Source organism: Pongo pygmaeus, chromosome 13 (assembly GCF_028885625.2).
Source record: "Pongo pygmaeus isolate AG05252 chromosome 13, NHGRI_mPonPyg2-v2.0_pri, whole genome shotgun sequence".
Lineage (NCBI taxonomy): Eukaryota > Metazoa > Chordata > Mammalia > Primates > Hominidae > Pongo > Pongo pygmaeus.
In genome coordinates, this window is record NC_072386.2 from 77647152 (window position 1) to 77769047 (window position 121896).

General features: G+C 42.4%; 3 protein-coding genes, 1 long non-coding RNA gene, 1 other non-coding gene and 1 pseudogene across 6 annotated transcripts; 2 read left to right on the plus strand and 4 right to left on the minus strand.

Moving 5' to 3' along the window:
* Positions 1–9388: 9388 nt before the first annotated feature.
* On the plus strand, positions 9389–15568 carry LOC129044608 (spermatogenesis-associated protein 31E1-like). The gene is given in 5 exon segments (XM_054502615.1): positions 9389–9887; positions 10686–10740; positions 11285–11345; positions 11607–13285; positions 13288–15568. Coding segments are annotated over 5 exon segments (2973 nt in total). The 5' UTR covers positions 9389–9578; the 3' UTR covers positions 14157–15568.
* Positions 15569–40982: 25414 nt separating this feature from the next.
* Positions 40983–52360, plus strand: LOC129044606 (putative spermatogenesis-associated protein 31C2). 2 transcript variants are annotated; one of them, XM_054502614.1, is made up of 4 exons: positions 40983–41220; positions 47966–48077; positions 48643–48703; positions 48960–52360. In XM_054502614.1, the coding sequence occupies exons 1-4, from the start codon at positions 40990–40992 to the stop codon at positions 52066–52068; spliced, it is 3513 nt and encodes a 1170-aa protein (XP_054358589.1). In that variant the 5' UTR covers positions 40983–40989; the 3' UTR covers positions 52069–52360. The 2 variants fall into 2 exon arrangements, with proteins under 2 accessions (XP_054358589.1, XP_054358588.1); XM_054502613.1 differs by lacking the exon at positions 40983–41220 and adding an exon at positions 46626–46861 and having other exon boundaries at positions 48960–52358.
* On the minus strand, positions 52310–58414 carry LOC129044617 (uncharacterized). The gene is made up of 3 exons (XR_008504718.1): positions 57789–58414; positions 55547–56876; positions 52310–52793 (listed from the first exon to the last, which is right to left on the minus strand). It is a non-coding gene; the product is annotated as an uncharacterized LOC129044617 (long non-coding RNA).
* Positions 58415–62695: 4281 nt separating this feature from the next.
* LOC129044609 (ankyrin repeat domain-containing protein 18A-like) lies at positions 62696–110498 on the minus strand (annotated as a pseudogene).
* LOC129044764 (U6 spliceosomal RNA) lies at positions 98305–98407 on the minus strand. Its single transcript, XR_008504763.1, has one exon. It is a non-coding gene; the product is annotated as a U6 spliceosomal RNA (small nuclear RNA).
* LOC129043503 (collagen alpha-1(I) chain) lies at positions 110470–111461 on the minus strand. The gene is given in 3 exon segments (XM_054500182.1): positions 110470–111038; positions 111041–111244; positions 111323–111461. Coding segments are annotated over 3 exon segments (912 nt in total).
* Between the last annotated feature and the right edge of the window lie 10435 nt (positions 111462–121896).

Consider the following 121896-nt stretch of genomic DNA (forward strand, 5'->3'; position numbering starts at 1 on the left):
CATCCTGGCATCTGATACTTAGGCCTGGGGGCGGGGGTGGCCATGGGAACAGAAACAGAGCCCGCCTGGCTCAGCGGCTCAGATCCCACAGGGCCTTCGTTCCCAGATGGAGGCTCCTGCCTCTCTGTCCCCATGGGGCTAGGCAGGATCGATCCCTCCAGGCGCTGCCTTGACCAGCCTGGCACACAGGCAGCCCCTATGAGGCCCTGGCTGGGCACCGGCCTGAGGCTTGGCTTACCACAGGAGGTGAAGAGAAGAGTCCTGTGCCCTCTGCATGTGGGCCCTGTCCTCACCAGAACAACCTCAGGCCTGCAATGATGTCTGTCGGAGCAAAGTGGAGCCTCCTTCCTCCCAGGCTCCAGCGGTCAGTGGCTGAGCTGGGCCATCATGGGAGGGATGGTGAGGCTCACCTGCCAGGATGCAGCTGGCCACGTCATCCCATCCACCCACAAACATCTCTAGAGCCCCTGGTGATGGCTGTGCTGGGCACAGCCCCAACTCACATAGACCACTCTCCTGACATAGCTTCCTCCTGATGCTGCCTCCTGAGCAGCAAAGGAGGCCAAGCCCTGGCCCTGAGCCTGGCCTTTTCAAGCCTCTGCAGGAGCCACTTCCTTTTAGAGCAGCTACAAGCCTGTCCCCAATAAATTCTAAAGCACTCTTATGTTTACTGGTTTATTACTGAGGTGGGATATTAAAGAAAGAAAAGAGAAATAAAAATTAAAAGAGCAAAAACAAGCTGCCTGTGTTAGGCTGGCTCATCTCAAAGGCAATAACAGGCAAAGTTTTGATTACATTATCTAAGGGCCAGAGCTCAAAGGAATGTGCTCTGAAGACTCTCCCAGCACTCCCTCAACATAAGGATATGAGGAGATTACATTCTCCTATCTCTCCTTTGAGTATAAGTAAACCTCCCCTTAAATCCCATCCCCTCTGCTATGTAACTATACCTTGCTCCTTGCTCTGTAAGTTTTATGAGTTCCTGTTTTTCCTATATTTAATGATTGTAGGTTCCTGCTTTTTCATCTAAGCAGTATAGCAAAGGTCGCCAGACATGCCTGAGCAGGTCTAGCTTGCAGCCAGCTGGATGCCATGGTGGGGGTCGCAAGATGAGTCTTTGAGAAACTCCTTTGAACCAGTCTAGATAACGACCATCTGGACTGCATAGCAAGGAGTATACATAGACCTCAGTTATGAACCTGTATTAGTTTGATTAACTGCCTTTGTCTTGCTTCTGTACATTTATGTTCGTGCCACTTATGAGTAGGTATATAAGCAAAACCCTGTCATTGTTCAGGGCCCAGTCTTTGGACGTTGAGTCCGCTGGGTCTGAGTGCACTCAATAAAGATTCTCCTGCTTTACCTGGAGGTCTCTCTTGCCCTCCTGATTTTCTGCAACATTATAAATAATATTACAAAGGATACAGAGAAGAGACATGTAGAGTGAAGTATGGGAAGGGGCGTGGAACTTCCATGCCCTCACTGGGTGCACCACCCTTTAGGAACCTCCAAGGGTTTAGCTGTTTGGAAGCTCTCCCAACCCTGACCTTTTGGGCTTTTACAGAGGCTTCATGATGTGGGCATGAATGACTAAACCACTGGACATTGGTGATCACCTCATCTTCAGCTCCTCTCCCCTCACAGGAGGCTGAGGCTGAAAGTCTTAACCCTCTAATCCAGCCCTGGTCTTTCCAGGACCTGTCCCATCCTGAAGTTACCTAGGGGCCTTCAGCCACCAGTCAACTCATTAACATACAAAAAGACATCACTGTGGAGATGCTAAGGATTTTAAGAGTTGTATGCCAGAAAACGGGGTCAAAGACCAAATACATATTTTACAATATCACATTCTGTGTGTCCAGCAGCACCTGACACCATCCTCACTATTTTAATGCTTTCCATGAAAGAGTGAATAGCTCTATCCATATGAAAATTGAACACTAAGGCACATGCAGATGGGCAAAGACTACAGTGAATCAAATGAGAGTCATGTGCATAATTTAAGAGGAGTAAAAAAATTGCTAGTCAAGATAAATAATTTTTAATGCAATATTTCCAAAAATACAAATGTAGGCAAAAACTCCATGATGAACTTCAAAATATCAAAATTTTAAACAAAGACAGATTAGCATGGATGTTGTTCAAAACTTCTAACCACCAGAATGGCACAGTCTATAGCCTCTAAGAATGGACGCTGTCTGCAGTGCTGGAGTTGGCCCAGAGGGCTTTAGCTGTCTGGCGAATAGGGAGGTATAGATGGTCCTAGAGAGGAGGCAGGGGCAGCCCAGGCAGAGAGGGGCATGCAGGGACTCTTTACCACAGCACATTGAACTATGTTCACAGCTAATTCTAAACATATCTTCTAATTTTTGTGAAGAGGAAAGGGAGAGAAATTGGCAAATATCTATATAAGTAAGTACCAATATTACATAAAAAGCAACAATAGCTAGCCTAAGTCTTTACATTTCCAAATTTATATAAAATTTGAAAAACTTATAGCTGAATTCTGTTTTCCTGAGACCACAAATGCTCTTTTAAATAAATTGGTATAAGTAGGCAACAAAGTTAATTGAAAATGGAAAGAAAACTTTTATGAATTTAGATTGCTTTATAGCAGCTGGAAGGCTTAACACAACAGGAGGCCTTGGACCACCCAGGCAGGACCTGGACTGGAGGCGAGTGCATGGAGCATTCACAGCAACTTGGGGAATGATGAGGGAGGGGAGCCTGGGTTTTTAGTGTTCTTGGTGTTCTGTATATCTCTGTGCCTGTCTCCACAAGGGGCATCCAGGGGCCAACTTTGAGAACCTGCCCTTGTTCCCCTGGCTTTTGGGGAAACATCCTCCAGCCATCCCAGAAGATAGGGCAGGATGAAATGCCAGCAGCAGCAGAGAAGAGACTGCATTAGGAGTAACTGCTCCCCCACCACCAGGTTAGAGCAAAAGCGGGCCCAGCTTTAAAGCCAGGATCTCAGGCGAGGAGGATGGCTACAGATAGGGTACTGCCTGATGATGAGGGGGTTGATAGGGTAACTATGGGGACCAGCCAGAGGAAGTGCTTTCCCTGACAAGAAAGGTCAGGTGCAAGTCCCCTGGCAGTGGCACAGAATGCTCTTATGAAGTCCTGGCTGAGCCCGTACCATCAGGGGCTCCTGGCAGCCCAGTACCCAACACAGGTGTTTTTCTTGCCCTTCTACTCCATCCCCCCCACCCTCCTACTGCTGGACTTGTAGGGATCAGAAGCCAAGGTTGGTGGGTGTGGCTGGTTAGAAGAGATCCAGGCCCCAGGTGTTAATCGGGGAGGCTTCAGTGACAGGTCTCTGGGAGAGATCCCATGTGAGGCCTCTGTGTGTTCTGAGGTGAGTTCTGTGGGGAACTCTCTGGAAGTCTGTAGAACTCTGGGCCAGGCTTCTGTGAGGAGGTCTATGGGTCTGTGCTCAGGAGGTGGTGTGGGAGGTCACTGTGTGAGCACCTGGTGACCATGTGTGGTCCCTGTGGGAGGTCCAGGCTGCCTGGTGTCTCTGTGCAAGGTGTCTGGGGAGGTCTCTGTGCAAGTTCTGTGAGGGAGGTCTCTGTGTGTCTCTCGTGTGAGGACTCCCTGTGAGGTCTCTGAGGGAGTCTGTGAGGTTTCTGGAAGGTCCAGGAGGCTGCGTGATGTCTTCCTAAGAGAGCTCTGGGAGATGCCTGGGTGGTGCAGAGAGACGCACTCTCCGTGGGAGGTCTCTGCATGAAAGACCTTGTGCTCATCTCCAGGTCTCCTGGAAGGAAGTCCTTGGGGAGCTCTCAGTGCTAAGTCTCTGAGTTCCTCTTGGTTTGAGTCTCAGTCAGAGGTCTCTCAATGTGAGTTTCTGTGGAGGCCTCTCTCACAGGTCTCTGTGTAGGTCTCTCAGGGTCTCTGTGGGGTTCTCTGTGGAGGTGGCTGCATGGGTCTCTGGGAGATCTCTGTGGGGGTCTCTGCGTAAGCCCCTAGGGGTCTCTCTCAAGTCTCTGTGTGAGTGTCTGTAGCACCTCTCTCAAAAGTCTCTACAGGTCTCTGGGAGTCTGTGTGGATTTCTGTGGGGAAATCTCTGTATGGGTCTCTGGGGGGTCTCTATGTGGATCTCTGTGGAGATCTGTGTGTGGGTCACTAGTGGATCCGTGTGTGAGTTTCTGGGCCTCTCTGTGTGGGTCTCTCCTGAAGGTCTCTGTGTGAATTTCTGTGGGGTCTCTGTGGAGGTTTTTGTGTGCGTATCCATGGGGATCTCTGTGGAGGTCTCTGTGGGTCTCTGGGGCTCTCTGTGTGGGTCTCTGGGGATCTCTTTGGGGTCTCTGTGTAGGTCTTTGGAGGGATTGCTGCGGGGGTCTCTGTTGGGGGTCTCTCTCAAAGGTCTCCAACCCTAATAGGGCCTTGCCTGGAAAAAAAAATGCCTAGGTTCACAGAAACTCAAGGTTCCTCTATGCTGCTTGAACCTGAACAGACGTTTTATCCAAAATAGCTCCTGCTCTCCAGAGATCTGCCATATCATAAAAGAGTTAGACATAACAGTAGATGACCCTGCCACCAAGCCCATGCCACTAAGTGATTTAACAGAAGTTACAAGGGGGAATGGAATGATGCACTTGTGGAAATTTACTCTAGGGTTCTCTGAAATTCTCCACAAGGACGCTTTTAGGGAACTAAACTTTGAATCAAGGTGCTGAATGTATGTGTTCCTCCTAAATTGTTGTATTGAAATCCTAACCCCCAAGGTGATTGTATTAGAAGATGCAGCCTTTGGGAAGTGATTAGGGCATGAGGGTGGAGTCCACACGAACGGGATTAGTGCCCTTCTGAAAGAAGCCCAAGGGAGCTCAGTTGTTTCTTCTTCAACACGAGGACACAGTGAAAAGTCAGTCATGTATGAACCAGAAAGCAGGCCCCCACCAGACACCAAATTTGCTGGTGTCTCTATCCTGGACCTCTCGGTCTCCACATGTGAGAAATACATTTCTGTTGTTTATAAGTCACCTTGTTGAATCCATCCCCATAAACTTTATAAAATTAATTAGAGAGGAGGGGAGAGGGAGAAATGAAAATAAGCTAAGCTTGCAGCACGTTCAGCATAAACCATGAGGGCAGCTGCTCTGACCCCTTTCCTCATAGTTGTTAAATGCCAATTGCCTCCGAGTCACAGAGACCTCGTCAAAAGATTACAGTCCCCATCACTACTCTATAGGCAGCAACTTGAATATTATAAAATGTTATGTTTTCCAGGTGAGGGACTCTGTTGGGTCCTGCATACGAATGGAACTACTGATGCCAGCTGGTCTGAAGGACCCCACAGGAGCTGACTCACCAAAGAACACAGCTTGTACACCCTGATGGTTTCATCCTCCTTATCCTGACCAATCAACAACCTCAATCTTCTATCCCTCACTCTCCACAATCTCCTTAAAAACACCAGCTCAGAACTCCTCCAGAAGATGGGTTTGAGGGTCTCTACTCATCCCTTGCTCTATCCCTGTGATCATTAAACTCTTTCTCTGCTACAAATCTTGCTGTCTCGGTGTAATTGGTCTGTTACTGTACAGCGGGCATATGCACCCATTGGTCCTATAACACCATTTATGGTGCTTTGTTATAGCAGTCTGTATGGACTAAGACACATAGCTGAGAGGCTCTGTAGAACTATGGGGAAGAGGCAGAAGGAAAAATTTGATCGAAACTGCGAAGAGTTGACATGCATGGCCTCTTCAGAAATGGTAAGTGCACAATGTGTTTTGGTGAAAAGTAATGCAGTAGGAACTTGCCAGTAAGAATGATTCATCAAAATGCAGAGCTACAGTTTGACTCATGCCTAACAGCAATTCTATTTTCCATACATGCTAGTGATGCCCGTTTGTGCTTCAGACCCTACAGTTATACATTTATGCCACACTTCAGTTTTTATAAGTATTTGAAGATTTGCATTTTAAAGGTACTTAGCACTGTACTTGATCCTTCATAAGTGCTGCATAAGTAAATATAAAGTGAATAAATAACTTCCCACTGTAACCACCAGTTTCCTTGCTATGCTCCTGTTTCTTAGTTCCACCTAAGCCACTTGCTATTTGGCAATACAGTAGCCTTGAGTTTGAGTTATAGCTCCAATAAAAGATCTTTGTTCAACTAATTAAGGATGTATTTGTTTGATTTTGGTGATTACTGAGTTAACCATGCAGGAAATTCTTCTGTGATAGAAAATATGTACAAATTGGAAATAAATTTACTCTGTCCCCCAGACTGGAGTGAGGTGGCACAATCTCGGCTCACTGCAACCTCTGCCTCCCAGGCTTAAGCAATTCTCCTGCCTCAGCCTCCAGAGTAGCTGGGATTATAGGCGCCTACCACCACGCCTGGCTAATTTTTGTATTTTTAGTAGAGACAGGGTTTCACCATGTTGGCCAGGCTGGTCTCGAACTCCTGACCTCAGGTGATCCACCCGCCTCAGCCTCCGAGAGTGCTAGAATTACAGGCATGAGCCACTGCGCCCAGTCAATAAGAACAATTTATCCAATAACTCTGTTGGTATAACCAAGATTATCTTTTTTATATTATAAAAAATTGTCTTTGTATAATCCGTGTGTATGTATAATTGCATAATAACCATAAAATTTGGATGCCTAAGCATTTATGTGTACCAAAGCGTTTATAGAATCAATAATCTGTACTGTTTCCACTGTTCTTCAAGTAGATTTCTAGATTAACTATGAAGTCCAAAGGAAGATTGTCAGCAGGATGATCATTCTTTCTTGTCCACCAGATGCACACTCGCAGCAGTCCCCTGCCAGCCCGTATTCCCCCATCCGTTTTCCTCATGCAGAAATTAGGGAAGCATGAGTGCACAAGGGTCCACAAAGGCTGACAATCAAAACACACTATGAAATGTACCTCGAGGTCTCTACTGAGATAGACAGACATTGACTATGATAAGGCTGTGCAGCTGAGGTGCATGAATTTCATGTGTATGCAACATGACAGATATTTGCAGGAAGTTAAGCTTCACGATGGGAAATGCCTGTGTGGGTGTATTTGTTTGTTTTAAATACTTACGGATGATCAGAGACTATGGGGGGAAAAGCTGTTCTTCCAAAGAGAAATTCACTCTCATTTTCTTAGGAATTCTTCCCCTTTCCTCTGCTTCCCTGCAGTGGAAACGTGGAGTGAGACCAAAACTGCGACTCCAGTCCACACCAGAGCCCAGGAAGACTCCCAGGACCCTGGAGATGCCTGAGGACCAGGGGCTTGTGGTATGCAGGAAGGAGGGTCCTACAGGCACCATGAGGAACAGCAATTGGCTGTAGTAAAATACGGACTGACAAAGGCAGGAAGGCAAAAGAAGGCACCCAGGTTCGCCCAGGTGAGATGAGAGGCCCAGTTCTTCCGAAGTAGGTGTGGTGTCCCTCAAAAGCCCCCAGGGGTCTGTTGTGGGCACCACAGTGTCTGGAAGTGTGTGTGTGGTTGGCGGGGCAGGGTGGGGGGGTTTGTCAAGGAAGGGCCTTAAGGCTCTTTTCCCCTGCAGCAGCAGGAGCAAGGGGCTGGCACTGGGAAGCCTCACCCTCGTTGCAGCAGGCAGGTGGGTGGATGGTTGGATGAACAGCAGTTGAGAGTTGAGCCTGCAGTGAAGTCTGTGGAGGGAACAGAGGTACATGGATGGAGACATGCACACAGCCCACCAGAGACTGGGAACCCCCACACCCACATGGTCCTCTCATTTATCCAGAAAGGCGAACATCAGGTTTGAGGAGGAATGGAACCTAAAACAAATCTTTTCCCTAAATGTGGAGCCAATGTGACCAGTTGTCTCTGCTCTCCAGTTCCTGTTCCTCACACAGAGCGCACCTACTGACCTGGCAGTGGCTTGTTGGGAGGCAATTCCTTGCATGCCTAAGCCCAGTTGTGTAGGTCAAGATGAGACCCACTTCTCAGGCTTAAGTTCCCTGCAAATGAAGTAGAACTTAGGACCCCCATAGTTCCCAGTGATCCTAGCAGTCGTCACTGGGGTCTCCACTCTTGCCAATTAACCCAGTTGACCACATTAGGGACTGTCATGGCTCCCCAGTGACAATCTCATAAAGGAGGAAGAGACTGTAGACAGATAAAAGCAGCAGTAGATGAAGCAGATATGCTCTTGAAGGTGCATGTTCATGAGAACAGACCCAAATAGACTCAGATGGTCTCACTCCCATTGAGGCTATATAGAACGCATGACAAAGATATACATGATTTTCAAGGCCACTTTTCAAGCATTAAATAAATGTATCACATAGTGATTAAAAAGTGCAATCTCTAATCCTGAGTTTCTGCTGCCCAAAAGATGTCTGATAGTATAATGAGAACATTTTCTCCAGGGCTCAAAGTACACTCCCTATCAGCTACAGGCCAGACATGAGGCCCCAGTGGTCTAGAGCAGGCAGGAGGTGAAAAACAGGACACATTGTGGAGCAGAGAATACAAATGGGAGGCTAAGGCGGGCAGATCACAAGGTCAGGAGTTCAGGACCAGCCTGGCCAATATGGTGAAACCTGGTCTCTACTAAAGATACAAAAATCAGCTGGGCATGGTGGCACACTTCTGTAGTCCCAGCTACTTGGGAGGCTGAGGCAGGAGAATCGCTTGAACCCAGGAGGCAGAGGTTGCAGTGAGCCGAGATCATGCCACTGCACTCCAGCCTCGACAACAGAGTGAGCCTCTGTTTGAAAAAAAAAAAAAGAATATGTACAGAGGACACGAGTGATATCAGAAGAGGCTGCTGAACACTGGACTTGAGCCTGGCACGGAATGCCCAGTCCCGCTCTCCACCCAAAGGAGCTGGACCTCAGATTACCCCAAACCACTCTTGGCTCATGGTGGAGCACACATGTTCCAAAACTTAGGAGAGTGAGGACTGTATTTGGGGCAGAGAAAGAAAAAATGGATCAGGACAACATATGAAAGATCTAAAGAAAATAAGTAAAGGCTTAATTATTGTTTTGAAAATAATTTGTCAAAGTGTTTGAGGTTTTTTTACAGCAAGCTCCATAATTCGGTAACTCAAAATTATGTTCCTAATATAAAAATGTCATTTGGAGGTTTAATTATTTGTATTTTTATTCACTTTTTAGTTTTGTAAATTTAATAGTTCTATTCTGGGTTGATGAAAGTAGAAAATGTAGGGTGTGGGAAAATTACGAAAACAGAGGAGATTCTGAAATAATCCTTAAGAAACCACCTAAATTCCTAGGAGAATTTCAGAGTTTCAAAGGCTATGAAATGGGTGGGCTCAGGCCTAGATCTCCAAGGTACAAGGAGAGCCAGGTGACACCTGTGTTCCAGGGGAAGAGAATAGAAAATGGACCGAGGACTGTCTCTGACAGGGTGAGCAGCTGGAGTGGGAAGGAGCGATCCGGGGGACCCAGGAGGGTGGAGGGACTGGGGGCTGGGAGCTGAGGGCGGGGCTGTGCTTCAGCCTCCTGCTCCCACTGCCCCTCCCCCGCCCCCAGGAGCCCTTTGTGAAGAGGAGGCCCCAGCTGTGTGATGCAAGCCTGGGCCCCAGTCCCTAGTCCCAAAGGGGATGCCCAGAGCTCAGTTGCTTGAAGGCGATGGGAAATCTCGTCATCCCTCTAGGGAAGGGAAGGGCAGGCAGGGGTGAGAGTGGACAGAGGATTCCATCCCCAGCTCCCAGACCATCTGTGGGGTGCACAGGAGACGACATTGCACTTCAGATGGAGAAAATGCTCTTTCCTCTGAAGAGCGCTAGTGCCACATGGCTGAGCCCCAGCTCCACTCCCTGGATGATGGATTTCATCCTCACCAGTGTGTGTGGCCTGGTGCTCCTCTTCCTATTGCTCCTGTACATCCACAGTGACCCACCCTCACCCCCACCCGGGAGGAACAGGAGCAGCAGGGAGGTAAGGAGTCCTCAGCCCAGCCCCACAGAGAAAGATTCTCTCTTCTTTTACTCCCCTCATTTCCACTTTTCCTAAGCAATGCGAGACCCTTCTGCGATGGGAAATCTCGTCATCCCTCTAGGGAAGGGCAGGGCAGGCAGGGGTGAGAGTGGGCAGAGGATTCCATCCCGAGCTCCCAGATCATCTGTGGGGTGCACAGGAGGCATCAGGGCAAAAACCAACATCGGACTCAGTGGCGAGGACCGGGTCAGGAGAGGGGTGAGGTCTCTGTGGGAGGAGAGGCCCCAGCCCTGGCTCATCACCCCCTTCCTTGGGCAGGTGCCTGGGGGCCCAGCCTCCTCTGTGTGATCTGGGTGTGATCTGAGAGCTGTGCTGAGCTCCTGAGAGCCTCCCACTAGAGCCTGGATTCACCTGTGGCTGCATCCCGGCCACGTGTGCTTTTTCCTCCTTCACCACAGCCCCATGGTACCCTAGCCTCCTCTCCATTCTCATCCAAAGCGGAATCCTACTGGCAGCTCAGAGGCGCCTGTGGGCCTTAGCCTGGGTGTTCCTTGAGCGGAGGAGCAGGGACTGGGGACAGCCAGGTTGGAGTCACACAGACAACCCCTCCTTGCATTTCCCTAAGAAGGAAAACAGAAAACATTTCATTCACGGTAAACATGAGTAAAAAGCACACATAGAGCTCCCTGAGCTAGAGGCTGAGAGCCGGGTCCCTCATGAGCACTGCATGTGTGCAGCTGGTCTGGGGAGAGGAGACTGAGAACTGGTCCCAGCCCGTCATCCTTTCTTGCCTCTCAGCCTCAAACGGAGAGAAGCGGGAGGTCCAGGAGCAGGAAGATCTCAGCTCTGAAAGGTGAGGCTCTGCTGCCCCCCGGGACTCTCCAGAGGTGACTAAGCATTGCCTGTCCCCGAGGAAGTCATTTGCAGAGGGCTGAGAGGGAAGCTCCTGGGAGAGAAATCAGAACCTGCAGCCTCCTCAGATTCCCTGCGGGAATGAAGCCATGGGCCTGGGACCGGTATTGCCCATAAGGGGGTGGTGTGGGGAAGGGACCAAGGCCTGCCTGAATACAGGGGGAGGTCAGGGAGGCTCCAGGTCCATGTGGACAGCTGTTCACCTCAGCAATGGCTGACTCCTCTTTGAGACCACCCATTTGCTCTCCCAACAAGATGGTTGTGACACCCATGAGGGGGTGGACATGGAAGCACTTTTTGCAAATGACAAAGTGCTGCACAGTGGAAACCTTCCTGTCACCATCGGGGCCATGTGGCCTTGGACACAGATGCGAGGGCTTCAGGGTCTAGTCCCCCATGGTGTCCCCTAAAGAGACATCCACTCAGCCTCTGTGAGGTTCCCAGGCACTGCCCTCTCCACCATAACCCTGTCTCCTGATTTCCAGCTTGCAGAATCCTCCTGAGGGAGCTGGAGGAGACTCGGGACCTGAACTACCTTCTGGAAAGGTGAGGAGCTTCCCCCTTCTGTCCCTGTCCTCCTTCCTACCAGGGCCTCTGATGCAACCCTAAGGCCTGGTGGTGATCTGGGAGGGGGAGGTCCCGGGAAGGGGACAGGAGGGGACTGAAGCCCTGGGGCAGGCTTAGGCAGAGCTTTGTGAAGTCAGCAGTCGGGGAGGTGGAGGAGCTGGGGTCCCCAGGTGTCCACCCCTCCCAGCTTCCCGGCCCCACATACCCCTGGCTGCAGCTTGTGCCTCTTGTCTCCTGCAGCCACCTGAGGAAGCTCGCTGGTGAAGGCAGCTCCCACTTGCCCTTAGGTGGAGACCCCCTGGGTGACGTGTGTAAACCAGTGCCTGCTAAGGCCCACCAGCCACATGGGAAATGCATGCAAGATCCGTCTCCTGCCAGCTTGTCCCCACCAGCTCCCCCAGCTCCTCTGGCCTCCACCCTGTCACCAGGCCCGATGACCTTCTCAGAGCCTTTTGGACCACACTCCACCCTGAGTGCCTCTGGGCCACCAGAGCCCTTGCTTCCCCTAAAATGCCCTGCATCCCAGCCACATGTGGTTTTTCCTCCTTCACCACAGCCGCATGGTCCCCTGGCCTCTCCACCTCCACCCGACTCCAGCCTGGATGGACTTCAGTGTGGCTCCACAACATGCCCTGTCCCCCAGAGGTCCCCTCTACACAACCAGGTGCTGCCTCCTCCAACCAGGGTGATCTCTGGCCTGGGATGCTCCAGCGATCCCATTCGGGACCTCTATTGCTGGCGGGAGGCTGCCACCACCTGGGGCCTCTCCAGCTACTCACATGGCCAATCCCAGCCACAGCATCTTCCCGACCACCCCTCAGAGGCTTCCTTCTGGGGAGACCCCACACTCAGGCACATGGAGGTAGGTGGCTGCACATTCATCCACCCTGACGTGCAGAAGCTGCTGGAGACTCTCATCGCCAAGAGAGCACTGATGAAGATGTGGCAGGAGAAAGAAAGGAAACGGGCCGACCACCTGCACATGACATCACTGGGGAAGGAGTGGGACATCACGACCCTAAATCTCTTCTGGAACGTGTCAACCCAACCACAGCAGCTGCCCCATCCTCAGCAAGTCTCTGATGCCACAGCTGTGGGGGACCACTTACAGCAGAAACGCAGCCAGCTTTTCTGGGACCTCCCCTCTCTCAATAGCGAGTCCCTGGCGGCCACAGTCTGGGTTTCTAGGAACACTTCCTCACAGAATGCACACTCTGTACCACTGGATAAAGCCTCCACTTCTCTTCCAGGTGAACCTGAGGTTGAGGCATCCTCACAGCTTTCCCAGACACCGCCCCAGCCCCACCACATGGCCCAGCCCCAACATTTCACTCCAGCCTGGCCCCAGTCCCAGCCCCCGCCTTTGGCTGGGATCCAGACCCAGGCCCACCTCTCACCCCCTGTCCCAAGCCTGGGGTGCTCTTCTCCACCCCAGATTAGGGGCTGTAGGGCATCTTACCCTACATCCCAGGAGAGGACACAGTCTGTCATCCCCACTGGAAAGGAGTATCTTGAATGGCCCTTGAAGAAGCGACCAAAGTGGAAGAGGGCTTTGCCCTCTCTCCTCAAAAAGTCTCAGGCTGTCCTAAGCCAGCCCACTACCCACCTTCCCCAAGAGAGGCCAGCCTCCTGGAGCCCCAAGTCAGCCCCCATCCTTCCCGGGGTTGCCACCAGCCCTGAGCTCCCAGAGCACTGGTGGCAAGGAAGGAGTGCCATCCACCAGGAGCAGTCCTGTGGCCCTCCCAGCAGATTGCAGGCATCTGGGGACCTGCTACAGCCTGATGGAGAATTCCCAGGGAGGCCCCAGCATCAGGCAGAAGACACGCAGCAGGCCATCTTGCCCTCCCAGCCTTCTGAATTTGCAGGGAAGGGCAGGAAGGATGTGCAGAAGACCGGGTTCAGGAGCTCCGGAAGGTTCTCTGGAAGGGGTGCTTAGGGTCCAAACTAGGGCCGGACCCAAGCCAGGATCGAGGCTCAGGAAGGACCTCAGTGAAGGCTCTGGACGAAGACAAGGAGGAGGCAGAAGGTGACTTATGGAGGTCCTGGAAGTACCAATCAGTAAGTTCCACACCCAGGGACCCAGACAAAGAGCATCTGGAAAACAAGCTGCAAATCCATCTGGCCAGGAACGTAGGGGAGATCAAAGAGGGCTGGATCCCCATGCCTGTGCATCACTCCTGGCTCGTGGCCAAATGTGCTGTTCCCAAGTCTGACACCCACAGGAAACCTGGGAAGCTGGCATCCTGGAGGGGTGGGAAAGCCCACGTGAACACCTCCCAGAAGCTTTCCTTCCTCCATCCCTGCACCCAGCACATACTGGAAGTACATCTTTTACGATTCCGTGTGAGGCACAGGTGGGGTACAGACCTCCAGTCCCTGGAGCCCATAAATGTCTGGTCAGGTGAGGCTCAGGCCCCGCCCTTCCCACAATCCACCTTTACCCCCTGGGCCTCCTGGGTATCTCGGGTTGAATCTGTACCCAAGGTTCCCATTTTCCTGGGAAAACGTCCTCAGAATGGTCCAGGAGACAACAGAACAACAAGCAAGTCAGTCCCGACCGTGAGTGGCCCTCTCGCTGCCCTACCACCTGAGCAGGAGGGAGTCCAGAGGCCCCCGAGAGGGTCCCAGTCAGCTGACACCCTTTCCGACTGGACACAAGGACAGGGGGTGTTCTCAGCCCCCAACATGCAGCCTTGTGGGCAGAACCTGGCAGAGCAGGACTGTCCTGGAATCCGGGAAACCCCAACCCAGACTAGAGGGGAGTATGGGTTCAGAAATGGCTGGGACTGAGGCATGGCTTGAGAGTGAGAGCATGTCCTCAGGAGACTCCTGTAGTAGCAGAGCCCTGCAAGAGCTCAGCATAGGGTCCCAGCGGGCAAGGGCTGAAGACGCCCTGCAGGCATTGAAGGTGGGGGAGGAGAAGCCCCCCACTTGGGAAGTCACCCTGGGAGCCAGTGTGAGGGCAAGTTCGGGAAGTGTTCAGGAGGATCTGAGGAGCACAGGGGCTCTGGGGACCACCAGTAACCCCTCAGCGTCTACAGTCTGTGTTGCTCAGGATCCAGAGCAGCTGCACCTGAAAGCGCAGGTGGTCAGTGAGATTGCGCTCATAGTGCAGGTGGACCCAGAGGAGCAGCTGCCAGGCCGTGCCTCGGGCATCCTCCTCCAGGACAGCGCCACAAGCCCATGCCTTCCAGGCCGCCACATGGACATGCTCACCGCCGCAGACAGGCCGCCCACTCAGGCCCCTCTGTCCACCTCCCAGAGTGTGTCTGGTAAGAACACGACAGCTTCCCAGGGGCCATGTGCCCTCCTATGAAAGGGAGGGGACAGTCCAGGGCAGCAGGAGCCTGGGAGACCAAAAGCAAAGGCCCCACAGAAGAGTCAGAAGACGCTGGGCTCTGCGGACAAGGGCGAGGCCCGCAGGAGGCCCAGAACAGGGGAGCAGGGACACAGGTCCAAGGGATCCAGGACCTCTGAAGCCAGTGGGAGGAGCCACCCTGCCCAAGCCAGGGAAATAGGAGACAAACAAAAAAGGAAATAAAACCAGCCTCAGCTGGAGAAGGGACAGACACCACCAGAAAGCCACTTCCAGAGAAAGATCAGTCACCATCAACAAGGTCTACACTCCAGGAAAGGAGGTACAGGGTGGGAAGATGTCCTGCAGAAAGGCAAGCCTGGGGCAGATGCTTTCCAGAGCTGGGGGTCTGGCCCACCAAGGCAGTTTATGGACTGCATGGCTGATGAAGCCTGGACCATCAGCAGAGTTGTGGGACAAATCCTGGTGAACAAACTGGGGCTTCAGGGGGGACGTGGTCCCTCAGAGGTCAATCGCCACAAAGGTGACTTCCACGCCCAGGAGAATGTGCCTTCCTGCTGCCACAGGGGTCACTGCCACCAAGAACGTAGCAGAGAGATGAGAGCTCTGGCCTGCAGCCCTAAAGCCACTCCCAAGGGCCACCAATGTCCTGTCAAAAACAGGGGCATCAGAGACAGAGACAGCAGTTGGGCTCCACCTCCCAGGGAGCCTGTATCCCCAGCTGGTCCCCACCACCACAGGCCACGAATGGCAAGCACCTCGGGCGGCCCCCACCACAGCCGCAGGAACTGAGGTCTACACAGAGGTGTCTTGCCTCCCAAACCAGACCAGGCTTCTTGCATGACTCCTGGGGTAGACGGGGTTCTACTCAAATAAAACTGATGCCTACACAATAAACCTGTCCTGCGTGGGTGATTACAGCCGCCATGTGTTCATGACGTTCACGGAGAAGTTCCCAATATACCTGCTTTCCCTGCAGAGGGGGTGGCTTCTGTCTGTGCCATGCTAGGGGGCAGGAAAGGGCACAGCATCCGCTCCTTCTGAGTGCGGCTTCCAGAATGGCTGGGCCTGGAGGAGGCTGGCAAGGACGTGGAGGACCCCCTCTTCTCCCTGTCCAGGGAGAAACCGTGTCTGGTTTCCAAACTGTGTCATGACCCAGAGCCTTCAGGACGTGTAAGGACAGCAAACCCTATGGAGACTCCACCCGGGCTCTGGCTCACTGCATCTTCATTCTCACTAAGGTAACTTCTGTGCTGCTGTAGGAGCTGGGTCTGCAGGGGCCTCATGGACTGAGAGGGTGGTAGGCTCCCCTCAGGCTGGAGGAGTGATGGATCCCAGCAGCCTCCCTGCCCCATGGTAGCCTGGGAATGTGGGGGTGTCCTGTACTGGCCCTGGGTCAGAGGAGGGACAGCTCCTTCTCTGATGTCCTGGTGGGGAAGAGATGACACCCTCCCCAGACCCCTCCCTACCTGCTGAGTTCTGGGATGGACCTGGGCCCCGCCAGCACTTGGCTCAGCCTTGATAACACCCCTGGGTTTGCATCTGGTGTCCCCTGCCTCACTCTCCAGAGCAGTCCCCCAGCCCACTAGTGTGGGGTGTCTGTTTCAGGAGGCACCCAGGGCTGCTGCCTGCCCCTCTGGTGGGACTCTGTGGTTAGGAACCACAGGAGGGGACCTTAGGCCCAGGGTGAGAGGTGGGGAGAAGAATCAGGGAAGACGAACATAAGTTCGCAAGTGCAGGACCCACAAGCTGCCCACAGCTGTAACCAGGGTCCTCACAGTCTGGTGACCATTACAAGCAAAAGTGGTCAGTGCCACTCCCAGGGGAGAGGGACCCAGAAGGCAAGGTCTGGCCTGGGTTACACAGCACATCTATGGATCCAAGCCCAGGTGCCAGCAGGGGACACACTGGGGCTCAGACGATCTGGTCACATAGTTGGCAGGGACAGTCCCCGCAGGGCACAGTCCTGGGCTCCTCCGTCCTAGTGCTGGGTCCCTCCTGTCCATCCCCAGGGAAGGCAGGAGCAAATGCAGGAGCTGGTTCCCCAGAGGGCTCTGCCCAGGGGCCTTCTGCCCAGGGAGAGCTCTGCACCCACAGGGGCTGTGGAGGCTGAGGACAAGGGGACAGGCCTGTACCCAGGCATGGTGGGACCCATGCTGGGGACCTGTTTGGAAAAGGCCCTGGTGTCACTTTGGGTGCCCAGGCTACTGCTGGAGCCAAGTCCTGTCTGGGGTGGTGACCTGGGCAGCTCCAGTGTGGGCCCAACATCTATGGGACCCAGGATCCTGGAACCTGCAGCAGAGGAGCCCCACAGAGACCCCCATGTATACCCCCAACTCAAAGATTCCCACAGAGACCCAACATTCATAGAGATTTCAGAGATTCCCCACAGTGACCCCCAGAGACCCCAACAGAGAATCTGACCAAGATCCCCCCATGAAGACCCCCCAGAAGGACTCCCCACAGAAACCCCTGACACAGACTCACACAGAGACCCTTCAAAACCAACACGGAGATCCCCACGGAGATTTTATAGGTGACTCTAACAGAGACCTGCACAGAGAAAATATATCAAGGTCACTTTGCCACCCCCTAAAATCCCTAGCACTGCACTTGGTGAAAATGAGCGGCACCTACCTCATTCCCAGCAGTGCTTTCTCCTGGCGGCCCTCTGCCCTCTTCTAGATAAGATTCCTTGAGAAACCGAGCAATAGAAAAGTCTCCTCTATCAGTCGGCATCCAGCCTAGAGCGACCCCCCGACCCGCTGGCAGACCCTTCCCCAGATCACCCAATTACAACCCCCATGCTGATATCAAACTGCAATCATTCATGATAGAAACGGTGAGAGTTCCTCTGACGCTGTGCTTCTGACACCGCCCTTAGCCCCTCAGGCCATGCTCCCCCTCACTGCCATGGGAATAAACCCGGCTGGTCTAGATTGGTCTTGCTCACAGGGATCCTCCTGTGGGCCTTGTGCTGGAGCACATGGAACAGGAAGGATCTTGGCTTGGACACTGCTTCCTCAGAAAACCCTCTCCGACTCCCCTGTGAGGCCAGGTCCCCTGTGCTGGGTTCCCCCAACCTGGCCCTTCTTCCCTTGTGACAGCCTCTCCACACCTGGGCATGTTTCTCCCAGAACCCTGAAAGCTTCTGGTGGGCCCGGTGAGGACGGAGGCGTGCCTGACCACACTCCCGGTACTGACTGTGGCCCCTGTTATAAATTGTTTCATAAAATCTTCTTAGTTAATGGGCACAGGAATCAATGCTTATCTACCTCATATATAAGTTGCATCACTAAAATCATATTTTCATAAAGGGTCTTAACTCTTTCCAGTAGCCAATATAATGTGTCAAGGAAAATCTGTAAAAATAAAATGGCACTGATACTTCAAATTTAGTGGTATAAAGAAATTTCCAAATTCAAATTATTCCAAGTTACTTATTTTATAGGTCAAATATGAATATTCTTATAAGTTTTTTAATTCTTCAAAGCAAATTTCTGATGTTTAGAGAATACAAACTAAAAACAAATTTTGCTTCAAAACATTCTTTCTAATGTGCCACAAGTTCATTTTACAAAACTATTAGCAAAGAGGATATATTTTTAAGTAATTTAAATATACAATTTCCAACAGACACACATATTGTAAATCCACTCTTCTAAAAATGAGGAGCAGCTATATTTTTACCTTAACATCCAAAATGCTGAATCTATAAAACGGGTTGCTTATTTACAACCACATGTAAAATAGGGTATTGATAAATAATTCAGCATGCATATTTGTTTTGTTGGAAATTTTTTTTAATTATTGAAAATAATTGAAAATCTTACAAAACATCATCTGTTTGAAAGATGTTAGAAAAGAGAGGGTAGAAAAATTGGACTGCATTCTTATTGTGTAACGGTTCAACCTCAGTTATAAATACACACATATACACACATATCTTGAAGCCCGAGTAACTGTTCTCTCTCCAGCAGTTTCTGCCGGGCCTGCCAGTTCTCGGGTTTGGAAATTTCCTCCCTGCTCACCTCCACTGGCAGCATGTCCACCTCACCTAAGGCCCCTGGTTCCACTCCTAATGCTCCAAAAATGTGATGAGCGTAAAGAGAGTTTTCCTCTCAGGAAAACAATAATGGCTCGATCACTGATACACTATGGGTTCATAAAGAAAGATGAATCTATTTCATTTGTCTATTAACCTGGAAAAGCATATTGAATATTTTTCTTTTTTAGAGTAAGTACAGGTACACATTGATCTTTTACTGAAAATAAAAAAATCATTAAAAGGTACATGTAAGAAGAAAGTACTTTTTATTTAGCTAGATCCCAATGATTTTTTAATCTCTTTTCCTAAAAGGTTTATGGTAAAACCCTTTATATTTAAGTTTGCAAACCATTTCAAGTTAATTAGTATATAAGGTGTGAGGTTTACACTGAGATTTTGAGCCTATAAATGTTTATTTTCTCCGGTGGCATTTGATTAAAAGACTATCCTTCCTCCTTCAATTGCTTTTGTACCTTTGTCAAAAATGAGTTGGGCATATTTGCTTGGGTCCATTTCTGAGTTCTGTATTCTGTTCTGCTGACCTATGTGTCCATCTCTCCACCAATATCATGTGCTTTTTCATATAAACTTAAAATAAGTTTATCTATGTGTATAAAAAATCTAGCTGGAGTTTTGATATGAATGTCATTAAGTCTACACATCAATTTAAAGAGAATTGACATCTTTGCTATCTTGAGTCTTCCAAACCATTAATAAGGTATGTTTGAATTTATTTAGTTTTTCTCTCAATTCTTTCATGCACATTTTGTAATTTTTGTCATCTTGATCTTGCATATCTTGTCAGATTTATGCCTAAGTATTTTCTTTAGAGCAATTGTAAAGGTATTTTCAGTTTCCACACATTCATTGTTAGTTTATAGAAATATGATGAATTTTGTAGGATGGATCATTTATCCTGTGAACCTGCTAAGTAACTTATTATTTCTACAAGACTTTTTTAGATTCCCGGAGACATTACAAAGACGATCGTGTAATCTGCAACAGAAGCCGTTTTCCTTCTTTTTTTTTTTTTTCAATCAGTATGCCTTACTTGTTTCTTGCCCAATTGTGCTGACTAGAACTTTCGGTGCTCTGTCAAATAGCAGAGGTGAGAGCAGATGTCTCTGCCTTGTTTCCACCCTGAGGGGAAAACCATTCAGTCTTTCACCATTATGTATGACATAGCTGTTGGTTTTTGATAAATACTCTTGATAAAGTTCAGGAAGTTTCCTTCTATTTGTAGGTTTCTGAAAGTTTTTATCATAAAACTGTGCTATACTTTGGCAAATGCTTTTTCTACATCAATTGACATAAGTAGCATACATATTTTTGAATCATGTTTCTTTGTCCAGGTTGATATTCCTTGTCTTTTAATCGACACATGTTCACAATTTATATTTAAGATAACTGTAATATATATGTTAAGGCCTAGATATTCTACTTTATAATTTATTTTCTGCTTGTTCATTCTCTTTTTCTTTGCTCTTTTTTCTTACCTTCCTGTGAGTTACTGAAATAGTTTTAGGATTACATAATTATTTCTTTATACAGTTTTCTAGTACATCTCTATATTATTTTCTTACTATCTTTACCTTATGATCAGTATTCATTTGGAACTGACCACAGTCAACTGATATTGATGTTTTACCACTTTAACTCTAGTGTAGAAACCTTATTTTCATGTAACTCCCTTTACACCCGCCTTGTTTTTAAAAATAGAATTGCACTGAGTAACACATCTAATACACAGGATGCTGCAACAAGCAGTGTTATAATTTTTGTGAAAACACCAAATATCATTTTGAAAACTTCTGAGATGATGTATAACTTTTATTATATCTTTTTACATTTTCCCATTCTCTTATTCTTTTCTTTCTGAAGTTCCAATCATTCTTCTGATATCATTTGGTTTCTGTTTAGAAGACTTACTTTTCACATTTTTAAGAGGAGTTTTGGTAAAAAACAAATTGTGTCAGTTTTCCTTCACATAAGGATGCCTTTATTTCTCCTTCCTTTTTGAATGCTATTTTTGCTGGACATAGAATTTGCTGCTAACAGTTCTTTTCTTTCAGGACATAAAAAATGTTGGGACACTTCCTTGTGTCCTACACCATTTCAGATTGGGGGCAGGCTTTCAAGAATTTTTGTCTTCTGTTTTCAGAAGTTTTTATACGATATGTTTCAATATGAATTTATTTCGGTTTATCTTATTTAGGATTTACTCAGCTACTTGATTCTGTAGATTTCTGTCTCTGTCGAAATTAAGATGTTTTCAGATATCAATTTATTGACTTTTTCCAGTCCCACTATTTCTTTCTACTTTCTTTCTGGGTCTCTGATGATACATATACTCAGTATTGTGATGCTGTCTGACAGGTCCCTGAGGCTGTTCTCTGTTGTTTTGTTTTGTTTTGTATCTATTTTTTCTCTTTTGTTCAGATTAGAATCAGTAAATCCTACTGATATGTCCTGAAGTTTACTGATTCTATCTTCTGTCTTCTCCCCTTTACTATTAAGCTTACCCAGTAAAGTTTTATTTCAGTTGTATTTTTTAATTCTATAATTTCCAATTGGTTCATTCTTATAACTGCTATTTTTTTGTTTTCTGAGATTTTCAAGATTTGCATTTGGTTCAAAGGAATTCCTGTTAATAACTGCCTGCCGGTACCACCTCACTCAGTCTCATTTCAGCTGGGTCAGTATGGAGGTTTAATTCACCACTGGGCCCTACTGACGCCGAGAGTGGGGGGAAATTGGAGTACTAACTGGCCTAGATGCTACACCTTGTCAGTGTGGTTGATTTGGGTGGCAGCAGAGGTTCAGCTTCCTGCTGGTCTCCAGTGACAGCAGGGTAGGGAGGATGACACTAGCCTACCTCACCCTGCCTCAGTCAATGTCATTGTTGCTGCATGAGTTTGAAGAGTTTGAGGCTAAGCTTGCCTCTGGTACCACCAGACACCATCTTGGCAAAGGAATTGTAGAACAGTCTGCTTTTGTCAGACAGGAAATGGAAGAACAGCTTCCTACTTGGTCTGTTGACATCACCTGAAAGAAATATCAGAATGCTACCTTCTTTTGCCAGGTGAAGAGAGAAGATTTACCTCCCTGCTTGGCCCCACGGACACCATCAGGCAAGGGAATCAGAGCGCTGCTGCTTCCTTCCACTAGGTGGAAGTGAAGTGGATCATCAGCTCCACACTTGACTCCAATGAACTATGGTGTTTGGGGTTTTTTTCCATTGGTGTTTGGCTGGAGTCAGGTGGGTATTTCTTGCCAGGCCATTATTTTCCAGGTTCTTTGGCTGAGACAGCTGGGTTTGTGTCGGGTTTGGCTTTGCTGGATATGGTTTCTGGTTGGAGGCTTCTGCAGCACTCTCTCCAGGGCAGATGAGAAGAATAAGAAACCCAAGGAATGTACCACTGTGTCATTCCCCAGGGAGTCTGTCGTCCTTATTATACTTTTCCAACATTTCCCATGCTCGTTTGTTGTTTTATGTGCAGGGTTTCAGTTAGAACACAAAAGATGTGATAGTAATGAGGCTTCTCCAACTGGGCTGAAAACAGATGCATTTTTGTCTTAAAATCATAAGAGCAAGTATTTTTTAAAATACTTGAATAGGTTGGTGAGAATTCTGGGGAGAACTAACACACTACTGGGAAAGAAACATTTCTCAATGCTGCAAGAAAAAGTCATTCCACAACGGTGACAACTCCAGCTCACATAATCTACAACTGACTTACTCATTTGTTCTCACCTAGTGTCAGAATTATCATTTGCCCCTGTGATAAACAAAATTACCAACTAGAGTGTTTCTATAAAGTTTGTTTTGTCTTAGTCTTAGAGTATCCAATCAAAATTTTCTAAAGTGTCTTTAATCAGTTTCTTTTTCCTCCTGAAATATTCTGACATTCTGGTTGATTTTTTTTTTATTTGCAAAAAATAAAGGTGAGTTTGTGAGGTGTAGCATGTGGTAGGTTTTGAGAAACCCATAGAGACGTGTGTCCACCACCCAACACTACACAGAACAGCTGCATCAGCCTAAAATTCTCTGTGTGATGCCTTTGTGATCACTATACTCCAGCCTGGTGACAGGGTGAGACCCTGTCTCAAAAAAAGCAAAAAATACAAAAGGTAAATCTATGACTTTTCACACTGAAATCTATATTTATCCACTTATTTTCTTTACCATGGAGTTATTGCCTAAGAATTTGAAGCCGTTTGAGCTGACTGTCCCCAGAAAACAGTTGTTGCTCTAATAGTAAATGAGAATGGCAAGAGCATAGGTTCTCTCCCCAGAGACCTTCATACATATATAGTTATTTCACACTTTAAAGGCAGTAATGGCAAAGCTAGTGATTACGGTCACCCCACAAAGTAGGACCAAATGCCACATAAATACTTGACTGACTAGGATGTTAGTGTAATGTAATTTTCTGATTAATCAAAATGAAAATTTTTGTCTAGGTTAGAAAGATTTATTTCCGGATGCCAATAAAAAGAGACATAGAAAACCTAAATTTAATAAAAGAGGAGTAAATAGGGTCCTCCAATACAGAGAAAGCAATATGTTGCAAAGATTAATTATGGGCTAGGCCCTGTGGCTCGTGCTTGTAATCCCAGGACTTTGGGATGCGGAGACAGGAGGATAACTTGAGTCCAGGAATTCTAGACCAGCCTGGGCAACATAGGGAGACCCCATTTGTACAAATAATTTAAAAACCAGCCACATATGGTGGTGCACACTTGTAGTCTTAGCTACCCTGGTGGCTGAGGCAGGAGAGTCACCTGAGTCTCAAAAAAAAGAATAATTATGCTTTTCTATTAAAATTGATCCTTAGGGGAGTGAAGTCAAGAAAAATGGTGGAATAGGACACACCCACCAGGAATCCAACTCTCCTCCTAGACAACAATTATACTGAAAGGGGCTCTCTGAAGTGAATATTTTGGGACTCTGTAGTTGATGTGAACACTTGCAACTCCCAGGGAACAGACTGGCTGCTAAATTATGATAATGTTGACTCTACTTCAGCCTTCAGCACAGTGGCAGCTGTCTATCCCCAACCACAGTCCCATGTCAGGCAGCTGTAGGGGTCATAACTGACATTTTGGGGCAAGGGAGCTTGCTGGAGCCAGGGTGGGCAATCAAATCCTGTCCCTGCAAATATCAGGGCTCTGTGTTGAGATTGTGGAATGTTTCTCTGATCACTGAGGTGTGGACATGGAGGTTAGCCACCACTGTTCCAATTTGCATTCACCTGAAATGTCTCCTAGAAGATTTAAAGCAGCTACACCTGTTTTTTTGAACTTTCAGAAACAACTGCATATGTGGGAAATTGAGGAAGCTACCATGAATGCTAAAGGAAAGAAATAGGCCCAGAAAAGAACTGATGAAGACCTTAAGCTCTCAACTCAGATTTAGTCCCAACACAGAGACATCATATAACATTTTTTAAGCCCAGCAAGCCACAGAAAAAGGGGGAAAATTTGATTTCCAGAGTTCCTACATTATAAGTTTTAATGTCCAGTTTTCAACAACTACAACAAAAAGCAATGCATACAACAAAACAGGAAATTACAACCCATGAATGGTACCAAATAAATCAGCACAAAACCTAAGGAAGCCCAGATGTCACACACACACTATACAAATACTTTAAAACAGTTGTCTTAAAGATGCTCAAAGAGTTAAGGAAGACATGAACAACAAAAAAAGTTATGCCTGAAAAAAATAAGCGTATTAATAAAGATATAAAATTATAAGGGGGAACCAAAAAATTCTTCCTATATCTAAAAAGTATACTACCTGTAGTATATCTAAAGTATATCTAAAAAGCATACTACCTGTAATGATAATATACTAGAAGGATTCAAAAGCAGATTTGAGCAAGCAGAAGAAAGAAGTAAACTTGAGCAAACCACAACCGAAATTATTGAGTTGGAGGAACAGAAAGGAAAGAAGAGTAATGAAAAGTGGATAGTGCCTAAGAAGACTAGGAGACACCAGCAAGCAGACCAACATATGCGTTGTGGGAATCCCCAAAGGATAAGAGAGTTAGAAAGGAGCAGAAAAGATATTTAAAGAAACAAAGCCTGAAAAATTCCCAAATTTTATGCAAGAAACAAATACACAAACTATCTCAGTAAACGCCAAGTAGGATAAACTCAGGAACATGTCTACTGTGACACATTATACTCAAAATATTGAAAGACAAAGACAAAGAAAGAATCCTGAAAGCAGCAAGAGGGAAGTGACTCACCCCATACAAGGAATTCTCATTAAGATTGCCAGCCAATTTCTATTAAATCCTTAGAAACCAGAAGTCAGTAGGTTGACATATTCAACATGCTTAAAGAGAGTCACTCAACAGTGTTGTTTCTAGAAAAACTGTCTTACTTTAAAAATGAGACAGAAACAAAGATATTCCCAGATTTTTTTTAAAAGTTGAGGGAGCTTATTACCCCTAGACTTCCCCTGCAAGAAATGCTAATGAGAGTCCTTTGGGCTGAAATGAAAGGAAGACAGACCATATGCTGAATCAATGTAAAGAAATTAAGGTGAAGTTAAATATATGGCCAGTTATAACAGGTGATTTTGTTTTTCTGATTTTAGTTTATAGCTCACCTTTTCTATTTTCTATAGAATTCAAAAGACAAAATACATGACTTGATAAATTTAATCTTTATTATTGGGCATACAATATGTAAAGATGTAATCTATGCCATCAAAACAGAACATGAGGATAGAGGTGTATAGAAGCAGAATTTTTGTATGTGATTCAAGTTAAGTTGCCATCAATTTAAATTATATTGTTACAACTTTGGGATGCTAAATTGAACCCCTATGGTAACCACCAAGAAAACACCTATAGAATATACATATAAGGAAATGAAAGAATCCAGACTTTCACCAGGGAAAAAAACTCAAGTAAAACGAACTCAGTAATAAAGGAAAGGAGTAGTAAAAATTATAAGGCATATAAAAATCAAATAACAAAGTACCAGAAGTAATCCCTTTCTTAGCAGAAATTACTTTCAATGCAAATGGATTAACTCTGCAATTAAGAAATATTCATAGGCAGAATGACTAACAAAACCATCATAATTCAACTATACACTGTCTATAAGAGACTCACTGTATATCTAAAGACACAAATAGGTGGAAAGTAAAATGATGGGAAAAGATATTACATGCAAAAAGTGAGCAGCTATAGTAGTATTACATAAAACAGACTTTAAGAAGTTTACAAGAGACAAGAAGGAATTGAATATTAATAAAAGGTTCAGTAGAGCAGTATCATAACAATTACAAATATATATGCACTTAATAAACCCTCAAAATACATGAAGAAAAAATTGACAAAATAGAAGGGAGAAATAGGTTATTATACAATACTAGTTGTCAACTTCAATGTATACTTTCAATAATAGATGGATCAATCAGACAGAAAAAAAGTAAGAAAAGAGAGGACTTCAACAACACAATAAACCAACTAAAGATGCTTCTTGACTTACCACAGAGCTACTTCCCAATAAGCCCATTGTAAGTTAAAAATATGGTGAGTTGAGAAAAACATTTAATAAACTCACCCTACCAAATATAATTGCTTAGCCTAACCTACCTTAATCCCTCTCAGAATACTTATACTAGCCTACAATTGGGCAAAATTATCTATTACAAAATATATTTTATAATAAAGTATTGAATATCTCATGTAATTTTTTGAACACTTATACTGCAAGTCAAAAACAGAATGAAACAGAATGGTTGTATGGATACTCAAAGTATGGTTTCTGCTAAATGTATATTGCTTTTGAAACATTGTAAAGTCAAAAAGTTGTTAATTCAGGGACCATCGGTATACATATAGGAAAGTTAAACAGAACACTCTAACCAAAAACAGCAGAATATATATTGAAGTGCACATAAGACATTCTCCAGGACAGATCATGTCAGGCTACAAAGTGAGTCTCAATCCATTAAAAAGATAAATATATGCAATGTATCTTCTCCAAACACAACAGGAGGAGGTTAAAAATCAGTAACAGAAGAAAAACAAAAATATTCACAAATATATGAAAAGTAAACAACACACACACACAAAAGCAAATCACAAGGAAATTAGAGAACACTTAAAAGACAAATGAAAATGAAAACACAACATATTTTAACTTATTATAAGCAGTGATCAGAAGAAAATTTGTAGATGTAAATATCTACATTAAATAACTTTATGCTGTAAGAAATGTACACAAGAAGAGCAAAATAAACCCAAAGCTAGCAAATAAAAGGCAGTGATAAAGATTGGACTGGAAATAAGCAAAATAGAGCAATGAAAAAATAAAGAAAATAAAGAAATAATTGATCTTTGAAAAGATCAAAAAATTGACAAAACCTTTGGTAATTGTCAGTGAAGACACAATTGAAATCAGAAATGACAGTGGAGACATTGCTACTAACTTAGAGATAAAAAGAATTATATGAAAATACGATAAACTATTGCATGCCAAAAAAATTAGATAACCTAGTGAAAGAGACAAACTTCTTGAAACATACAAATTACCAAATTGACTCAAATAAATAGAACATCTCAACAGGCCTGTAACAAGTAAAGAGATTAAATCAGTAATAAAAATCTCAAAACAAAGAAAAGTTCTGGGTCACGTGGCTTCATCAGAGCATTCTACCATTTAAACAAGAATTAACACTAATCTTTCTCAAACTCTTCTAAACAATTGAAGAGTACAGAATACCTCTTAACTCATTCTATGAGTCTAGCATTAATATGATACCAAAGCCAAATAAAAATATCATTAAAAAAAGACAGATCCATAATCCTTATGACTTTAGATGCAAAACTCCCCAACAAATATTAGTAAGTTGACTCCAACAGTCTACTAAAGGATAGATGCCAACACAATAATACTGGGGGACTTCAGTACCCCACTGACAGCATTAGACAGGTCATCAAAACAGAAAGTCAACAAAGAAACAATGGATTTAATCTATACCCCAGAATAAATGTATTTAACAGATATTTATAGAACATTCTACCCAACAACTGCAGAATATACATTCTACTCATCAGCACATAGAATATTATCCAAGATAGACCATATGATAGGCCACAAAACAAGTCTCAATAAATTTAAGAAAATCAAAATTATATCAAGTACTCTCTCAGACCACAGTGAAATAAAATTGGAAATCAACTCCAAAAGGAACCCTCAAAACCAAGCAAATACATGGGAATTAAATAACCTGCTCCTGAATGATCTCTGGTCAACAATGAAGTCAAGGTGGGAATTTAAAAATTCTTTGAACTGAATGATAATAGTGACAGAACCTATCAAAATCTCTGGGATACAGCAAAAGTGGTGCTAAGAGAAAGTTCATAGCATTGAATGTCTACATCAAAAAGTCTGAAAGAGTACAAATAGATAATCTAAGATCATACCTCAAGGAACTAGAGAAACAAAAACAAACCAAACCCAAGCCCAGCAGCAGAACAAAAAAATGAAGATGAGAGTAGAACTAAATGAAATTTAAAAAAAAAAATTAAAAAAATACAAAAGATAAATGAAACAAAAACCTGGTTCTTTGAAAAGATAAACAACAGGGACACACCATTAGTGAAATTAACCAAGAAAAGAAGAGAGAGGATACAAATAAGCTCAATTAGGAATGAGACAGGAGATATTACAACTCATACCACAGAAATACAAAAGATAATTTAAGGCTACTGTGAACATCTTTATGCATACAAACTAGAAAACCTAGAGGAGATGAATAAATTCCTGTAAATATACAACCCTCCTAGATTAAGCCAGAAAGAAATAGAAACTCTGAACAGAACAATAACAGAGAGATTGAAACAGTAATTTTTAAAATGCCACCGAAAAATAAAGTCCAGGACCAGATGAATTTACAGCTGAATTCTGTCAGGCATTCAAAAAAAATTGATACAATTCTATTGACACTATTCCAAAAAAAAGTCCAGCACTGGGGAGATCCCACATTGCTTTATGTTTAAAACCCTCAGCAAAATTGGCATAGAAAGGACATACCTTGTTGGGAGCCAAGATGGCTGAAAAGGAACAGCTCCAGTCTACAGCTACCAGCATGACCGATGTGGAAGACGAATGATTTCTGCATTTCCACCTGAGGTACCGCGTTCATTTCACTGGGGATTGTCAGACAGTGGGTGCAGGACAGTGGGTGCAGTGCACAAAGCGTGAGCCGAAGCTGGGTGAGGCATTGCCTCACCCAGGAAGTGCAACGGGTCAGGGAATTCCCTTTCCTAGCCAAGGAAAGGGGTGACAGACAGCACCTGGAAAATTGGGTCACTCCCACCCTAATACTGCACTTTTCCAACAGTCTTAGCAAACGGCACACCAGGAGATTATATCCCGTGCCTGGCTCGGAGGGTCCTACGCTCACAGAGCCTTGCTCATTGCTAGCATAGCTGTCTGATATCAAATGCAAGGCGGCAGCGAGGCTGGGGGAGGGGCACCCACCATTGCCGAGGCTTGAGTAGGTAAACAAAGCGGCTGGGAAGCTCGAACTGGGTGGAGCCCACCGCAGCTCAAGGAGGCCTGCCTGCCTCAGTGGACTCCACCTTTGGGGGCAGGGCATAGCCAAACAAAGGCAGCAGAAACCTCTGCAGACTTAAATGTCCCTGTCTGACAGCTTTAACAACAGCAGCGGTTCTCCCAGCACGCAGCTTGAGATCTGAGAACAGACAGGCTGCCTCCTCAAGTGGGTCCCTGACCCCCGAGTAGCCTAACTGGGAGGCACCCCCAAGTAGGGGCAGACTGACACCTCACACGGCCAGGTACTCCTCTGAGACAAAACTTCCAGAGGAACGATCAGACAGCAACATTTGCTGTTCACCAATATCCGCTGTTCTGCAGCCTCCGCTGCTGATACCCAGGCAAACAGGGTCTCGAGTGGACCTCCAGCAAACTCCAACAGGCGTGCAGCTGAGGGTCCTGACTGTTAGAAGGAAAACTAACAAACAGAAAGGACATCCACACCAAAACCCCATCTGTACATCATCATCATCAAAGTCCAAAGGTAGATAAAACCACAAAGATGGAGAAAAAACAGCAGAAAAACTGAAAATTCTAAAAATCAGAGCGCCTCTCCTCCTCCAAAGAAACACAGCTCCTCACCAGCAATGGAACAAAGCTGGATGGAGAATGACATTGACGAGTTGAGAGAAGAAGGCTTCAGACGATCAAACTACTCCGAGCTAAAGAAGGAAGTTCGAACCCACTGCAAAGAAGTTAAAAACCTTGAAAAAAGATTAGACAAATGGCTAACTAGAATAACCAATGCAGAGAAGTCCTTAAAGGACCTGATGGAGCTGAAAACCACAGCACGAGAACTACGTGACAAATGCACAAGCCTCAATAGCCAATTCGATCAACTGGAAGAAAGGGTATAAGTGATGGAAGATCAAATGAATGAAATGAAGCAAGAAGAGAAATTTAGAGAAAAAAGAATAAAAAGAAACGAACAAAGCCTCCAAGAAATATGGGACTATGTGAAAAGACCAAATCTATGTCTGATTGGTGTACCTGAAAGTGATGGGGAGAAAGGAACCAAGTTGGAAAACACTCTGCAGGATATTATCCAGGAGAACTTCCCCAATCTAGCAAGGCAGGCCAACATTCAAATTCAGGAAATACAGAGAATGCCACAAAGATACTCCTCGAGAAGAGCAACTCCAAGACACGTAATTGTTAGATTCACCAAAGTTGAAATGAAGGAAAAAATGTTAAGGGCAGCCAGAGAGAAAGGTAGGGTTACCCACAAAGGGAAGCCCATCAGACTAACAGCAGATCTCTCGGCAGAAATTCTACAAGCCAGAAGAGAGTGGGGCCCAATATTCAACATTCTTATAGAAAAGAATTTTCAACCCAGAATTTCATATCCAGCCAAACTAAGCTTCATAAGTGAAGGAGAAATAAAATCCTTTACAGACAAGGAAATGCTGAGAGATTTTGTCACCACCAGGCCTGCCCTGAAAGAGCTCCTGAAGGAAGCACTAAACATGGAAAGGAACAACCGGTACCAGCCACTGCAAAAACATGCCCAATTGTAAAGACCATCTAGGCTAGGAAGAAACTGCATCAACAAATGAGCAAAATAACTAGCTAACATCATAACGACAGGATCACATTCACACATAACAATATTAACCTTAAATGTAAATGGTCTAAATGCTCCAATTAAAAGACACAGACTGGCAAATTGGATAAGGAGTCAAGACCCATCAGTGTGCTGTATTCAGGAAACCTATCTCACATGCAGAGACACACATAGGCTCAAAATAAAGGGATGGAGGAAGATCTACCAAGCAAATGGAAGACAAAAAAAAAGAGGGGTTGCAATCCTAGTCTGTAATGAAACAGACTTTAAACCAACAAAGATCAAAAGAGACAAAGAAGGCCATTACATAATGGTAAAGGGACCAATTCAACAAGAAGAACTAACTATTCTAACTACATATGCACCCAATATAGGTGCACCCAGATTCATAAAGCAAGTACTTAGAGACCTACAAAGAGACTTAGACTCCCACACAATAATAATGGGAGACTTTAACACCCCACTGTCAACATTAGACAGATCAACGAGACTGAAAGTTAACAAAGATATCCAGGAACTGAACTCAGTTCTGCACCAAGTGGACCTAACAGACATCTACAGAACTCTCCACCCCAAATCAACAGAATATACATTCTTTTCAGCACCACACCACACCTATTCCAAAATTGACCACATAGTTGGAAGTAAAGCACTCCTCAGCAAATGTAAAAGAACAGAAATTATAACAAACTGTCTCTCAGACCACAGTGCAATCAAATTAGAACTCAGGATTAAGAAACTCACTCAAAACCTCTCAACTACATGGACACTGAACAACCTGCTCCTGAATGACTATTGGGTACATAACGAAATGAAGGCAGAAATAAAGATGTTCTTTGAAACCAGCAAGAACAAAGACACAACATACCAGAATCTCTGGGACACATTCAAAGCAGTATGTAGAGGGAAACTTATAGCACTAAATGCCCACAAGAGAAAGCAGGAAAGATCTAAAATTGACACCCTAACATCATGATTAAAAGAACTAGAGAAGCAAGAGAAAACACATTCAAAAGCTAGCAGAAGGCAAGAAATAACTAAGATCAGAGCAGAACTGAAGGAAATAGAGACACAAAAAACTCTTCAAAAAAATCAATGAATCCAGGAGCTGGTTTTTTGAAATGATCAATAAAATTGATAGACTGCTAGCAAGACTAATAAGAAAAGACAGAAGAATCAAATAGATGCAATAAAAAATGACAAAGGGGATATCACCACCGATCCCACAGAAATACAAACTACCATCAGAGAATACTATAAACATCTCTATGCAAATAAACTAGAAAATCTAGAAGAAATGGATAAATTCCTGGACACATACACCCTCCCAAGACTAAACCAGGAAGAAGTTGAATCTCTGAATAGACCAATAACAGGAGCTGAAATTGAGGTAATAATTAATAGCTTACCAACCAAAAAAAGTCCAGGACCAGATGGATTCACAGCCGAATTCTACCAGAGGTACAAGGAAGAGCTGGTACCATTCCTTCTGAAACTATTCCAATCAATAGAAAAAGAGGGAATCCTCCCTAACTCATTTTATGAGGCCAGCATCATCCCGATACCAAAGCCTGGCAGAGACACAACAAAAAAAGAGAATTTTAGACCAATATCCTTGATGAACATTGATGCAAAAATCCTCAATAAAATATTGGCAAACCAAATCCAGCAGCACATCAAAAAGCTTATCCACCATGCTCAAGTGGGCTTCATCCCTGGGATGCAAGGCTGGTTCAACATATGAAAATCAATAAACATAATCCAGCATATAAACAGAACCCAAGACAAAAACCACATGATTATCTCAATAGATGCAGAAAAGGCCTTTGACAAAATTCAACAACCCTTCATGCTAAAAACTCTCAATAAATTAGGTATTGATGGGACATACCTCAAAATAATAAGAGCTGTCTATGACAAACCCACAGCCAATATCATACTGAATGGACAAAAACTGGAAGCATTCCCTTTGAAAACGGACACAAGACAGGGATGCCCTCTCTCACCACTCCTATTCAACATAGTGTTGGAAATTCTGGCCAGGGCAATCAGGCAGGAGAAGGAAATAAAGGGCATTCAATTAGGAAAAGAGGAAGTCAAATCGTCCCTCTTTGCAGATGACATGATTGTATATCTAGAAAACCCCATCGTTTCAGCCCAAAATCTCCTTAAGCTGATAAGCAACTTCAGCAAAGTCTCAGGATACAAATCAATGTGCAAAAATCACAAGCATTCTTATACACCAATAACAGACAAACAGAGAGCCAAATCATGGTGAACTCCCATTCACAATTGCTTCAAAGAGAATAAAATACCTAGGAATCCAACTTACAAGGGATGTGAAGGACCTCTTCAAGGAGAACTACAAACCACTGCTCAATGAAATAAAAGAGGATACAAATGGAAGAACATTCCATGCTCATGGGAAGGAAGAATCAAGATCGTGAAAATGGCCATACTGCCCAAGGTAATTTATAGATTCAATGCCATCCCCATCAAGCTACCAATGACTTTCTTCACAGAATTGGAAAAAACTACTTTAAAGTTCATATGGAACCAAAAAAGAGCCCGCATCACCAAGTCAATCCTAAGCCAAAAGAACAAAGTTGGAAGCATCACGCTACCTGACTTCAAACTATACTACAAGGCTACAGTAACCAAAACAGCATGGTACTGGTATCAAAACAGAGATATAGACCAATGGAACAGAACAGAGCCCTCAGAAATAATGCCGCATATCTACAACTATCTGATCTTTGACAAACCTGACAAAAACAAGCAATGGGGAAAGGATTCCCTATTTAATAAATGGTGCTAGGAAAACTGGCTAGCCATATGTAGAAAGCTGAAACTGGATCCCTTCCTTACACCTTATACAAAAATTAATTCAAGATGGATTAAAGACTTAAACGTTAGACCTAAAACCATAAAAACCCTAGAAGAAAACCTAGGCATTACCATTCAGGACATAGGCACGGGCAAGGACTTCATGTCTAAAACACCAAAAGCAATGGCAACAAAAGCCAAAATTTGACAAATGTGATCTAATTAAACTAAAGAGCTTCTGCACAGCAAAAGAAACTACCATCAGAGTGAACAGGCAACCTACAAAATGGGAGAAAATTTTTGCAACCTACTCATCTGACAAAGGGCTAATATCCAGAATCTACAATGAACTCAAACAAATTTACAAGAAAAAAACAAACAACCTCATCAAAAAGTGGGCGAAGGACATGAACAGACACTTCTCAAAAGAAGACATTTATGCACCCAAAAAACACATGAAAAAATACTCATCATCACTGACCATCAGAGAAATGCAAATCAAAACCACAATGAGATACCATCTCACACCAGTTAGAATGGCGATCATTAAAAAGTCAGGAAACAACAGGTGCTGGAGGGGATGTGGAGAAATAGGAACACTTTTACACTGTTGGTGGGACTGTAAACTAGTTCAACCACTGTGGAAGTCAGTGTGGCGATTCCTCAGGGATCTAGAACTAGAAATACCATTTGACCCAGCCATCCCATTACTGGGTATATACCCGAAGGATTATAAATCATGCTGCTATAAAGACACATGCACACCTATGTTTATTGCGGCACTATTCACAATAGCAAAGACTTGGAACCAACCCAAATGTCCAACAATGATAGACTGGATTAAGAAAATGTGGCACATATACACCATGGAATACTATGCAGCCACAAAAAAAGATGAGTTCATGTCCTTTGTAGGGAGATGGATGAAGCTGGAAACCATCATTCTCAGCAAACTATCACAAGGACAAAAAACCAAACACCGCATGTTCTCACTTATAGGTGGGAATTAAACAATGAGAACACAGGGACACAGGAAGGGGAACATCACACACCGGGGACTGCTGTGGGGTGGGGGGAGTGGGGAGGGACAGCATTAGGAGATATACCTAATGCTAAATGACGAGTCAATGGGTGCAGCACACCAACATGGCACATGTATACATATGTAACAAACCTGCATGTTGTGTACATGTACCCTAAAACTTAAAGTATAATAATAATAAAATTTTTAAAAAAAGAAAAAAACAAAAGTATCTATTATAAACAAATAGGTAATCTGACACAGACAAATATGGATATAAAATAAAGCTCTGGGCAAAGACACATCATCCAAATGCAATAAAAGTAAAAACAAGGATGGCAATGTGAGTATCAAAGTGGAATTCGATGTTAAAAAGTGTTTTTCTTTTTTCTTTTTTTGTTGAAAAAAGGGATCCTATAATAATACCACTTAATACATGAAAAAGGATAAAAAATGTACTAACCATTAAGTGTATGTATGCCCGTCCGTCAGACGCACAAATAAGATTAGCAGAAAAGCACATATAACTGCAAAGTGAACTATTAAAAGTGATTTTTATTGTATCTCTTCCAGAATATGAAACAAGTAGATCAAAATTAGGAAAGATAAAGATTTGAAAAATAGCAACAAGCAAGACTTAATTAAAGAGAATTTTGGCCCATACAACAAAATATAATTTTTCTCTTATATCTGTTGAACAAAGTTCATTGAGTAACTTGGCTTCAAGGAAAATCTTGATAAATTGTTAAAAGTTGAGACTTGATAGTCTGCATTTTCTGACAATACAATAAAATAAAAAACAGCTAAAACATACTTTAATAATTTGGGAATGAAGAAACTCTCCTAAATAACTAAGAATCAAAGGGAAACATCAAGATGAACTTATGCATTTCATAGATAAAGATGTACTTAAAGAAACTTTACAACCCTAAATGTACCCAGCATAAAACTTAAGAAAATAAGGGAAAGAACAACAAATTACATCAAAAAGTGGGAAAAAGAGAAAGTACCTAAAAAGAAAAAGAGAAAAAAATTAATATTAAAAGATTAGGGAGTATTTTATCGGACATTTCAAAATGTCCGATAAAATAGATAAACCTTTCAGACGCTAGATTCTTTTTAAACAGAGAGAGAAAAATTAATGATATATAAATATAATAACCGTAATGATAAAGGAGCTACTAGTCTGGATATGAAAGAGAACAAAATGGAAATGCAAACATGCAATTCTATGTAATATATTCTTTAAATCTTTAGCAAAATATATCATGATAATGAAACAGAAACGAAAATATAAACAGATCGGTACGTATAAAAAAGAGGAAACTAAGATGTGCATCATTCACTCCTCAGATCCCTCCTTAGTACCCACAGTCATCCTCTCCCACAACCCCACAGTCCGCCTTCACTCCGCCCTCAGATCCACCACCAGACAGAGACCCCCAGTCTGTCCTCACTCCGCCTGCAGATCCACCACCAGAGACCCCTCAGTGCCCCCTCACTCCTCCCTCAGATCCACCATCAGAGATCGCTCCGACTTCCACTATTCCATCCACTGACCGTCCCCATCACTGACGGGAGAGCTCAGGACAGACATCAGAGATTCTTCTTGCTCAGTCCACAGATGCTGCCATCCCTCTACTCACCTGCCCTCATCCACGTCCTCTCAGGAGAGTGGTCATTTGCTTCGGGCGGTAACTACAGTCGCAAGAACCAGAACAGGACCCACTTCCTTTTCCTCAATGCCTCCCAGGCCCAGAGGTACTTCTTACAGTGCTGCCTGGGTGTGTGCATGCTCAGCAGTCTTCGTGGCCGAAGGTTGCCAGTAGTCAACATGGCGCTTTGCCAAACACGCTCCCGTTTCAGCGGCTTAGGCTGAGCACCAGTATGGCGGCGCCCATGTAGACACTCTGGCCTGTGGGCGGCCATGTTGAGGCGATGTGGAGACTGAGGGGCAGAGGGTTGTCCAAAGAAAAGTAAGCAAGCAGAGGTGTGTCCCATCATACTAAGCCGGGACACAATCAAACCTATCACCTCAGGTTACAGTCTTTCTCCAATGCTTCTGTGGACACAACAACACTGTTAACCAACAGGAACTAATCAGCATTTATATAACACCGCAAACGCAGCCGAATACACATTTTATTCGTGTCGATAGGACACTTAGCAAGCTATGAACTAACCTGGGCCATAAAACAAATCTCAGCAAATTTAAAACAATTGAAATCATACAGTTTGTTCTCTGAACACAATAAAATTAAACTAGAAATCAGTAACAGGAAGATAAAAGGAAAATATCCAAACACGTGAAAACACATGCTAAATAATCCGTTGTTCAAAGAGAAAGTCTCAAATTTTTAAAATACATTGAAACGAATGAAAGTGAAACACAACATATCAAAATTTGTGGAATGTGGCTAAATCAGTGGTGAGAGAAAAATGTATACCACTAAGGGCTTACATTAGAAAAGAAAAAAATTTCAAAGCAATAACCAAGCTCCCTCACATACTAGAAAAAGAAGAGCAAAATAAACCGAAAGCAAGTGAAAGAAAGGAAATAATAAGAAGATAAGTCAATAAAATGTAAAAAGAAAAATAGAGACAAACCGATTAAACAAAAGCTGTTTCTATAAATGTTAATAAAATTGACAAGGCTGTAGAGGAGACACAAAATATCAGTATCAAGAATGAAACAGGAGATACCACTGTTGACCATGACGAACTCAAAAGAATAAAGAGAATACTACAAACATAAATTTCACAACATGGATGAAATGCATTAATTCTTGAAAAAGCACAAATTCTCTCTTACAACATGAAATAGTTATGTTGAATAGCCCTAGAACTGAAGTCATAATTTGAAACATCTGAAAAGGAAATCTTCAGGCCTGGATAGCTAGATCAGAGAATTCTAACAAATATTTAAAGGTTAACACGAATTATATCCAGTCTCTCCCAGAATAAAGGATAGAAAGAAGACAATAAAAAGATATTCCAACTCATGAGGCCAGTGTTACTCTGATATCAGAGCTAAAGACAGAAGAAGAAGAAAAGAAATCAGTATTCTTCATGAATATAGATTGAAAAAATTCTCAACCACATCATAGCAAAAATAATTCAACAATATATAAAAATAATTACAAACCATGAACAAGTGATATTTATTCCAGGAATAAAAAGCTGTTTTGGTATTCAAAAATCAACTTGTGTAACCTGCCACATTAGCAAGCTAAAGATAAGCATATTACATGATTATATCAATGCCGGAAAAGCATCTGAAAAAAATTCAACACCCATTTATAATGAAAAAAAAAACTTTCAGGAATTAGGAACAGAGGTAAACTTTCTAATTTTTAAGTTAGAAAAAAATCTACAGCTAACATCAAACTAAAAGATGAAAGAGACTGAATGCTTTCCCGTTCAGTTTGGGAAGAAGGAAAATATGTCTGTGCTCGTCATTTTTATTCTACATAGCTCTGGAAGACCCAGCCAGCTGACAAAAATTCTCTCCATAACCAGAATCTAGCCATGCTCCTTTGAACTCTCTTGTGAACTAAACCCTGGCTTTTGGGCTTTTGTGTTGTCTATGAATTGCCCAATATTAGTAAGAATCCTAGCAAGGCAATTTAGTCAGAATCCTCCATCTTCATATCTGATCACCATTGATATCTAATTGGTTTTCTTATTGTCTACCATCCCCAGGTGATATCCGATCACTCTGGCATGGCTTCAGCAAGAATTCTGTGAGGTCAGTTTAGCCAGATTCCCTCCTATTAGTAATTTTCCGTACACTACCAACCCTCCACCCTGCTCTGTGGCTATAAAATTTCTATTCAGAGGGAAACCTGAATATATGGAAACTGGAGATTACTGCAAGACCCTATTGCAGTAATCTCTGTATCTATTGCAATAATCCCTCTGAATAAAGTTTGACTTCCTATTTTTTAACGGGTGTCACGAATAGTTTTTTCTATAATACAGCTCAACAAAACAAGTCTGAAATAGAAGAATGAAGTGGGAGGAATTATTCTACCCAATTTTTTAACTTTTTACATAGCTACAGAAATCAAGACAGTGTGGTATTGGCAGGGGGATAGACAGTTCAGTAAAACACAATTGAGAACTCAGAAATAGTTCCATACAAGTACAACCAACTGACTTTTGAAAAAGGTGCAATATCAATTCAATAGTTGAGTGGTTCTGGAGCAGTTAGATACCATAGACAGAACAATGAACCTCAATCTAACCTCATGTCTTTATTAAAAAAAAAAAAAGGATCGGCTGGGCACGGTGGCTCACGCCTGTAATCCCAGCACTTTGGGAGGCTGAGGCGGGCAGATCACGAAGTCAGGAGATCGAGATCATCCTGGCTAACAAGGTGAAACCCCGTCTCTACTAAAAATACAAAAAAATTAACCGGGCGCGGTGGCAGGTGCCTGTAGTCCCAGCTACTCGGGAGGCTGAGGCAGGAGAATGGTGTGAACCTGGGAGGCGGAGCTTGCAGTGAGCCCAGATCATGCCACTGCACTCCAGCCTGGGCAACAGAGCAAGACTTCGACTCAAAAAAAAAAAAAAAGATCATAGATCTCAAAGTAAAAAATATGAAATTTAATGAGAAATTCTTCAGGTCCTAGGTACTTGATGAATAATTATTAGACATGACACCAGAAAAGCACAATCAATTATAAGAATTTATTAATTGGCTGTAATCAAAATGTAAAACTTTTGCCCTGCATAAGAGCCTGTTAATAAAAAGACAAGGTAAAAACTGGAAGAAAACTGCAAACCACACCTGATAAACCATATCTGACAAGGAGCTCATATCTAGAATATTGTTTAAAGTTTTCAAAAGTCAACAACGACAACAAGAAAAAACAATCCAATTAGAAAATGGGCTAAAGGCATGAACAGATATTTCACTGAACAGGATATATTGATGGAAAAATGAGAAAATAAAATAACTTTTATCAGAGGAATGCCAGTCCTTTTAAATTATCAAGCCCAGAGAGACATTAAAATAAGACAGTAGGCCCAGCACCGTGGCTCACGCCTGTAATCCCAGCACTTTGGGAGGCCAAGGCAGGTGGATCACGAGGTCAGGAGATCCAGACCATCCTGGCTAACATGGTGAAACCCAGTCTCTACTAAAAATACAAAAAATTAGCCGGGCGTGGTAGCACATGCCTGTAGTCCCAGCTACTCGGGAGGCTGAGGCAGGAGAATGGCGTGAACCCAGCAGGCAGAGGTTGCAGTGAGCCAAGAGCGTGCCACTGCACTCCAGCCTGGGCAACAGAGTGAGACTCCATCTCAAAAAAAAAAAAAAAAAAAAAAGGAAAACTGCACGTCCTGCACATGTACCCTGGAACTTAAAATAAATACATAAGTACGTAAATAGAAGTTTTTTAAAAAATCCTAATTGTATGTGGGTAGGTCCCTTTGATTGAAAGTGAGATAGAAGGCCGGGCGTAGTGGCTCACGCCTGTAATCCCAGCACTTTGGGAGGCAGAGGCGGGTGGATCACGAGGTCAGGAGATCAAGACCATCCTGGCTAACACAGTGAAACCCTGTCTCTACTAAAAATACAAAAAGAAATTAGCCGGGCGTGGTGGCGATGAACACCTGTAGTCCCAGCTACTCGGGAGGCTGAGACAGGAGAATGGCTGGAACCCGGGAGGCAGAGCTTGCAGTGAGCCAAGATCATGCCACTGCACTCCAGCCTGGGCGACAGAGAGAGACTCCGTCTCAAAAAACAAAAAGGAAAGTGAGATAGAAATAATTTTTTAAAGCTTACTATTCAAAATTTGCAAAACTAAGAGTAAAAGAAATTTACATTTTGTCCCTGGATTGATATAAGACAAAAACATTGTGTGGGAAAGCTCGAGTTGTGGACGAACGAGATTCTGAAAATAAAAATCCCTGGTACATAGCCAAAATTTCAGAGTCAACTTCAGATTTTCAAAGGCCATAAAATAGGTAACCTGAAACCACCGATTCCAACAGATAAAAGGAACCAGGTAATATCTGTGTTCCAGGGAGAAAGAATCGAAAATTGGCTGAGTTCTATCACTGACAAAACTTAGGGGGAAGGAGGGATCTGGAAGGTGGGAGAGTGGAGGGATCCCCGGCTTGGGGGGTAGGGAGGGGCTGTGCTTCGGCCTCCCCCTCTTACTGCCCCTCCCCAACAAAGGGGCCCTTTGTGATGTGAAGGCCCCAGCTCTGTGATGCAGGCCTGGGCCCCAGTCCCTAGTCTCCACGGGGATGCCCAGAGCTCAGTTGCTTGAAAGCAATGTGCCTATTCACATGGAGAATCTTCCCTTTCCTCTAAAATTACTTAGTGCCTCATCGCTAAACGCCCCCAGCTCCACACCATGGGTGTTGGATATCTTCCTCACCTTGGTGTTCGCCCTGGGGTTCTTCTTCCTATTACTCCCCTACTTGTCTTACCTCCGTTGTGACGACCCACCCTCACCATTGCCTGGGAAGAGAAAGGTAAGGAGCCCTCAGTCCGGACCCACAGAGCTTGATTCTCTCCTTTTGTTTTATTATTAGTTTCACCTTTCCAAATCCAGTGGAGAGACTTCCGCGATGGGAAGTCTCAGGAGAGACCAGAACATCATCCTTCCAGGGAGAGGCAGGGCAGCCAGGGGTTGGTAGGGATAGATCGTGTACCGGGATTTCCATCCCAAGCTCTCAGTCCATCTGTTGGGGAGCGCAGGAGGCGTCAAGGCAAAACCAAACCAAAAAGAGATAGCAGTCATTTTGAGCTATGTATTCATCTCTTGGAACTGCTTGCTATTGCCACAAGTAGCTATAAATTAGCCTAATAATGCCATACTGGACATGGTAACCCACATTCTAGAGCTTAACAATGTATAGCCAATCACTAATTAATGTTATTTCTTTTTTCTTTTTTCTTTTTTGAGACAAGAGTCTCACTCTGTCTCCCAGGCTGGAGTGCAGTGGCGCGATCTTGGCTCACTGCAAACTCCACTTCCCGGGTTCATGCCATTCTCCTGCCTCAGCCTCCCGAGTAGCTGGAACTACAGGCTCCCGCCACCACGCCCGGCTAATTTTTTGTATTTTTAGTAGAGACGGGGTTTCACCATGTTAGCTAGGATGGTCTCGATCTCCTGACCTCGTGATCTGCCCACCTCAGCCTCCCAAAGTGCTGGGATTACAGGCGTGAGCCACCACGCCCCCCCGCCAATGTTATTTCTATAACCAATGAGAATTCCTGACAAATCGCTTTGTATCAGCCCACTCGTCTCCCTTTTTTGTTTTTAATAAAGGCCATATAGAGTTCCTATCCAGGGTTTCTTGGGTCTGAGTCTTTTGGGCAGCTGTCCTCACTTTCCTTTGTTGTTGTTGTTGTTGTTGTTGTTGTTGTTTTTGAAGAGACAGGATCTTGCTCTGTGGCTCAGACTGGAAGACTAGAGTGCAGTGGTACAATCAAAGTTCACTGTAACCTTAAACTCCTGGGATCAAGTGATCCTCTCACCTCAGTTTCCCAATTAGCTAGGACTACAGCATGCACTACCATGCCCGGCTAATTAATTTTGGTTTTTGTAGTGATGGAGGTCTCACTATGTTGCCCAGGCTGGTCTTGAATTCCTGGCCTCAAGCAATCCTCCTGCCTTGGCCTCCCAAAGTGCTGGGATTACAGGTGTGAGCCACAGTGCCCAGCCCAGCCTCTTTCTTTTAGGTCAACAGAAATAAGCACATTAAAAGATCTGGTTCCGCTCCCATATGTAAACAGCCTGAATTCTCCCACACTTACATGAGTGTTACCTCCAGGAGCCCCACCAGGTGCTCATTGTGAACAGAAAATAAATTCCTTCGTGAACCTGGCAGGGAGAGAGGGGAAAGTTACCATTTGACATACAACTAGAACATAGGGCTCTGTTTAAGAAAGACCTGTCCTCAAAAGGAAATACTTAACAGACCCAGGGGAAGGGCAATTACACAACTCAGCCCACACTAGACTTCCTGTCTCACATAAAGGGTTAAAAAAAATGGCCAAGAAATTCTTCTGAAGGTCAGAGCCCAGGGACTCAGGCCCACTAGAAAATGGATATGTAAACATAAAATTACACACTGCTTTCCTTCTACAATGCCTTACCACCACATCAGCAGCGTTCCAGTGTAATAACTGTGAATTATAGCTAAGAGAGCAGCGATTGTCCATTTAAGAGGCACCTTAAAACAACAATATCAAAATATTCCTACCATTGAGTAGTCTATTTAATGGGTATGAGGAGACCTCAAGCACAATTTGGACTCAAATATTGCATCCTTAAAATATTATTTAGCTAAAGCTAATGTAAAATATGAGAAACGACCTCCCTAAACAACACCTTTAGACAATATTCGAAATTAGCTCCCAATGTTGACAGTTTCAGTGCCCCTTGGACATTTTTCTTGATGGCCTAAAGCAAGAAGTTGCAAACATGGTATGCAAACAAAAAATTGACTGAAAAAATTATCCCATTGTATGAACTTCAACATTTTGTAAACATTTTAAAGAGGTTCGACATAACAAAAACAAACAAACAAATAAAAAACCCTCATAAGAAAATGTTTATCCTCTTTGTCTAAAAGAGAGATCATTTTGGTTTAAAAGAGAGATCATTTTGGTTAACATGCGAGGCACCCTCTACTTCATCTCCCTATTTGGGGCATTAATAATTCTGGCTTTCTTACTGAAGTAAAATATACATAAGAAAACTTACTATTCCGGCCATTTTAAAGTGTGCAGTTCAGTGGTGTTAAGTCTAATACGTTAACATTGTTGTAAAACCATCACCACCATCTGCATCCCAGACATTTTTTTCTTCATCTTCCCAACGGAATTTTTTCATGTTCCCAACTGAATCTATACCTATTAAGCAGTAATTCCCCATTCCTTGTACACCCAAACCTGGCAACCAACATTATGCTTTGTCTCTGCATTTTGACTACCCTAGGTACCTCATATAAGTAGAATTACACAGTATTTCTCTTTCTGTATCTGGCTTATTTCATTCGCCACAACTTCTTCAAGATTTGTTGATATCGTAGCATGTATCAGAACTTTATTCCTCTCTAAGGCTGAGTAATGTTCCCTAGTATTTATATACCTCCTTTTGTTAATCCACGCACCGTGGATGGACATTTGGGTTATTTCTACCTTCTGGTTATTGTGAAATGCTGCTATAAACATTGATGTGCTAGTAATAGTTTGAGTTCCTGCTTTCAATTCTTTGGCGGTATATACCTATCTAGAAGTGGAATTGCTGGATCATATGGTAATTTGATTTTTAAATTTTTGGGGAACTACCAAATAGTTTTTCACACCAGCTTCACTATTTTACATTCCCACCAGAATGCACAAGTGTTCCAATTTCTCCACATCCTCATTAACACTTGTTGCTTATTTTTTTTTGGATAATATACATTATAATGGATGTGAAATGATATCTTATTGTGGTTTTGAATTAAATTTCCCTAAAGATTAGTAATGTGGAGCATCTTGTGCATTTGTGTATGTTCTTTGAAGAAATATCTGTTCAAATCTTTTGCCCATTTTTGAATCATCTTGTTTGTATCTTTTGTTGTCAAGTTTTGGCAGTTCTTTATATATTCTCGATATTAATCTTGTATCAGTGTGTATGATCTGCAAACATTTTGTTGCAATCCATGAGTTGCCTTTCACTCTATTGATAGTGTCCTTTGATGCACGAAGTATTTTTATTTTGATGAAATCTATATATTCTTTTATTGCCTGTGCTTTTGGTGCCTTTGATCCAATAATCATTGCCAAACCGAAGTCAAAAAACTTTTCTTTTATGCTTTTTCAAGACCTTTATAGTTTAAAGTCTTATGTTTAGGCCTTTGATCCAGTTTGAGTTAGTTTATGTATATAGTATACGTAAGGGCCCAACGTCACTCTTTACATACAGATACAATGTACCCAGCTTTCTCAACACCATTTGTGGAAAAGATTGTCCTTCCACATGGACTTGGCACCCTGGTTGAAAATCATTTGAACATATGTACAAGGGTTTATTTCTGGGCCCTCTATTCTGTTCTTTTGATTTATATGTCTGATATCTGTCTTCCTTTTTTTTTTTTTTTTTTGAGACAGAGTCTCACTCTGTCACCCAGGCTGGAATGCAGTGGCATGATCTTGGCTCACTGCAACCTCCACTTCCTGGGTTCAAGCGATTCTTCTGCCTCAGCCGCCTGAGTAGCTGAGACTAGAGAGGCACGTGTCACCATGCCCAGCTAATTTTTGTATTTTTAGTAGAGACGGAGTTTCACCATGTTGGCCAGGCTGGTCTCAAACTCCTGACCTCAAGTGATCTGCCCACCTTGGCCTCCCAAAGTGCTGGGATTACATATATATCTGTCTTTATGCCACACTGTGTACCATGCTGTTTTGATTGCTATAGCCTTAAAGTAAGTTTTGAAATCAGGAAGCATGAGTCCAACTTTATTCTTCTTATTCCAGATTGTTCAGGCTATTTGGACTTCCTTAACACTCCTTATAAATGTTAGGATACATTTTGCAATTTCTGCAAAAAAAAATTAGAATTTAAATAGGGATTGCATTGAACCTGCAAATTGCTGTGGAAAGTATTGCCATCTTAACAATATTAAATGTTGTAATCCAGCCAGGCGCCGTGGCTCACGTCTGTAATCCCAGCACTTTGGGAGGCCAAGGCTGGTGGATCATGAGGTCAAGAGATCGAGATCATCCTGACCAACATGGTGAAACCCTGTCTCAACTAAAAATACAAAAAGTAGCTGGGCGTGGTGGTGCATGCCTGCAGTCCCAGCTACTTGGGAGGCTGAAGGAGGAGAATTGCTTGAACCCAGGAGGCAGAGGTTGCAGTGAGCCAAGATCGCACCACTGTACTCCAGCCTGGCAACAGAGTAAGACTCCATTTCAAAAAAAAAAAGGAAAACTGCATGTCCTGCACATGTACTCTGGAACTTAAAATAAATACCTAAGTACATAAATAAAATTTAAAAAAATAAAAAAAATCTCAATTGTATGTGGGTAGGTCTCTTTGATTGAAAGTGAGATAGAAGGCTGGGTGCAGTGGCTCACGCCTGTAATCCCAGCACTTTGGGAGGCCAAGGCCGGTGGATCATGAGGTCAGGAGATCAAGACCATCCTGGTAAACACGGTGAAACCCCGTCTCTACTAAAAATACAAAAAGAAATTAGTCAGGCGTGGTGGCGGCGGATGCCTGTAGTCCCAGCTACTCGGGAGGCTGAGGCAGGAGAATGGCTTGAACCCGGGAGGTGGAGCTTGCAGTGAGCCAAGATCAGGCTATTGCACTCCAGCCTGGGCAACAGAGAGAGCCTCCATCTCAAAAAAATAAATTAATTAATTAAAAAAAAAAAAAGGAAAGTGAGATAGAAATAATTTTTTAAAACTTACTATTCAAAATTTGCAAAACTAAATAAGAGTAAAACAACTTTACATTTTGTCCCTGGATTGATATAAGACAAAAACATTGTGTGGGAAAGCTGGAGTTGAGGACAAATGAGATTCTGAGAATAAAAATCCCTGGTACATAGCCAAAATTTCAGAGTCAACTTCAGATTTTCAAAGGCCATAAAATAGGTAACCTCAAGCCACTGACTCCAACAGATAAAAGGAACCAGGTAATATCTGTGTTCCAGGGAGAAAGAATCGAAAATTGGCTGAGTTCTATCACTGACAAAACTTAGGGGGAAGGAGGGATCTGGAAGGTGGGCGGGTGGAGGGATCCCCGGCTTGGGGGGTAGGGAGGGGCTGTGCTTCGGCCTCCCCCTCTTACTGCCCCTCCCCAACAAAGGGGCCCTTTGTGATGTGAAGGCCCCAGCTCTGTGATGCAGGCCTGGGCCCCAGTCCCTAGTCTCCACGGGGATGCCCAGAGCTCAGTTGCTTGAAAGCAATGTGCCTATTCACATGGAGAATCTTCCCTTTCCTCTAAAATTACTTAGTGCCTCATCGCTAAACGCCCCCAGCTCCACACCATGGGTGTTGGATATCTTCCTCACCTTGGTGTTCGCCCTGGGGTTCTTCTTCCTATTACTCCCCTACTTATCTTACCTCCGTTGTGAGGACCCACCCTCACCCTTGCCTAGGAAGAGAAAGGTAAGGAGCCCTCAGTCCAGACCCACAGAGCTTGATTCTCTCCTTTCTTTTTATTATTAGTTCACTTTTCCAAATCCAGTGGAGAGACTTCCGCGATGGGAAGTCTCAGGAGAGACCAGAACATCATGCTTCCAGGGAGAGGCAGGGCAGCCAGGGGTTGGTAGGGGTAGATTGTGTACAGGGATTTCTATCCCAAGCCCTCAGTCCATCTGTTGGGGAGCGCAGGAGGCGTGAAGACAAAATCAAACAAACCCGTGGGCTCAGCGGCCAGGAACAGTCATGAGACCGGGGAGGTCTCTGGTCATGAGACAGGGGAGGTCTCTGTCCGAGGCCAGGCCCTGAGCCCTGGCTCATCAGCCCCTTCCTGGGGCAGGTGGCTCGGGGCCCAGCCTCCTCTGTGTGGGGTGATATGGGACCTGTGCTGGGCCCCCGAGGGCCTCCTCCCACCGGGCCCGGCGTCTCCTCTTGTCTCCTGAGAAGCAGAATCCTACCTGACAGCTTAGTGGTGCCTGCGGGCCTGAGCCTGGGTGTTCCAAGAACAGAGGAACAGGGACTGATGGCGTCCATGGTGGACCTCATATTGAAAATCCCTCTGTGTGTGTGTGTGTTATTTTTATTTATTTTATTTTATTTTTTGAGACGGAGTCTGTCTCTGTTGCGCAGGCTGCAGTGAAATGGAGCGATATCGGCTCACTGCAACCTTTGCTTCCAGAGTTCAAGCTATTCTCCTGTCTTAACGTCCTGAGTAGCTGGGGATTACAGGCGCCCGCCACCACACCTGGCTAATTTTTGTATTTTTAGTAGAGACAGGGTTCCACCATGGCCAGGCTGGTCTCAAACTCCTGACCTCAGGTGATCCACCCGCCTCGGCCTCACAAAGTGCTCGGATTATAGGCGTGAGCCACCGCGCCCGGCCCCCTCTTCCTGTTTTTCTAAGAAGAAAAGCAGTTTATCATCCATTTAAACGTGAATGGGAGGAAGCACACAGAGCTCCCTGAGCAAGACAGAGAGAACCATGCGGTTCATGAGTGCAGAGTGCTGCGGCTGGGCTGGGGGCGGAGAGAGAGAGCCGGTCCTAGCTCCTCGCCATTTCTTGTCTCCCAGCGTCATCTTGTCTCCCCGCGTCATCGTGTCTCCCCGCGTCATCGTGTCTCCCAGTGTCCAGTACGGCGGAGGGGGAGGCCCAGAGGCAGGATGAAAAACCACAGTCTGAGAGGTAAGGCTCTACCAGGGCACACTAGAGTTAATTTCATCTCGTCTGTCCCGGAGGGAACTGACTCTGAAGAAGTCAGTTGAAGAAGCCTGAGGTGGGTGCTCCCAGGAAGGAAATCAGAACCCCGGGTCCTTCTCAGATTCCATGACGGAATGAAGCCATGGTGGGCCAAGGACTGAGCGTTACCCAGCAGGGATTAGTGTGTGTGTCCTGGGGAGACCAATGCCTGCCTGGATGCGGAGGGGGGTGAGGGGGCCTCCCGCTCCCTGGGAACAGCTGTTCAACTCTGCTAAGGCTGATTCCTCTTTGAGACCACCCCAGTCCTTTCTCCCCACAGGGCAGTTGTGAGGACTATGGGGGTGGGGGGCCTGTGTGTAGAAGCCCTTTGTGAATGACAAAGCCCTTTCCTCCATGCCTTGCTATTACCATCGGGGCCATGTGGTTTTGGACACAGATGGGTGGGTTCCAGGGTCTAATTCCTCATGGTCTTCCCTAAAGAAACATACACTCATCCTCCTGTGAGATCCCAGGCCCCTTCCTCACTGCCCTAACCTGGTCTGATTTCCAGCTTGTAGAGAGTGCCCGAGAGGCCTGGAGGAGACTTGGGACCTGCTTTCACAACTGCAGAGGTGAGGCACTTCCCCTTCCCTGCATCCTTCCTACCAGGGCTGGGATGCGACCCCAGGGCCATAGGCAGCCTGGAGCTGACCTGGGATGGGGAGACCAGGGGGACAGAGGGTTGGAAGTAAAGCCCTGGGGCGAGGGGTAGCAGGAGAATTGGGCGGTCAGGGTGTGGGGTGGTGGAGGGGCTGTGGCCCGAGCGCCCACTCTGCCCTCCGAACCCACCTGCTCCTGGCTGCAGCTTGTGCCTCCTGTCTCCTGCAGCCTCCTGGGGCCACACCTTGACAAAGGTGACTTTGGTCAGCTCTCCGGTCCAGACCCCCCAGGTGAGGTGGGCAAAAGAGCACCTGATGGAGCCTCCCGGTCCTCTCATGAGCCTATGGAAGATGCGGCTCCCATTCTCTCCCCGTTAGCTTCCCTGGATCCTCAAACCAAGCATCCTGAAGATCTGGCCTCCACCCCATCACCAGGCCCAATGACCACCTCAGTCTCCTCTCTAAGTGCCTCCCAGCCACCAGAACCTTCCCTTCTCCTAGAACACACCTCACCCGAGCCACCTGCACTTTTCCCTCACCCACCACACACCCCTGATCCTCTGGCCTGCTCTCCGCCTCCTCCAAAAGGCTTCACTGCTCCTCCCCTGCAGGACTCCACTCTGATAACTCCATCTCACTGTGACTCAGTGGCACTTCCACTAGGCGCTGTCCCTCAAAGCTTGTCTCCACGTGAGGATCTGGCGGCTTCTGTCCCAGCCATCTCAGGCCTTGGCGGCTCAAACAGTCAAGTTTCTGCCTTCTGGTGTCAGGAGACTACCAGAACCTGGTGCGTCTTCAACTCAGTCCAGCAAGATCATCTTTCCCACCAAAGGGAGACTACAATGTCCCCACTGCTTTTCCTGGCCCAGCCCCTGTCCCATCTGGGGCCTGAGTCCCAACCCTTTATTTCATCCACACCCCAATTCCGGCCCACACCTATGGCTCAGGCCGAGGCTCAGGCCCATCTTCAATCCTCTTTCCCAGTCCTATCTCCTGCTTTTCCATCCCCGATCAAGAACACTGGAGTAGCTTGCCCTGCATCGCAGAATAAAGTGCAAGCTCTCTCCCTACCGGAAACTCAGCACCCTGAATGGCCTTTGTTGAGGAAACAACTAGAAGGTGGGTTGGCTTTACCCTGTAGTGTCCAAAAATCTCAGGACATCTTTAGTGTCTCCACTCCTAACCTTCCCCAGGAAACATTGACATCCATTCTGCCTGAGAACTTTCCAGTCAGTCCTGAACTCCGGAGACAACTGGAGCAACACGTGGGGCAACGTGGAAGGATCCAGGAGTCTCTGGATCTGATGCAGCTTCAGGACAAATCACCAGGGACAAGTCAGACCAAGGGCAAACCCAGACCCTGGCAGTCCTCCATGTCCACAGGCGAAAGCAGCAAGGAGGAACAGAAGGTGAAGTTCCAGCTAGAGAGGGACCCGTGCCCACATCTGGGGCAAATTCTGGGTGAGACCCTGCAAAATCTATCTCGGGGCATGGAAAGCTTCCCAGGGAAGGTTCTGGGGGTGACCTCTGAGGAGTCAGAAAGGAACTTGAGGAAGCCCTTGAGGAGTGACTCGGGAAGTGATTTATTAAGATGCACAGAGAGGAATCATACAGAAAACATCCTGAAAGCCCACATGGGCAGGAAGTTGGGCCAGACCAATGAGGGCTTGATCCCTGTGAGTGTGCATCAATCCTGGCTTGCTGTCAACCAGGCTTTTCCCGTGTCTGACACCCACGTGAAAACCAGCAATCTAGCAGCCCTGAAAAGTGGGAAAGCCTGTGTGAACACAGCCCAGGTGCTTTCCTTCCTTGAGCCATGTACTCAGCAGGTGCTGGGAGCCCATATAGTGAGGTTTTGGGCCAAACACAGGTGGAGTCTACCCCTCAGGGTCCTCAAGCCCATTCAGTGCTTTAAACTGGAAAAGGTTTCATCCTTGTCCCTGATACAGCTTGCCGGTCCCTCCTCAGCCACCTGTGAATCTGGGGCTGGCTCAAAAGTTGAGGTGGCCACGTTCCTTAGAGAGCCACCAATGGCAAGTCTGAGAAAGCAGGTGCTGACCAAAGCATCTGTTCACATGCCAGAGAGGCTTCAGGCCTCCTCACCTGCATGTAAGCAGTTCCAGAGGGCCCCGCGAGGGATCCCATCTTGGAATGATCATGGGTCCTTGAAGGCTCCTACAGCTGGACAGGAGGGCAGGTGGCCATCTAAGCCCCTCATATACAGTCTCACAGGAAGCACCCAGCAGAGCAGGAGCTTAGGAGCCCAATCTTCAAGGGCTGGAGAGACCAGGGAGGCAGTGCCACAACCCAGAGTCCCCTTGGCAACCTGTATGATGGCAAACCTCCAAGCCACAAGTGAGGATGTGCGTGGTTTTGAGGCTCCAGGGGCCAGCAAAATCTCTGTACTCCCTAGAATGTCTGTCTCCCAAGATCCAAGAAAGCTGTGTCTTATGGAGGAGGTTGTTAGTGAATTTGAGCCTGGAATGGCCACGAAGTCAGAGACCCAGCCTCAAGTTTCCACCGCTGTTGTGCTCCTTCCAGATAGGCAAGCATCTGTTCTGCCCCATGCTTCAGAGAATTTGGCTTCTCAAGTGCCCCAGGGCCATCTCCAGAGCATGCCTACTGGGAACATGCGGGCTTCCCAGGAGCTACGTGACCTCATGGCAGCCAGAAGGAGCAACCTGGGGCACAAGGAGCCCAGGAATCCAAACTGTCAAAGCTCATGCAAGAGCCAAAGCCTGATGTTTCCTCCTACTCACAAGAGGGAGAACCCTAGGAAGCCCAACTTTGAAAAACATGAAGAAATGTTTCAAGGATTGAGGACTCCTCAACTTACCCCGGGCAGGAAGACAGAAGACACCCATCAGAATGAAGGCGTCCAGCTACTGCCATCAAAGAAACAGCCTCCTTCAATAAGCCACTTTGGAGAAAACATCAAGCAATTTTTTCAGAGCATTTTTTCAAAGAAAAAAAGGAAGCCAGCACCAGTCACTGCCGAGAGCCAAAAAACAGTAAAAAACCGATCATGCAAGTACAGCAGCAGTGCTGAAGCTCAGCGGCTCATGACAGCAGTTGGACAGATACTGGAGGAGAAAATGTCACTTTGCCATGCGCGCCATGCCTCGAAGGTAAATCAGCACCAACAGCAGTTTCAAGCCCCAGTCTGTGGATTTCCCTGCAACCACAGGCAGCCCTTCTACTCAAAACACAGCAGAATGCTGAGCTATGCAGCCAGCAGTCAACAAGCCACTCTCAAGAGCCAGAGTTGTTCCAACAGAGACAGGCAAATCAGAGGTCAGCAGCCATTGAAAAGTGTCCAGTGCAACAATGAGCAATGAGGCCTGTGACATCCCCAACTCTTGGTCCCTAAGAAAGCTGTATCCCCAGTCAGTCCCCCTCAGCACTGGCCGAAGATACCCAGTGCCTCCAGCCACCATCACCACTGTCCAAGGCACTGTCTTCTTCGGGGAGGTTTCTAATTTGCTCAGTCACAAATTCTTTTTTAGCCTTCCCTAGAGAAAAACAAGTCCCCAAGAAAAAATTCACTCTATGTAGAGAAAAAGTATTTTCTCTCATGTTAGTACACGCAGAACATTTAATATTCCACAATATATATGGTTTTTTATTCATAAAAGGGTGATGTTTTTTATTTGTGCCGTGCTTGGTGTGGGCTTGGTTTCTAGAAGTGACAGGACATAGAGGGATGCTGACAGTGGTGCTGTAAGCCCATCTTCATCCTGAGTTCCTTCACTGAACCTTACATTTCCATAATACCGTCTTTACACAAACAAGAAAAAATTCTAAAAACAAGATGAGAAAAACCTATGAAGATCCCACTCTGAAATAAGGTTCAAGCCATCTTTCCACTACTACTGTCCACCTCAAACTTTATGCAGCTGTAGGGAGAAGGTTTGCAGAGATGTCACAGGGCTGAACATCTCCATGCAGGCTCCAGGAAGTGCCACAGCCGAGTATCTTCATGTGTCACAAAATAGTGGAAGTTTGGGTGGGGCAGTGCTGGACCCTGAGTTCAGAAGTGGGAGAAGTCTTCACCCTGGGTATCCTGGTGGAGAATAGATAATGTCTGCCCCTGGGAAGCCCCTCCTCTCCCTGACAAAGGCTGGGATGGAGATGGGCCCTCTTAGCTCAGCCAACATGCGAAGCACAGAGTCCCCATCCCACTGCCTCTCCCTTCCTTGCACTCTGGAGTGGCGGTGGGGACAGAACTTCCAGCTCTGTGCATGTGTAGGTGGGGGGCGGCCTTCATGGAGGCTGCTGAGGGCGGTGAACTCCCCTGACCCAGATGAGTGAATGATCCTGCTGGGAGGTCAGACCCTGCAAGGGCTGTGGGGGTATCAGGTGAAGTGGGCTCCAGGTATACCCTCAATGCACTGGGCAGGTCTCAGGCCAGGCTCCCTGGACCCCACCTGGGTGATGTGGTCACTCCCTGGGGGACTGCTGTCAGGCTCCAGCCACCCTGGGCAACACCGTCCCATCTCAGGACTGGACTTTCTAAGTCCTGAGACAGGACAGTGCTGTCTAGGCCTGACAGACTGGGAGGACCTGTTAAGTCCTCCATCCCTAGACCAGCCTCCCACACAGCAAGGACAGTCTCTTACATTTACCTTCAGGGCACTGACTGAACCATCTCACTCTCAGGCAACCAAGGCAGAGCTGAGGACCTGTGCCAGGCTGGGAGCCAGTCCCCTCCCTAAATGGGCCTGAGGGAAGCACCATCCCTGTCCCAATGCGCTGCAAATTTCAGCCCAGGTACACATAGAGAAGGGAGGACGGGGCCTCCCTGCTGGCTGACACTGGAAAAGCGGGACATGGGAGAAGAGGGAGCGCAGGGCTGGCAGGGGATGTTCCAGGCCCATGGAGAGCTCAGGCTGCACCAAGGGGCTGCCCCTCCTGCACTGGAGGCTGTGCCCTCTGCAGGATCTGAGAAAGTCCAGTCCTGAGATGAGACAGTGCTGCCCAGGGTGGGTGGCCAGGGCCCGACAGCAGTCCCCCAGGGAGTGACCACATCACTCGGCCAGGGTCCAAGGAGCCTGGGCCAAGACCTGCGCAGTGCACTGAGGGTGCACCTGGAGCCCACCCCACCTGACGCCCCCACAGCACTGAGAAGGTCTGACCTCCCAGCATGCACCTGCCTCTCCCTGCACCCCAGCTGCCCACCCTGCCTGTTCCCTGGCTTTCTCCATCCTGTGCAGCCCATAGACTGTGACCATCTCACCGGCCACTCTGGCCCTTCCTTTGCGTCCATTCTGTAAAAATCTCTGAGCAAGATCTCCCAGGTCCATCCAAACACCCACTTTTGACTGGGCCTTTGGGCACCACTGGCCCATCTGAGCTGTCCACAGGGCCTTTGATAACGTGCATTGCACCTGACATCTCCCAGCAGTGCTCAGCAGTCCCCGCACCAGGTCCCTGCTGACCAGATCCCGCACATCAGGTCCTCCCTGACCACACCCTCACTGATTAGAACCCCATGACCATGCCCCACTAACCAGGCCCTGCTGCCAGGCCCACAGTGACCAGGACCCTACTGACCAGGACCTTACTGACCAGGACCTCACTGACCATCCATGATTAAATCACCTCCTGCCAGGCTTCACCACCAAAATTTGGGATTACAATTACACATGAGTTTTTCTAGTGAAACGCAGCCAAACCATATTATTCCGACCTTGACCCTTCCGAATCTCAGGTCCTTCTCACAGGGTAAAATACAATCATGACTTTTCAAAAGTTTCCAAAAGCCTTAACTCATTCCAGCATTAACTCAACTATAAAAAGTTCAAAGTCTCATCCGAGACAAGGCTACGGTATCTTCTGCCTATGAGTCCCTGAAGTTAACACGGAGTTCTTTTCTTTCAAGGTACAATGATGGTACAGGCATTGGGTAAGCTTTCTTAATCCAAAGGGAAGAAATTTCCCAGAAAAATAACACAAATGGGACCACAGGCCCAATGCACATCCAAAACCCAGCAGACCAGTATTCAATCTCACAGCTACAAAATTATGAAGAGAACTATCAGAAGGACAGCATTAAGGAGATGGTGTTTAACCATTTGTGAAGGATCTGCCCCCACCCCTGTCTTTCACCCCCAATGCCACCATAATTCCCCCCAATTCTCCCTGCCACCCCCACCTTCCAACCTCCACTCTCCACCATGATTAAATCACCTTCCACCAGCCCCCACCTTTAACATTTCCCATTACAATTCCACATCAGTGGGACACAGAGCCAAGTCATATTATTCTGTCCCTGCCCACTCAAATCTCATGTCTTTCTCACATTGCAAAATAGAGTGATGCCTTCCCTACAGTCCCCCAAATCTTAACTCATTCCAGCAAATGTCCAAAGCCCAAAGTTTTATCTGAGACAAGGATACAGTCCCTTCTGCCCATGAGCCTCTGAATTATAAAGCAAGTTAACTACTTCCAAGGTACAATGATTGTACAGGCAATGGGTAAGCATTGCCAGCCAATAGAAGAAAAATTGCCAAAAGAAAAACAAACACTGATGGGACTCATAGGATACATGAACGTCCAAAATGCAGCAGGCCAGTCATTCAATCCTACAGCTCCAAAATCATCCTTTTGGAATCCTTGTCCCACATCCATGGCACAGGGGTGTGAGGGCTGGGTTCCCAAGGCTTTGGGCAGATATGAACCTGTGGGTTTGCAGTGATCAGTCCCCACTGCTGACCTCATGGACAGAGCTGCTGTTGAGTGCCTGTAGCTTTTCCACACAGAGGGGGTAAGCTGTTGGTGGGTCTATGAATCTGGGGCTTGGAGAACGGTGCCTACCTGTGTGAGGGCTTCAATCCAATATGTCCATTCTTTGCTACCTTAGTAAAGGTTTCCATGAGGCTCTGCCTCTTGGAAAGGCTTCTGCCTGGACACCCAGGCTTCTCTGTACATCTTCTGGAGTCTAGACGCAGGCTCCCAAGCCTCTAGTCTCTTGCTCTGTGCACTTGCTGGCTTAACACTATGTGGAAGGCATCAAGGCTTGGAGCCGCCTCTGAAGCAGTGACCCAAGCTGTACCTGTGCATCTTTCAGCCATGGCTGGAGCTGGAGCTGCACAGATGCAGGCAGCAGTGTCCTGAGGATGCACACAGCAGGGAGGCCATGGAGCTGGCCCAGGAAACCATTTTTCTCTTCTAGGCCTCAGGGCCTGTGACAGCAAGGGTTGCTGCAAAGGTCTCTGAAATGCCTTCAAGGCCTTTTCCCCATTGACTTGGCTATTTGCACTGGGCTCTTTTTTATGCAAATACTCTAAATGTTCCCTAATTTTCCTCCTGAAAATCAGCTTTTCTTTTTGACCATTTGGCTAGGCTGCAAATTTTTCAAACTTTTGAGCTGTGCTTCTCATTTAAATAGAAGTTGCAACTTGAGGTCATTTCTTAGGTCGCACATAAGAACACAGGCTGTTTGACGTGGACAGGACACCTCTGGAGCTATGCTGCCTACATGTTCATTCCATCAGATACATCCTAAATTTTCACCCCCAAGTTCATAGTTTCACAGATCTCCAGGGCAGGGTCACCATGCAGCCATGTTATTTGTTAAGGCCAATCAAATGTAACTGTGGCTCCTGTTCACAGGAAATTCTTCATTTTCATCTGAGACCTTTTAAGTCTGGCCTTCACTGTCCATCTTTCTGTCAGCCTTCTGATCACAAGTATTTAACAATTCTTTTCAGTGGTCCAAACTTTTCCTCATCTTGCTGTCTTCTAAGCGTTCTCAACTCTCCCAACCTCTGTCTTTTACCCACTTCTGAACCTGCTTCTACATTCTCAGGATATCTTTGTCACAGCCTGGTAATGTGGTAAAAGAAGAAAAGTCCATTTTCAGGGGGAAAATTCACAAAGGCTTCAGATATTTGCAGGAAAAGAAGCTGAGTGTTGGTTGCCAAGACGATGGGGGAAAAGGCCTTGAAGGCATTTCATAGCTCCACTTCACAGCACTAATTTTGTGTATAATCATAAAGAAAAGAGGCGTAATTGACTCACGGTTCTGCAGGCTGTAAAGGAAGCATACTGGCTTCTGCTTCTAGGAGGACTCAGGAAGCCTCCCAATCATACCAGAAGTCCAATGGGCAAGGAGATGCTTCATATGGCAGGAGTAGAAGCAAGACTGAGAAAGGAAAGAGGTCCCACACCCTGTTATACAACCAGATCTCATCAGAACTCCGTATCACAAGGTCAGCATCAAGAAGATGGTGCTTAACCACTGGTGAAGGATCCACCCCCCCACACCCACCTCCACCTCCCACCGTTTCCAGGCAGACGCCTGCTGCAGAGGCAGAGCCGGATTCATAGACCCACCAACAGCTTGCACCCTCAGTGTGGAAAAGCTACAGGCACTCAACACTAGCCGAGTCCATGAGAGCAGCTGTGGGGGTAAAACTTGCAAAGCCACAGGTGCACTGCCCTAGTAGAGTTTGTCTATGAGGCTGTGCCTCTCAGCAGGCGACTCCCCACTCCCAGTGCTTTATCATTCATGAAGGATCTTCCCACACCATTTTATGACTAAATTTTTTTCCACCTGGGCCCCACCTCTAATGTTAGGGAGTGTAGTTCCACATGAGTTTTGATAGGGACATAGAGACAAACCCTATTATTCTGTCCCTGACCCCACGAACGTCATGTCCTTCTCACATTGCAAAATACAATCATGCCTTGCCAGCATGAGTCTTAACTCATTTCAGCACTAACTCAAAGTTACAAAGTCCAAAGTCTCATCTGAGTCAAGGCTACAGTCTCTTTTTCCTATGAGCCTCTGAAATAAAAAGCAAGTTCACTGCTTCTAAGGTACAATGATGGTACAGGCATTGTGTAAGCTGTAAGCTTTCCATATCCAAAAGGAAGACATTTCCCAGAAAGCTTCTTATTTCTATCTGAGACCTCCTCAGCCTGGCCTTCAATGTCCATGTTTCTGTCAGGATTTTTGTCACAACCATTTAACCAGTCTAAGATGGTGCAAACATTTTCTCATCTATCTGTCTTCTTTTGAGCCCTCCAAACTCTTCCAACCTCTGTCCATTACCTAGTTCCAAAGCTGCTTCCACATTTTCAGGTATCTTTATAGCAACACTCCAGTCCTCATTTGCCATTTTCTGTATGATTCATTTTGAAAAAGAGGTTTAATTGGCTCATGGTTCTGCAGGGTAGACAGTGTAGACAGAAGCATTGGCTTCTGCTTCTGGGAGGCCTCAGAAATCTTTCAATCTTTGTGCAAGGTGAAGAGAGAGAGAGTTGTCTCACATGGCAAGAGGAAAACACGCAGAGTAGGGAGGTGACATACAGTTTTCAATGACTAGGTCTCATGAGAAGTCACTCATGATTGTGAGGACAGTAGCAAGAGGATTGTACTAAACCATTCATGAGAAATTTGCCTTCAGGATTCAATCACCTTAGACCAGGATCCACCTTCAACATTAGGAAATATAATTCAACATGAGATTTGGTGGGGACACATATTCAAACTGCATCACCGACCTTGGAATATAAAGACATCCACAGCAGGCTTTATCCAGCCAGCTTCTTTGAGACTCTTCACAGGGTTTGAGGTCTACAGCATATATACTAAAATATTCATCCTTCAAAAAGCGATAAAATAAGTGGTATCATTCTTCCAAAAGTTACAATGGTAGTGTAGGCATTCATAGCATGATTTAGTTCATGTTTGCTACTCTTTCTGTTCCATCACCATATTAACTGATTCCTACACAATTCTACATTCAGCTGAGTTTCACTTGAGAACAAAACCATCCTTGTCCTACCACCAATAGCTGGCACTAGCTCTTTGCTAGTGTTATTATTCTGCTGTAGAAAGTATCCTTGAACTGGGAACAGTCCACAGTGGAGTATCTAGTCATTCAACACTATCAATTCCTGTGTGACTTTTTGAAAAAACAGTATCTCTTGTTGCAAGAAATCCTGCATCTGTGAGTCCATGTCTCTCACTCGAATTGGATGGAAGTGGTGAATTTCAGTGAAAGTGTCCCAAAAAATCCTGTTCCTGTGATTCTGATGTTATCAGCCTCTGCACCTCTGTCTTCCCTTTTGCCACATGTTGCCTACTCTCCATGACTTTGGTAAGAGCTTCCTTGTGTATGTGGATGATGTCCAGGATGTTGGTCTGGTGTCCCTGAGACAGCACTAACAGGTCCATGACTGAGTCCAGTTCCTGGCTGGGCTCGTTGGCAAAGAGCTCACAGACAGTGTTGAAGGCATCTCTGGTGAAGTGATGGCCTGTTCCAGATCCAAGGCCTGGCTGAGGCAGAAGAAGAACTGGCTGCCTTCTGATGCTCTTTCTTAAAGCCTGTGACCATCATCAGCTTGCATGTCAACTCATTGGCTGTGAAGTTGAGCTGAGTGCCCTGTTGTCCATCTTCTTGATGAAGCACTCGAAGCCTTCAATTTTGCTCTCCCACTTCTAAATGTTGAGGGCCACCCTGGGGGTGGGCTTAGAGTCAGGAAGAAGCTGGAACTCACCACCTCATCCTTCTCAGCCTTCCTCTTGCCCTGTCTCCAGGCTGTCTTTTCAGCGCTGGTGGGGCACATCAGGAATTGATGGAAGATGTGGCACTGTGCCTGCACCTAGAAGCTGGCTGTGTGGTTCATCCACCAGATTGGGCCCTTTCTGCACTTGAACATAGAGTCCTCCTCAAGATGGCCTGTGGTCTGCCTCTTGGCACCCAAGAAGCCCACAGTGCTGTAGGAGCCCTGATGAACAGACTGGAGCCCCAAAGGCAGTGCACACCCTGCTCCTGAGCCTGCTGCTCATTTCCTCTATGTGGCTCCATTTGTAGCACAGTTGTTGCACAGAGGCCTGTGCATGCCAGGCAAGGCCAAGCTGGTTCAAAGAGCAACCAGCCACCTCTGCAAGGGTGTGCCAGGAGCAGGTGGACCAGCCACCAACCTCACTCGCTGCCAGTCAGGATAAATCAGTTATTCTGCCCTGGAGGTAGGGCCCCAGTGCCATCTGCTTTTCCTTAGGCCTCCACTCCATCAGCCATCAGGTGGCAGCCACTCAGGCTGTGGGAACCTAGCCACCCCTGTTTCCTTGAGTGGGTGAGGCTGGTGGCTGGTCCACCCGCTCCAGGCACACCCTTGCAGAGGTGGCTGGTTGCTCTTTGAGCCAGCGTGGCCTTGCCTGGCATGCACAGGCTCTGGGTACTGACACGCTGCTCTGAGTGAGCTTGTCCTGTCTTGGGCCAAATTCTAAGTCTGGCCAGGGCCACAGAAGGCTGAGTCCCCTGGGTGGTAATCCTGACTGCTGCTGGAGGGCCCATGGTGCCCCTCCCCTCCTAGGGCCCAGGATGAGGCCCAACTGGGCCAGGATGCTTTAGGTATGGATCTTGTTTCCCAGGAGGGGGCCTCTGTCCCACAGGTTGGGTGAGAAGATGTATGCCATGCTGCTGGCTGCCAGGGTTGTCAGGATGCCACGTTCACCCTCCCCTCCAGGGACATCAAAGTTTCCAGCTTCCCCTTTGAGAATGACTTCCCAAGGCCCAGAAGCCATCTGGGGCTGCAGGGCAGCTGGCCGCATGCTGCCCTGGCTTCTTCCATGTTGTGCTCATCACTACCCACCAAGGAGGGTCAGATGCAGGCACCAAGTAGGGCGGTTGTCTCTGAACCTGCATCTTGGTTATCATGAAGCCAGACTGGGCCTGGTGACAGGGCCATGATGGGGTTGTCCTGGTGGTCCTGTGGGTGTCCAGAGGAGATGCAGAATGGAATTGCTGCCAGGATGAATGAGATGACTGTCAGCACAGAACAGGCACCTGGTGAGTGCTCAGAGTTTACCCTCAGTAGCTGCCCAGAGGCCAAAACCACCCACCTGATAGTGACTGTCCCTAAGCCAGGAGGAAGAGAAGAGAGCAGGTTCCACTCACTTGAGTCTGATCAGTGAGCTGTGCTGAGATGTGCCTCTCACCTAGAAAATGGTCCTTCATGCAGAGCCACTCACAGAAACTGCTGTGTGTCTCTAACTGCTCCACAACACAAAGGTGATGGGGGCTCAGCAACAGTGACATCGTGGGGTGACACAACGCACCACAACAGGAACCTGCTTGGGTCAAGAGGGCCCAGAATCAGTATCCTCTATCCCCTGAACTCACATGGGTGCATGCAAGGTGTTTATGCATGCACGTGTGTATGTGTGTGTGTATGTGCATATGGGTGTGTTTGTCTTGCTTCTCTGGCCTGACCTAGCTGCTCCACTCACAGGTGTACCCAGGTCCTCATCACTATCACCACCAGGGCCCAGGGCCAGGATTAGAACCTCCACAGGTGCTCCCCAATCTCTGCCCTCCCCACTGAGGGTGGTCCTGGGGATGCAGACAGAGGAGGGGCACTGAGCAGAGCAGAGAGGGCTGGCACCCTCTCTAGGTGGAACCCAGGTCATGTGTAAAGTTGGAGGTCTGCCAAGCAGTGCTCGATTCAACACATCTTCTCACGTTCCCTTTCCAGCAACACTCCAGGGTGCCCTGACTCACCTTCCCTACAGATGGAGGCAAGGAGGCTCCACAGACAAACCCCCTGCGTAAGATCACACAGCAGCCAACTGGCCAGTTTCCTACTGACCAGGCATCCCCCAACCAGGTCCCCACTGACAAGGCCCCTAATGACCACTCCTCCATTGACCAGGTCCCACTGACCAAGTCCCCACTGATCATATCTCCATAACCAGGCCCCTATTAATAGGCCTCATGGACCAGACCCCACTGACTGGGTTCCCACTGACAAGAACACAATTTACCAGGTTGCCGCTTACCTCACCCCCACTGAACAATTCTCCATGGATCAGTCCCCAGCTGACTGAGCCCCCTCTGACCAGGCCATCACTGACCAGGCTCCAAGCCACTAAGGACCCACACTGACCAGACCCCTAATATACTGAATAGACCCCACTGACCAGTTTTTTACTTTTTATGTTCCAACCGATCAGGCCCCACTAATAAGGCCACCACTGACCAGGTCCCCACTGACTAGGCTTCCAATGACTAGATCACAAGGTCCCCACTGGTGAGACCTTCACTGAGGAGGCCACCCACTAGCCAGGTCCCTGCTGATCAGGTCCCAACTGACCAGGTCCTGATGGCTAGGTCATCTCTGACCATGGTCCACTGATGAGGCCCCTGTGCAGTGGTGCCCAATGTCTCATTACAATGGCCCAATCAGCCATTGTAACGGCTGAGGGTCACCCATAGACCCTCCCTCCCTGCATGTGTGCCCAGAGATCAGGCCCTGGTGGTTTTCTTGGGCCCCAAGGCCTCTCCTCCAAGACACAAGGAGGGACAGTCAGCCTCAGGCTCCAGGTACCCAGCTTCACACTTGCCCCCCAAGGCCCTCTGGGCTCATCTCAAAGGAAACAATGAGGTGGCCTGGCACTGCCTGAACATGCCATCTACCCTGTTCCTGAGTGTCAGAGTGGGAGGAAGGAAGGGACATTTGGTAGACGAGACATGTTGTGCTGCTGGGTCTCCCAGGGCCCTTCCCGCAGAGCCCCGATCCAGAGACACAGCACAGAGGCTGCAGGGAAACTAATCCAGAACCCTTGAGGCTGAGCCAAGGACCAGATGAGGATGGTCCCCAGACAGCTAGAAGGCCCTTTGCTAGTTTCTTCGTACCTCAGTGGATGCAGCAACAGGTCTTCTGTTGGGGACTAGTGAGTGTGTGCTGGGGAGGGCTCACCTCTGCTTTCTTGGTGGTTCCAACTCTGCTTCTAAGAAAAATTACTCATTCTAGGGCTGGGACAGAGAAAATACAAGATTAGTTTAGAACATCTTGTGCCAGAAAGTTAAAAAGTGCTCACAAGAGTAACAGAGACAAATCAAAAAGACATAAAGTCAGACACAAAGAAATGTCTACCACTGGCCTAATCTTGGGGAATTGGAGCACCAGAATCATGAGCTTTCCCTTCTCCTTTATTTATTTGTTTTATTTCTCCATGTAGAACAAAGAAGAGAATATGAAAATAATCATCTGGCAACCATCACAGTAATACTTGCTCAAAGACAAGACATCAATGAAATGCTAAATCTAGTGGGTTTTTAGGAGTAACCAGATATTTACAGAGCCTCAAAGTATCTCCACACAAAATACGGTTGACCTACAAAAAGAAATTCATAACATTAGTATGGACAAACCTGGCAGGTACTCCTTAAGTCTCCTACTATATATAGTAATAAAACCTGCAAAATGCAAAGAAGCCTTCGACGACCTTTACTAAAGTATCAAGGATGACTTGGTTGTTTGGCTGCTTAAACAGCTGACATTCGGGCAATTTGAGTATGTCAAACTCCATAATACTGGTGTTCATTTGCAAGATCCACTTAAAACTTAAGGAGGCTAAAAAACATCATTTAAAATACCATACAAATTTTCATCATACATATGATATGAAAATATTCTACTTTAGTAAAGATTGTGATGTTATATATTTTATAAGAAACAATTAAAATTTCATGTAAATAGCCCAGTAATAAAGTTTTATGATCTTTTAAGTCACACAACTTTTCCTTAAGATTTTATGGTTAAATATTCTCTTTATCAGATGTGGCTTACCAGTGGATTCTAGAGAAGAAAGTAGACGGGAGCAAGTGCCCAACACAGCAAAAGCTGGAAAGAAAAAGAAAGGATTATGTTCTTTACCCAAAACATTTCAGTTAACTAAGTGTGAGTTTAAAATCTAAAGAGTTGAGAACATTATCAGAGTTAATAAGAATGAGAAATATGTACGTACAATTACAATACAAAATTACTATTAAATAATTAACACATGGCATTAATTCTAATTGTGGTTAAATATCACAGCTTTTTCATTCTTCATTCATGTACTCAGCACCCACGTGCTAAGGCACTAGAATCAGTACTGGAATTACAAGATGAAGATGGCATGGTCCACCTCTCAACAGTCATAGGCTATAATCTAAAACAACAGACAGGCAGGAAATGTCCATATAGAGTCATAGACACTATGACAGGTATAAAGCAGGGCACTACTGGAACCCACAGAAGGGACATCTATCCTACTTTTGTGTCAATATCATGGGCTTTGTGGTGGAGGAGATACATAGGTAGATACCTGAAGGACAAGGAAAAGCTTGCCAGATAGAGAGACGAGGCAAAGGCAAAGAACCTGAGGTAAGGAAGAGCCCTACAGAGTTCTACTCCGTCCACTTTGGTGCTAGAGCAAAGGGCAGAGTGCGGTAAGTGGCAAGAGATAAGGCTGAGTAACTTGACAAGAATTACATTGACACGGGTGTTTTTATTTCATGGTGAAAATTTTGGAACTTTTCCTGAGAACAGATGTAAGCCAATGACACAGTAAATGACAGGAGATTTAAAATGTCACCTGTCAAGTGACTGCTTATGAAGGGTTATTCCTCAACTAAGTATTTCTAAATGAGTCTGAGGTCTGTCAGCCTTCAGTCTCTACCAAAACCCAGAGAACCTGATGATGCCTTTGTTTTCAGAGAATCCTTTCAACGTGCTGGCTGACAGTTCCATGAGGATGGCAAAAGTGAAGAAATTGTAGAGCCAGTAAAAAAGAGATGGATACACTTGGGAATTTTTTAAGCTATGGGACATGATGAATTAATGGTGCATGAGTATACTCTTCACTGTGAAAGTTTTTGTTTTCACATCTTTCATTAGACGTGTGTAAGAAAAAGATACTGAACGTAGTATCTACTAACCCAATAATGAAAAGGAATGCCATTTGCTATTTATACTTTATTACTAAAATAAACCTAAATTTAATTAATAAATTTTGGAAACATACTTTTCTTTGTTTCTGTAATAATTTGTTCTACACAGTCTGGCTCCATCTAAAATACATAAAAAAAATGTTTAAGTTAAACAAGAGACATTATCATGAGAACAATATATCACTTACAAAATGTGGCCTTTAGTATTTTTAGGGACTAGACATAACATGAAGTTTGCTTAAAAAGAAAAATAATCACATAAATAAAGTAAAATTCCTACTTATTTTAAGTTTAGATAATAGAGGATGTATCTGTGCAATGCTGTTTAGAGTAATCTGATAAAAATAGATAATATTGGTCTATTGAATATACATAATTTTAGAAAGGTGGTGTTTTATTAGTACAAAGGTTAAACAATGACCAGGCACAGTGGCTCATGCCTGTAATCCTAGCACTTTGGGAGGCCAAAGCGGGCAGATCATGAGGTCAAGAGATCAAGACCATCCTGGCCAAGATGGCGAAACCTCGACTCTACTAAAAATACAAAAATTAGCTGGGTGTGGTGGTGCATGTCTGTAGTCCCAGCTACTTGGGAGGCTGAGGCAGGAAAATTGCTTGAACCCAGGAGGCGGAGGTTGCAGTGAGCTGAGATCGTGTCACTGAACTCCAGCCTAGTGACAGAGCGAGACTCCATCTCAAAAAAAAAGAAAAAAAAGTTAAACAATTAAAGTCATATTTTGCAATGAATGCATTGCTTTGAAATTCCTAGCAAAACTCTGTCCTTTGTAAAAGTTTAATCCGTTTTTTTACTTCAATAATTTTTTTAAAAAAGAAATTTATATTCTTTACTTACAGAAAATTTTTTATAGTAAATTTTTCATAGTAAATTTTTCTTCTTTTTTTTTTCTAGTTTGTATTCTAAATTAAAGTGGTACCTGTGTAAGTTTCTTCCAAAGGTATATTGAGGGATGCTGAGGTTTGGAGTACAATTGAACCCATCACACAGGTAGTGAGCATAGGACCCAAGAAGTAGTTTTTCAACCCTGGCCCACTCTGTCCCTCCCCGTTCTTTTTTCCTGGTGTCTATTGCTCCCATGTTTATGCCAATGTGCACCTAATGTGTAGCTCCCACATATGAGTGAAAATGAGATGTTTGGTTTCTCTTTCTGCGTTAGTTTGCTTAGGATAGTGAATTCCAGTTGTATCCATGTTGCTGCAAAGGAAATGATTTTGTTCTTTTCATGGCTGCACAGTATTCCATGGTATATATATGGAATTTTCCAATCTACCTTGGATTTTCAATCTATCTTTGGTGCACCGGGATTGACTCCATGTCTTTGCTATTGTGAATAGTGCTGCAATGAACATACATGTGCATGCACCTTTTTGTTACAATGATTTATTTTCCTTTAGGTGTACCCCTAGTATAGTAATGGGGTTGCTGTGTGTGAGATTACCTGTGCCTGCCACCACTCCTGGCTAATTTCTGTAGTTTTAGTAGAGACAGTGTTTCATCATGTGGGCCAGGCTGGTCTCAAACTCCTGACCTCAGGTGCTCCGCCTGCCTTGGCCTCCCAAAATGCTGGGATTACAGGCATGAGCAACCACACGTGGCCAAGCACAAAGCTTTTAACAGAAAAATGGAAATGAACCTTTCAGTGTTTTGTTTATTTAACTCATAAAATGCACTTATTTTGTATTCTGTTAAATAATAAATATCTATATGTTGCTAAGTGTTTGGTTGCCTGTCATTCACTTGTGATTATGGGTGGAAAGAGTTAAGATGGTGCAAGGAAACTTTAAAAGTGGTATGGGCTGGGCACAGAGGTTCACCCCTGCAATCACAGCACTTTAGGAGGCTGAGGTGGATGGGTAACAAGGTCAGGAGTTCGAGACCTGCCTGGCCAATATGGTGAAATCCCATCTCTACTAAAAATATAAAAATTAGCCAGGTGTGGTGGCAGGCACCTGTAGTCCCAGCTGCTTGGGAGGCTGAGGCAGGAGAATCACTTGAACCCAGGAGGTGGAGGTTGCAATGAGCTGAGATCATGCCACTGCACTCTAGCCTAGGAAACAGAGCAAGACTCTGTCTCAAAAAAATAAAAAAAAAATGATATGAACCACAGACAAAGTACAATCAAGTAGAGTAAGACAAAATATCTCAAAGTATACCGTCAGTTATTAGGCAATAACATGCAGTTTCTAAAACCTAACTTAAATGCAGCTTTTAAAGAAATTTTAAATGTGTCAGTCTAGACACATTTATTGAATAAAGTTAGCAAATGGGTATCTCTTGAAAATGAGAGCTCCAGGGAATTAAAAAATGTAACATTCCCATTTCCTTTCTGTGTTACCACAGCTAATTATAATCTTCACTTAACATGCATGAGTCAACAGAACCACTCAGTATTTCACCAAATTATAAACAAGAATTATATTAGAGAAACAAAACCCAAAAGAGAAACGGTCATATAACTAACCTCAGTCAAGGAGTTCTTGCAGTTATTTGAAGTCTGTGGGTTTGAAGTAGGAATTCTTATGGGCATTTTGGGAATATATTTTCTGCTGAGTCCTATACTATTAAGATTTTCAACACAAGGTAACTCTAGGTCTGGCCTCGTTGGAAGAGTGCTGAGAAAATATTTCATCCGCTCTTTCTCCATGAGGAGCTTGGTACTGATCACTGCTATTTTCTTATTTGATCTGTAAAGATAGAAAAGAAAACTGCTTAGTATTTCATTTTTCCTTGAATGATTCTTAATGACTTGCATTTTTTGTAAAGTTGCCCTGAGAGTAAACCACATTACCCACTAAACAGTGTTTTCACATGAATATGTGTGAGAGCATACCTCTTGTAAGTAATTCTAATTTAAAAATCATTCTAAATAAGTATATGTGTTTCTAAGGTGATTTCTACTGAACAAGCATTTCAAAGCAGATGGGGAAGAGAAATGGCTATCAGTGATGTACAGCTCAACAGGTAACCTAGCTGCCTTCCAAAATAGCTCTACTTATAAGATTCTAAAGATTCCTTTAGAAATACTTGTATTTAAAGTGTAACTATGTGGGAAATGAATATGTTAATTTGCTTGACTATAAGAACCACTTCACTATAAATAATTACACCAAAACATAATGTTGTACTCCTTAAATAACACAGATTAAGAAAACTAAAATGAACAAAAATAATCTAGAAATACTTGCGTTTAGTAAACCAGTTTCAGGTTTCACCCTTGTACATTTCACCCATTATCTAAGAACAATTAAGTATTTGGCACTGAGGAATAACTCAGAACAACAACTCCTGGGGGAGAACTAGATGGTTTGGTTGGTGATCAAAAAGAACTAAAGCATCTCTGAAGGCAATTATCCCTCAACATTGTGACCAAGGCACTGGAAGTGGGGTTGTTCTTTCTGTCTTCCACACACCCTTCAGGCTGAACACGGTGTTATTTTTTAGCCACCTTGTGGATTACACTTCTTTTCCTTTCTGTGATAATTATTCCCTATTTCACAAGGATGTCTTTCTGTAACACCTCGAAAATGTTACACAAATAGTCTTTCTTGAGGCACCCTCTAGTGATAACACTAAAGATCACAATCAAATACAGTCCCTGCCTCAGTGCCAGGATGTGCCCAGAGTAGCCCTACCACTCGACACTTTGGGTTTAGGTTGTGATCTACCAATAAATAAATTAAACTCATTAATATTTCTATTTAGGGAAATTCTGACATGCAATTTTATAACAAGATCACTTTACTAATTATAAACCTTCAAAAATACTTAGTGAAAAAACTAACAGGTCAGGTTAACTGCATGAGACTTCAGGGGAAAAAAGCCCTACAGAAGCAAAAAAAGAGAGAGAAGAGAGACAGAAACTATCCTTGACAAACATTTTAAAGGTAAGATTATTTATTAACATTATTTTCCAAAATTACAGTATCAGATTAGCATTCACTTCCTACTGATCTCCTGAAGCCATCTCACTAAAAATTATGCTTTCAAAACAAATTAATGAGCTTAATTCATTTTCTATGAGTGCATGTTTTGACTTACTTCATTGTTTTTTTTTGACATGGAATTGTTTTTTTTTTAATTTTATTTTATTATTATTATACTTTAAGTTTTAGGGTACATGTGCACAATGTGCAGGTTAGTTACATATGTATACATGTGTCATGCTGGTGTGCTGCACCCATTAACTCATCATTTAGCATTAGGTATATCTCCTAAAGCTATCCCTCCCCACTCCCCCCACCCCACAACAGTCCCCAGAGTGTGATGTTCCCCTTCTTGTGTCCATGTGTTCTCATTGTTCAATTCCCATCTATGAGTGAGAAGATGCGGTGTTTGGTTTTTTGTTCTTGCGATAGTTTACTGAGAATGATGACTTTCAATTTCATCTGTGTCCCTACAAAGGACATGAACTCATCATTTTTTATGGCTGCATAGTATTCCATGATGTATATGTGCCACATTTTCTTAATCCAGTCTATCATTGTTGGACATTTGGGTTGGTTCCAAGTCTTCACTATTCTGAATAGCGCCACAATAAACATACGTGTGCATGTCTTTATAGCAGCATGATTTATAGTCCTTTGGGTATATACCCAGTAATGGGATGGCTGGGTCAAATGGTATTTCTAGTTCTAGATCCCTGAGGAATCGCCACACTGACTTCCACAAGGGTTGAACTAGTTTACAGTCCCACCAACAGTGTAAAAGTGTTCCTATTTCTCCACATCCTCTCCAGCCCTGTTGTTTCCTGACTTTTTAATGATCGCCATTCTAACTGGTGTGAGATGGTATCTCATTGTGGTTTTGATTTGCATTTCTCTGATGGCCAGTGATGGTGAGCATTTTTCCATGTGTTTTTTGGCTGCATAAATGTCTTCTTTTGAGAAGTGTCTGTTCATGTCCTTCGCCCACTTTTTGATGGGGTTGTTTTTTTCTTGTAAATTTGTTTGAGTTCATTGTAGATTCTGGATATTAGCCCTTTGTCAGATGAGTAGCTTGTGAAAATTTTCTCCCATTTTGTAGGTTGCCTGTTCACTCTGATGGTAGATTATTTTGCTGTGCAGAAGCTCTTTAGTTTAATTAGATCGCATTTGTCAATTTTGGCTTTTGTCGCCATTGCTTTTGGTGTTTTAGACATGAAGTCCTTGCCCGTGCCTATGTCCTGAATGGTAATGCCTAGGTTTTCTTCTAGGGTTTTTATGGTTTTAGGTCTAACGTTTAAGTCTTTATCCATCCTGAATTAATTTTTGTATAAGGTGTAAGGAAGGGATCCAGTTTCAGCTTTCTCCATATGGCTAGCCAGTTTTCCCAGCACCATTTATTAAATAGGGAATCCTTTCCCCATTGCTTGTTTTTGTCAGGTTTGTCAAAGATCAGATAGTTGTAGATATGCGGCATTATTTCTGAGGGCTCTGTTCTGTTCCATTGATCTATATCTCTGTTTTGATACCAGTACCATGCTGTTTTGGTTGCTGTAGCCACGTAGTATAGTTTGAAGTCAGGTAGCGTGATGCCTCCAGCTTTGTTCTTTTGGCTTAGGATTGACTTGGTGATGCGGGCTCTTTTTTGGTTCCACATGAACTTTAAAGTAGTTTTTTCCAATTCCGTGAAGAAAGTCATTGGTAGCTTGATGGGGATGGCATTGAATCTATAAATTACCTTGGGCAGTATGGCCATTTTCACGATCTTGATTTTTCCTACCCATGAGCATGGAATGTTCTTCCATTTCTTTGTATCCTCTTTTATTTCATTGAGCAGTGGTTTGTAGTTCTCCTTGAAGAGGTCCTTCACATCCCTTGTAAGTTGGATTCCTAGGTATTTTATTTTCTTTGAAGCAATTGTGAATGGGAGTTTACTCGTGATTTGGCTCTCTGTTTGTCTGTTATTGGTGTATAAGAATGCTTGTGATTTTTGTACATTTATTTTATATCCTGAGACTTTGCTGAAGTTGCTTATCAGCTTAAGGAGATTTTGGGCTGAGACAATGGGGTTTTCTAGATATACAATCATGTCATCTGCAAACAGGGACAATTTGACTTCCTCTTTTCCTAATTGAATACCCTTTATTTCCTTCTCCTGCCTGATTGCCCTGGCCAGAACTTCCAACACTATGTTGAATAGGAGTGGTGAGAGAGGGCATCCCTGTCTTGTGTCCGTTTTCAAAGGGAATGCTTCCAGTTTTTGCCCATTCAGTATGATATTGGCTGTGGGTTTGTCATAGATAGCTCTTACTATTTTGAGATACATCTCATCAATGCCTAATTTATTGAGAGTTTTTAGCATGAAGGGTTGTTGAATTTTGTCAAAGGCCTTTTCTGCATCTATTGAGATAATCATGTGGTTTTTGTCTTTGGTTCTGTTTATATGCTGGATTACATTTATTGATTTGCATATATTGAACCAGCCTTGCATCCCAGGGATGAAGCCCACTTGATCATGGTGGATAAGCTTTTTGATGTGCTGCTGGATTCTGTTTGCCAGTATTTTATTGAGGATTTTTGCATCAATGATCATCAAGGATATTGGTCTAAAATTCTCTTTTTTGGTTGTGTCTCTGCCCAGCTTTGGTATCCGGATGATGCTGGCTTCATAAAATGAGTTAGGGAGGATTCCCTCTTTTTCTGTTGATTGGAATAGTTTCAGAAGGAATGGTACCAGTTCCTCCTTTTACCTCTGGTAGAATTTGGCTGTGAATCCATCTGGTCCTGGACTCTTTTTGGTTGGTAAGCTATTGATTATTGCCAGAATTTCAGAGCCTGTTATTCGTCTATTCAGAGAGTCAACTTCTTCCTGGTTTAGTGTTGGGAGGGTGCATATGGTGAGGAATTTATCCATTTCTTCTAGATTTTCTAGTTTATTTGCATAGAGGTGTTTGTAGTATTCTCTGATGGTAGTTTGTATTTCTGTGGGATCAGTGGTGATATCCCCTTTATCATTTTTTATTGCATCTATTTGATTCTTCTCTCTTTTCTTCTTTATTAGTCTTGCTAGCAGTCTATCAATTTTGTTGATCCTTTCAAAAAACCAGCTCCTGGATTCATTAATTTTTTGAAGGGTTTTTGTGTCTCTATTCCCTTCAGTTCTGCTCTGATTTTAGTTATTTCTTGCCTTCTGCTAGCTTTTGAATGTGTTTGCTCTTGCTTTTCTAGTTCTTTTAATTGTGATGTTAGGGTGTCAATTTTGGATCTTTCCTGCTTTCTCTTGTGGGCATTTAGTGCTATAAATTTCCCTCTACACACTGCTTTGAATGTGTCCCAGAGATTCTGGTATGTTGTGTCTTTGTTCTCATTGGTTTCAAAGAACATCTTTATTTCTGCCTTCATTTTGTTATGTACCCAGTAGTCTTTCAGGAGCAGGTTGTTCAGTTTCCATGTAGTCAAGCAGTTTTGAGTGAGTTTCTTAATCCTGAGTTCTAGTTTGATTGCACTGTGGTCTGAGAGACAGTTTGTTATAATTTCTGATCTTCTACATTTGCTGAGGAGACCTTTACTTCCAGTTATGTGGTCAATTTTGGAATAGGTGTGGTGTGGTGCTGAAAAGAATGTATATTCTGTAGATTTGGGGTGGAGAGTTCTGTAGATGTCTGTTAGGTCCACTTGGTGCAGAGCTGAGTTCAAGTCCTGGGTATTCTTGTTAACTTTCGGTCTCGTCGATCTGTCTAATGTTGACAGTGGGGTGTTAAAATCTCCCATTATTATTGTGTGGGAGTCTAAGTCTCTTTGTAGGTCACTTAGGACTTGCTTTATGAATCTGGGTGCTCCTGTATTGGGTGCATATATATTTAGGATAGTTAGCTCTTCTTGTTGAATTGATCCCTTTACCATTATGTAATGGCCTTCTTTGTCTCTTTTGATCTTTGTTGGTTTAAAGTCTGTTTTATCACAGACTAGGATTGCAACCCCTGCCTTTTTTTGCTTTCCATTTGCTTGGTAGATCTTCCTCCATCCCTTTATTTTGAGCCTATGTGTGTCTCTGCATGTGAGATAGGTTTCCTGAATACAGCACACTGATGGGTGTTGACTCTTTATCCAATTTGCCAGTCTGTGTCTTTTAATTGGAGAATTTAGTCCATTTACATTTAAAGTTAATATTGTTATGTGTGAATTTGATCCTGTCATTATGATGTTAGCTGGTTATTTTGCTCGTTAGTTGATGCGGTTTCTTCCTAGCCTCGATGATTTATACAATTTGGCATGATTTTGCGGTGGTTGGTACCAGTTGTTCCTTTCCATATTTAGTGCTTCCTTCAGGAGCTCTTTTAGGGCAGGGCTGGTGGTGACAAAATCTCTCAGCATTTGCTTGTCTGTAAAGTATTTTATTTCTCCTTCACTTATGAAGCTTAGTTTGGCTGGATATGAAATTCTGGGTTGAAAATTCTTTTCTTTAAGAATGTTGAATATTGGCCCCCACTCTCTTCTGGCTTGTAGAGTTTCTGCCACGAGATCCACTGTTAGTCTGATGGGCTTCCCTTTGTGGGTAACCCGACGTTTCTCTCTGGCTGCCCTTAACATTTTTTCCTTCATTTCAACTTTGGTAAATCTGACAATTATGTGTCTTGGAATTGATCTTCTCGAGGAGTATCTTTGTGGTGTTCTCTGTATTTCCTGAATCTGAATGTTGGCCTGCCTTGCTAGATTGGGGAAGTTCTCCTGGATAATATCCTGCAGAGTGTTTTCCAACTTGGTTCCATTCTCCCTGTCACTTTCAGGTACACCAATCAGACGTAGATTTGGTCTTTTCACATAGTCCCATATTTCTTGGAGGCTTTGTTCATTTCTTTTTATTCTTTTTTCTCTAAACTTCCCTTCTCACTTCATTTCATTCATTTCATCTTCCATCACTGATACCCTTTCTTCCAGTTGGTTGCATCGGCTCCTGAGGCTTCTGCATTCTTCATGTAGTTCTCGAGCCTTGGCTTTCAGCTCCATCTGCTCCTTTAAGCACTTCTCTGTATTGGTTCTTCCAGTTATACATTCATCTAAAGTTTTTTCAAAGTTTTCAACTTCTTTGCCTTTGGTTTGAATTTCCTCCTGTAGCTCGGAGTAGTTTGATCGTCTGAAGTCTTCTCTCAACTCGTCAAAGTCATTCTCCATCCAGCTTTGTTCCATTGCTGGTGAGGAGCTGCGTTCCTTTGGAGGAGGAAAGGCACTCTGCTTTTTAGAGTTTCCAGTTTTTCTGCTCTGTTTTTTCCCCATCTTTGTGGTTTTATCTACTTTTGGTCTTTGATGACAGTGATGTACAGATGGGTTTTTGGTGTGGATGTCCTTTCTGTTTGTTAGTTTTCCTTCTAACAGACAGGACCCTCAGCTGCAGGTCTGTTGGAGTTTGCTAGCGGTCCACTCCAGACCGTTTGCCTGGGTACCAGCAGCGGTGGCTGCAGAACAGTGGATTTTCATGAACCGCGAATGCTGCTGTCTGATCGTTCCTCTGGAAGTTTTGTCTCAGAGGAGTATCCAGCTGTGTGAGGTGTCAGTCTGCCCCTACTGGGGGGTGCCTCCCAGTTAGGCTGCTCAGGGGTCAGAGGTCAGGGACCCACTTTAGGAGGCAGTCTGCCCATTCTCAGATCTCCAGCTGCATGCTGGGAGAACCACTGCTCTCTTCAAAGCTGTCAGACAGGGACATTTAAGTCTGCAGAGGTTACTGCTGTCTTTTTGTTTGTCTGTGCCCTGCCCCCAGAGGTGGAGCCTACAAAGGCAGGCAGGCCTCCTTGAGCTGTGGTGGGCTCCACCCAGTTCGAGCTTCTGGGCTGCTTTGTTTACCTAAGCAAGCCTGGGCAATGGTGGGCGCCCCTCCCCCAGCCTCGCTGCCACCTTGCAGTTTCATCTCAGACTGCTGTGCTAGCAATCAGCAAGACTCCGTGGGCATAGGACCCTCTGAGCCAGGTGCAGGATATAATCTCCTGGTGTGCTGTTTTTTAAGCTCATCGGAAAAGCACAGTATTGGGGTGGGAGTGACTCGATTTTCCAGGTGCCATCTGTCACCTCTTTCTTTGACTAGGAAAGGGAACTCCCTGACCCCTTGTGCTTCCCGAGTGAGGCAATGCCCCATCCTGCTTCAGCTGGTGCACGGTGCACTGCACCCACTGTCCTGCACCCACTGTCTGGCACTCCCTAGTGAGATGAACCCGGTACCTCAGATGGAAATGCAGAAATCACCCGTCTTCTGCGTCCTTCACGCTAGGAGCTGTAGACTAGAGCTAGTCCTATTCGGCCATCTTGGATCCCCCTCAACATGGAATTGTTAGTTTTCAATACTACTGCAAAGGCTTGCTTATAGTCTTCTAATTCAGTCGTAACCTCTTCATAAGCTGTTTTCATTTTGAAGAATTTACGTTCCACGTCTTTGAGTGCGAGTTCCTTCTTATTTAGGGAAGCTGTATTATCCTTGTTTAACTGCTCTAATTTTTTTTCATATTCTGCTTGTTCCTAAAACAAATGAAAAGAATACACTTTTAAAACAATTATAACCTAATTACCATATGTTTGTTGCCTTTCATTTTGAGTCCCTGATTCAAAGAGCAATTTTGAATATGTTAAAAAGAGGCTGAAACTTAAAATATTTATCAGCAATATCAACAAAACTAATAACTGAATTCAGAATTAAGTCTGATTTATAAATTTTGAAATCATAATTATGTTAGTATTAATGTAATCTGGTCATATAAGAAATAATAGAATCCATTTATAATTTTAAAAATTGAACAATGAACAACGTAGCTTAAGACCAATTCAAAAGTATCATATAATTTCTAAATCACAGTTTTCTGTTATGCCAACTGGTCTTAATCATCAAATGACTCTATAGTGAGAATAATTACTTGGAAAGATTGATTTTGGTATAATAATAATGGAAATTTAAATATTTAAAAGAAAAAAATGCCACTTTTTTCCTAGAACTCTCCAAAGCAAATTGCTGTAAGAGAGGCAGAGGAAACACAATATATACATATCCAAAATATAATTTGCAGTGAAATAAATGAAAGCACATTACATATTTACTTACCTGATTTTAAAAACTAACCTGTAAATGGATTTCTTAAATTTTTCTATTGCCTGCATTGCCCTTTCATCTAGCTCCGATTTATATTCTTGTGCTCTACCAAGTTCTACCATATCTTTTTCCATATGTGTCTTAAGATTTAATACTTCTTCTTCCAACACCTTTTTATCCTCCTCAAGTTTTTCACATTTCTCTTGTACTTTTCTCATAGATAATAACTCCTGTTGAAGATCTTCATTGTCTTTGGCCAAATTGACACATTTTGAAGATACAGCTTTCTTCTTGGCCATAAGATCATCAAACTGCATGAATAAAATAATAGAGCTTGATAATGAAGTAGGCTGAGAATAATCTAACACAAAACCAATAGCACATTTTGAAATGCATTTAGTTGCAATAAACTGTTATCTATAATGTAGTAGATGCTTCAAATGTGAACCCTTAAATTACTCAGAATTTTAAGAACAAAGTTAAAGGTACCATGAGTCACAAAAATATGCTTTACTATCATCATCTTTGCTACAGAACTTTTGCACTTGATCTTACTTTTATTTTTCTGATAATTCATTTTTGTTCCTCCTTAAATGGCACTAAGTTATCTCTTAGTAAAAAGTGTCTAACCCTCTTCCCTCATCATCATTTCCCAAAATTTGTCAAAAAAAGTTTCAGAGATATCATATTGAGTTATTTAGGCCAAAGTCAATAAATGGCTCTCAGAATAACACTTTGAAAATAATATAATACTCTATGCTAGGCATGGTGGTTCATGCCTATAATCCCAGCACTTTAGGAGGCTGCGGCAGAAAGATCACTGGAGGCCAGGAATTTGAGATCAGCCAGAGCAACACAGTGAGACCCCCATCTCTACAAAAAAAAGATTTTAAAAATTAGCCAGGCATGGTAGCTCAGGCCTGTAGACCTAGCTAGTTGAGAGACTGAGGCAAAACGATGGCTTGTACCCAGAGTTCAGGGCTGCAGTGAATTATGACATCACTGTACTTCTGCCTGGATGACTGACAAAGACCATATCTCAGAAAAACACAAAATAATGAATCCTGTAAAGAAGGATTCTGATGCCATAAGCCTTTCCCTAAACGCAAGTGTTTCATGCTAATTTGAATTACACTTTAAGAAGTAATGATTCTTGGGGTAAAGGCCATAGAATAAGCACCCATAAATAAATCCACATATTTACAGCCAACTGATTTTGGATGAAGGTGCCAAGAACATACATTGGAGAAAGGACACCCTCTTCAAATGAATGGCACTGGGAAAACTGTCCATATGGAGAATGACACTAGCTTCCTATCTAACACCATATAACAAAATAAACTCAGAATCGATTGAAGACTGAAATGTAAGACCCAAAATTATCAAACTACTATAAGTAAACATAGGGAAAATGCTTCAGGACATTAGTCTTCACAAAGATTTGTATGGGTAAGACATCAGAAGCATAGGCAAAAAACAAATGGTAGACAAATGGTACTACAACTGAGTGAAGAGAAAATGTGTAGAATGGAAGAAAATGTTTTCAAGCTATTCATCTAATAAAAGACCAATATCCAAAATATGCAAGGAACTCAAACACCCTCACAGTAAAAAAATAATAATCTGAGTTCAAAACTGGGCAAAAGATGTGATTAGATATTTCCTTTTTTTTAAGAAAAAAAGAAATACAAATTACCAATAAATACATTTAAAAATGTTCAGTATCACTAATCATCAGGGAAATACAAATCAAACCTACAATGTGATATAATCTTGCTCCATTTCAATAAATGGCTATCATAGAAAAGACAAAAAAATGCTGGTGAGGTTTCAGAGAACAGTAAACTCTTACATGCTGTTGGTGGGAAGGTAAATTAGTGCAGCCACTATAGAAAACAACATGAGGTTTTCTCAAAAAACTAACAATGGAACTGCTGAGGGATCCAGCAACCCCACTACTGGGTATTCAGTCAATAGAAAAGAAAACAATAGACCATAAGGATACCTGTCCTCATGTTTATTGTAGCACTATTCACAACAGCTAATGTATAAAATCAACCTACATGTCCATCAACAAATGGACAAAAAAAACTGTAGTATACATACACAATGGACTACTATTTACCACATAAAAAAATGAAACCCTCTTACTTGTGGGCCACGTGGATCTATCTGGAGGATGTTATGTTAGGTGCAGACACAGAAAGATAAATACTGTACATTCACACTCATGTGTGTGAGCCAAAGAAAAATTGAGGGCTGGGCAACATGACTGATGCCTGTAATTTCCTAGCACTTTGAAAGACCGAGGCAGGAGAATTACTTGAAGCCGAAAGCTCCAGAGCAGTCTGAGCAACATAGAGAGACATCTCTACAAAGTAAAAAATCAGACAGGTGCAAAGGTACATGCCCATAATCCTAGCTGCTCAGGAGGCTGAGGTGGGAGGATCACATGAGCCCAAGATTTTGAGGCTGCAGTGAGCTATGATCAAATCACTGTCTCTAGTCTAGATGACTACAGTTGCCCAGAGCCCAGACTACATTAGCAAGACCCTGTCTCTTAACAACAAAAAAGCTCACAGAAGTAGGGGAGGGGAGTCTGGTTAATGGATACAGAATTACAGTTAGATAAGAGGAATGAGTTCTGGTGTTCTATGGCAATGTAGGGTGAATATGGTTTACTATGATTTATTGCATATTTTTAAAAAGCTAGAAGAGTTTGAATGTTCACAATTCAAAGAAATGAAAAATGGTGGAAGTGGTAAATATGCTAGTTAGCTTGATCATTACACACTATATACATGTATCAAAATGTGACTCTATAGCCCATAATTATGTATATACATGTCAATTAAAACAAAAGAGAAGCTATATTCATCTCATTAAAAAAACAGAACGTGGGCCATCCTTACTGACTTCCTCCTAATGTATAGAATGCAGTAAAAGGGATACCACGTGGCTTCCCTATCTCAGACTGCTTTCCCTTCAAACTCAGCCCCCAGATTGTGAGAGAGATCAGGCCACAAAGACAGCCTGGGAGTGCCAGTGTCAGTGGTCATGCTGCCTGCCCCAACCAAGCTTCCAGCCAATGGCCAGCGTCAACCATCAAACACATGGGTGAGCAAAGCTTTAGATGATTCCATTTCCCCAAGTGATCAGCTGTTCCTAGGGAAGCTGAGGGGAGCAGAGGCAAGCTGTCCTGGCCAAGCTTTTTCCAAACCACAGGTTCATAAACAAAATAAATGTTTTTCTTTTAAGCCACAAAACTCTGGGTAATTATTAAAAAAATAAGTTTTAAAAAGAGACAACAGGAAACATAACTTATGCAGCAGAAAAGAGTCTCCTTTAAAGTAGGATCTAATAAATGTTGAGATTAATTTATTGATGACAAACATTATTGAGAAGCAGCAGATAACCAGGAGAGAGACATAAGCTGCTGAGGAGGAACTTTTCCTAAAACCCCCTTCAATTATGAACTCTGATAACAAGGCAAGGGTGTCTCCTTACAATTTCCCATCAAGTTAGGAAATAAGACTGCGAAGCAAGAAGACATATGATTAGAAAACCAACTAGAAATACTTGGTTACATAACCAAAATCAGACATTTACCTGATTTCAATTAACGAAAATTCTAAAAGAAGAAGCTTTGAGTATTTTTCATCAATCTAATATTTGATTTTCATTTTCCATTTTCTCAATGAGGAAATGAGAAAATTATGGAATGACTTTTACCCTTCACAGAAGTAAAATAAACATAGTGTACTTTGAGTGTTAAGACATCAAATGCAATTTCTCCTTTACCTTACTTCGGGTTTGTTTGTATGGAGAAGTTAAGACCATCCCATGTCTATGTTATGCCACAATGCTTCTCTATAGCACATAACCTGGCTCTGAAATTTTGAAATTCAAAATACTAATCTACTATTTGTCTCTGATAAATTGCCTGAATATTACCTGATTTTTAAGTGCTGCACTCCTAAAACTTTTTCTTGCAGTGAGTTAAACTTTTTTATTCCAAGAATCCTCTACTAAGCTAGAAAGCAGAGCTGTGCATCTCTGTTTCAGTAAAAGGAGGTCAATACAGAAATTGTGGTTTCTGAGAATGCAAGATGTGCACCAAGAAAAGGATTAGCCACAGTGCAAAACAAGAGAACCAGCTGCCAGGTGGAAAGAGGATGTGTGAACTGAAAGATGATAACTTCACTTGATTTCCACTGAGGAAAGCTGGCAGCTTGGACTTAAACTTTTCTTCCTGGATGTTAAACATCTATGGATGGTTCTGTGAATTATAAAGAGTTAGTGAAACATAAGGCACTAAATAGTAGACTATGTCAGCAGATCCTGTTACCAAAATTTACTGAAAATGAAACTATAGAGGGAGGCACTGGAAAAGAGACTAAAGGTTTAAATGGAGAAAAAAAGAAATAAAGTGTGTCTTGTAAGCCTGACTTCCCATCATGTCTTAGAGTAAGTAAGGTATAAGCTGGCCACGGACTCCTTTGAGACACAAAAGGTGAAGTTGAAGATATTCCACTACATTTAATTTTTATTATGACATAAGACAACTGGTAATATGCAACATGACTGAAAAAAAAGTCTCATTAAATTCGATTTGGTCCTGATATAAGAATAGACATAAACAATCTAAGAATTGATAATCTAAAAATAAACCTGCACATTTACAGTCAATTGATTTTATACAAGATTTCCTTTTAAAGAATTTCCTTTTCCATAGAGATATGGCATGATGAATATCTTGTTCTACAGTTTTTTTGAGGGGACACAACTATATCATTGGGAGGCTCCAGTCAAGTAGAGATCTCCCTTCTTCCTAATCGAGATTCTTCATCTCAAAATGGTGTCCACCAAATATCTTAATCCAGGTAGTCTCTTGCTTAGGAATTTACGAAATAAGAACCTTCTGGAGAAGTTAGAGGCTATTGATTGAGATGGTTAAAAGCTGTCCCTTATTATATGTTTTACTCCCAAGGCAGACATCAAAGTGGCTAATAATTCTATGCCTGATGTCTAACTCAATTCTATGGGAATCTACACAAAACGTTTTATTTATGAGACAGAGTCTCGCTCTGTTACCCAGGCTGGAGTGTAGTGGCTTGATCACTGCTCACTGCAGCCTTGATATTCCAAGCTCAAGTGACCCTCCTACCACAGCCTCCAATGTAGCTGGGATTACAGGCATGCACCACCATGCCTCAGCTGTTAAACAAAAATTTTTTTTGGTAGAGTCAGGGTCTCACTTATATTGCTCTGGCTGGTCTCAAATACCGGGGCTCAAGCACTGTTCTTGCCTCAGCCTCCCAAAGTGCTAGGATTACTGGCATGAGCCACCTCACCCTACCAGGTGTTCCATGGAATGGTTTGAGAGGCAGTTCTATACAGAAGCCAGAAGGCCTGGGTCTGAATCCCAGCTCTACCAGATACTAGCTGTGTGAGCAAATTAATTTTCTGTGTCTCTGGTTCTTTATCTATGAAATGGAGAGAATAATACCATCTACTTCACTGGGATGTTGGGAAGATTAAACTGGGGACTGACATGAAGCACTTAGGAGAGTACATGGTGCATGGTGAGCTACATATAAGATTTGCTTAGAAGCACTTAGAAGAGCACATGTACATAGTGAGCTACAGATAATATTCGCTATTAGCATGATAATTTTTACTTTTTCTATATCTTGACAATTGTATGTTTAGGCAGGTGGCATTCCAATGGAAGTGGTCTCCTATAGCTGCACTGAATCATTCTTCACACCACTGAAAGTGGCAGCAAATAGGGAGCATATAATTTACAGCTTACTTTTCTCTCTGTATGACTCAGTGGGCAACAGTCATGTATGTACTACAATGTAAACAGCACCTCCTGGATTGAGTAGTTCATAACTGACATGACCAGCAGAGACAGGTTGAGCCACGGAGCTGAAAACCCTGGACTCTATTGCTAAATCAAGGCTTCCGAATCAATTTCCTCCCAGCAGCTGTTGCTGTGGCACTGCTTTCACAAGTACTCTGCTGAGCGCTCGGATTAAGAGGCTGTGCTATCATTCATCAGACAAGCTGCAGCCAGAACTGTTCAGCTGACAAACTGGCAACCACCCAGAAATACAGTTTTGGCTACATAGTGAAGGAAGGCAAATTTAGATTCTTTTTTCATACTGAGAAAAACATGAGCATTTGATTGAACAATTCTCCTCTCTTAGACTAATTGGTTTTAATTTCATATTTAATTCTAAAAATACACTTAGAATAAAAGATTTACTGTGTTAATGTCTCAAAGAAGAAATAATTTGTATGGTATATTTTGTTCTATGCTGAAAGCTGCCAAGCTAAAATATTTCCAATTTATACAAGGATAGGTGACATGCATGTCAGATATTATTTTCCCTTTAAGCAAATTTATGATAAGACAAAATTATCTTCCATTAAAAATAAAAGCCATGTCAAATTAAGGGCTGCAGACTGGGCAACAAGTGCTGAGACGTAAGGTCAGTGAGAGTCAGGTCAGAGAAAGCTTCGTGAAGAGGAAATTGCCAGCCAGGTCTGAATGAATGAGGCTAGATGAGCAGGAACTGAGAAGGCAGGAAGGACAGCATGGGTAAAACTGGTGCTGACATCTGCCCAATTAACTCTGAGGATAAAGTCTAATGGCAGGGAAATAAAAACATATGTCCATACAATAACCTGTAAATGAATGTTCACAACAGCTGTTTTCATAATAGCCAAAAAGTGGAAACAACCTAAAGGTCCATCAGCTGATGAATGAATGGAAAACTGGTGCAGCCATGAAATAGACTATTACTTGACTAATAAGAAGGAATAAACTACATAGGTGCTACAACATGGATAAAATTCTGAAAACATTCTGCTAAGTGAAAGAGCCAGTCAGAAAGGACTTCATATTGTATGACTCTGTGTATATAAAACATGCAGACCATACAAATCTACAGAGACAAAAGTGGATGGTGGTTGCCTACAACTGGGGTAGGTGGAGAGACATCGAGTGGGGTTGCAGTCATGGCTTAGAGATGTGGGGTTGCTTTTGAGAGTGGTGAAAATGTTCTAGCATTGATTGTGCTGATGATTACCCAACGCTGTGAATATACTAACAGACACTGAGTTGTACATTTTAAATGGTTGAACTGTCTGACATGTGAATTATCTCTCAGTGAAACTGTTTTTAAAATCTCATAGTAAGATCAAGATCATTTTCTCAGCTCTCTGCTTGAATGTACATACTCTATCAGATCTGAATATTTCTATGCCATTACAGTATATTTTAAATGAAAGGAAGATGAAGGCAATGCCTAACTTTTCAAGTAGTTTGTAAATTAAAACGTGTGCATTTCAAAGAACAGTATGATGGCCTTTTGTACAAGTTAACCTAGAATCCATGAAATGAATAGGCACAGCTTCTGTGTCCATTCAAAAAAGTGAAGAAATAAGACAACTTTCTGGAATATTCCATTAAACATTCTCCTCTGACTTAATCTGGCTTGTCTCACCCAGGCAATAAGGAAATTATCTAAAAATACTGTTTAACAGGAAAAAGTCAATTTTCTGTGAGGAATGATGTATCATTCTCAACTTTCCCAAGAGTAAATATTGTAAGAGAAAACATAGGCAACTATTTTTCAAAATGGCAGAACAAGAGCCAGAGTTGAAGAAATAAGTACATTATAAAGATAATAAAATGGTAATAATTAATTATAATGAAAATACAAAATCAAGCTGTCCACTGAAATTAGTATCCTAAAACACTTTATATTATTCAACCAGCTACAGATTAACTGTCTACCTGTTAAATTCCATACATACTTGACTTCCTACTTGAAATAATTTTTTCTTTGAAGTCCACGTCTCATCCAAATTAATATGACAATATGATGTACCTTCCAGTGGAGACTGACACAGAAAATTTTTTAAGGTGATCGGCCAGTTCTTTTTGAAGTTGTCTCACAATCACCTTTTAAAATATTTTTGTTACCAATTTTATAAAGTGCCTTATTATTAAATTATGTTAATAATATTTAACTCTAGCATACATACTTTGAAAATTATTACTGCATACACAGATTCACTTTCTTTTCCTCATATGTACACATTCTTCTTTATTACTGAATTCAGTGAGGGACATAGAAGGTGTTATCTTCCTGCAAAATCGGTATTCTTTTACATGACAGATTGATTCAGCCCGCTATTCATTCATCTTAGACCCTCAACTCAACCTGAGTTCCTCACATATTCAGTCACCTGTTGTTTCACATATTCAGTCACCTTCCAACAGATTCCTATCACAGAATAAAAGTAAAATTCCAACGGCCTTCAAGGCCCTAGGTAACACGGATTCTACCTCCCTCCCTGACCTCAGCTCCTACAACTCTGTCCCGTACTCACTTCAATCCCACTCTCTGTGAACTCTGCCACCCCTCACTAGTCTGAAAATGGGGATTCAATGTCAAACTCATAAATCACAGACAGCTACAAGTATCTTTGCACTGGAAAGAGTTATATCCAAATGATAGTCATTGAGACTTAAAATGTAAATTATGAGCTAATTATTCATAAAAAATATTCACAGTAAATTATAAATACCTAGCAGTGGGATCATTACATCAAATATTTTTTGCTAAAATTTACCACATTTATTCCAAATTGTGATTTTATAACAAGTAGATACCTTTAAAATACTAAGTGGTCAGAAAAATACATAATGTGAGACTGACATATTTTCACACATTGGTATGAAAAAAACAAAGTTATACCAACTAAAATACATAAAAGAGAGAGCCACTGAAGGAAAAGCATCACAAGACACAGCAACACACTTCAGTTCATCTGGGAAATCTAGAATTAAGTGTCAAAGCAGCTCACTTAATTGTATCTTAATTTCAAAATACACATTTCAGGTACAAGCATTTCCACTTACCCGCTTCATTATGGTCTTAAAATGTGGCAACATAAAGACATTAAATTTGTTATTTCAGTAGTATAAGACTACATACCTTATCAACATTGCTCTGTATCTACTAAAATTTCATAGGTGACATAATGTCTTTACTCAAAGGAAAGCACCTGTCAGCTCTACCTTTTATTTCCTGGAAACAAAGTATGTTTCCAAGCTGATACAGTAAACACACTTTTTTTGGTTTTTTATTAAAACAGCTTCATTGAAATATGATTTTTATTAAAACAGCTTTGCTGAAATATGATTTATAGAATTTATCTGTTTTAACAAACAGTTCAAAGATTTTTAGTAAATTTACTGTGTCGTGCAACCATCTCTACAATCCAACTTTAGAACATTTTCATCACTCCAGGACAATCCCTCATGCCCATTAGCAGTCACGACCCATTTCCAGCCCCAGGCCTACACAAACATTAATCTTCTTTCTGTCCCTATACATGTATTTCCTGGATGATTCATGTAAATGGAATTAGACAGTATGGTAAACACATTTTCATCTATTTATTTTCACATTGAACTAGGTTCAACATATAGCCAGAATGAAATGTTTAAATTTTCTTTCTAGAAGGTTAAAAATAGTTTGCTTCATACTTACTTTTCCCTGTGCTTCTTCTTTTTCATACTGAAACAGTTTTTCTTTTAAATAATTGTATTCATTTATTAATTCCTTATTTTTTTCTTCTAAAGAAAAAATTCTTCTAAAGATCTTTCCTTTCTCAAGACAGTCTCCTTTGATATTAATGACTATCTCTTTATTATTGCCTTCCTTATGAGCATCCTTTAGTTGTTGTTCATGCAAGAGATTTTTGAGTTCTTGTTGACGTATTCTCTCCTCTAAAGAGTTCTGCTTTCCAATGGATTGACTCTCTTTAGCTTCCGCATTTGTATGCATCTGCTCCATTTCCTTTATTTGATGCTGCGCTTGCTTTAGGTCCATCTGTACACTTTCTAAAGCCAATGTCTTTTCCCTGAGAGCATCTCTTGTCTCATGGAGCTTATCTTTTAAGGTATTGAACTTCAACCGAGCTTTAGAAAGTTGTTTAGTAAGCAACTCATTCTTATCTGTTAGTTGAGAAATATTAGAACCCATTTTTTCATGTCCAGAAACATTTTCTGCTCTCCGTAAAACTAGTTCCAGGTCTTTTGTTTCCAAAATTTCGTTGTGCTCATTTATAGCAGTGGCCAGGCTAGAATGGAGGGATTCAGCTTCAGCTTCTAGTCTTTCTTTGATGTGTTTTTCCTTCTCCAATTTTGAATTCAGCCTTGTATTCTCAGCTTTCAGATCATTGAGCTCTTGTGAATACTGGGCCATTGTTTTTGTTATCATTTCTTCATTGAGTCTTATACTCTTTTCAAAGTTAGCATTTCCTTCTGTAATACTTTTAATTTCCTGAATCTATTCTTTTTCCTTTCTGAGATTGTCATTTTTTATTGCGTATAAGTCCTGTTTGAGCATGGCAATGTCTCTCTTCAACATATAATTTCCATACTTCACATCCTTCTTTTTTCCATAACTTTGAGACTCCTAAATAAAACAAAACAAATTTTTAGCTAGCACTCAATAAAATAACATATCACGGTTATTTCTGAAGTGAAAGAACAACCTGTACATTCATGCAATTAAAAGTTGCTGTAAGTGGATATCCAACTGGAGAAAAAGGTGAAGCAAAACCTGGAACCTTAGAGAACATACATTTCAAAAAGTTCAAAAATTTATTTGAAGTCAATGAATCCATAAAAGTACACACACACACACTCTCTCTCTCTCTCTCTCGAGAACTTTTAAGAATATCAGAATTGGAAAAGTCTTTCTCTGAATTACAACAAACTCAAAGTGTAAAGTTAAATGTTAAAAAATCTGGCTAAATTAAAATCTTGGAAAAAGAAAATTGTGTTTATACTCTGATATCTAACCCAGACACCACCCTACAGCAAGAGCTTTACCTCCATCTCCATGTCTATTTGGACAGATAAAATCTCTCAAAGTTTTCAAAGCTCTGTTTCCCTGATCATATTCTATTGTGAGTTTACTCAATATTTTTTAGTCAGTTGTAAGAATTACATTTACTAAATCATAAATCTAGATATAGTACTAAGCACTTCTACATACATACATTGATGAACTTGTTTAGTTATCACAATCCTTAAAAAAGCAAGGTTAAAAATATAAGCAAGCTGCAGGATTTTCCTCAGGGCTTCTGACTCTACTTCTAGTTCTCCATCAGATCACAGTTACTTCTGTGGTGTAAATATATCAACACAAAAACAGAGAAACAAAAAGACACAGGCATAAAATGTGTCTTCTGCCTTTATCACCTGGATTCTCCATGAAATAGCCAGATTGAGAGGATGTGACCTTGTGGGGCTTCAGAAACAGAAAAGAAGCTTTCCCTTTTCTGCACTAAGCTATTCTTTTCTCCTCATTTTTTCATTTGGTTCCTGGGATATCACAAAAGTGAAGGTGCTCACTGAAATAGAGGAACCAAAGTTAGCCACAACACAAGGAGCCGAGTGAAACTGCTGAGTTGCTAGTGCAGAATCCTGGAAAATGAGATGTTCCTCAAGTTTACATTCAATTACCACAAAAGTTTATAGCTAGAAGATATACAGTGTAGTTGCCCACTCTAGCCCCATTATCTACTTGATAATGGAAGTAAAACCAAGAAATATTAAGTAACTCACCCAAAGCTCCTAAGGTGGCATTACCTAGCATTTCATGGCACCAAAAGGGAAGATACAATTACATATCGCTGAATTGCATAAATTACCAGATAAATACATCAAATTCATCAAATAAATTAAAAGTGTGTTTTGGCAAAGCTATTTAATGGCTCAGAGGGTGGTGGGGGGCCTCATTTGCTTTTACTTTGAAAAAGGAAAATCTCTAGATTTTTGTGTATCTTTACAACACAATGTACAGGACTCTGCCTTCTACTATAGAGCCAAATGCTAAATTTCTGGCTGAAGAGTTATGCTACTTATATGATAAAATCATACATGTCAACACCTACCATATTTTATTAAACAACATCATGTAAAAGTCGGATTCAACAGAAACATTGGAGAGTGGTGATTTTTTTAAATATGTGAAAGTATGTGTATTTTTTTCCAAAAATATTTAAAGTGGCCATGATGGAAGTTTAAGTTTAAACAGTTTGAGTCAAACAGACAAACTTGCATGCATGAAAGCACATTAAACGGACTTGTTTGGCTGGGAATATTTGTTGCAACTCTCAAGGTCAGCTACATTTTCATGTCTTTTCTCAGTCATTGCTTCCCTCCCATTGTTTTACCATTTTATCATTTAAATAAATGTAATTCATCTTTAAATGAATATAGAAAAAAGAATCTAGACGTTATTTCTTTAGCAATTTCCCTTATGCTTATCTGGTTCAGAAGGTCACATGGTATATGGCTAAATAATTTTCCCAGCCCATATGCCACTTGGAAGACTCATAGTGAGACTTAGGTTGATGAATGAGGAAAGATTATGAGAATGTTTTCTAGAACTGTCATTTAAATAGCAGCACTAATCTACTTTGACACATAATTATACATTTAGATAACTCCACTGTAACTATACACATGAGATTTTCTTGAGTAGAAAACCAGAATGAATCAGATAACTTATAACACGAGAAGCAGCAAGGGAACCTCTTTCTTTTTATAGTTGAACTTTTTTTCTTCAAAGCCAGGAACTCTACTTTTAACAAGCCCATCTCATTCTTAAGCCTTTGCATATCTTGCTGTAAGTCTTCTTCTAGATATGCTTTTGATGTTCTGTCACTATGTGGTGGAGAATAACTCACATTTTCTAATTCAGGTTTCATGCTTTTATAGATATTAGCAGTGGAACTGTCATATGTGGGTCCCTGAAACACACTTGCCAGTCATCTTCTAAGCTTTAGAAGAGCTTCTAAGTTCCATACAGCTTGTGGAACAAGCACTGTATTGGTTAGTGTCTGTAACAACAGAAATACTGTGGCTTTCTATCCGTATCACATGCTTCCATTCTTTGGAGTGAGCAAACCACAAATCAAAAAGACTTTTTGGATGTCTAGACTGAGTCCAGTGTCTAAGGTCTAATTTCCAATCTGTGGTATTTTAGGTGATATTTTCTTGTCATTGGCATATCAAACTCTTGGTCTTCTTTCATTTCAACCATAACTACTAGGTTCCTTAATTTTTCAATTTCTGTGTCATTACAACAATTCTCTTTCTTCTTCATCTCTGTGAGAAACAGTCTACATGTCTGGTTTGTTATAATTTTTACAGTCTGATTTATTTTCATTTGAATAAAGCTTAGAAGATGACTGGCAAGTGTGTTGGAGGGACCCAGAGTATAAATGCAACGACAAGACCTGAGTGAGATGGGCTCCTTCTGTTCAGGCAATGCCTGGAATACTACAGAGTTAGACACTCCAGGTGCATCTGCTTCCTCACCATCAGGGATAGGATTCATCAGATTATGGGACACTCCCTTTAAGTGTGTCCCTCTTTAGAGTTACAATGTAAGAGCTCTTCCTCAGGACAAACAGTAATTTTGAATTTTTCCAAACTTTCGCCAATCTTCAGTTGAACTTTTTTGCAATTAATTTTTTTTTTTTTTTGAGATGGACTTTCACTTTTATTGCCCAGACTGGAGTGCAATGGCATGATCTTGACTCACCGCAATCTTTGCCTTTCGGGTTCAAGCGGTTCTCCTGCCTCAGCGCCCCGAGTAGCTGGGATTACAGGCATGCGCCACCACGTCCAGCTAATTTTGTATTTTTAGTAGAGACGGGGTTTCTCCATGCTGGTCAGGCTGGTCTCGAACTCCCGATCTCAGGTGATCCGCCTACCTCAGCCTCCCAAAGTGCTGGGATTACAGGTGTGAGCCACTGTGCCCGGCATTGTAATGAATTTTAAAAGAAGTCCTGAATATACAGATATTTCCTCTTTGTTACAATTCTTACTCAGTTCTGGTTCTTGAGACATTTTTTTGCAGGTGCAAAAGTGGAAAATTAATTTGCTCCTTTTGTTTCTCAGATGTCTTTTCTGACAGGGTTCATGTTTTATTTTTCATTTTTTTATTTTTTTTAATTTTATTATTATTATACTTTAAGTTTTAGGGTATATGTTGTTACATATGTATACATGTGCCATGTTGGTGTGCTGCACAGGGTTCATGTTTTAAAATTAACTTTATTCTCAATTAAGTATGAACAAAGAAAAAATAGAAAATAATTAAAATTGAACTGTGAAACTTAATCTATGTTTTACTACCCCTAAGTAACTGGATTATAACTAAGAAGTAAAAAAATAATTTGCCTTGGCTTAATATAGGAGAAAAACATGAACCAGGAAGTTTAACTCTCACTGTTTGTTTGGAGTAAACTTAATTCATTATCAATTAAATCTCACAGAAATGGGTTCATAGATGATATGTAGTATTCTAAAGCCTTCTCTCTTGAAAGGATTTTTACCTCAGCATACCCTAAATAGTGAACCCGTACAGTGAAATCATATTTCTGAGGATTAACTAAAGAGTAGGCAAATGCTAAATTATTAGAAGCCAAAATGAATACCAATCAGAAAGAGAAGAAAATTTTTAGATTCTACTTCAAATGCTATACTGTAATATGATAGTGTTATCTAGATAGGTTATCTGCTTATACCCAGGTCTAATATATTCTAAGCTCCACTAGCAGCAGTGGGTTAAAAAATTTTAATAGCATTTTCTATTTATGTTAAAACAAGAAAGTTATGTTTGCACCTTGACACCAAAGTCCATTCTGGAAGGCATAATTCTCTCAATAGGCAGTTGTGTTGATTTTATGATCCCATCCTCTCCCTGAACATAGACATCGAAGACAACCAGCAACCAGAAAACAGACGAAGACTTTAACCTCAGCACTGGTGACCAGCAACATAAAACTGCAAAGTTTGAACCACTGGGAATGATGACTCCTTTAACATGAGGTGAACTCAGTGGCCATCACTGTTCAATTGTTCATAATTTCTCTTGCTTAGTAATACAGCTCAATTTTTGATGTTACCTTCTTTATCATGAAGAAGGTTATAAAAATAAAAGAGCAAAGAGAGTTCTGGAAATTTCTGGCCTCAATTCCAAGAGTACAGATAGCTATGAGTTACTACAGACTGTAAGAATATTTTAAATTTTATAACTGGCTAAATTGTTTAAAATTCAATATGAAATTACGCTCTGTTGGATTCTAAAAGAATAGTCTAAAAGGTCACTTCATTTGGACTATGCTATGTTATTAAATAAAAACAAACAAACCAATATTAAACCAGAAATTTAAATTGTTATATACCTGTGGCTGCTTATTCTCACTTCTTTCAAGCCTTTCTTGCTTTTCTTCTGAAGCGAATTTTAAGTAGTGTTCTGCTGACAAATCCATATGTTTAGTTAAAATGAATGACTTAGAATAAAGAGCATAATCTTTATAAAAATGGATACAAAATAACATACACTTTTCTTTTATAAATTGAGAGTTTAAATGAAGCTTAATGTTTACTGGAATATTTACATTTTTAAGAAACACTTCTACTTATCTAAAACTTTAACAAATCACTTGGGGAGACACTAGATATCAGCAGGTTCAAGCCATGCAAAAGTCTCAGGGTCACCCACAAATTATTCCACCCAACATAAATAAACAAAGCGGCTGGAAACAAAACACAATTTCAAAATACAGTAAAAACACATAAAGTAACACTTTACTATTGTCTACTTCATAATAGTATCTTTTTAACAACATGCTAAGTGAGTTGTTATTTACTAATAATTTGCAAAATTTTTGTTACCATTATACCTTTATAGTGTACACCCTGTTTTTTACATCTGAAATGTTTTCCTCTACTATTCTGACAAATTTATTTTTGTGTTTTAAGACTCAGAATGTAGGCTGGGCACAGTAGCTCACACCTATAATCCCAGCACTTTGGAAGGCCCAGGTGGGATAACTGCTTGAAGCCAGGAGTTTAAGACCAGCCTGGAGACCATAGTGAAACCCTGACTCTATAGAAAATTTGCCAGGCATGGTGGTGTGTGCCTATAGTCCCAGCTACACAAGAGGTTGAGGCAAGAGGATCCCTTAAGCCCAGGAGTTACAGTTTGCAGTGAGTCTCAATCATGCCATTGCACTCCACCCTGGGTGACAGAGTAAGAACTTGTTTCCAAAAACAGAAAAAAAAAAAAGGAAAAAAGGCTCAAAATGCTATGTGAAGTCCTCCCTGAATCTGGCTATCTTTCTCCACATACACAGGTGTCTCCTTCCTTGGGGCTCCCTTAGTACTTTGTCCATTTTTCTAGTGTCACTTCACCATCTGAGCTGCACATCATGTCTTTGCATGTCTATCCCCTTTGTTGCTAGACTGTAGCAATCATCTTTGTATAAAGTCTTTATTTTACTAAATATTTATTGAGTTCCTGCTAAGTGGTAGGCACTGGGGTTTAAAGAATGAGAATAAAAGCTGTCAGGGATGGCTTTTCTAGAGATCATGCCTGGGCTGAGACTTAGACAGTGAGGTTCACCAGATTAAAAGAGGCAGAGGGCAGGAAAACAGTGCATGCCAGGCAGTGGCAAGAGAGGGAGAGAAGCCTCCCAGAGCGTATGTATTTGTCTACTTGAGAGGGATGGTGACGGGGCATCACCAGCAGCTCAGTAATGCCAGAAAAAGGAGCAGACAGAGAAAGGGCTGCAGATGGAGATTTGGGCAGAAGCCAGTTTCTGAAAGCCTTATATAAACCAACTATTATTGTCATTTCTTAAGTTTATAAAAAAAGCAAAACAAATTAGAAAAGCATAATTCCAAGAAAAAAACCCAACATTTTATTTTATTGTATCTTATCTTATTTGACTTGATTTTTCTTAAAGATGGGGTCTCACTCTGCCACCCAGGCCACAGTGTAATGTTGCTATCATAGCTAACTGCAGGCTCAAACTTCTAGGCTCAAGTAATTCTCCTGCTTCAGCCTCCCAAGTAGCTGGGATCACAGGTGCAGAACACCACACCCAGCTACAGTGTTTGAAAAAATAGACATGGGGTCTGGCGATGTTGCCCAGGCTGCTGGACCTCCTAGCCTCAAGGGATGCTTCTATCTCAGCCTCCAACACTGACGAGATTACAGGCAGAAACCACCATCCCCGGCAATACCAATATTTTCAAATGAATAAACTGGAGCTCCATCATTTTATTTTATCATGGATGGGTGAAAACCTTGTAATAGTCTCATGTACTCCATGGATTTGTGACAAGGAAACTATAGCATTAACTATGGCTGAAGCGTCCCTTGTCTCCCAGCCTCTTTACGTGGTTAAGAGTAGAGACACTCAAATGTCTTACCTTTTGCACCTTCTTTTCTTTTTTTCAAAATTCCAGGTTTCATAGCTGCTGTTTCTGTCAAACACGCAAGCTTGTTAGATATTCCTTCTGGAAAACATCATCCCTCTGCCTCCTTACCTGGCAAAGTTTCACTTACTCTGCATGCTTCCCCTAAATCCTACCCATTTTTTTAGAAGCTTGCAGTCATCACCACAAATTTAAAAGTGCATGGCATCTAATGAACATAATAAACACCCAGTGAATAATAACTACATGCTCCCAGGTGACATCTATCCTCCATCTACCCTCTACATAATGGGTCAGCACACTGCAGACCACAGGCCAAATCCTGCCTACCATGTTTTTTCTCAATGAAGTTTTATGAGAGTACAGTCATGCCTATTCACTGACTTGCCACCTATGACTGCTTTCACACTACAATGGCAGAGTTGAGTAACTACAACAGAGCTACTTAAGGCCATTTAAGCATGGCCTTCAGCTGCTTAAATCATTTTTGAAAGAGAGAGAGAGACCACATGGCCTAAAATATTTCCTATTTGGCCCTTTACAGAAAAAGCTTGCCAATCCCTGCTTTATACCTTGAACAGAATGCCCTAATTCTCAAATCGAATCTAATGCCTCCCCTGCTCACAATTTTCCAATGAATTTCTAGAGCAAATACAGCTGGCTCTCTACCCAAGAGCAGTTCCTTGTTGTTTCTTGCTGGAGAATCACAAATTTATTTGGGTATTTATTATCCCAATACCCCTCCCCAGCTTCAAAGGATAAGTGATTATTCTAAGCTAATCAGATAACTACATTTGCTTTCCCAGTGCCTGGTTTAGGAAGGAGCATGTGGTGTGACCCAGCTAATAAAATATTACAAAAAGGGCTGAGCACGGTGGCTCATGCCTGTAATCCCAGCACTTTGGGAGGCCGAGGCAGACAGATCACGAGGTCAAGAGACTGAGACCATCCTGGCCAACATGGTGAAACCCCGTCCCTACTAAAAATACAAAAATGACCTGGCCATGGTCGCACATGCCTGTTGTCCCAGCTCCTTGGGAGGCTGAGGCAGGAAAATTGCTTGAACTTGGGAGGTGGAGTCTGCAGTGAGCCAAGATTGTGCCACTGGACTCCAGACTGGCGATAGAGCGAGACTACATCCCCGAAAAAAAAAAATTACAAAAAGTCCCCTGCATGCTTCTGAGTTTTCTCCCAATTTAAAAGACACATGTGAAGAAAAGCAGCCCTTCCAGCCTTTAGATACTGTCTTGTGATAACATGATGTTTGGAGCTGTTGCTAAGTAGCCAACCATGAAAGGAGACATGAATAAGACACTGCCAACAGCATAGCTGAAAGAGGAAAAAGTGGGATCCAATAATATCGCTGTACAACCAAAACAAGTCTGGTTCTTATAGTTTTGGCCACTGTTAGGTCTTCTAGAATTTGCAGCCAAAAGCATTCTACCTCAGAAGTTTCCCCTGGCCTACAGGATAAGATCTACTTATTTCTATACTATTAAAGGTCTTTCATTGAACTTGTTTCTAGAAACAGGTAAAACAACAACAAAGTCTTTCCTAAGCTTGCCTTCACTGACACATACTAAACATAATAAATACATAATAAATAACAACTATAAGCTATTTTCACCTCATTACCAAGAACTCCATATATATTTTTTTTCACTAGTAAATTTGAACTGCTCATAAACTCTACAAAGTTCACTCAGATGTCCTATCTTTTGAACTTGCTCCTTGTGTTTTAAAATTTTCATTCTTCGTGGCTGCTGCTTCTGTCAAACATGCAAGCTTATTAGATACTCCTTCTGCCAAGCATCATCCCTCTGCCTCCTTACCTGGCAAAGTTCCACTCACTCTGCAAGCTTACCCTAAATCCTACCCACATTTTAGAAGCTTGCATTCATTACCACAAATGTAAACGTGCCTGACACATACTGAACATGATACATACATAATAAATAATAACTATAAGCTCCCAGATGACATTGGACACACAGTAAGCACTACTTAAGGTAGTAAATAAAATAAATAACAGTGGTAATAACAATCTCCTAACTGTATTTTTTAAATGTATTTTGTAACATTGGAAAAATGCTTAGTCTATAAAAGATACATGATGGTTATTTTTTAAGTGGACAAGTATATGAGTGAATTAAAATATTCTTCTTAAAAATTCTGTTGAAAAAACACAAAAATTAAATAGTTATCTATATTCTATTATGAGCATCTTAAAGACAAAAACTATGTCAATTCCATCTTTGTCTCCTACAATTTGCCAAACCTAACTTATAGAAGTGGTTTGATAATTATGTACTAAATTAACAGTGTCTTTATACGGTTCAGACTGTACAATGCATTAGGTGTCATGTTTTTGTTATTGTAAACCATTTTTATAATTTTATTATAATTTTTTTCATTTTTTGAGCCTAGAGTTTGGCTATTAGAATATTTATTATGATCATCTCTTGCCTAATGGTAACAGAGTATCTTTTTTTTTTTTTTTTTGAGATGGAATCTTGCTCTGTCACCCAGGCTGGAGTGCAGTGGCACATTCTCGGCTCACTGCAATCTCCACCTCCTGGGTTCAAGCAATTCCCCTGCCTCAGTCTTCTGAGTAGTTGGGAATACAGGTGCCCACCCCCATGCCTGGCTAATTTTTGTACTTTTAGTAGAGATAGGGTTTCACCATGTTGGCCAGGCTGGTCTCAAACACCTGACCTCAAGTGATCTGCCTTCGTTGGCCTCTCATGTGCTGGGATTACATGCATGAGCCACCACACCCAGCCTGGTGACAGATCATCTTGTTCCAGCAAAATTACTATTATTATGATAATTATCCAGCACATAAAAACACACAGCTTGTTCTAAGAAGTGAATATATCTCATGAGCTTCCAACTTATGGTGAATAAATTACAAATAGACCTTGTTTGTATAGGAATATGTAACATAACTTCTGCTTCTTGGGAAGGAATTACTTTTCTGTCTTCTGCATTCAGTAGGTATCTTCAAAAATAATCTCTTATTTGTATGGGTGCACACTGGCTCAGTTTTATGGTTCTTATTGCCGTTTGTTTATGGTATCAGACAGGGATTGTTGAATTCCTAGTTCTAAAGACAGTTACTTTCTTAGTGACACAGATTCCTGTGTAATACAGTTGACCCTTGAACAAGAGTTTGAACTGCAGGGGTCCACTTATATGCAGATTTTTCTTCTGCTTCTGCAACACAGAGACAGCAAAACCAACCATTTTCTTCCTCCTCAGCCTAATCAACCTGAAGATGATAAAGATGAAGACCTTTGGGAGGATTCACTTATGTTTATGAATAGTTAAGTACATTTTTTCTTTTCCATGATTTTCTTTATAACAGTTCATTTCTCTAGCTTACTTTATCTTAAAAGCATAGTATATAATAATGCAACACATACCAACTATGTGTTCATCGACTGTTTATATTATCAGTAAAGTTTCCAGTCAATGGTAGGCTATTAGCAGTTACGTTTGGAAGGAGTCAAAGTTATACTCAGATTTTCAACTGCACAGGGATCAGAGTCCCTAACCCCCACGATATTCAAGAATCAACTGTAATTAACATTTATTTACTAAATATAAACCATTTACTATAAAAATTAAATAGAAGATCCATTTGCATAACAAGTCCAATTTGTAACAATGTAATTATAGAAGAAAATGCAACATATTAACTTAAAAATCTAATTTCTTATTTATATTAATACAAAAATATCATGTAGAATTTCAGGGATCATAAGTAGGTAAATGAATTTTTTTCAGACAATACTGTTTGAGATTGAGAATTAGCTACAACTAACTTCTTAAATAACTCTGAATTCTAAAGAAATTAAATTTTAAAAATTAATTTATATATAAATATATATATTTTAAACTGCTCTTTTATGATTAAAAATATGTAATCTTACTTTTTTTTGTTTTTTTTTGGAGATAGAGTCTTGCTCTTTCATCCAAGTTGGAGTGCAGTGGTGCCATCTCAGGTCACTGCAATCACCTGGGTTCAAGTGATTCTCCTGCCTCAGCCTCCCGAGTAGCTGGGATTACAGGTGTCTGCCACCATGCCCAGCTAATTTTTGTATTTTTAGTAGAGATGGGGTTTTACCATGTTAGCCAGGCTGGTCTCAAAATCCTGACCTCAGATGATCCACCCTCCTCAGCTTCCCAAAGTGCTGGGATTACAGGTGTGAGCCACCATGCCTGGCCTGTAATTTTGCTTTTTAAAATCAGTAAGATCACCAAGAGAAATGAGAAATTTACTATCAGAAGTCTTACCTTGATTATCATTTCGAAGATGATTTTTAAGTATCTTATTTTTATGTTCCAAAATTTGTTGTTGAATGCTATGCATAATAAATGTAATAAATAAAATTAGTATTTTAACAGTGATATGAAAAATATTTACCAAACATATTAAATTCTTAAAGCATTTCAGACAATATCAGAGCTAATATCGGAACTCTAATGTCCCATACACTTTAAAATTTTAAGCTCTATAAACTTATTAAGCTTCTAATTAAAGAAGAAAAACAGGAAGTACTCATAAACCGAGAAAAGCATAGCTCAGTAAATTAATTCTAGTTAGCTAGCTTAACAGCCTGGAAACTGTCCTGCACTCAGAGTAAGTCCTCGCTCTGTAACTAATAGGTATTTTGTTTTCAGACGAGTTGCTTCTCTTAGGCTCTGTGGCTTCTTCTAAAAAGTAGAGATTTTACTATTTGACTTCACTAGGTTGTTAGGAGGATGTAATGAGATAACATGTTCAAATGTTCAGAGAAATCGTAAAGCAATGGAAAAATTTATTCTTGAACTGTATTGCTGAAACCATTTTGGAATCTCAAACAAAACCTGATGGGTGTTTTTTCATAGATTCTAATATTTGAATGTCACAGTTTTCAGAGAATGTTACTAAGTGCTAATTTTGGTTATTAGTTCTATTCATCGTGGCTTGTAGTTCACAGCATTTTAGCTAGTTCATAACTTGTAACTAAATTTATATATAAATATATTATTATCTCATTAAAACATATAACCTAATTGTCCCCTATTACTGAGCTCATCAATCACACCAAAGGCAGAAAACTAATAGGTGTCAAAACCTGGCTGGGACAACTACCATTCCTTCTCTACCTCCTCAAACTCGGAGCCAGCAGATCTGTGTTAGAGGCTGCATCTTCTGGGTCCTCTCCGACTGACATACAAGACAAAGCCCTGCTTGTATTGTTTTTTGGTTCCATGAAAGAGATGCAAGTTGATGTTTCCTCATTTCCAAGTCATGTACTAACAACATATTTGCATGTAACATCCCATATGCTACTCAGCTCTGTTCTCATTTCACAGATCACCTTACATGAATACTTTCATAATGATCATAATAATAATTTCCATCTCGGGTATCTCCTGTTTTGGTTTGACTCACATTGTTTCCTTGAAGCTAGTTGACAAATAGTCAAATGACCTTCTGGGGACTGTGCAACATGTGGAATGCTTTCTGAATTTGCGTGCCATCCTTAGGCAGCAGGCATGCTTATCTGTTCTGTATTGATCCAATTTTAGAATATGTGCTGCTAGGGCAAGTATAAAGCCCTGTTTTATACATGGATACTCATAAGTCATGGATGAGGCTTAGCCCTGTGAAATCCAAATTACCTACTTTAGATACAGAGAATTCTATCGAATGACTTCCTGTGAGGTAGAATTTTAAAATGTTCACACTCACAGGTGGGAATTGAACAATGAGAACACATGGACACAGGAAGGGGAACATCATACACCGCGGCCTGTTTTGGGGTGGGGGGACGGGGGAGGGATAGCATTAGGAGATACACCTAATGTTAAATGATGAGTTAATGGGTGCAGCACACCAACATGGCACATGTATACATATGTAACTAACCTGCATGTTGTGCACATGTACCCTAAAACTTAAAGTATAATTAAAAAAAAAAAAACTTGAGGTAGAGATGCAAGTAGCCTCAGAGATTTTCATTACTGTGGAAACACATTACTTGAGGGGCCAATGGCAAGTTGGTGCCCACTACTCTATTGAAGGATAATGTGGAACATTTTGCTATCTAACAAAAGCTGCTACACAGGACAGAAAAAAGCCTCAAGGTACAGATGTGATAACAAAAGGCAAAGGGACTTCTGCTCTCTTCCTGCAACATTATTTGAACATCCCTGACTGTTGAATTAGTTGAATACAATCCCAACTAATATTTGCTAGAGAAAAGATGGACACTGGCCTCAAAGGATTACTTACCATGAAGGTCTAGGGTAAGCCTAGCTAAGATGTGGGCTACAAATAAGGTTTTTAGTGTTGGGGGAAGGTCGATTTACTCACTATGTGTGTGGGTAAAGCCAGGAGGCCTCGCTGCCAGAGCGGGGTGCTGGGAACAATGGCTGAGCCTATGTACATGAACTAAAAAACACTGTAGCTGTGGACTCTGTGTATGAGTCACCATGAAGAGTGAGGGATCTGAATCAGTAAGGGCATCCTGGTGGCAAAAGTTAATCATTACCAGATTGCAGGACCAGTTACAATGGCAGCAATACAGCAAGTGAATCAATGGAAACAACAGAATGACTAGAATGGCCTTTTCCCCCCTTCTTCTGACTTGTAAAGCAAGATTGTCTTCCTTGGACTTAGGGAACCCCTTAGCTTTTTGAAAAATTCAAAGGAGGAAGGCATAGGAGATAGCCCCAGGGGACAATACAAGATTTTCTGCTAAACTGGATATTTCAAGACCCAATAACTAATTAGAAAAGTCAGGCCAGGCATGGTGGCTAGCAGTTTGTGAGGCCGAGGCAGGAGAATCACTTGAGCTCAGGAACATGGGCAACATAGTGAGACCTTGTTTCAAAAAAAAAAGAAAGAAAAATAGTAAAAGATGTGACATTATTTATATCTCACATATGAGGGTTATACTTGGAATAAAATGAACAACACTGAGATCCCTAGGGATAAAGGTCTTTAAAAGTCCTGAAAGAATCTTGCACTCATTGCTACTTCTAACTAGTCTAGCTTTCTGTTTGATTTCTGGCTAAAAAGTGGACTAACTTGTTGCCATTCCAAACTACCTCAAACAAACTACGAACTGTCACCTAATGTATAAGATGCAATATTTGTAATTATTTTAAACCTTAATTTAGTATTAACTGGCCTTTTAATATAAGCACATACCTTCTGAAATTACAACAAACAGCATAATCCTCGGCAGTTTGGCCAAACAGGTCTTGAGAAAAGATATTTATATTTTGTTGAAGGAGAAGGTTGACGATACTTGATGAGTTATGCTGTACTGCAAGCATGAGGGCTGTTCTAAAATAATAAAGAAATAACAGCACTCAAGAACTTTAATAAAGATATTTAATTAGCAAATTGGATACACTTTACCAATTTCATATCTTGCCTGTCAGTACAGACATAATAACCATATACATGTACTAGCTCATGTGTATAAGCATCTTGGGTGCTCAAGTGTTCATCTGGGTAAATTACCACCAAGGCTAAAAGGTAGGGACAACAAGGAAGCTTCTTGTCCCATTGGGGTATGACATAATACAAGTTGCTAATTTATAGTCCTTTGATGGCCAAGAAACTATACTGAGGTCACTTATCTAAAGTAGGCAAAGATTTAGAGGAAGATTTCCCCATTGCTTTCCTATTCTGATATAGTGTAATTCAAAATCAGCTAGGGATCAAATAAGTAAGAGCTATCTGCAGGCTTAAAACAACAGCAATAATAATAATAATAATAATAATAATAATAATAATGGTAATAGTAGTAGTTGTAAACTGAAAGTTAAAGTCTACACTTTATAAAATTAATAAAATACAAAACCCCTTTAGCTAATATAAGATTACAGGACCAAAAATATCAGATTACAATTAACAGTCTATAAGAGAAGATGAATCCTACTATATACTGTTTTTTATGTTTCTCAGTCCAAATAACTGCTTTTCTACCTAACATGTTATTTTTTGCTATATGCCAATAGTTATAAGTTAATCTTATTAACATTTCTGACTTGAGTGACTGTTACCACTCTAGAACATTCAGGTTTTTAGGAAAAAAAAAAAAAAAACAAACAAAAAAACAAAAAACTATTGTACCTTCTGAAATTGTCAACAGCATGTACATTTGCCTGGTTATTCAACAAAAATTCCACCATTTGCTGTCTCCTAGAATTTATAGCAAACAAAAGTGGAGTGTTTCCCTCCTGTAAAAAGCAAAAACAATTTATAATTCACAAAATTACGTATTTCCCAACTGAACTAAAAATCTTCTATAAGAGGCTATGAACTTAAACATGCAATATAGAGAGAAAGTAAATGCAAAGCAGTCCCGTCCTTTTCACTCCTCTGTGCTTTCCCACTCACTGCCTTGAAACACCCCTCCCCTGCCTCCCCACGTTAACTTCGGTCATCTCCAAAACTCACTTTATTTACCAGTCCCCAAAATCCTTGCTTCTACCTCAGCATTTAGCTTAGTACATTGTAATTATTTCATTGCTTCCCACTGAAACCAAGAGCTTCTCAAGGGCAAGGGCTGTATCTTTTTTCTCTATAACCCTAAAACCTAAGACATAGTAGCAAATGCTTTACGTTTTTAAAATAAATTAATGATCTAAATTATTATTCCAGAGCAGTGTTTCTTAAACTATATTTCAAAGAATATTTGTTTTACCAGAAGAACTGTACCCCAACAAAAAGATTCCATGATCATCTGCATTTGAGAAGTATTACAAAACTGTATTACATGGCCAACAATCTAGAAATCCTGTGAACTTTGCCTAATCTCAATTTGACAATACTTTTTGTGGCAAACATTAACATTTTAGGAACTGGAGTTTCAGGGATCCTGTTGTCAGAGCTTCCCAATACAAGTGGAGGTTTCCTCTGGGTGGTACAAATTTGCTTGATTCACTTCTATCAATGGTATCAGGATGCCAATGTCAGGCACTCCTGATCCAAAGGGGCCACTAAGGAAATGAGCTCTGAATTAAGAGAGATTGGCTTCAAATGCACTTATTTTCCTTATTATTAAATAGTCCATGGGATTTTTCCTAATACAAGAGGATAGATTTTTATCTTAACTATTAGAAAGCTCAGTATGTTCTGTGTAAGAGAGACCAGTTAAAAATTTTTGAAAATAAATATTAAAAAGCAAAGTTTGGTAAGAAATTTTATTCTCAATTATAATGATAATCCTGGGATGCTAATGCAACTTTACTTTTTAAATCCATTTGTACTGGTTTCCATTTAAATTGCTATTTAACTTTTTTTTACTTTAGGCAAAATATAAATCAGAAATAAAAATACAATGGCTTATCAATAAAAGTTCTAATACTGATGTATAGGGCTTATTTCTAGCATAATAAAAGCCAATAAGTCACTTGCATTTTTTTTTTTGAGATGGAGTCTCACACCGTCTCCCAGGCTGGAGTGCAGTGGCATGATCTCCGCTCACTGCAAGCTCCGCCTTCCGGGTTCACGCCATTGTCCTGCCTCAGCCTCCCAAGTATCTGGGACTACAGGTGCCTGCCACCATGCCCGGCTAAATTTTTGTATTTTTAGTAGAGACGGGGTTTCACCATCTTAGCCAGGATGGTCTCGATCTCCTGACCTCGTGATCTGCCCACCTCGGCCTCCCAAAGTGCTGGGATTACAGGTGTGAGCTACCGTGCCCAGCCATCACTTGCATTTTTAAGGGAAATTGCTGAGAAGAAAGATATAATGTTTGCAATATTCATAATCTATCCACTTCCCAGCAGGAATAACCTAAAAAGGCTTCTAGGCATTCCTATAAGCAGATGACTGTTTGTGGTATAGATATAAAAAAACAGTTAAAAAAAAAACTTCTGAATTCTAAAATTCAACTCTATAATTCAGGGATTTATATAAACTATAGACTATATATTATGAACCAATATATGCTGTCTTGAAAACCTTGAAATCTTTATGAAAATATACTATAAAAAAGGAGTTGTAAGCTCAAATACTTATAAAGATGAAGGAGGTTACCTAAGTAAGTGAAGTACTCAGGTGGGCAAAGTAGCAAACTGGAGAATATGTGCCTCCTACACAGGGCAACCTCTGCACAGCAGACCAAGAAGTGATGCGGTCCAGGGGACACTAGATTTGATTCTTAAGACAAGCCTGAAGTCCAGATTTCTGCATGAGTCTACCAAATTTTACATGTTGACTCAATTTAAAGAAGCAAAGAACAAATCTATATGCCACACTTAGACTATAGCCCTTGTGTTTTTATATTTGCTATGAATGTGTTGCTAAATGATTGTGTATAAACCAAGTATTTGCATGTGGAACTTTTTCTTTCTCTAGTACCATATGTTTAATAAAAAAACTCAGGCCCTGATATATACATAATAAAAATTGCTGTTAAGACTCATAGCACCCACCTCAAGAATTTTCCCAACATTTATTCATTTGCAACCTATGTGTATATAGTTTTCCCAGATTGTTAACCAAATAGATAATTAGTTCATAGGAATGCTGAAACTAAATTATTAAAAGAATTCCTATTGTATTCTCACTGACTTCAAGGATTTCAGTGTTTAAAACTGACATCCTGATTATGCCAAAGCTCTATAAACTTAACAGACATACTGAGATAGTCCCTAATACAACTTCAACTGAAAAAAAAAAAAAGTTCAGGATTTGCTGCTAATCTAATTAAGAAAATCTCACTTGTAATGAACATTTGTTGACACATAATCACTTGAATGGTGACAAAGGAACCTGAAATTGTGAAAGGGTCAGCCTCTACTTATTGAAAGATTACCCACAAGTAAATTGCTAAAGACTTTCTGAATGGCAGTGAATGATTCCTGGTGGGAAGCAAAAGGTGTTATTCTGTAAGCTGAGAGATATTGCCAATGATATTTCCTTTCACTTCCCAGTCACAAATATAGAGAAAGATAGATAAGTCAGGCTAATATTATTGGAAAGGAGAACTTTGAAGAAAGTAGCACCTATCAAATGCCAACTCTTTTAGAGATTTCTTATGTCTTTGAGATATGGGAATTTATATACTGCACTTATCTATTCTGTGCTTCTTAATCAGGAGTGTATTCGAACGCTGAGGTATTATTATTATTATTATTATTTTTGCTCTTGTTGTTGTAAGAGACAAGAATCTTACTATGTTTCTCAGGCTGGACTCAAACTCCTAGGCTCAAGCAATCCTCCCACCTCAGCCTCCTGAGTAGCTGGGACTACAGGAACATGCCACTGTGCATGGCTTCAAGAAAATATTTTTAACCATACATGTTCAGAACTTATGATCTATTACATCAAAATCCTCAGGGGAAAGCCTACACTTGTAGACTTTTAACAAAATTTCCCCAGGTCACTCTAATGCACAATTCTAGCTGAGAATTACTGCAGCAGACAATCACTTCAGTTTCATCTCTCACCCACATGGCCAATATCCTTTATCAGCTTGGGATGTGGCCAGAAAGAGAAAAGAGTATGAGATAGAGTTATTTATTAAAACTCCAGTGAATTTTCCTGGGTGTGGGTATAACAGGGATAAGGAAACTCAAAATCCCAGTTGATTTTGCTATTTATAAGCTCCTTATCTCCCACCTTCCCACCAAGACATTCTAGATTTGAAAGGAGAGTTTAGACTCTTATCTAAGTGGTTATTTTTGCCAGGATGGGTAATAAGTCAGTTACTAATTTGTTCCACCCTTTGCTGAAGTGTTTCTCACTTCATCACCGTATATTCACTGCCAATCTGGTTTCCTCAGAGTCCTCTAAAAATTAATCTTTAGGCAAGTTTCAATCCCTCTTTTACCAAACCAAAAATGATTACCCCAAAGCTGAAGAGTACTTTGTCTCAATACATAAACTGGAAAAACAACAAACTAAAAAACAAAACCTCTTCCTGGTATTTTCCCTCATTACCTAATTTTCAACTGACCTGCATGTTTTTGATTGCTCCCCTTTTCCCTTCCCATTTTCCCTCTTAAACCTTGCCAATGAAAGATACATCCATTTTGTTAGAAAACCATCAGCAGCAGCAAGACTTCCATTTATTTTAAGTTGCTGTTTTGGACAGAATGAGCTTGGTGTTTGGATTCAGTTAAACTAGGGCTTGAGTTCTACTTTGAATTCGGTCACGTACCAGCTATTGCTGGTTTTAAGATAAAGCCTATTTCCAGGGTAACCTTTTTCCTGTGATTTTTTTAATACTAACTAGAAAAATAAATACACCTGGGGTAGGAAACAAATACTTGAAGAAGTTTTAGCTTAACAAATTCACAAATATTTCCCATAAGTGCACTAAAAAAGCTTCTTTAAAAGTATCAATATTTAAGGTAAAATTTTAGACAATTAATTTATTTCAAAATATTTTTATTTGGGAACACTTGAGTTCCAAATATGAAAAACTGACTCTTACCTATGTCAATGTTAAAACAAGTATTTTGAAAAGAAAGTTGATTGATCTATACCTCATTTAGTGCTTCAATATTTGCATGGCAGGAAAGCAGTTTTTCTGCCAGTGAAGTCCCCTCATTATACACAGCATAATGGAGAGCAGTGTTGCCGTAGATATCCTTAATGTTTGGATTGGCTCCATGTTCCAGGAGAATAATGGCACAAGCCTCTTCCTGGCAGTGTACAGCCTATTAGTGTCAGATAAAAAAACTAGACTATAAATTCTAAGAATTCAAAATACATATTCCACAGGTTTCACCAACTAGTTATATTTAAATGAGATAAATTCATTTTAATTCTATATATTTAAATCAAATCCATTTCATGCTGAAAGAGTTGGCTACTATATACCTTCATTAAAGGTGTCCTGTTTAGTTTGTCACAGATGTTGATCTGGCATCTTCTGCTCAGCAAGAGGGTGACCACTTCCACATGGCCATGGGCACAGGCCAAATGTAGAACAGTCCTAGGAGAGCAAGAGGAGTTTTCAGGAAATGGTAGTGCAGTATCTCAAAAACCTACAATGGTTCATGTAATTGTAAACATCGAATAGCAAGTTATTCCTCTGCCTTCAAAACAAATAATCTTCTTTTGAAGAAAGTACAATATTTATTAGCTCTTATTGCTCCCTACCTTAATGAAACAGCAGCCTATTTGGACAGAATGAGCTTGGTGTTTAGATTCAGTTCAACTAGAGTTTGAGTTCTACTTTGAACTCAGTGAGGTACCAGCTATTGCTTAGCCTTTCTGTGCCTCAATTTCCTCATTAATAAAATAAAGATGACAACAGCAGCTAGCTCACGGGACACCACTGTGATACTTAAATGAAAATCTATGTAAATCATTTAGAACCATTTCCAGAACAAGCAACAACTCAATAACTGTTAGATTTTTGTTTGTTGAGACAGGGTCTTGCTCTGTTGCCCAGGCTGGAGTACAATGGTGTATTTATGCCTCACTGCAGCCTGGAACTCATAGGCTCAAGCAGTCCTCCTGCCCCAGCCTCCTGAGTAGCTGGGACCACAGGAGTGCACCAGCATGATCAGCTAATTTTTAAAAATTTTTTGTAGAGTAGGAATGTCACTTTGTTGCCCAGGCTGGTTTCAAACACCTAGCATCATGGGAACTTCCCACCTCAGCCTTCCAAAGTTCTGGAATGACAGGCGTGAGCCACGCACCCAGCCAGATGTTACAATTATTACTATTACTACTACTTAACAAAAACATTTTAATTAAGTAAAATGATACAATTATTGCTATTTTGCAGGATGATTTAAAGATTAGGTCACATTTTAGCATATCTGATATTGGAACGGCATTTATAATTCATAATTTTTTATAACAACAATTGGTAGCATTTAAAAAATCATCTTATTAATATAGAAAACAGTAGGGTATCACACAATCCATGAGGCCTTACATTAAGCAGAATACGGTATAGACAGCAGGTCTAAGGCAGTTCTAGGCATCTAATTGACACTTAAATACATTTTAATTCCGAAAAGTACCATGGGAAAGAGCCATGAAATAACGACATATTTTTTAAACAAATTACTTCTTTGATTTTTAAAAATGTGAAGCTAAAGGAAACTAATGATTGAGATGAACAATTATGGCTCATTTTAGTCAACACTTAGATTTACAGAATATATGCAAATCAGACTTTCCAATTATTCATATTAGTATTTAAGACTGATAAATTTTCAAAAGGGGAGTTAAAGGTTATCTCTTACTGTTTTCTACCTTCAGAAATGCTTTTGCTTGAAAGGTGGGAGGAAAAGCTTCAATGAGATTAAGTCCTACTATTCCCATTTTAAATCTCTCATCTTGCTCAGGCAGAACAGGTAAACAAAGTTTTTAAGTATGGAAGGGTCCTGAGAGATAGTGCAAAATGTTTGCTACGTAACAGGTAAAATGTTTGCTACATAACAGGTATTCAGGTTATGTTTGATGAATAAATGGATTGATAGAATACGGTTGGGGAGCTCAATATTTTTAAATACAACTTTTATAAAATATATTTTTGTGATAGTAATACTATTTGCTATTTGTTATTTTTATAAGACTACAACTATAATGAAATGATTAATCTATCATTGTTTGCATACATGTAATGAATCTATACATAAGAAAAACATATATACATAATATTTACATAATAAAATCTGCAAACACAGGTAAAAAGATACCCTTTTTTACTTCTGAAGAAGCTAAAAGTTCAAACAAGATAACAACCCTCAATAATAATAATAATAAATAGTAAGAAATTATTTTTATCTGTACAAGATTCGTATTTCTTTCTTCCCAAAAATTATTCCATTAATAATAAATTTTTACTAGAAGTTTTAGAAATGCTCACTTCAGAAATCAAAGGTAAGAAAAAAGAACAAAAGACTTGAAAATACAAATGCTCAGAAGTTACTAATTTTATCCTATTTTGTACATAGTTTTGGCTAACACAAGACCACAGTATGTTTGTGTGTATGTGCAAGCAAATTGATTTTTTTTTCCTCACTGGCTATAACAAAATACATCTTCACACATCAACATACTTCTCCACCTATTGCCACCTTCAATGGCTACATATCCATTCTATGGGTTCTTGTTAACATAAATGCTGAGAAAAACAAAGTGCATGTATCTCTATTTTCCGAAGGTATTTTAATACAATGGAATTGATGAGTAAAGGGCATATACATTTTTAAAATGTGGTAATTATCTCCAAATTATCTATTTGAAAAGTCATCAGCAATTTAAACTTCAAGTAGCAGTGTAAGTACCACTGCTCTTCATTCTCACAAACACTGTGGATAGAACACAGTCTCATTCCTCTTTTAACTTAAATTCTCTTATGAGAAACACTAAGGTTTTTTTCCTATGTACCTAAGTAACTTGTGGATCTGCAAAAAAGTACTTTGCTCACTTTTAGAGTTCTTTTCTTGTGGATTTGATTGGAAAGAATTCCCTGTAAAATAAAGATGTGCTTTTTACCTGTATATATATAACTGATATATATATAACATATTATATTAGTAATATATACAATTTGTTATATATATAATCAGTAACATATATCATGTTATATATGATAAAGAATAACTTCCCTGTAGGATGAAGATACACTTTTCATCTGAATATATATTTTTATATATTAGTAAAAATATATGTAGTAAATATTTTTCAAGTGTGTTACCTTTTGTTAATTTTTTTCAGATACACAGGGGATTTTAATTTTTAGTTTGCTAAATCAACTTTCAGAATGCCTGCTTTCGAGGTCATTCTTAGGAAGGCTTTTATTAACATAAAATGTACCTGTATAAATAAGTCTTTGTATCTTCTTCTGGTACTTTTCTCATTTTGCATATGTAAAACTTTCAGTCTAAATTCCATCAGGAACTCATTTTTGTGACATAAAATTGCATTAGTTTTCTTCACACAGCAGGCATGTTATTAATAACTCATCCTTTCCTACTCATTTGAAATGTTACATTATCAATCCATATGTATATATCTTACATATATTTCAGTGTTTTTGGATTTCCTATTCTGTTGCATTTATTTATCTGTGTTTTCAGCTGTTAGTAAATAATTAATTGTGGGAATTAATAGCACATTTTGATATCTAGAGCAGCAAGTCTTTTTTCACTCCATTATGAACATTTTTAAATGTCATCACAATAGTAAGATAGTGTCATGCAAAAATGATAAAACCTTGATATTTTTATTCGGTTTACGTAAAACTGATAAACATAGAAAGAGCTCACATTTTGAGAAAAATGAGTCTTCTCATTCAAGGAACCCACGTCCCATTTCCAAGCGTCCCATTAAGAAGCCCCAGTAAAGAACCTATCTACCTAGGTGGATTCAGATAGACACAGGGTTTAATAAACTGACACAGGGTTTAATCTGAGAACTCTTCGCCTACTGAAAACGGCTCATGGTATTTTTGACATGGGAATGAGTTCTCATTAGGCACCTCCCTATCATGTATATGGCCCCATGTTTTAAACGTGTATATGCTTAACTTTGTGAGTTAAATCAAATTCTCCATCAAGTGCTACAGACGGGGAATTGCCAGCGATGGAAAGCAGCTGAGGCTCCACTTGGCCCTGAGGCTCCGAAGGTGCCCGGCGCCCTCCAAGGTCTCCGCCCCAGGGGCTGCGGGGCTGCAGGGAAGCCAGGCCTGGGGCCCCCTCCCACCACAGGCTGAGCCCCCGCTACCTGTCCTTTCTGTCGCGGGCGTCTAAGTCCCGGAACCTGCGCGTCAGGCAGCGCTCCACCTCCGCGGCGTCGCCCTTGATGGCCGCCCTGTGGATCTTCCGCAGTTCCCAGTCCCGGATGTGGTACCCCCGACCCGCGTACTCTTGGTCCATGGAGTCCAGGAGCGCCTGGCCCAGGCGTCTCCCGAAGCTGAAGAGCTTCCTCATGGTGGCGACTTTTCAGACGCCCACCACCCGCTCCTGAGCCGCCGCAGCTCCTCGTGGCCTTTCCACCCCCACCCAGCCCCAAATCCGCGATCCCCCCCCAACCCGCGATCCACCCCCAAATCCAAGATCCACCCCCAAACCCGCGATCCACCCCCAAACCCGCGATCCACCCCCAAATCCAAGATCCACCCGCAAACCCGCGATCCACCCCCAAATCCAAGATCCACCACCAAACTCGCGATGTAGCTCAGAATCCGCGATCCAGCCAGGTACACCACAGCCTTCAGCAGCGAAACTCGCAGCCTCCGACCTCTCAGACCGAGTGAGCTCCACGAAGCCGTTAGGCGCGTGCCTGTAGCTCAACGCTCCGATCTCTCAGACCGCGTGAGCCCCGGCTAAGCCTTTAGGCGCGCGCCTGCAGCTCAGCGCCAGCTCGCACTCCGGAAGCCGCTCCCGAGCCCGCGTGGCCTGCAGGGGGCTGCTGCAGCTCGGGCGCAGGCGCTGCTGGCTTGCGGGTTCTCCTGGGCTCGCGCGGGACGTCTCGGAATCGCAGGCGTGCATCCCTTCCGGCCTGAGGGCCCTCCTGGCCGTGACTCCCGCCCCGCTCCTCCTCCAAAGAGAGATCGGGGCCGTTGACAGGGGCCCTCCGCAGCCACGGGGGATGGGATTGGGGGGTCGGTTCCCGCCCCGGTGCAGCCGCCGCCGGGCAGACCGCCTGGCTTGGCCGCAGCCACGGCGACATCTAGCCCCGGTTCTGCGAGGCTGGGAGCGCCAGCCAGGTTGGGAGTAGCCAGGCAGCTGTTGCCAGCAGGTAGAGGGCGCCTGCAGCTTGGGCGCCCAGGTGGTGGAGAATGGCCTGGGCCGCCTCTGGATCGCAAGTGCACCTGGCCTGAGAGCCCGCCAGGCCCTGCCCCCGCCCGGCTCCTCCTCTGCTGGAGCTGGGGACCTCTAGCCAGTGGCCCTCTGCAGCCACCGGGGATCCGGCTGGGGGCCTGTTCCCGCCCCTGTGCAGCCGCCGCAGGGCAGACCGCCTGGCTTGGCCGCAGCCACAGGGACCTCTAGCCCCGGTTCTGAGATGTGGGGAGTGCGGGCGGGCTCGGGGGTTGCCTGGAGGCTGCTGTCTGCACACAGAAGGCGGCTGCAGCTTGGGTGCCCGGGCGGACTGGAGGTGCATGACCTGGTCGGCCTCGGGATCGCCAGCGCGCCCAGCCTGAGGCCCCCAGGCCGTGTCTCCCGCCCCACTCCTCCACCGGAGGGAGATCGGGTCCGCTGGCATGGGCATTTGGCAGTCACCCCGGATGGGGTTGAGCAGGGGTTCTCAGTTCTCGTCCCTGTGCAGCCGCCGCCGGGCAGAATGCCTGGCGTGGCCGCAGCCACTGGGACACCACGCGGGCCGGGCAGGCCAGGGGGTGAAAGCGCTGGGAGGCGGGTGCCTTCTCGCCCTGAGGCGCCTCTGGGCCCCACCGCTTGTCGGCCTCCGGCGCGCAGGGCTACCCAGCATCCTGGGCGCCGGCCCGCTGCTCGCACGAAGTCAACTCAGAAAGGATGAACTTCAGTTGCCTTGTCTGGCTGGGCTGCCAGGCGGGGCAGCTGACCTGTTGATCGGGTGGCTTTTTTCATCTTCTTGCTCACAGGACAGCGGGCTGGGAAGCCAGGGGCCGCGGGGACCTGGGGCTGGAAACCATATCTGCCCACAGCCGCAGTCTCCTGCACCTGTCTTCCTGGCGGCGCCATGGCGTCGCAGAAGCAGCAGACGCGGAGCTCCTGCAGCTGGCACCGCTGCAGCAACCGGTCCCGGTGCAGGCGTCAGTGGAAGGCGGCCTCCTCGCGCGGCTCCCGCGGCCCCAGGACCAGGGGTGCTGCCAGCACCGCCCTCAAGCCCCGCACCTCGTCTACATTGTCCTCCCTGGAGGCGGCTGGACCTGAGTGAGGCTCGCAGCGATCGGCCCCCGCGAGGACTGGCATGCAGGGCTCAGGATCCCGCACTCTGGCCCTGCGGCACCGCACCTTTCAGCAGCAGCTGGAACTCCTGCAGCAGCGCCTTGGGTGGGATGCTGGGGCCCGGGTGTCCTGGCAGGCCGAACTTCAGCTTCTTGTCTTGGCCCCTGATCCTCTTCTTGTTGTTAAACCTTTGTCACTCTGCCACGAAAAGCATCCAGGCGTCCTTGATTTCTACACTGCGTGCACGCTCAGCCGAGCTCATCGGACGGGCGGTTCTCCCCAGGGCCCGCTGGCAGCTTGTTCCCGGGGGGCGGCTCCTTCTGGACGCAGCTCTTTGCAGGCCCACCAGGCTCAGGGGAGCCAAGGCCCGCCGCGGCCAACAGGCCTGTGGAGAGTAAGAGTAAGGTGGGCTCTGCAGGGCAGCGGCCCGGGACCATGAGAGAGGCGCGTCAGTCTGGGCTCCAAGAGCAGCCTCTCGGGATTCTCCGGGACCCACTTATAATGCGCTTATAATGCGCTTAAATCCCACGCCTCGCACTAGAGACAGCAAGTCACCGTCACCGCCTACCGCCCCTGACCCGTTCTCACTCTCGCTGCAGCGGAGGGTGTGTGGGGGAGAGAGGGACGCAGGGAGGGAAAAGCGCGGGGAGGGCGAACATCTTTTCATAAGCTTTCCCTCTTCTACATGCCATTTCTGATGGGAGCCTCTTTAGATCTTTTGTCCATTTACTAATTGAGTTGCTTGAATTCTTATTGTTGAGTTGTAAGTGGTTTTTAATGGTCTGGATGCAAGACAGGTGTTTTACAAATATTTTCTTCCTGTCTGTGGCTTGTTTCTCCATTCTCTTAATATTTCCTTTCCCAAAGCAAAAGTTTTTAATTGTAACGAAGTCATACCAATATCTTCTTTCATGGTAGAAATTTGTCTTTTATGTACTTTAGTGTTGTATCTACAAAGTAATTGCCAAACCCAAAGTTACCTAAATATCCCTTTTGTTATTTTACAGAAGTTTTACAACTTTTGGATTTAAATTTAGGTCTAAAACTGAACTCATAAAAGTAGAGAGTAGAATGATGATTACCGGAGGCAGTGTTGCTGGAGAGAAAAATGGGAAGTTGTTCACAGGTGCAAAGATTCAGTTTAACAGGAGAAATGCGTTTTGAAATCTATTGCACAGCAGGATGACTATAGTCAATAATAATGTACTGTATATTTCAAAATAATAAAAAGTAAATTTCAAATATCTAACCACAAAAAATAAAATTGAGGTGATGGATATGTTATCCTTGAAGTAGTCATTCCTCATTTTATACACATATCCTAACATCACATTGTACCCCATAAATGTATGCAATTATGATTTGACAATTTAAAATATTATTAACTTAAAAATGTGTTCTTTGAGTTAATTTTTGAGGAGGAAGGTCTGTGTCTCAATTCTTTTCTTTTGCATATATGTATATATACATACATGCAATGGATTCATCACTGTTTTTGAAAAACTACCCTTTCTCCATTGAACTGCCTTTACCTTTTTGTAAAAGATCAGTTGACTGTGTTTGTGGGCTCTTATTTCTGAGTTCTCTATTCTGTTCCATTGCTCACTTTGCAAGTCCTTGAACTTTGTTCCTCCTCTACAATATTGTTGGCTATTCTGGTTAGTTTGTCTTTCTATATAAACCTCAGAATTAGTTTGTCAATTTTCACACAATAATTTGTTCATGTTTTCACCAGAGTTGTATTGAATTTATAAATCACACTGAAGAGAATTGACATCTTAACAACACTGAGTCTTATTTTGTGAACACGGATGTCTTCACTTATTTATTTAGATCTTTAATTCCTGTCAACAGATTTTATAGTATTTCTCACATAGACCCTGCCCATATTTTGCTAGATTGTGTCTATTTCATTTTTTTGATGCTAATGAAAATGGTATTGAGCTTTTAATTTCAAATTCTCGTTGTTCATTGATGGATGTAGGACAGCAATTGATTTTGTATGTTAACCTTATACCATGCAACCTTGTTATAATCCAGAAGGGTTTTTGGCTGATGCTTTGAGATTTTCTGTGTAGAAAATCAAGTTATCAGTGAGCGAAGGGCATATTAATGCTCCCTTTCCAATCTGTATACCTTTTATTTTCTTGTCTTATTGCATTAGCTGGGATTTTAGTGTGACGTTGAATAGGAGCAGTGAGAGGCGATAACCTTTCCTTGCTTCTTACCTTTTGTGTAAAACATCCCATTTTTCACATTATGTATGATATTGTCTGTAGGGTGTTCTTTTGGTATATGTTCTTTATCAGTTGAGGAATTTCCCTTCTATTTCTAATTTGCTGAGAGTTTTAACCATGAATGGGCTTTGGATTCTATAAAATGCTTTCTTGATCTATTAATATGATCAAATAACTTTTCTTCTTTAGCTAGTTATGTGATGGATTACCTTAACTATTTTGTGTTAAGCCAGGCTTGCATACCTGGAATAAATCTCACTTGGCCTTGGTCTGTAATTCAACAATGTATTGCTAGATTCAGCATGCTAATATTTTGTTGAGAATTTTTGATGAGAGATATTTGTCTGAACATTTGTTTTTCTTTAAATGTCTTTTTCTGCTTTTGGTATTAGAACTTCATAGAATGAGTTGGGATATGTTCCTTTTGCTTCTGTTTTCTGGTAGCAATTGTAAACAATTGGTATCTTTTCTTCCTTAAATGTTTTGTGCAATTCGCTAGTGAAATGATCTAGGCCTGTCGCTTTCTTTCTTGGAAAGTTGTTAATTATTCATATATTTCTATACTAGATAAAGAGTTATTCGAATTCTCTATTTCTCCTTTTGTAAGTTCTATGGACTAAATTTTTGTGTCTCCCCAAAATTCATGTGCCAAAACCAATCCTCAATGTGATGGTATTTGCGGTCCTTTGAGAAGTGATTAGGTCGTGAGAATGGAGCCCTTGTAGGTGGGATTAGTGGGGTTTTTTTGTTTGTTTTGTTTTGTCTTGTTTTTGTTTTTTGAGACAGAGTCTCGCATTGTCGCCCAGGCTGGAGTGCAGTGGTGTGATCTCGGCAAGCTCCGCCTCCCAGGTTCGCACCATTCTCCTGCCTCAGCCTCCCGAGTAGCTGGGACTACAGGCACCCGCCACCATGCCCAGTTCATTTTTTGTATTTTTAGTAGAGGCGGGGTTTCACCATGTTAGCCAGGATGGTCTCGATCTCCTGACCTCATGATCCGCCCGCCTCTGGCCTCCCAAAGCGCAGGGATTACAGGCGTGAGCCACGGCGCCAGGCCAGTGGTTTGTTTTTTTTTTTTTAGAAAGGTTCCTCACCCTTTCTGTTATGTGAGAACATATTGAAAAGATGGCTTCCATGGGCCAGAAAGTGAGTCCTTAGCAGACATGAAATCTGCTGCTGCCTAGAATTGATCTTGGATTCCCCAGCTTCCAGAACTATGAGAAATGTTTCTGCGTTTATAAGTCACCCAGTTTATGGCATTTTGGTATAGCATCCTGAACAAACTAAGGGAGTTTTGGTAGTTTATGTCTTTCAAGATATGGATCCATTTTGACCAAGTAATCAAATTTGTGAGCACATAGTGTTTATACTGTTCATTTATTATCCTTTTAATGCCCGTGGCATCAATACTGATAACCTTTCATTTCTGATATTAGTAATTTTTGTCTTCTGTCTCTGTTTCTCATTTGTCTCCTCTCCTTCATTTCCCATCCTCTTTCCACCTCTTCTTCATCCCCTTCTCGTCCTTCTATTCCTCCTTCTCCTCCTCCTTCTTCATTGTCTTCTTCTTATCCATTAGATTATATAAAAGGAAGCAAAATAGAGATTTTATTTTATCTTCATATATTCCTTCTCTAAGGTCTCCCTTCTTTATGTAGATCCAAATTTCTTGTAATTTTTCTTTTTCCTGAAACTCTTCTTTGAAATTTTTTAAAAAGTAGGACTATTCATGACACATTTCCTCAGTTTTTGTTTGTATGAGAAAGTATTTTTTCTCCTTCACTTTTGAAGGATAATTTTACTACATACAAAAAATATCAGTTGATTATATTGTTCTTTCAACACTCTAAATATTTCACCTTACTCTCTTTTGATTGGATGGTTTCTGAGAAGAAGTTCTCTGTAAATCCTATTCTTGCTTCTTTATAAACCAAGTATTTTATTCCATTCACTTTCAACAATTGGTCTCTTTGATTTTCTGAAGTTGAAATATAATTTGCATATGTGTATATATTTTTGGTATTTTTCTGGACTTCTTGTATTTGTGATTTCAACACTTAATGTTGGAAAATTCTCAGTCAATATTACTTCAAATACTTATCTGCATTTTTTCCTCTTTCTTCTCTTTCTAGCATTCCCATTGTGCATGTGCTACGTGCTACAAAAATTATTGAATACTCTGTTTTTTCTTCCTATTTTTTTCTCTTTGCATGTCAGTTTGGGAAGTCTCTATTGACGTATCTTCAAGATGACTGATGTTGTTCTTGACCGTGTTCAGTTCACTGATAAACCTATTGAGGACATTCTTCATTTCTGTTGCAGTGTTTTGATTTCTAGCATTTCCTTTTTTTAAAAGAAAGGGTTTAATTTATGTCACTGAGGCTGGAGTGCAGTGGTATGAACATAGCTCACTGTAGCTTCAACCTCCTAGGATTTAGGAATCCTGCCACCTCACTGAGAACACAGGCATGTGCCACTATGCCTGGCTAGTTATTTGGTTTTTAATTTTTTTTTTTTTTTTTAAGAGAAGGGTCTTACTTTGTTGCCTATGCTGGTCTTAAACTCCTGGACTCAAGTGATCTTCCTGCCTCAGCCTGGGATTATAGATGCGAGCTGGAATTACAGAAGTGAACCACTGCACCCAGCCAAAATTGATACATTTAAAATATACTTTTTTTAATATAAATGGAAGATGGAGAATCACTATGAGTATTTCATTAATATTTTGTGGAAAGCCTAATAAAAATAAAATTTCCTGTGAGTATACCTCACCCCTCCAAATGTTGAGGCACTTCTCCAAGGAACAGTTCTTTGGCTGATTTTTGGTGTTTTATCTTCCGCCAGTAGTAAAATGAATGACATGACTTATGGCCCAAGGTTTTACTCAGAAGCTTGGTGCCTGTTACCAGCGCTGCTGGGAGCTCCTGGGGTAGACACAAAGGCCAGGTGTCAGGGAGACTACCCAAGAGCAAAGAGCCAGAGAGGGGAGGCAGGTGCTGTTGGACAAAATTGCCATCACTAGGCAGGTGCTGTGAATACAACATAGATCTGAGTCAGGTTCCATATGCAGGGTCCGGGGTGAGTGCCTCGGATCACTGTGTGGCTGGAATTCTCCAGAAACCTGGTTTATACAGTGTAATTGAAACTTGAAGCAGCATCTGATGCACCTGGGGCAAGGCCGATTAGAACTAGGTGATTGGAACACGGTCTGACTAGGAAGGAAGGGACCATGCGCATCAGGGCAGAGACTGCAGGCGGGCAGACGGCCATTACAGCCGAGCGGGCTGCCCATTAGTCTCCTCAAGGCCCAGGAGACTAAACACACTTGAGTCGCAACTGCCTCTGGGCGTGGGAACCATGGTCTTGTTTCCAGTCACCTGTCTCGGCAAGAAGGAGCTTCCGTTGTGCTTGCAGACTTGACCCTACTAGTCTGGGCTGGGGAGTTCTGTGTCTGCCCATGGCTGGTCATTATTGTCTACAAAACCTGCTGTGTGATCTGTAAGAATTTTTATGACTAGCTAGCTCAAGGGCATGATGACATGCCTATGCTATTGCTGAGGGAATATCTCTATTTTCAGGTGAAGGTTGTTTCTAATTTTATGTTCAGAATTACATACAAGAGGCACAGTGGAGGTATATAAATGAAGATGAATCCACCAGCATTCTTTCAAAATACTGAACCACACTTTCTGGTAGACATTGGGGTGGGGTGGCTGCAAGCAGAATGTCTGGGTTGGAATTCTCATTCCACAGCTTCATGCTATGTGATAGTGAGTAACTTACTTTTCCTCTCTGTGTCACAGTTTCCTAGTGTCTAAAAACAGATAATAATGGTGACCTACCTTATAGACTGTTATGAAGATTAAATTAATTTATATATGTAAATAAGACTTGGATCATAGATTTTCTGTAACTGTTAGCCATTGATATTGCTCCTATTGACCTGAAGTATAAAAACAGAAATGTGACCCTGGTCCTTGACCTTGGGTGGCATCACCAGATAAGCAATAGTTTAGGGAAAAATGTTTGTACTGGGCATTTTCATTATTCAAAATATTATTAATAATGTGCTATTAAGATAATGTTACAAAATAAAAATATTAAAAAGAAGCCTATGGTACAGAATCAGAAAGTCTTACTGTGCATGTGTGTATTTTGACTTTCTATAATTCCTCTGTCAATCATAAGCTTGCAGATTTCAGTTACTTGGGTCAACTTGCCAGTAATAACTGCTTTGGTCTCCCCGTAAATGCACCTCATGATCTATTTGCTGTCCTGCTGCTACGGTAACCTTGCTACAGTTCTCTTACCTGATGATCTTCCTTTCCCAGCAAAACATTTCACACTTTCCCTCACAACACATCACACACACACACACACACACACACCATAAACAGCCCCCACACACTCACACACCACACACAAAAAACTCACACATTCCACACACATCACACACATGAACACCCCAGTACACACATATTCATACCACAAATACCACACCCACACCACACACGCATCACACCCACAACCTACACTAACATACATACCACACACACCAAACACACATTCCACACACACACTATGAACACCCCAATACATGCACACTCATACCACATGCACACCACACACATCACACAAACTCACACACCCTAAACACTCACTTTCTACATCCACACACACCACATGCAACACACACACACCACAAACACTCTCGCATACACTCACACTCACGTATCACACAATACCATACACTGACACATTCCACACACACACCATAGACACCCCAATAGACACATACTCATACCACACATACCACACATACCACACATACCACCCACACACACACCACATGCACATCACGCATACTCTCACAAATACAACACTCACCACCTCCACTCACACACGTACCACATACACACAAACCATACACACCACATGCATAAAACACACACCAAAAACACTCCCCATACACTCACACTCACATACCACACATAGAACACACACACACCGTGAACACACACTCATCACACACACCACACACATCACACAAACTCTCAAACACATACCACTCACACACACACCAAACACACACCACTCACACACACACACCACATACACAGACACCACACACACCACCGCCATGCCTCATACACTCACACTCACATACCACAAACACACCACACATAACTTCCACACACACACACCACACATCCTCATACCACACTCATCTCATGTACCACTCACATACACAACACACACATCACACACTTACACTACACATCACACTCACCATCTACTCACATACATTTCACACACACACACCACAAACATCCCCCATACACCCACATACCACACACACATCACATACTCCACACACACACACCATGGATACCCCATATATACACTCATACCACACTCACACACCAAGCCCACTACACTCCATATATACTCACATATGCCACATAAACACAAACCACCCATATCCACACTCACACACATCACACACCACAGTCTCTCACGCACTCTCACACACACACATAAACTCACACTCACACACACCCACACCCACACTCACATTACACACACCACAGTCTCTCACACACTCTCACACACACACAAACTCACACTGTCACAAACACACACCCACATCCACACTCACACACACACTCACTCCTTGAAACGCTTCTCTTCACTCGCTGATCCCCTCCTGACCCTAATCCACAACCACCGGGCTCCCAGGGCTTTCTTCCACCAGGACCTCCATAGCCCCTCCCTCCAGGAGCTTCTCTCCACTCTGGGCTCCCTATATGGAGCCTCTGTTCCTTCTGCAGCCCTCGCTCTCCACCTCCCCATGCATTTACCTCACTGATTGCGCTGGACCATCTTCGTGGTTTTTCCAGTGTGTCCCCCATGATAGGTCTCCTCACATACACCGAAGGCACCTTTTGACAAGCCCAGATCCCGGCACTGGCAGTTCCTTGGGCATTGTACATCCCTGCACGTAGGACCGCATCTGGCACACAGTTGCGCTCAGCTATAATTTCAGAGCATGAATGCTCACAGGTATTAGGATCAACGTTCAGAAGGTGCTTTCCTTTTTACTGAACCTGTGGCCTACTTGATTTACCTGATAGCTTGTAATTCAGTTCATTAAATTTCTGTTAAAATATTAATACACCAGGTGAATCTCAATATTATTGCTGCAAATTATGTTTTCATTAAGATGGACAAAGACGGCCGGGCGCGGTGGCTCACGACTGTAATCCCAGCACTTTGGGAGGCTGAAGCGGGCGGATCACGAGGTCCGTAGATCGAGACAATCCTGGCGAAGACGGTTGAACCCCGTCTCTACTAAAAATACAAAAAATTAGCCGGGCGCGGTGGCGGGCGCCTGTAGTCCCAGCTACTCGGGCGGCTGAGGCAGGAGAATGGCGTGAACCCAGGAGGCGGAGTTTGCAGTGAGCCGAGATCGCGCCACTGCACTCCAGCCTGGGCGACAGAGCGAGACTCCGTCTCAAAACAAAAAAATAATAAATAAAAATAAAATAAATCCCTAACTGCACCGAGTCAAGGTATGTGAACAGATGGATGCCAGATCCTTGCTATTGATTATTCTCAAAAATAAAAATAAAAATAAAATAAATCATTAACTGCACCGAATCAAGGTATGTAAACAGATGGATGCCAGATCCTTGGTACTGATTAATCAGAGAATTCACTCCTATCCGAGGAAAAGGGATGGCCAGGATTACACTAGGGAAGCGTCCACATGGAAAACAGGAGGACAGGGAAAGAAAGTTTGCTCTAACATCTTCTGAGTTCTTCAAAGTGCTTTTCATCTGTGATTTTGTTTACTCCTCTTACTAAGAGGAGTAAATATTTAACATAAGCAGGAAGTCTGAGACCCAAGGCTAGGAGGATTATTTAGCATCACATACAGAATAGGGCTCAATAGATTCATGTGTATGTAAGAACAACAATGATATCTCATGGGGAACCAATGGAAAAGGTAAAGTAACTTGCACCTATTTATGGAAAGCTCACATTAACACTAAAATGCTAATTAGAGAAAAATGTGACCAAAATGTTAACCCAAATCTGTTGAAATGAAAAATAATATGTGTTACTACCTTTCATTCTATATTATTTAGTAAATCCATGTGATTTATTTTTGGTAGGAAAGTATTTTAAATGTCATTTTATATATAAGATCATTTCCAGACTCCAAATACTTACTAAATTCCATGCTCACTAATACATTTTCTGATAAGCATTCTTAACTCATTAGGATGGAATAACTGCTTTTTCTTAGATTTTAACTGACATAGAGGACAGAAACCACTGGAACAAAACTAATGGAATTTTTTTCTCCAGATCCAGGTTACCACATCTGTACCTCTGTCTTGGACTTGGAGAAATAATCAGAACAGGCTGTTTTCCTATCTCATGGAAACTCCTTTAAGCTGCAGGCTTGGCTGTGGGTAGGCAAAGACATAAAGTGTTATGATGGACATTGGAGACTTAGAAGCAGAAACGCTGGGAGAGGGATGTGGGATTAAAAAACTACATATTGGGTACAACTAACACTACTCAGGTGACTCATGCACTAAAATCTTAGACTTCACCACTATACCATTCATCCATGTAACCAAAACCCACTTGTACCCCGTAAAGCTACTGAAATAATAATAATTTTAAAAAGATGCAAGCTTGGGAACAGGATAATGATGAAATTCCCCCTCTACCCCTATAACACCATGACATACATTTTGATCATTTCTTTAAAAAGCATTTTAAACAATAATTAAGTTCTGCTGGGTTGATCTACTAAATAAGGCATCAGTAACAAAAAAAATTCACATATAGCTGGAAAGTTTGCTCTGAACCCAATCACTCCAAATTCACAAAATGTTGGCTTTTGGCAGTAAAGCATTGGAGGAGTGTGAAGGCACTTATACAGGCAAGATTTTGTGGATCTTTATCAGGCAATTAGC

Coding starts and splice junctions, on each gene's coding strand:
- LOC129044606 (XM_054502614.1), top strand. CDS start 40,990: ATGCCCAGAGCTCAGTTGCTTGAAAGCAATGTGCCTATTCACATGGAG. Junction 48,078..48,642: donor GAAAAACCACAGTCTGAGAG/GTAAGGCTCTAC, acceptor TCTGATTTCCAG/CTTGTAGAGAGTGCCCGAGA. Junction 48,704..48,959: donor CTGCTTTCACAACTGCAGAG/GTGAGGCACTTC, acceptor TGTCTCCTGCAG/CCTCCTGGGGCCACACCTTG.